Genomic DNA, 141,482 nt, shown 5'->3' on the forward strand with positions numbered 1-141,482 from the left:
AAAGCCAAAAAATGGAACTCATACGTCAAAATGGGAACTTTGGTAATATTTTCACCTTAAGATTATCATCTGCTTGAAGTCATTGTGTGTTTGATAGTGATTAAGTAGAGAAATACTTGTTTGAAGTGACTTCTTATTATGGCAAAATGTATATTTAGGCTTTATTTTTCGGGAGAGAGTATAATGAGCGTGCGGCTTTTTAAAACAAATTCAAAGGAAAAGTTGTAAAACGTTGTTTGGGGGCAATTATTCTTAAAATGGCATTACTGCGAGGTGTTGCAAGCGTGAATCACAAGCTAAAACTTTAGGGTATTCAAATAAAAAATGAAAATAAATTTTTAAAAATCCGAACAGATTTCTGCTGTCATTAAAAAGATGTGCATCTAACTAAAGAATTAACACGAGCGCAAAACGCGAGCTTAAACATACTGACCAGAAAAGGAATCTGTTAATTGAAAGCATTTAGTGACCTCTTTAGGATGCATATTTCACCAATCGAATGAGAGTGCGAAGTGCAAGCTGAAAATTTGCAATATTCCAGCCTGAAAACTTAACTGAACTTGTATATTTTAAAAAGAGTATTTTATTTCGAAAAAACGGCATATTATTGAAAAAGGAACTTTCCCATTTCGGAAAAATATGAATTTCCTTTTTTTTTAATTTCATTTTTGGGGTGCAGGTGCCCCCTGCCTCCCTCCCGGCGGATCCAACTTTCGTCAAATGGGGGGGGGGGCAAATTTTTTTTCAGCCATATTTTCCTCGATCGGCAGCTAACTGTTGATTTTTGTTTGTTTCTTTGAAAGGGTAGTCCTAACAGTCATTAATTAGCTTTATACTTATAAAATAAAGTAAATATGTAAAAACATGATAAACCCTTTTTAAATAATGCGAGGGCGAGCTATATATATGAAGACGATGCGTGTTTCAACCAGTGGCGGCGGAACGTACTTTCCTTGGGGGGGGGGCAAAGCTAAAAAAGGGGCCAATAGGGGCAATTTGGTGCAAACGGATATTTTCACCAATTCGCCTTTTTGTTCAATTACTGTTAAAAGGGCATCTTTGTGAGATGTTGCGAGCGAATCACGTGCTCAAACTTTTGGAAATTTCATGTAGGCCTAGAATGATAATGATAATGATTATTTACCCAGGGAAGCCACTTCAGTTCTGAAAACTGTTCTCCCAGCTATTATTTTTTTTTACAAAAATGCTTAGCATGTCCAGTTTTCAGGTTGGAAAATCGGAAAAATTTGGCTCACATTTCTCGCTCGCATCAAGTATTGTTTATTGAGGGACTCGTTCTATTCCTGGTTACAAAAAAAGTATAAAATGTCCAGTTTTCAGGTTGGAATATCACAAATTTTAAGCGTGCGGTTCGCGCTCTCATTATCTAGTTCGTGAGATATTTATTCTATTCATGAGTCACTAAATGCAGTCCTTAAAAGGTTACTTTCTGAAGCCTGTTGCATAAAAACTTTTTACCTGAGAAAACTCTGGTAAAAACTGAAAACTAAGGTTAGTCTGATTTCCGCCATTGACTATAGCACAGGGCAAAAACTGCGTGGTAAAAACAACCTGAGTTTTCTCAGGTAAAAAAGTTTTATGCAACTGGCCCAGGGTCATTATACAAATTACAGCTCGTCCTAGCGTTAATTCTTTAGAAAGATACACATCTTTCTAACGATTACAAAAAATGCTCAGAATGTTTAAGTTCACGTCTTGTTACATGAAATGTCTATACTAGTTTGAGCTTGCGATTCGCGCTTTCAACACACAGCAATCCTCAAATCCTTCTTGAAAGACTAAATGTTGAATTATGCTCTGTGTGTGATTGGATACAAGCTAATAAGTTATCCCTAAATTTTAAAAAGACACATTATATGATTTTTAGCAACTCATTACACACATTGCCAGGTCTTGTTTATATGAATGGTAATGTTTTAGAACAAATTGAATCAACAAAATTTCTTGGTATCTTTATTGATTGTAAATTATCATGGAAAGTTCACATTGATCACCTTTGTAAATTGCTCTCAAGAAATGTTGGAGTCATAAATAAACTTAAGCGTCATTTTCCGCATCACATTTTGAAACTATTGTATTCCACTTTATTGTTACCATATCTGAATAATGGAATTTTAGCCTGGGGAAATGCCTCTAAGACAAAACTTGAATCCATACTTAAAATTCAAAAAAGAGCCGTGAGGATAATTTCTTCTTCTGACTTTCTGGCTCATACTAATCCGCTATTTTATTCAAACAAGTTATTAAAAGTAACCGATTTATATTATTATTTTGTTGGTATATTTATGTATCAACTAAATAAACAGGAATTACCAAGTGTATTCTCTGATTTGCTTGTTCAAAATCAAGAAATCCATTCTTACCCAACTCGACAAGTCCACAATTTCCCCAGTGCACACTGTTCTTGCCCTTAAATCATTTGCTTTTACAGGGCCTTCCTTTTGGAATAATTTAGACACCCAGTTCTCATTGTTATAATTCAGGCGCCCTCTCTATATTCTTTTAAATGTAGGCTGAAAACTTTTCTTTTACAATCGTATGCTAACGGTTAAGCGCCTTGCTCGAGTGACTATCTTGTAGATCTCTTTATAATGTATTGAGTATTTTCATTTTATTGATGTCGCTTCATTGCATTAGGAGTTTTTAATCCTTGATTATTTTCTTCTGGGAACCTATATGTTTACAAGCTTTGCTTTTTAATAGGTTCCTCATAATACACGTAATTGTATTTTCTTGTTAAATACTACAACTATGTATTTTTTGTCATCATGTATTCATAATTTTGTTCAAGATGTATGTTTTGTGGAATGTGAAACAATAAATCAAATCAAATCAACATCTCACAAGGATCATTATTAGTATTATTTTTATTTTTATTACCAGCAGAAGCTGTTATTAAAAATGACATCCCCTCCAAATCAAATCCTATTATATAGAGGTTACTCGCACGAGACCAACACACTTGATCCCATTCATCTTTTAACCATTTGCTTAAGGGCAAGGCCCTATCTCACCAACGGAGACGTCGCTGCGACAGTCTCCAACTTATCAGTCGCAGCAGTCGCGGAGACGTCTCGGAGACAAAAATGGCTTGCGCTCTCACCAAGGAGACATCTCGATGGAACGTTTGAAAGATCATACACCTGACTTGGAGCAGGAGGAGGGATATCAGCACGCATTCAGTCACGTGGTTTCTGAAGTGGGTCAAACAGTGTGAAGAAGTGTCGCAGAGACGTCTCCGCAATGTATTATAATTTTTTTTTGTCTCCAGCAGGTCTTCGCGATGTCTCTGAGACGTCTCTGGGACATCGCGGCGACGTCTCAAGGCCCTATCTCACCAACGAAGACGTCGCCGCGGCAGTCTCCAACTTATCAGTCGCTGCAGTCGCGGAGACAAAAATGGCTTGCGCTCTCACAAAGGAGACATCTCGATGGAACGTTTGAAAGATCATACACCTGACTTGGAGCAGGAGGAGGGATATCAGCACGCGTTCAGTCACATGGTTTCTGTAGTGGGTCAAACAGTGTGAAGAAGTGTCGCGGAGACGTCTCCGCAATGTATTATATTTTTTTTTGGTCTCCAGCAGGTCTTCGCGATGTCTCTGAGACATTGCGGAGACATCGCGGCGACGTCTCAGCAGTCGCAAATATCATTAGTCTCCGAGACGTCGCAGCAACTGATGGAGACTTCTCGGAGATGTCGCGGAGACTAGAAACAGTCTCCAAAAATATTAAACATGTTTAATCTTATTGCGACTCCTCTGAGACTCTGTAATTTTCATGAGTCGTCTCAGAGATGTCGCGGAGACGTCTCTGCAACTAGCAAAATTTGTAGTCGCGAACTAGTTTCAAGCCCAGTGAGATACCCCCTTTAGGCAGCAATTGCTCAGATAAAATCGAAATTAGCCTATGCTTGATCAGGTTACCTATTCTTAAAGAAATACATGCTTTTGGCCACAACACACGCATGTATCATCGATCGTTATTACTATCATTGCATAATAACGTGTAATCTTGTAATGACAACACCGTTTTTGTTACCAAAATGAATTATTTTCATTTTCGGAAATACGAACCTTATTTAATTTTCGGATTAACGAACCTTATTTCGTTTTCGGATTGACGAACCTTCGGAATTACGAACCTCATTTTGTTTTCGGATTAACAAACCTTCGGAATTACGAACCTTATTTCGTTTTCGGATTAACGAACCTTCGGAATTACGAACCTTATTTCATTTTCGGATTGACGAACCTTCGGAATTACGAACCTTATTTCGTTTTCGGATTGACGAACCTTCGGAATTACGAACCTTATTTCGTTTTCGGATTGACGAACCTTCGGAATTAGCTCATGGTGAGATTCCAATTAAATGTGAAAGAAACAACGCTGGTTACTGTTCAGTTCACCTGGCTGAGGAATGCCAAGACCTCACCACATTCCGAACACCATCTGAAAGGTCCTGCTTCCAAAGATTACCATTTGGTCTATGCACTAGCCAAGACATCTTCCAGCAGCACATGAATAGGATTGTCCAGGCTGCATATGCATTACAGATGACATATCCATTGTAGGGAGAACGGATGAGGAACACGACAAGAATCTGTACTTATTCATGGAGACAGCAAAGCAAGAAGGCTTAGTGTTCAACAGCTCCAAGTGCACAATCAAGAAAGAAGCTATCAACTTCTTTGGCTCCAAGTGCACTAGATCAGATATCTACCCAGATCCTATAGCAAGGTAGAAGCCAACACATTACCCAAGTACTATTACCCAAGGACAAAGAGGGTGTTCAGAAATGCCTATTCAAATATTTAGCAGCATACATTCCTAATTTCTCAGAGAAGTCAGCACTACTTCGATAACTTCTTCACAAGGAAGTACCGTTCATCTGGGACGATGATCATGAACATTCCTTGAACAGCCTGAAATGTGCAGTATCATCAGGTGCATGTCTACAATTCTATGAGCCAGAGAAAGAGACAACTGTCAAGGTAGATGCATCAATGAAAGATCTAGGAGCATGCCTGCTTCAGGAATGTAGCCAGTTGCGTTTGCATCCAAGTCCTTCCACTGCACAGTCTAACTACTTAAACATAAAGAGGGAAATCTTAGTCCTAGTGTTTGTGGCTTCCACACACATCTGTTCGGGAAGGAATTCACAGTCATAACCATGACAGACCACTGGAAATTATATGTGCACCACCACATCTACAGCGATCGCTTTATATCAAAGTCCAAGAAAACAGGTGTCAAGTCAATTACTGACCTGGAAAAGACATGATTCTTTTCGATAAGTTGAGTCAACTTCCTAACCCCAAGGAAGCATGCGATGTACCGCTAGATGTTAGAGTTACATCCATCTGCTCTGAGGTTAAAGATTCGCATATGCGATTGACTTATTTCTCTTCGGACAACACAAGAGGACAACTTCAGAGAGAAACGGCTAATGATCCAACATTCAGATCATTATGGCAGATACTCAGGGTTGGACTGAAACAATCCAAGAGTTACCGAAATCCCTTAGGCAGCATTGGTCGTACAGAGATAACATCGGATTATCACATGGAGTACTCTTGAAGGGAAGTCAAGTCATCGTATCGAAGTCACTGAGGAATGATATTCTTAGACAGCTTCACCTTGGACACATGGGAATCAAAAGTACCAGACGACTTTCTCGTGAGACAGTGTTCTCGTCAAACATAAACAAGGTCATCAACCAGTTGATAAAGCAGTTTGAAACATCAAGCAAGGCAGCAGAAGAAAAGAAGTGGAATATCAAGCACATTACTTCTTCCAAGATCAAACGGATTAGCTCAGAGGATGGTTCGTACAGTCAAGAATCTGTTGACAAAATGTTTTCAGACTGGACAAGACAGTCAACTAGCAATGACGAACCTGAGAGCAACACCAGTCGAAAGTAACTTGAGATCACCAGCAGGAATGTTATTTGGCAGACCCATCAGAACTACATTGCCAAGTTACTATTTCTCGAGAGATTCTACTATCACTGATTTTTCTCTTGAATAGGCAAGACAAGATGAAGGAAGTGCATTATCGACATGCAAGTTCTGATCTACCACCTCTGCATGTAGGACAGCCGGTGAGAGTTCTACATCAAAGAGACCACACTTGGATACCAGCCAAAGTACCCAAAGTCTGTGAGGAGCCCAGGTCTTACGAAGTATCAAAGCAAAAACAGAGGAACCTTAAGAAGGAACAGATCACCCGTGAGTGTAATTCCATCCACCATCCCCACTCCGAGGCTGGGCTCGAAATTCGCGTTTGCCAATGTTGCCCGGATGGCAACCAAGAAAATTCCAGATATTTTTTTTCTCAACGAGAATAAAATTCTCCTGAATTTTGCAGCAAGCAAAAATGCTTTTCCAGTCCAAAGTTTACAACTTCTGGATCAGGAATATTTGTTTCAAGATCACATTGGCACAAAGTTTTAGCTCCAAACGATAGCCAAAAATCTAGCACATGAGCCTGACAATGAGTTCTAAGATTGACTTCCTGTCAAAGTTTGGCTAAGTCCTCCCTATGAACTATAAAGCTTACATTTTGACATGATAAAAGTGGGTTGTTGAAGTTGTAAAATGCAATTTACAGGAGGCCTTTTTCGTGGTACTGATTGGTCACATTTTCTACTTTTGCATTTTGTCATGGTTAATATGCTATTGTTAGTTCACTAACACAAGTCTAAATCTACAATCTTGCACCCAAAAGTGGAAATAGTAAATAGATTAATAACACAACCATACACATCTCAATGTACCAAAAAGACCTTCCCTTTCTTTACATTGGTCTACAGAAAGAGGTTTTTGTCATTTTTGGCACTTTAATGTATCAGAATTATTTAATTTAAATCGTAAAGAATAAAGAAAACCCGCTCAATTAATTTCTCACTCAGAATGCTCTCAAAACATTTGTAATTTGTTTTCCTTTGATGTCAAATTAAAAAGTTCTGTTAAGAGTTTTTCGTTAGAATCCAAGATGGCCGTCAAGGTGACAGCCAAGGGACAATATTTAAGTTTTCAGAACATCAAAATGAATTCATTCAGTATACAACTCCAGGATTAAAAAGGTGTAGGTTAGAAAAACTTATCAAAAGGGTGAAAAGGGGTGGTAAAGATGATGACAATATACTGAACATAGTACATTTAAGTCTGTAAAATGCAGTAAAAAAAGCTAAATTTCTTAATAATTGTATATATAGGGAAACCTTTTGAAAGTTTCATGGCAATTCCTTTATTTTCCTTAGATTTATGGTAAATCAAGTATTTTGCAAATTTTCATTTTTTGTTTTTTTTTGTTTTTTGTGAAAAAATTTCAAAATATGCACTTTTCTTATTAAAGTTTCAGCCGAATTACCTTTTCATCACCTATGTCAACTTGTAGAAAATTTATCCATCTTTCATATGACACTAATTTTGTGTTCGAAGATAAACCTGATTTCGAAATATAGGCCATAGATTCAAAATACGTATGAAGTGGGGGTAGCTTCGAAATGTTCGTTTCAGTTGTGTATTGATGTGTCAGAACTTCATCTCTATTACCTGCATTGCTAGTGTATCTTATAACTGTTTCCAAGAGACTTCATTAATAAATTTCTTCATGATGGAACAGAAACACCTTTTACTCTTTACATCCTTCTGAATCAGATACATTTCTATTACCATGCTCATTACATACTGTCCATTACGGTGTGTTAGTCATATCAACAAAATCGATGCGATTAACCACTTGCAATCATTTTCATGGGTGTGACTGCCACACTGAGGTTGCTTCTTGGCCTCGCTTTAGCGCAAAAGCGGTTAATACATTCAGCATATTTTCCTTCTTTCTAAGCACATGAAGATACTTATGGTGGCATAAAGCCTGCCAATATTCTCGTTGATACATCCTCTTTCATATTGAATGTTGAGATTGTGCATTTATTACTGCTATTCATAATAAATCTGATCAATAACAGTGCATGTGCAAGTTTTTTACCAAAAACATACAAATTTTGGCCAAAAGTCTTACTTCTTTCAAAAAGTATATAAACCGACTTCAAATTGAAGAATAAAGGGATTGTAGTAACTTCTACCAACAAAATAATAGATAATTTTGCATAATTTAAGGCCTATTTCCATTTTCTGGGTTGAAAATGTGACAATATACATTAGTATATCCAAGTCTGCGATATGCAGTAAAAAAGCTAAATTTCTGAATATTGAATTTTCAAGTTTGAGGCATGTTCAAGTATGTAAAGAAAAATGATAGCAATTTGGAATTTCGTCCACTTAATAGTTGTATAATAAGACAGTTTTCTAGAAATTTTCAAGGCAGTTTTGAATCATATTTATGGTAAATCATGATTTCGCAAATTTTCATTTTTTGGAAAAAAATATCAAAATTGCTATTTTCTTATTAAAATCTCAGCTGAATTACTTTTTCATCACCTATGAATAGTATCAACTTGTAGAAAATTTATTTATCTTTCATATGACACTAATTATGTTGCAAATTAATGTTTGTGTCGGAATCTATGTACGAAAATCCAAATCCCATGAATATGGCGGCCATTTAGGACGCCATCTTGGATTTGACCCATATGGGACAATATTTGTTTCGGGAACATCAAAATTCATTCACTAGATATCTTAAGGATTACAAAAATGTAGGTTAAAAAATATATCAATAGGGTGCATGGGAACCCTATCTCTCTCCCTTACTAATTGTGACAATTAAAATGATAAATCAAAGGGTATCCTTGAGTGACAGAAACGGAAAGTTGGAATATTGAAAAATGCTGCAAAACAATCACCAAATTTGTATTTGTGCTAAGCACCATTTAATTGTGGAAGACTAGACATAAATGACAAGTCAAGGCAAACATTGATCAAGGAATGTACATAATCATAATTACATTGTCTTAATCATGAATATACAGTGCATCCCACAAAAAGGAAACCCATTTTGAGAGATGAATTTCGCAATTATTAGATATAATTTTGCTATAAATTTGACACTTATGGTAAGTATGGAGACTCTTCTTCAACGTGAGACCAAAAGCTTAGCAAATCATTCACACATGGAACATAAACAATAAATATTGAGGCACATCCTAAATGATTTACACAGAAACTTGTAAACATACATTTAGAAATTCTAATGACCATTGGTTAAATAAGCATGGTGTAATGAAATGGAAAAGTTGAATAAACTTTTGGAGGGATATAGCCAAACACAAGATAGGCTTCAAGTCAGTGACAGAAACTCGACAGAATGCGTTAAGATATTCTAATGAACATTGGTTAAATAAGTATGGTTATAATCTCGTAATGAAATGGACAAGTTAAATAAACTTTTGGAGAGATCTACCCAAACAAAAGATAGGCTTCAAACAGACATGCCAACTGTTCCCTTTATAGATTATTTGTTCCTCTTTTTTTTTCTTTACATACGCCAATACTTTTTGTCTCGCCCATCAGAGGTGAAGGCGAGACTTAGGGATCCAAACGTCGTCTGTCGTCCGTCACAAACCTAATGACACATAACTCCACAATCATAGGTCACTTTTCAACAAAACTTGGATGGTAGATGGACTTTGGGGACCTGCATGTTATGCTGTAGTCAGAGGTTATATGGTAAGGTCAAAGGTCATTTTCAGGTCAACGTTACATGCAAGACTCTCTTATGACACCTAACTCTGCAACCGTTAGTCACTTTTCAACCGAACTTGGATGGTGGATGGACTTGGGGGACCTGCATGTTAAGCAGCAGTCGGAGGTCACATGATAAAGTCGAAGGTCATTTTCAAGTCAATGTTCAAGTTTACATGCAAGACTCTCTTACGACACCTAACTCCGCAACCATTAATCACTTTTCAACCAAACTTGGATGGTAGCTAGACTTGGGGGACTTGGATTTTATGCTGAAGTTGGAGGTCACATGGTAAGGTCAAAGGTCATTTTCAGGTCAATGTTAAAGTTTACATGCAAGAGATTATGACACCTAACTCTGCAACCGTAAGTCACTTTTCAACAAAACTTGGATGGTAGATGTACTTAGGCGACCTGCTGTTATGCTGCATTCGGAGGTCACATGGTCATTTCAACTTTAAAGTTAATGTGCAAGGCTCTTTTATGACAAGTGTTATTTTATCCCAGTCATTTCACAATGAAGTTTCGATACAATTCTGTTGCGTGCCCTCACAAATCACAATATTTCAGGTTATTTTCATAAGTGGGCAAGACACAAAATCGCTTTTGCCTTGTTTTTAAATTTTGAATCATGGAGTATGTATTATACACAGAGATGCCAACCCTCCCGATTTCATCGGGAGGCTCCCGAAAATTCATCCCAACTCCCGCCCTTACGATTACCATCCTTATCCTCCCGAAATTACGATTTTTTTGCATTGATCAAATTGGATTGGAAGGACATGTATCGTCTGCTAACTTTAGCATGTAGTAACTCCATTACGTTCGCTGCTACTAAATTCTGTGTGAAAAGTAGACAAATAAGGAGCAGCGAAAAGCTGGTGCATGTAATATGCCCAACGGGAATCCACTGTGCACCAGGCCGGTAGGCCCGGCTAGCTTCGCGAGGCGTGTGCGCTCGCGGCCACTGGATTTGTCGAGTCGTGCGGTGGAATATCGGTGTGTGATTTCGGCGTATTGATGGGTTGATATTGACACGAAATGGCGGAAAATCAACAAAAGAAGACCAAGAAATGGTCTCAGAAGTATAAGACTGAATATAGTCTCCAGTACCTGTGTGTTCGGAAGTCGGAAAGAGGAATTTACCATGCATTTTGCGCAATTTGCAGCGTGGACATTTCAGTTTATAGCAGGGAGGTCGTGATGATTATTCGGAAGCACTTTCGTTCGGGAGAAAACGGCATAGCCCTACGGACATTGCGATGACAAGATCTTCGAGCTCCACTAGTACCCTGTTGTCTTTATTTCACCAAGCAAAGGACCAGCGCTGAGCTTTTCTTTAATGGATTTATAGTGGAACATAACCTGCCTATAGCCGATAGTGATAATTCATCCTTATTGTTGTTGAACAGGTACTTCTATTGTCCCCTCATTTTTTAATTTACAATGTGAAACTCATATTTGATATTTTTAATGTTAAAAAAGTGGGAACAATGTTTATTTCAAAACATGTGAAATGCCCCAAAATAAGGGTCAGATTGCACCAGAGAGCATCTAGAAACCCAGAGCTTCCAGGGCCCTAAGGCGGGCCCTGGACCCCGGCCGCAAGGGTCGAGCGCTACGCGCTCGAGATGTGCGCTATGCGCACATAATTTAGTGGCGGTTGCAAATCCTCCCTAATTCTGATTTCCAAAAGTTGGCATCTATGTATACACAGCGCATGACACTAGCGCCGGTCCCAGACCAGAAAAAATCATTGTCAGTTCACTTGTTCCATGAAAAGAACAAGTAGATTCTTGCCTACGAGCACGTGTAAAATGGTGAATTATCGAGTTTTCAAGTAGAGTCAATTCACATGTTTTTCACCGATATCACAACAGGCTGGTGATTGTTACATTGAGACAAATTTAAAACAACTCTTTTTTTTCAAAAAATACTTTTTGTTTCCTTCTAAGAATACTTTTTTTGTCATAGAAGGTTGGCAGGTTTGCTTCGAACCACATAAAGGTAAGTCGTCTTTAGGAAAATCTGTTGGGACACCAGAAACTGATCGACTATGACACATTATGGATGATAGGCAGACTAGACAAGAAAAGCTCTACAGAAAGTTAATTCCTGGGGGAAATCTTCTGAAGAGAAGATGCAAAAGATACCACAGCTGATTTTTTTTATGTACACCAAACCATTAATCACTTCTGTTTTCAGTTTGGTAGATTCACTATATGGTGCACCATCTATCCGTTACAGCCAACAAGCCAAATTGCTAACTTTGGGGTCAACATCGCGCGCCGGCAGCGCACATTGCTAGTGTACTGTAATGTAACTGAGATGCTTCAAAAATGAAATTGATTTGGCAAACGTGGAGGAAGAATTCACAGAAAACGGTCTAAATTTCGCAAAGAAACATGCGGTACATTTCTCTACCACCTCCTGGATCCTAGTAAACCGGTCAAGTGGTATTTGCCAGCACAGCATAATCGCATGCATGCACTGCAACCAATGTCAATTTTTCCCGTAAGCCATTGCAAATTTCGGCAGATGGTGCACCGTATTGTGAATCCACCAAATTTTGTAGTTCCATCTTTATAAACAAAAATGATCTTTGTTACATGAAGATTGTACATTAATGTGCAGTCAAAACAGTCTGATTCCAACTTGTCACAATGTATACTCATTGCAAAAGGTGAATTCAAGGCATGGATTCCAAATCATGAGGCATCTGGAGAAGACTTTCCTTTTAGACTTTACACATATTTGACTCTATTCAATTCAATTCTTTTTATTTCATTTCCATTCAAAACATAATACAAAGTAATAATAAAGTAATACAAATCAAGTACAATTTTACAGAAGAGCATTCTTACGAATGCCCTTCTCTACCCGAAGCTGAGACCAAAATGTAGCCTCAAGGGCTGACCATGACTTCATCCCTATGAAATGCAACCACTTCTTTTTTTCTTCAAAATCTGTTAAGATGAACCAAAGACCCTTTAAATGTGCAAAGTCTGAAGGCAGTGATTACTTTAACAAGTGGAATGCCTCTGGCCGTCTCACCTGCATCACGCGGTTCAATATAGCAGCAGTGCTGACTTTGAATACTACTCTAACTCACACAAGATGTTCAGTGATACATGGTTACTCTTATGTCCACTTTTTATGAACGAGACCAATAAACTTACAGAGATATGATGGTTATTCAACAAAAAACCCCAACATAGCCAAAGTTCATTGACCTTTGACCTTGATCATGTGACCTGAAACTCGCACAGGATGTTCAGTGATACTTGATTACTCTTATGTACAAGTTTCATGAATCAGATCCATAAATTTTCAAAGTTACGATGGTAATTCAACAGATACACCCAATTCGGCCAAAGTTCATTGACCTTTGACCTTGGTCATGTGACCTGAAATGCGTACAGGATGTTCAGTGATATTTGATTACTCATATGTCCAAGTTTAATGAACTAGACTAATAAACATTCAAAGTTATGATGGTAATTCAACAGATACCCCCGATTCGGCCAAAGTTCATTGACCCTAAATGACCTTTGACCTTAATCATGAGACCTGAAACTTGCACAAAATATTCAGTGATGCTTGATTACTATTATGTCTAAGTTTCATGAATCAGATCCATAAACTTTCAAAGTTATGATGGGAATTCAACAGATATCCCCAATTCGGCCAAAGTTCATTGACCCTAAATGACCTTTGACCTTGGTCATGTGACGTGAAACTCATGCAGGATGTTCAGTGATACTTGATTAACCTTATGTCCAAGTTTCATGAAATAGGTCTATATATTTTCTAAGTTATGATGACATTTCAAAAACTTAACCTCAGGTTAAGATTTCGATGTTGATTCCTCCAACATGGTCTAAGTTCATTGACCCTAAATGACCTTTGACCTTGGTCATGTGACATGAAACTCTAATAGGATGTTCAGTAATACTTGATTAACCTTATGGCCAAGTTTCATGAACTAGGTCCATATACTTTCTAAGTTATGATGTCATTTCAAAAACTTAACCTCAGGTTAAGATTTCGATGTTGATTCCTCCAACATGGTCTAAGTTCATTGACCCTAAATGACCTTTGACCTTGGTCATGTGACATGAAACTCTAATAGGATGTTCAGTAATACTTGATTAACCTTATGGCCAAGTTTCATGAACTAGGTCCATATACTTTCTGAGTTATGATGTCATTTCAAAAACTTAACCTCGGGTTAAGATTTGATGTTGACGCCGTCGCCGCCGCCGTCGGAAAAGCGGCGCCTATAGTCTCACTTGCTTCGCAGGTGAGACAAAAACTTCAATTTAAAAACTTACTGCAGGATACTTTGACTTGAAATTAAGCTTGTATTGACACCCTAAATTCATAAAACCCTGAATGTTATATTACTATTAAATACTGACTGTATGTGACTTCATTTGAGTGGTGAGAAAGGATTTGCTGTCATTATCTTTGAACGCATCTCTGTCGTCAGGAACTCATTTGGAGCTGTATCAAACAAGTAAAGGCAGAAGAAGAGCATTAAATACTGATTCGATGAAATGATTATTAATTATCACTACTACAGTGCGTATCAAAAAAATGTTTACACTTAGAAAAAATCCTGTGTAACTATACATTTGTAATATCCTGAAGATTTTTCCACATTTTAACATTGGTACAAATCCATTTAAGCAAATGACGATACAACTGCTTAAAAAAATATTTCCGCTTAAGTGAGCCCACTTACTTTTGAAAAGTTAGTGAAAAATGATTTGCGCAGAAATAGTTATGCAAATAAAAGTAGATGTTAATCATAAATAACATATGGAATTTAGCTAGTAAAATTGATTTGATATCTTACCTTTTTAAACTTGTTTCCTTGCCCAAAACACTTCGAAGAGTGCATTGCGCTCTACCCCACTCCCCCACACACCGAGGCCATCGTAACGATATTTGCTTTACATTCAGCTGTGATTTACATGAAATGGCTTAGGCTTGATTTTCATTTTGTTAATCATTGTCAAGCTTGGAAAAAGTGTGGAGAAACAAGTTTTAAATGAAAAATGAAACCCACTTTAAAAGATAAAAACTTCATGAAAAATGCTAGAGATATAAACTTTTATTCAGATTCAGTTGGCACAAAAAGGGTAAAGGTTGGGCTTACTAAGTGTGGAAATTTCAATTTGGGTGCAAAAATGTTACAAAATGCTTGAATGTATCCGTTTTATTTCAATTGACTACAAGTGCAAAGGAAATGTATGAGAAACGTTTTGCAGGGTGAGTTTGATTTCACCCTTACCCCTTGACACAGCGTGAAAACAAACATTTCTGCGAGCTTTACAAAGATGGACAGTGCTCACTCAAGTGTAGCATTCTGTCAAAACTGTTACTTTCATTGGATAGATGAGACCCAAACGCAAGATTATATGTAAAGAAATTACCCACATGTCTATTTTTTAATTTCCAGGGTTTTTTCAAAGTGTAAACTTTTTTTGATACGCACTGTATATTGAAAATTGCAACTATCATCATTATAACTATTGATATCATTATTATCAATTTCAATCACTATTATGACAATCATTTTCACCACTGAAATTATAATCAATATTATTCATATTATCTTTATCATTATTTTAACTATTCAAATATCATTATTTCTTCATGGGTTATTTTCTTTGAGCTCGTCAATGCACTATTCTTCAAAAACATAAATAGCAGTGTTGTAGTGTCTTGATGCTCAGTCTTGGCCTTGGTCATGTGACCTGAAACTCGCACACGATGTTCAGGGATACTTAATTGCTCTTTTGTCTAAGTTTCAAGAACTAGATCCATAAAATGTCAAAGTTATGACAATTCCACAAATACCCCCAACATGGTCAAAGTTTGTTGACCCTAAGTGACCTTTGACCTTGGTCAATCGACCTGAAACTCAGGCAGGATCTTTAGTGATACAATATCACCTGTATGTCCAAATTTCATGAACTAGGTCCATATACTTAAAAAGTTATGACGACATTTCAAAAACTTGACCTTGGTTAAGATTTCGATATTGATTCCTCTAACATGGTCTAAGTTCATTAACCCTAAATGACCTCTGACCTTGGTCATGTGACCTGAAACTCAGACAGGATGTTCAGTAATACTTGATTACCTTCATGTCCAAGTTTCATGAACTAGGTTTATATACTTTCTAAGATATGATGACATTTCAAAAACTTAACTTTGGTTAAAGGACAAGTCCACCCTAACAAACACTTGATTTGAATAAAAAGAGAAAAATTCAACAAGCACAACACTGAAAATTTTATCAAAATCGGATGTAAAATAAAAAAGTTATGGCATTTTAAAGTTTCGCTTCATTTCACAAAACAGTTATATGCACATCTCGGTCGGTATGCAAATTAGGAACTGATGACATCACTCACTCACTCTTTCTTTTGTATTCTATTATATGAAATATTTTGATTTTCTCGTCATTGTCATGTGAAATGAAGTTTCATTCCTCCCTGAACACGTGGAATTCCATTATTTTAACATTTTGTGCCTCAGGCAAGGAGGTCCTAATCGTCAAATTCGTAAAAATTGAAATATTGTATAATTCAAACAATAAAAAAACAAAAGAAATAGTGAGTGACATCATCGACTCTCTCATTTCGATGTAACTGGCTCGTTCATATAACTATTTTGTTAAAAATAAGCGAAACTTTGAAATGTCATAACTTTCTTATTTTACATCCGATTTTGATGAAATTTTCAGCATTGTGCTTGTCTGATTTTTCTCTACTGATTCAAATCCATATTTTTCTGAGGTGTACTTGACCTTTAAGATTTCAATGTTGACGATGCCGCCGCCAAAGTCGGAAAAGCAGCACCTATAGTCTCGCTATGCTATGCAGACGAGACAAAACTAAAAGAATACCAATCAATTTGAACACAAGGCATTGAAAATTGTAATGCCTTGGCTTAGTCTTGGCCTTGAGGTTTTCATGCTAGGGACTTTAGGGTTTGGATCTTGACTACAACACTGATACTTGTAGCTATTTTTTATCTACAAAACTATAAATGATACTTGTACATAATGTATTTGTCTTGTATTTTGTCTTCAAAACTAGTTTCAATATAGGCAAAACTCTTAAGCTGCATTGAATAGAATAGTCTGACCTCTCTTATCCGGCCTCCCCATATCCGTATCTTTCTATTATCCACACGTACACTTGCTGATGTTTTTTTTTTTAGTATGTGTGGAAATGAGATTTGATATAAAATAAAAATTTCTACGCAAACTCACATTTTATTACATACATTTTTGCCTCACCTGCACAGCACAGTGAGACTACAGTGCGTATCAAAAAAAACGGGACAGATTTGAAAAGTCTATAAAATTTTTTTTTCAAATTATGATCTTTATATTTTGGTGTCAATAGGTGCTCTTGGGTCTTATCCTTCAAATGTTATTTAAAAACATTAGTTTCGTTCATGCTTGAGCAAACACGGAATGGTTTTGTCTGGGGTTAAAAAGGAGGCTTGCACCAAAATGGCATCTTGCTAATGAGCAGACTTCCTCTTAACCTTTTCATTATCTTTGCCATTGTTTTCGAATTTTGCGGTCTAAATCTACTTATTTGCTTAAATATTTCTGTTGTTCCTTTCTAATATGTTCTCTTTTAGGTTTGAATATTCCTTCATTAGGCAAGAACAATTTTTTTTAAACCGAAGTTAGGGAGAGCATGTTTTTTTTTTCTTTGAATCCTTTCATTATGTGCTACAAAGGTTATGGTGCCTTTGAACAGTGGCATACTGATGGCTGGGGGCTTGGGGTGCTCCCCTGTGGAGCCGTGATATGTGCAAACGCCGGGATATGTGCAAACAACGGTATATGTGCAAAATTTCGCCGGGATTTGTGCAAACAACGGAATTTGTGCAAACGCCACGCCGGGAAATGTGCAAATCTGTCAAAATTCATAAACGGCATCTGTGCAAACGTGACGACGGGATATGTGCAAATAAACAATTTTCATGGGAAAAGTGAAAAACCTCCGGGATATGTGCAAATCAATGTTTTTTATCCATATTAAGGCTATTTCTCATGAAATGTTTCATAACATTACTGTTAAAATGAGAAACATGCCTGCATAATGGAGAAGCTACAGTGACATGAAACTTTTTTTTCAGAGAGGCAGGGGGGGGCACCAGACTAAAATTTAAGACCCACTATCATTTGGAATAAAATGGATGTAGAGTGTAGCTTTTTATTGCTCCAGGCCCGGTTATTTAATAATTTGAAGATCCTGTACTTAAGCATACATAAGGAGCACAGCCTTTCAAAAATAATTAAAAACTGCAACACCTCACCGTCTACCAAATTAAAACCTTGTAGAAATGAATATAGAATGTAGTCTTTACCCTAGACCTTATTGTATCAATAATAAAAAAAATCAAATTTAATACCCCACCGTCTAATTAATGTGGAATAAGATAAGGCTTAAAGTGTAGTCTTTTACTCCAGACCGGGTGATTAAACAAATTCAAAACTATTTAAGCCTTGCCATCTTCCACTACTAAGACTCTGTTATAAAGAAAGTGTATATAACGTATTCTCCATTCTCCAGACCCGTTTATTTAAAAAAATATTCAAGACCCCACAGTCTCATTCCTGTGAAAAAAAAGATGGATATAAAGCGTTGTCTTTTCTCGAGACCGTTGATTAAAAAAACCTTCAGAATTAAGACCCAAAACTAAGACTCCATTATAAAGCAAGGGTACATAACGTAGTCTTTAGTCCAGACCTAATAAAAATTATGTTATGATATTAAAAAATAAGACCCTGTCATAAAGCATGAACATAAGAGCATAGTCTTTACCCAGACGCTGTTATATAAAAAAATTGGGAGATCTTCAACACAAAAATTCGAATGTTAAATCAACATTTGGAAGGTAGGAGGAGTGACAACCTTTTCCAAATGTTACATCCAACCTTGTAAAAAGCTGAAACCAATATTCTAAGAGTTGGGTAGAACCATTCAAAGTGGTAAATGCAACATTAAGAAAATGTTGTCACTCCTCCAACCTTTCAAATGTTAAGTTAACATTTCTGTGTTTTTTTTATTTAGTGAATTTGAAGACCCCACTGTCTCATCCCTGTGGAAGAAATGGAAATAGAGTGTAGTCTTTACTCCAAACCTGGTGTTTGAAAAAAAATTAAATACTAAGACCCCCTCATCTTCCAAACTGATAATTTAAGGCCAAGTCCACCTTTAGAAAAATGTTGATTTGAATCAATAGAGAAAAATCAGACAAGCACAATGCTGAAAATTTCATCAAAATCGGATGTAAAATAAGAAAGTTATGACATTTCAAAGTTTCGCTTATTTCTAACAAAATAGCAATATGAACGAGCCTGTTGCATCCAAATGAGAGAGTCGATGATGTCACTCACTCACTATTTCTTTTGTTTGTTATTGTTTGAATTATACAATATATCAATTTTTACGAATTTGATGATTAGGACCTCCTCGCCTGAAGCACAAAATATTAAAATAATGGAATTCCACGTGTTCAGGGAGGAATGAAACTTCATTTCACATGACAATGACGAGAAAATCAAAATATTTCATATTTCATATAATAAAATACAAAAGAAATAGTGAGTGAGTGATGTCATCAGTTCCCTCATTTGCATACCGACCGAGATGTGCATATAACTGTTTTGTGAAATGAAGCGAAACTTTAAAATGTCATAACTTTCTTATTTTACATCCGATTTTCATGAAATTTTCAGTGTTATGCTTGTTGAATTTTTCTCTTTTTATTCAAATCAAGTGTTTGTTGGGATGGACTTGTCCTTTTATAATAAAGCACGGGTATATAGCATAGCCTCTACTCCCTACCCATTTATTAAAAAATACACTGTACAACCACTGTATACGCTGCATACCCATGTGCTACATTACAGGGTCATATTGAAGATTTTGATTTTCTTTTCAAATGACTGGGTCTGGAGAAAAGAATAACTCTATATCCACATGCTTGATTACATGGCGATTTTTTAGATTTTAGAAGAAGGTGATGTCTAACTTTAAAATGCCATAATTTTCTTATTATACATCCGATTTTGATGAAATTTCTAGTGTTATGCTTGATGAATTTTTCTCTTTTTATTCAAATCAAGTTTTTGTTGGGGTGGACTTGTACTTTAAGTACAGCCCCACTTGCACAAATCATCCTCTTAACACGTAGTGTTGACTCTTGGGGCAAAAAGTACATCCTTTATAAATCATTTTAGTCTTGATTTTTGGTATCCTAGAAATTTTGACCATAAACATGTAGCTTTCCTTTCGAAAATAGATACCCTTTTTTCATTATTTTAGTGTTTTTGAAACCCTTATTACGTTACATATGTAACGTGCCCTATCTTGAAAAGACATCCTTTTTACATGTTTTTTGGTCGCGCATGGTATCCACTCGTTAATGTAAGTACGCCCCCCCCCCCATCCGGAAAAAGATCATTAATCGCTTGATAGTTTTACACTTGGTCAACATCATGAAAGTCTGTATGTTGGACTACAATAATAAAAAACATTATGTGGTTGCTAGCGGTGCATGGAGCTGCTAGCGGAGGGAGTTGTGAAGCCAATGCCATGTGTGCATGGGTGCTCAAAAAAATATATATATTTTTTTCATGGGGGTGTGCCTCACGAAACCCTGAAATGGGGGTCTAAGGAACTGACCACAAGGGTAAAATATGGGGTCTTGGGAACTAAATATATGCAGGGCAGTGTAAAAAGCAGGGTCCACGGAACGGGATCACAGTCCAGTTGGTACGTGCACGCTAACGCTGTGCATGTATATGTGGGAAGGAGTTGTGAAGGCGTGTGTGCAGTTATCGCATGCGGTGCTCACGCTGGACAATTTTAAAAGGGCAAGAGAACTAAGATGTTTCGTAACGGGGGTCTTGCGAGCGGGCAGAGTGGCTTCTGAATGGAATTTTTGTCATTTGGAGTAACTAGAGAATTGTAAATTAGGTCTGAAAAATGGGGTCATCAAAGCGGCACGTCCATGTACCACCAATATAGGCTATAGTCTTGCTCTACTTTGCATGTGAGATAAAAACAACATGTGTCACTAAGCCTTGATACGGACAGCGCCATCATGTTTGAGGTCTAACATTGGCTGACTTTGCAAAGCTGCAACGATGATCTAATTTTCAAATTTAGTTTCGAGTCATTCTCTTTCTTTCAAGGTATGCTCAATGAATTCCTCAATCAGCAGGTAAATTATCAAAGACTTTTGGCAACTGATCGATTTCATTTCCGTTGATAAAAAATGTGTATAATTTGCACTGACACTGTGGTGCTGTGTATGGCCACTACAATAGATTATGTGTTGCTAATATTGGGAAGGCGCAGCTGCGTGTATTTAATACTGAGTCTCCCAGATCAGGATAAATCCCTTATCAGGATTGGTACTGATCCCAATATGTCCGGATAAGAGAGGTTGGACTGTATCAACAAGAGATATGAATCAAATATTAAACAGCTGCATATCAAGTATCATAATTATGTTACGGTAAATAATTAAATGTATACTTACAGAGACTTTTGCACGCATCAGATTGTAAGAAGTCAGTTCTTGCTTCAAGTCTCTTATCAGCACTAACAAAGTTCCACAGAGAATAGACTGTTGAAGAATTATACAAGTGTTCATTAATGTTACAAAGTTCAACACGGAAAAATGGTCATAGAATATTTAGAAAATATTTGAATAAACATACATTTTAGATGTTGACATTCCTGGCTTTCCATGGTTGTGGTTGATCGGATCAATCGCAACTCTTTGTAAGATGGGGCCAAGTTTTACAACCATATATGTGAATTCACATCTTTTCATCAGTGAAATGAATGATATGAAGTATCTCTGAATCACTCAAATGGGATTGCTCGCTAAATAAGTTATGAATTTATTTGACAATTTTAGTTCAAAGAAGGTGCAACCATAAACCTCCACATTTTGCTGAGTGAATCTCACAATATTCAGAGATATGATTCGTATTCTTAGGATATCCATGATGTCCAACAATCTCTACAAAAAATGTCATATATTCTTAAACTAGCACATCAATGATGTGGAGCTCATCCAGCATCTTGCAACAAAATTTAACACAATTTTAATTTCAGCCCAGTTGACACTGTAGTGAATTATATATTGGTGGCATAAATTGAGGATATAGAATTGAAATTGATGAAGAAATGACATAGAAGCATTTTTTGTGATCTATCTATGAATAAATTTCATATGAATTAAGTATTAATAATTATCTAGTCAAAGTTTCTTAACTCTGTGTAGAACCTTGGTGAACCTAATGTAGCTCTCAGATGGAACAAAAATATTCAAAATCAATCAACGAATATATAAGTAATTTTTGTGAGTTTTGAAAATATATGAATAAATTAGCATATTTAAAGAGTTTCAAAATTCTATGTTGAAATTTGGTATCACCACCTCGAGTTATCATATAAAGCAAACACAATTTAAATTGATCAACAAATGAAGAAGAAAAAACATTTTTTTTGTGATTTATGAATAAATTTTGCAAAAGAAGTGCATAAGAAGAGAAAGTTAAGTGTATAACAGAAATTTTGACAGCTGGAAACAGGTGGTGGTCATAAAATGCTCTCGTTGTAGTAGGTCAATGCTATTACGCAAAGACTCACATTTTTGAAATAATTAAAATTTACATCGAATTAGATGTATTTGGAAATGGAACCAATATCTTTAAATAGTCATGACTAAACAATAACTGCAGATATCGTCACTTTTCATTTAAAAGATTCTGACATGACTGTCGTAGCATGAGGAGTCTGAGGACGTATCTCAGTTTTAGCTCTGCTCTTCCCTCCACCTGTTTCTACATGGCACGCCAGCAGTCGAGCCCAGAAGGGCCTCCGAGGAAGGAACGTGTCACCGCGGAAGGAATGGCTCTTTTACCTTCAATCCAACTAATGCTTGAGACTAATTTGGAGAAAACCTGGAACAAAGTCCAACTAGAAATTAGAGGGTAGAATTACTACAGAAATCATACAAGTGGAAGCTAAAATAGCTGAAGTTATAAGCTCTGTCAACCACAATGCATATAATATTGACAAGCTAAAAAATGAAACCATTCCAACTATGGAGAAAAAAGTTGAAGTGGAGAGTATTAAATTGGAGGAGGAAATAGATAGATTATCAACATACATATGCAAAGAGAATTTGGTCTTCTTAGGAATTTCAGAGGAGCATAGAAATGGGGAGGAAGATGTTACAAAGGTGTAAAAGGATTTCTATCATACCCATCTAAAGTTAGCACCAGAGCAAATCAAAGAAATTAAATATCAAAGAGTTTGTAGAGTTGCCGCCGCTGCAAGGCCGAGACCAATAAAGGTCCCATTTGTCAATTATGCACATCGAGAATTAGTCATGAGAAATGCAAAGCTACTGAAAGGCACGAAGATGTATATTTCACAGAATCTTCCGATTTGAATCTGCAAACAAAGGTGTATATGTATGCAATCTTTTTTTCTTGCATGCTTTTTCCAGAAATTCACTTTTTAGATGCATAGGAACAGGTGTGACAAAAACAAGACAATTCCAATAAGGGGAATACAAGTATCCATTTACAGGAATTTCTTTAAGCATACATAATTTATAGTCCTGCAAGAAAATATCCATTCTGGCTTGGCGTGATTTGTGATCTGTCAATAAAAAAATCACTTGATTAGAAAAAAAGGTTAGGCCAATGCAGATGGGCGTGGTCTTTTTCATTTCAATTCTATCGCTCTCTCATGCCTTCATTTTTTTTGGGGGGGGTAACAAGAAAGGACCGCAAAATAAACACGCGCCTTTTTAAAATGATTTCTTTATTTTTGGGGACCAGTAGATTTTAGGTTCGGACCAGTAAAAAATGGAAAAACTGGCTATCTGTTGGTCCGACATGAATAGGTTGGACCAGTAGAAAAAAAGGGTTAGTGTGGAGCCCTGCATTAAGACACAAAGAATTATGTGGATTAAAAGACTTATAATGGGAGAGCAAAAATGAAATGGAAACAATATTTCAGATACTTAGCACACTGTATGGGAGGATTGCTAATTTTTTTTAGTAACCTCACAATCAATTTGATAGGATTTGAACTGCCAGAATTTTATACAAAAATTTAGATGTATGGCTTAATAAGGAATTGTTTTTACTTAAAGAAAAGAATTAAAGAAATGAAATCATTTTCAATAATAGGTTCATCCGTTTGAAGACAAACATATCATATTAAATGAAAAGCTGTTTTTTAAGAATATTTATAAACTCCATCATAAAGTAGATAAAGATGGGAAGATGAAGTCTATATTGACTTTCAAAAAATGGGTTTGGATCGTTTTGAAATAGAAAAGATACTTGAAATTTTTTAATAACATTCCATACTTTTAGAAGGACTCGCTGAAAAAAGAGGGTCAAAGTTCCATAGATAGTGAGTTAATTTTAGATTTTCAATTAAAGGGCAGGATTTTTGACTTGCGAGACATCACATAAAAAAAAATATGATACTCTTGTAAGTATAAAAACGGATATACCCCAAGCATTTAAAAAGCTTGAAGAAAAATACAATATCACAAAAAAAAAATTCTGATATTTTTTAAGACTACGAAAATCCACTCTGAACTGTAGACTCAGAAAATTCAATATTAAATATTACACATTATACTATACACAAAAAAATATTTATATCTATTTAAAATGACAACAGATGATTTATGTTCATTCTGCAGTAAAGAAGAAGAAACATATGATCATATATTTTTTTCATGTAATAAGATAGATACTATATGGAAAGAATGTGGGAACATGCTTCAACTCCCTATTATTACAAATATAGATCAAAAAGGTGTTCACATAGGTGTGGAAGGTTCAACTAGAGGAGAGGCTCAATTATTAAATCACATAATAATTCTAATAAAGTACATGATTTTAAACAAGGCAAAAGCTATTTTGTGTCTCGCCCACTTATGAAAATAACCAGAAATATCATGATTTGTGAGGGCACGTAACAGAATTGTATCGAAACTTCATTGTGAAATAACTGGGATGGAATAACACTTGTCATACAAGCCTTGCATGTAAACTTTAATGTTGACCTGAAGATGACCTTTGACCTTACCAAGAGACCTCCGACTGCAGCATAACATGCAGGTCCCCAAAGTCCATCTACCATCCAAGTTTGGTTGAAAAGTGACTTACGGTTGCGGAGAAAGAGAGTCTTGCATGTAAACTTCAACGTTGACCTGAAAATAACCTTTGACCTTACCATGTGACCTCTGACTGCAGCATAACATGAAGGTCCCCCAAGTCCATCTACCATCCAAGTTTGGTTGAAAAATGACTAACGGTTGCGGAGTTAGGTGTCATAAGAGAATCTTGCATGTAAACTTTAATGTTGACCTGAAAATGACCTTTGACCTTACCATGTGACCTCCGCCCACACCAAAATCGATAGGCGGCTTTGCTATACCATACTCGACCTTCATGCCAAATTTGAAGATGATCGGAGAAGAAATGCAGCTGATATGGCGCTCACAAGGAAATCTCTGCGGCGGACGCGGTACGACGAGGCCAAATCCATAGTATCCTCCGAACTCTGTTCGGGGGATACAATGAGAGATACATGTATGAACCCCAAACTTTTATGTGTATACAAATATCAAGCTTATAAAAAGGGCCATGATATGGTACAAAAAGGTTTTTGTCACGAGACACAGTTGCAGTGTCCACAATAATTCCGAAAGTAAAATGCAAGGTAGAAATTCAAAAAGCACTCACACATATTGACATGTCCAATGTCACCCATCCAAGCTCCTATCAACTTGCCACAGCCATTAGAGGAATAGAACTCATCTCTCATCATGATACGTGTCTTCATGTTGTCTAAACCACCTGGCTTTATGACATAAGATCTCAATTCATAGATTCCTTCAATGAATAGGCACGAGAAATGAAATAAAATCTAGTATTAACATCTGACAGATTACACTGTAAAGCACTGTATTTCATGTAATTTTAATGAACACTATTTTTAGAGACTGCAGTACTTCCCCTGATAATTGAAAGTTTGCAACATTAAAAATTTGAATTTTCCTTATCAACATTATATTTTTCACCATTTTCTTTATCATTATCAAAAGAGGCATGAATGGATTGACAGTTTAAGCAGAGCTTTCAAAGGGCTCTGCCCTCTAGCAAAGATTCTTTCTGAATCATAATAACAAGCCCGAAGTGGGCGATTCCATACGTGTCGTACGGGACATTTAGAGAACATTTGACAGTTTTTTTTACAAGAAAAAACTAAAAATATTCCAGTAACTATAGGTGATCATCAAGTACTACCAGAGTGTTAAAAAAACCAAGACTTAACATGACTTGAATTCACATCCTGTATAATAAAGATTTAAAATAGTAATGTGTCGTACGGACGCAGAAAAAGTGGCTTTTTTAGAAACCTCAAGTTTGTACTCAAGTCTGTGAGTTGGGTAGATAAATTTCATAGAAACCGAACTCAAATTGACATTCAATTACCCAAGAACAAACACATCTATAAAAGAAAGCAAAATAAACATTCATGAATAAATAAAGCAAATTATAATTTTTGAGAATATTGTGGCGTACGGGACATTCAAAATGTGTCGTAAGGGACATCTCTAAATTGAAGCCAAACTTTCTTACTTTATGTCTCTTTGACTTATTCAATCACACTATTTGGCTGATGATAATGATAATCCTATCAAACCAAGACATTCATTAGGTCAGAAACCGCTATTAGCTGAATATTTCTGTCAATAAGTATCATAAACAAAATAATGTGTCGTACGGGACACTTGTGTGTCGTACAGGACACTTTTGTGTCGTACGGGACACTTGTGTGTCGTATGGGACACTTGTGTGTTGTACAGGCACTTGCGTGTTGTACTGGGCAGCCTGAATAAAAAAAAGAACTTCTTATCAATCAGAAGGAGCATTGCCCCTAAATTCTTCCTTTTTTATGAAAAATCTTTTAATAAGTAGTCATTCGGGACAATATAATTACGTAACCTCAATATATACAATCGGGAGCAATATGTTATAATTTTTTCATGATGGGAAATGTACAAGTGTTCACAGCATTTTAACCAGCTGAAAAACTTGAGGTTTTGTGTGAAGTTATATTTTAGTGAATTGATTGATGATTTCCAAACACTAAGCAATGAATGAATGAAACTTTGTGTAAATTATGGGGCTAAATTTTTATAATCTTTTTATATACAATGTATAACTACATGATGTGTCACAACTGTCACTTGTAATTCCACAAAATATTTTTTTCTAAAGAAATGCGGTTCTACTTTTTCAAACCCATCTCCATTCATGAAACCATATGGTTTGACTTATTTTCTAGATATTTTTTTACAACTTGAAAAAAGTAAGGAAAATCAATACTGTACAAATAGTGATCATCAAGGGAAGTCCAAATAGATGATCATGATGAATGATATGTATTTTTTTTTACATCTTATAATAATTCCACATTAGCATGCAAGAGGAAGTCATCTTCCAGGCTAGGTTGATATAATTATAAAGGTTTTCTTTTCATGCTCAATGAAAAGAAATTAATTTGCTCTGATCAGTGAAAATCACCAGTTTAGCTGAAGGGATTTACAAAAGAATAAGCCTACATGAAATCAATTAAAATGTTTAGAATCACCTATTTCATGTTCTTTGGAGATAAACAAAGTACTTTTTTCAGTTCACTTTATGTTAAATCAATTAAATGAATTTAAATATACCTACTATTTATAGTTTCTGAATCCAAATCCTGCAATTAAATGCATTATTATATTGTGTGTCGTACGGGACAACTTTTAATAGGACAATAATTGAAAAATTAAGGGCAGTAATTAGATCCTTATGGGATAAATCGATCACCCATGAGTCAAAGAAAGAGAAACTGATTTTATGAAATTGCATCATCAAAAATAAAATTGTAGGAAAAACTTTTGCATTGTCATGTGTCGTACGGGACATTGCCAAAAATAGGTTTTGAAAAATCAGGGCTGCCCCTATTATGGATCATGAAAATGTTGCAGATATTATTTGGAACCATCAATGATATGTTATTCTATTGACCTGCAATATTTTCAGTCTTCTCGTGCTTTGCAAATAATTGTTTCAGGCGGTGTTTGTACTTGATTATTCAATTAGCAAAATTATTGAAAATTTAAAATTCCATTGTTCCCCCAAATTAAAATTATATCTGTCTTCACTTTTGGTTAAAACTCATAATCTTCATAAAATTCAGGTATCATAGTAAAATATTACAGTACTTATAACTTATTGAAAGCATGTTGAAATTTATGATATTTTTGAAGTTCTAGTGTGGAATCGCCCAATTTAAGGTGGTATTCAAATAATTAAACCGAGGTTTATACCGAGTCTCAACTAGAATTTTAAACCACACTCCTGCAGAGTGCTTGGCTTCATAATATTTCTTCCCCATTCGTGGCAATTATAATGAATCAATTCCTTGACATTTTTGTGTTTTCCCATTCTTCCAACTTCACGACTCAATTAAATTTTTCAAAACTTTTTTTCAGCAGAATAAGAATTACTATTAATACAAAATCAGTTGTTTATCATCAGTGTAAATAACTGGTGAGCTAAGAATTTCATATTTTACATCTGATTTTATTTCAAGTTTCAATTATGTTTGTTGGATTTTTCTTTGTTTATTCTTATCCCATTCATGGTTTACATAGCCTTTAACTGCCATTATTATGAATAAGGAAATTTATTGCAGTTACATGTAGTTCATCAATAGTTCGGGAAGTGTACAAGGTCTTCTCAATCAGAAGCAAAGTAGAATCTAGGACCAAAATACATCCCCATTGTGAATGCTAATTGATAAGTTTATCATAAATTTGCAAAAATTTGCACTCAATGAATTTGATTTGATGGTTTTCCCTCGAAAGTTACCTCCTTCCTTCAGTGGTTTATCTTGAAGGGGTTTCCATGGCAACAGCATTCCAGAAGCATTATCCTGAGCATCCATCATATGAACTGCTTTAGAGAAATATGAAGATTGCCAGATGTCATCCTTGGCTAATGCTGCACGTACACCAGTCCGATGAGCAAAACAATCTAAAAATTGGGAAAAGAAAGGGACTGGTATCAATCACAACTTGAAAATCAGAGTTTATAATGTTTATTATCGATGATATTTAGTACAATAAAAATAATAAAACTACTCAATTCATCAATGTTCAGAGAGCCAGGAGTTGAATGTAGGTAGGTATGAAGGAATCTATTCATTTTTAACATCAAACTGGTCTCCTGATTGCATACAATGTAAACCATGGATTTATGTTTTCTTACTGACAAGGACAAGACTGTATTTCTGGAATATGTAACTACATAACATGTACAGTCATGTAGGCACATAAATAAAAAAGATTGAATTGTACTGCACAATAATCTGGATGACAATGATTATATTTCTTTGACGGCCCCTCATGGGGGCATAGAAGAAATATAAAAAGTTATAAAAATGGTAATAATAGGCATAAGGAAAATACAAAAGTACATGTAACAACAAAAAAAAGAATCAAACATGATGATAAAAAAGTTATGTACAATAAAAGAGCAATAACAGTGACTGGCACAAATTGAGCCACCCACCCCAGAGAGTAGCAAAGGCTAAAACACCGTATTTTGATCTCTTCAATCCGAAGACCGGCACAAGGACACATACCCCACTGAGCACATTTAGGCGCAATCCAACAAAATCTGAAATCATGCCCTAATACAAGACTGTAACCAAGACAGCAACTACATTTAAGATGACATCAAAATTTTAACATAATTTACAAAACCTTGACAATTTTTTCTTCTGCTAGCCTAGGTAGGTGATAAATAATGTATTTTGAAAGTCAAAATGGTGCTACAGGCCTAACGCTATTATGTACAATGTGAATGGGAACAGATGATTTTAACAGAATTTGGCTTTAATTTGCTTGACTGAATGGTGTTGCATGTATGAGTGAAACATTGTCTGAAGATATGATATCTAATGAAATAGATAATTTCTTATGTTATTTAGGTGATAAATGCTATATTCTAACATTCAAAATGGCTGCAATATGCCGTTTTGTGGAAATTATCTTTCCCCATTCAAATTTTACATAATAAGGGCCTATGGCGGCCATTTTCAATTTCACAATGCAGCTTTCATTACCTTTATGACACAAGACATGATGTGTTTCATTAAAAATCATGGGTATAGACAATACTTTACACCTACATCAAAATTAAGCAATTTTTATGGTCAAACAAAGCAAAATTCTGTCAAAATCATGTCCCAAGCTACAATGTACATCATACTTTGGGGGCCTATGACAGCCATTTTGAACTTAAAAGTAAGGCACTTATCACCTTCATGACAATAAATATGTGATGTATTTAGTTAGAAATCATGTTCAAGACAATATTTCACTTTATACTTTACAGTTACTTGCATTTTGGTTCTTATTATTCTGAAAATTAGTTTCCTTCTACGCATGTTTCAGTATTTACATGTAGTAAGGGCTTGTAGCGACAATTTTGAAAGTCAAAACACAGTATTTATCACCTACATGGGAGAGGGAATGCCATAGTTTATAGAAATCACGTTTTCAAACAATATTTTACTCACACAACATAATTATATGGGTTTCATAGTCAAGCAAATCCTAATTCTTACAAAATAATCTGTCCCCATTTACATTGAAGATAATATACTGTAAGGGCCCATAGGAGCCATTTTGAATATCGCAATAAAGCATTTATCTCATGCAAGACAAAAGAAATGATATGTTTCTCTAGTAGAAAACATGTTTTTAGACAATATTTCACTCGAAGATTACAGTAACATTCATTTACGGTTCTTTCTCTTGTGAAAATTAGTTTCTTCATTCGCATTGTAGGCTTATATAATACAGATAGGGCCTCTTTATGGCAGCAATTTTGAGTGTCAAAATACAGCATTATTACTGAAATGGCAAAGGAAATGATATGTCTCATTAGGAATCATTTTGTAAGACATTTTTACACAAATATTTTGCAGCTATTTTATAGTCAAGCAAATCCAAATTATGTGAAAATTATTTGTCCCAGCTAGGGGTCTCTGACATCCATTTTGAATATCATAATACAGCATTTATCAAATTACATATCATACAAATGACATATTTTTTGTTAATAATCACGTTTTCAGACAGTACTTAGTCCACTCGTAAATCACAATCACATGCAATATTAGTACTCATGTTTGAAAATTATCTTTTCCCATTCATATTCCTAAGGGACCCATGGCAGCCATTTTGAATATCAATAAAATAAATAAAAAATTTCAATTATCGTATTTCCAAAGAAAATTTCACTCCTGCAACACAACTACATGCATTTTATAGTCAATGTGTAGGCAATTTTATGATTTTCATGGGTACATGTAACTTGCATATTTTGGCGGCCATATTGGATTTTGCCAATTTGCGGAAAATGCTCAAGGTTACAAGAGTAGCATCATTCAGCACCCTTGAATTGACAAGAAACCATTAAAAAAAACATAAAATCAAGGTTCGACCCCTTCTCTATGGGGGCTTTCTTGGACTATTAGAGAGGAGAGGAAAACAGAAGAAGAGGAGCGAAGAAAAGAAGAAGGAAGAGAAGATCAAAAAGGAAAGAAGAAAGAGGAAGAATAAGGAGATAGAACAAGGAATAAAAAGAAGAAGAGGACATCATCGCATTACATATGAGTTGTACATAAATGTATAGAATTCGGAATAGAGGAAGAAAATCTCACCATATTCCCAGATATGGAAGACTTCATTGAGACCTCCTATATCAGTAGTCCAGTAGCCAATCAACTTGGAGTGCTCTAGTCTAGGATGAATATTTTCATTTGTTAGTTTTAAAAATGCTGGGAAGCTTGATGGTATGATTTTATATGTCCTCAGCTCATAGAACTTATTATCTGTCATCTCTAATGCGGTATTTTGATCATGATGATGTCTCGTGATTGTGGATTGGAGTGAGCTGGCTTGGGTGCTTATAGGTTTAAGCCAGGAGAAAGTTTTCCGAGACACCTACATGTATAAAAGAACAAAAATTATAATAAGAATCAAAAGTATATACATGTACCTCAATGAATTAGTAAAAGATTTACATTTAACTAAATCAGTTTATGAAATCTAAATTATTTGTACATTGTTCAAACGTTATTCATACTGATGATATAAAAACAAGTGGAGCGCATCTGGCAGTCTCACCTGCATTACGCGATTCAATATAGCAGCAGTGCTGACTTTGAAAACAGCAATTGAATATTAATTTACAAAAGAAATCACTCATACTATGTCCCTTGACCAAACATGACCTATGGCCATGATAATGTGACCTAACACATGTGCAAAACAATCATTTACCCTTATGTCTATGTTTCATGAACTAGATGTGTAGATCCATAAACTTTCTAAGTTATGATGCCAATTTAACAAATACCCCCAACACGGACAAAGATCATTGACCCTAAATGACCTTTGATTTGGTCATGTGACCAGAAACAAGCACAGGATATTCAGGGATACATGGTTACTCTTATGTCGAAAGTTTCATGAACTAAATCTATAAACTTTAAAGTTATGACAATTCCACAAATACCCCCAACATATTAAATAATTATTTTAAAAAACACCATTCATATAATGATACAATACTACATTCATTGACCCTAAATGACATTTGACCTCGATGGTGTGACCTAAGGCTTGTCAGTGATACTTGATTATCCCTATGACTCCATTTTAAAAACTACATGTATAGTGTATCCCAAAAAATATACTTTCAAAATGGCTGCCAAATAAAAAACTAGAGATGCTCGGCGGGTCGCGCAGCCGAGCACATGTACATGTATCCCCAAACCCACCGCATCATCCGTCATTGCGATATATAGAGCTCACACAGAAATTTGACCAAAAATACAATTATCATGGCCACAATGACCCTAGCATGCAGGTCCCCCAAGTCCATCTACCATCCAAGTGTGGTTGAAAAATGACTTATGGTTGCGGAGAAAGAGAGTCTTGCATGTTAACTTCAACGTTGACCTGAAAATGACCTTTGACCTTAACATGTGACCTCTCACTGCAGCATAACATGTAGGTGCCCCAAGAACATCTACCATCCAGGTTTGGTTGAAAAGTGACATACGGTTGCAGGTGTCATAAGAGAGTCTTGCATGTAAACTTTAACGTTGACCTGAAAATGACCTTTGACCTTACCATATGACCTCAGACTGAAGCATAACATGCAAGTCCCCCAAGTCCATCTACCATCCAAGTTTGGTTGAAAAGCGACTTACGGTTGTGGAGTTAGGTGTCCGAAGAGAGTCTTGCATGTAAACTTTAACGTTGACCTGAAAATGACCTTTGACCTTACCATGTGACCTCTGACTGGAGCATAATATGCAGGTCCCCCAAGTCCATCTACCATCCAAGTTTGGTTGAAAAGCGACTTACAGTTGGAGTTATGGAGTTATGTGGCATTACAGGTTTGTGACGGACGGACGACGGACGACATTTGGATCCCTAAGTCTCGCCTTCACCTCTGGTGGGCGAGACAAAAATCATACAAATTCTTTTTCACATCATAAGAAAGAAGAATATCTTTACCATATGATACAAGTGTGATGCAAAGAAAACGGTTGGTAAATATAAAATAATTTTATCATACTCATAATTTTCATAATATTTGGAATAGCAAGTCAAAAATATTCTTGATTGTACAGTCTCTGGTTGTCATTCTTAAAGCACTGAAAGAAAGGTATCCGGTAATCACTCATTCTATGAACAAGGTTATGATATAACCTTGTTCTCTGTTACTTCTCCCTGTGTGGTGAAATAAAGTTGGCAATGTTTGGCTTATTTTCTCTTTTCCTTTGAGACAAATGCTTGATTTTCTTACACTGTCATGTTCCAGTACAGCTATTCATCATAACTTGGCTATTAAGTAAATTTGAATCTTTAAATTATTCTTTTTAATTAAAAATAGAGATTTAAAAACTAAAATTGTAGTGCCATATTACTTTCCACCAATAGAGGGTGTATACAAAAATGTGCCCATCATTCAAGTTTTCGAGCGCTCTGGTGAATAAAAAAATTACTTCCAAGTTACTAATGAAAAAGAAATTGCAACTGTATGGAAACTAGTATTTTTGGTCACAAAAGTGACATTTCAATGATTTTTTAAAGTGTGTGCTGTGTACAGCATTGGCATACCATAGTCCTACCTGTAGATTCCCCACCGGCAGAATAGAAATGAACCCTTAAGTGTCCGGTAAGAGGATACACTGCAATACCATAGTCCTAATACCTGTAGGGCACACAAGAGTAATTCATTTCCGCGCAAAGCATGTCGCAGAGCTGCCAACCTGAACAAAAGCATTTCAGCATTTTCAAGGCTGAAAATCAGTATTTTGGTGAGGAAATTAGTATTTTCACAGGAATACCATAGGACAACACATAAACTGAAACTTAAGAAATCAGTATTTTCCATGAAACCATCAGTAGGGGAAGGCGGGGTAAGTTGAGCATAGGGGCAAGTTGAGCCACCAGCCCCAGGCCAATAATGAATGAGTCAGACATTGTGGTGGTGTCATGTATTGATGACCGATAGCATAACCCCTAACCCCACCACATTGTTTTCAACTTTGAAACAAAAAGTAGTTTATTAGAGGGAAAAATATGAATTTCAGCCAAAAAAGTAAAAAAGAGTGTGAAATAGATAAGTGCTTTATAAACACACACGTCTTTAAATATAATAAAGACATGATAACATTATTAGTCCAGGTATCGATCTTCATTCTTGTCATAGTCTTTTATATGATGGATGCATAATAAATGTGTGGATACAAAATTATCGCACTAAGTTCGGACTGGGGTAAGTTGAGCCAAACAGCATGGGGCAAGATGAGCCATGGTAATTCCTATGGTAATGTATCTTAAAAAACAAACAAACCATAAAAATCGATTGAAATGCTGGCTGAAAGGAGCAAATTTACATGACTGCTCTTTTCCTTTTAAAGGATGTTAGTATTTATACATGCTGGTTCTCCCCTCATACATTTTGTACATAGTTTTTGTGGCTCAACTTACCCGAGAAGGTGGCTCAAACTTACCCCATATATGGGGCAAGTTGAGCCATTTGACATCGTTTTTTTCAAAGGTCACGATGACTTTCAGTGTGGGGATAGAAAGTTATATATAGGTGGAAAATATTTCAGAAGAATTAAATTTCAAGGCAAGGTACTTATTTCGAAAAGATTATTAATCATATCAATTCTAACATGCAAAAAGCAAAAACTGTCACAACTTACCCCGCCTTCCCCTATTCTTCTCTATTTTCAGTACTAAATATGGAAAATCAGTACTACTTGGCAGCTCTGATGTCGGACAGGCGTAAGTAAAGATCACATGACTTTATTGATTAAAATAATTCGTTAAAAATAGATCAAATGTTTGTATATCAAAAGAAAAACGATAGAGATAATGCTCTTTTATAATTAAGGCATTTGGGGAGGCTAGACTGCATTTTTGTATTTCATTTTAATTATTATTACCCACAATAAAGCTCTGGTTTTTCTGGCAATGAACTGGCCAAAATTATGGTTAGTCTTATTTCAGGCCATTTAACTTTTGATTGAGCTGGGCAAGTAACTGATTAACATATCAAGTCTTAATGTACTGTTAATTGTGACTAATGTCAGTGAATTAAAGCAAAATCTATCGAGGGATTGGGGTCTGTAATACTCATGTGAGCCCTATATCGCGACTACACTTCTACACTGTCGTTGCTATAGCTGGGCGTCGTCTGCTAGAAATCAGTGTGAGAAAGCTTCAAACATACAAAGTGATAGGTTATGTTTAACAACAGTTGATAAGTATATAACTCGGCATTTAGTGCATTTATCACTTACGATGCTGAAATTACGCTTTCAAATGTATACTCAATGCTCCTTATCATGTAGCAATGCAGAAATGCGAGTTTCTACTGCCGATAGGAGATCAGATCTGGTTGGTTTGAGAGTGTGAAATGAAATAAGTAGGGATTTCAAAATGATATAAAATAACTTCTAATTATCATCGAGGATTCCCATTTTCAATATTATTATTATTATTATTATATGTTTGGCGTCACCTGTGCCTGGGAGGTGAAAAGCGAACTGAATCACTACGACCCGCAGGTCTCTCCTCCCGATATAACGGCTTGGGGGAATGCAGGTGGACCACTACACCTGGGTTTCCCCCTACTCTTATACGAATAGTGCAGTGGGTTCTTAACGTGCAAAGTAGGCTGTGGGCCGAACGACCAAAAGTGCTTTAGTTTTTAACTTTTGCTTCAGTTGACCTTGAGGTATTTTTGATATATTGAAAAAACGAAGAAAAATACACTAATTAGGAAATGGCTTGTTCCCGCAGTAAATCCGCTGCAGTTAGCAAAATATGTAATTTAGAACTCCGGTTTCATCATGCTACCCAGTTATTGTACGAGCCGCAACATTTAGACATGCGCACTGCAATTGCACAGCGGGGAAATGTGAGCGCTACAGTCGAATTTCGAGTCGATTTGGTCAGTAATAAACGGTATTATTATTTCTACTCTCAATATATTGTATCCCTGGAAATCTTTATGGACGTCAATCACCTACCTTCAGTTGTAAATCATTGCAATATAGGAATAATCTATAATAACATCCTCAAATTTACCAAAACAGTCGAGAAAATTATTGCTTCGCGTGTCGAACTGAAACTGAATATACAAGCAGAAAAAATTGCCAATTTAGCTGTTCACACATATCGTTAGTAGTGCGCTGTGCTGCGGGTCTGTATTATGCATTATGATGAAAATATGTATTTATAAACTGTTTTAATCACAACAAATACTTGAAAACGGACATATAATTAGTCTGTATAGAATTCTGGTATAGCATAACATTTCGCCGTGGACTTATTTAAAGAAATGATCGCAATTCCTTTTTCAAGTGACAAGATATAAGAAGGCATATCATCCTTTTTATATAAATACATTTGTCTAGTCCTGCCTCTTCGTGTTTCTGTGTATTTGTAGTTGAAGAGAGAGTGAGAAATGAGAGATTATATAGTGGAAAGCGAAATAGAGACAAGGAAAAAATGGAAAGATAAATGTCCCTAAAATTATTCCAGGATGAAAGGGCTGGGTCATATCTTTCAGTTTACTAAAGGATGAAACAATTATGAGTAATCACGATTATCGTGATGATCATAATGATAATAGTGATAACATTTATTACAAGTTATAGATCATTGTGATGATACTAAAATCCTCCAAATTTTAATCAATACATATTTATCACTGTCTTTAGTAAGATTGGTTCGATCTATTCCCTCTCACCGGCATAGGCCTGTCCAACTAATTACCAGTACAACTCTACTGCATGTCTTCCCTCATTAGCGTACCTACAGGGGGGGGGGGGGGCAGAGCCACAAGTGGCACGCCCGTTTGAACTTGAAAAACTTTTATTTTTTTTCTTTTTTTTGCTTGTCAATTTTTTTTTCTGGTATGAAATTCTTTATTTGTGGATGAAGACCCTTTTTATTTTTTGTTTGCTTGTCAAATTTTTGGGCAGACGAATTTGCCCCCCTCCCTTTGGAAAATCCTAGGTACGCCACTGCTCCCCCCCCCCCCCTCTCTCTTCTTGTAATGTTCTCCATTCTGAAAAAAAAAACACTTTGTCGTTTGTATCTACAATTCATACAAATTCTTTTTCCCTCTTCCCATTCTTCCCTCCTCTTCTCAAAGAAGCAAGCATTTTCATCATCATCATTATTTTGTGGTCCCGTCAGAGAAAGAACACTTTGACAGAAGAAACATATAGGCCTTAGTTTTCATCCATCCACCTCCCCCTGCACGTCTTCATTATTATCTATAAAATTGTAAAATTTCTGTTCACAAAATAACAAAAGGCACACATTTTATATTCATCAGATTCTAAAAAAAAAATGATTATCATTTCTTCTTTGTACAAATCATATTTTGCAATGGAAATTATTACATTTACTAGAAGTAACATGGTTGCTTCTTTCATTCCCTTCCTTCCTTTATTTTTTTTCCTTCCATCATTTTACCTTTCCTTTATTTCTTCCTTAATTCCTTTCTTCCTTCTTTCAATCCTTCCTTCCTCTCTTTCTTTGGTCCTTCTTTCCATCTATCCTTTTACCCTTTCTTTTTCATTGCTCCTTCTTTCTTTCCTTTACTACTTTCTGGATTTGTTCTTTCTTTCTGTAGTGCTTGCTTCATTTCTTTCCTTCTTTTTTTTTCTTTTCTTTCTGTCTTTCTTTCTTAGTTTTGTTCCTTCCCCAGGGGGCCACTTACATTGACGAGTGGATACCATGCACGACCAAAAAACACGTAAAAAGGATGTCTTTTTCACGATAGCACACGTTATGTACGTAACGTGATAAGGGTGTGAAAAACACAACAAGTGGAATGCCTCTGGCCGTCTCACCTGCATCACGCAGTTCAATATAGCAGCAGTGCTGACTTTGAATACTACTCTAACTCGCACAAGATGTTCAGTGATACATGGTTACTCTTATGTCCACTTTTTATGAACTAGGCCAATAAACTTACAGAGATATGATGGTTATTCAACAGATACACCCAATTCGGCCAAAGTCCATTGACCTTTGACCTTGGTCATGTGACCTGAAACGCGCACAGGATGTTCAGTGATACTTGATTACTCTAATGTCCAAGTTTAACGAACTAGACCAATAAAATTTCAAAGTTATGATGGTAATTCAACAGATACCCCTGATTCGGCCAAAGTTCATTGACCCTAAATGACCTTTGACCTTGATCATGTGAGCTGAAACTCAAACAGGATGTTCAGTGATACTTGATTACTCTTATGTACAAGTTTCATGAATCAGATCCATAAACTTTCAAAGTTATGATGGTAATTCAACAGATACACCCAATTCGGCCAAAGTTCATTGACCTTTGACCTTGGTCATGTGACCTGAAACGCGCACAGGATGTTCAGTGATACTTGATTACTCTAATGTCCAAGTTTAACGAACTAGACCAATAAACTTTCAAAGTTATGATGGTAATTCAACAGATACCCCGATTCGGCCAAAGTTCATTGACCCTAAATGACCTTTGACCTTAATCATGAGACCTGAAACTTGCACAAAATTTTCAGTGATGCTTGATTACTATTATGTCTAAGTTTCATGAATCAGATCCATAAACTTTCAAAGTTATGATGGGAATTCAACAGATATCCCCAATTTGGCCAAAGTTCATTGACCCTAAATGACCTTTGACCTTGGTCATGTGATGTGAAACTCAGGCAGGATGTTCAGTGATACTTGATTAACCTTATGTCCAAGTTTCATGAACTAGGTCCATATATTTTCTAAGTTATGATGACATTTCAAAAACTTAACCTCAGGTTAAGATTTCGATGTTGAATCCTCCGACATGGTCTAAGTTCATTGACCCTAAATGACCTTTGACCTTGGTCATGTGACATGAAACTCTAATAGGATGTTCAGTAATACTTGATTAACCTTATGGCCAAGTTTTATCAACTAGGTCCATATACTTTCTAAGTTATGACGTCATTTCAAAAACTTAACCTCAGGTTAAGATTTGATGTTGACGCCGCCGCCGTCGCCGTCGGAAAAGCGGCGCCTATAGTCTCACTTTGCTTCGCAGGTGAGACAAAAATTATGAAAAAAGGTATCTATTTCGCTAGGAAAATTACGTGATTAGGGTCGAATTTGCGGGGATGATAAAACAAAATTAAAATGTTTTATAAAGGATGCCCTTTTTGCCCCAACACTTCGAGTCCGATTTGTGCGAGGTGTAGAAGGTAGGGTCGTACTAAACCACATAAGGTAAAGCCGACGACCGAAGGACCCGTAACAATAAAACATTCCTGTACTTGTTTAGGGGTTCATTTCAAAGAATATTTGCCAAGAGTACAATGTATCATTCTGTTTCCAATACTTGTTAAGGGTAGGGTTTCACACGCCAATACTTGTTAAGGGGTGCATTTCCAGAATATGGAAATTACGTGTTTAGGGCACTTGTTCACTGCTACCACCCTGCCTGTGGTGAATCTGCAGGTTGGACTATGGTATGCCAATGTTGTACAGAGCACACACTTCAAAAAATCATTAAAATATCACTTTTGTGACCAAAATTACTAATTTTCATACAGTTGCAATTTATTTTTCCTAAGTAACTTGGGAATAATTTTTGTATTCACCAGAGCGCTCAAAAACTTGAATTTTGGGCATATTTTTGTGTACGCCCTCTATTGGTGGAAAGTAATATGGCAAGAAAATTTTCATTTTTTGATCTCTATTTTTAATTAAGAAAAAAATGATTTAAAGAATCAAATTGAAATAAGACCCAAGTAGTATGAATAATAGGTGAAATGAAAACTGTCAGTGTAAAAAAATCAAGCATTTGCCCAAAAGAAAAAGAGAAAATAAGCCAAACATTGCCACCCTTATTTTGCCACACATGGAGATATAACTGAGAACAAGGTTATATTATAACCTTGTTCATTGAATGAGTGGTTTAGGGTGCTTTTCGAGACCCAATGGTCGCGCATGGTATCCACTCGTGAATGGAAGTGCCCCCCCCCAGTGGTTCCTTCTTTATTCCTTCCTTTCTTTTTTGTTTCTTCCTTCACATCGGAAGCTTTCACATCTATCCTTTCTTTACCTTTTCTTTTTTTTCTTCCTTCTTTTCTTTCTTTCTTCGTTTCTGTCTTGCTTTCTTTTATGTTCTTCATTCCTTCATTTTATGGGGGGGGTAACAAAAGGCTAGAATAAGTAGAAAAATAAACTTGGGCCTTTTTTTAATGTTTTTTTTATTTTGGGGGACCAGTAGATTTTAGGTTCGGACCAGTAAAAATTTGAAAAACTGGGTATCTACTGGTCCGACATGAATAGGTTGGACCAGTAGAAAAAATGGGTTAGTGTGGAGCCCTGGAACAAGTTAAGTGGTCGCAAACCAGTCAGGGGCCAGCCCAGTCGGGTCTTACTCGTACTCTGTGCGCTTTGAGTGTGCGGAGGGTGGCCTTACGCCAGCGCCAACGGTACTTAGGCCTAGACCAAAAGCTTCGGTTTCTGTTTTGTTGGTTGTTCAGCTGAACTCCATTGGCTTCACTCACCAAATACAGAGACCGAAGTTCTACTTCTAGCGCGATCTGTACAGGGACTCAATGGCCATATGTTTATGTACTTAAGATCGGATAAAACAGGGAAGTGAATTTGAGCAACAGCCGAGGTAAGTCACTGTTTTTGTTCCTTTTAACTTCATTTTTCTCCTTTTTTTGGCAATTAATGCCAAGAGGGAATATAAATTTGCATTTTGGTCGCGTTAATTTTCAAAATTTTTATTCATTAAAGACAAAAATTGAAGAGCCCCGACGGGGGGATTTTGCATTGCAAGTCCCCTAATGGTGGGTGCACGATAGCGAGCCGTCTGTCTACGAGGAGAAATTTAAAACAAAATGTTTAACAACTCGAAACAGACGGCTGCCACTGACAATGACTGAGTGCCAGGGGCCCGTTTCTCAACACCGTCATAAGTCTACCTTCTTGACTAAATCGGAGATAGTGAGCTACTTGTCCGCTAACCGTTTCACGAAGCCCTCTTTACCAAGATCGGGTACAACAACCTCACTAAATATTTGTGACACCTCACTAAATGTTTGTGACACCTCCGAACCTGTCACAACTTCTTTCTTAATGACGTATTGGCATCACGTGGGTAGACTATGACATGCAAAAGTGCCTAGAAATGAGAAAATTATAATCTTACGTAATCAATCAAAGACGTTGAAATTACATCAAAAAACAAGTTGGAGAATGCATTCTATGATCATTGTAATACAAAGAATTTCCAAAAACTGTTGGTAATACTCCACAAAACCATTCACTTTGAAATAGTAAAATAATTTATTTGATAAAGATTCTACCACGTCAGGCCATCCATAAATGGACTCGTATTTGTAGTTTTCAGACCCCTACTAACATTTTGATAAATTCTATCTCTAATCTATGCATAGAATTTGTCAAATAGTAAGTTTCAGTATCTAAGATTTAAAAGAAAATTGTTAAATTATATTTTGATGATGTTTGGAATCGTAAAATACCGTATAATTATCATTTTACAACGAAAACCGTTATGGTTTTACTTTCGTAAACTATTAAAATTGGATATCCCGGGGGTACCCATCTCAACGTCCCCATGTGATTTTTTAGTCACGAGATCAATTATTCATAATTCCATTTTCTCAGCAACTGAATCCTCATGTCTTCATGGTCTAAGTATGCATGGTGCATAATATACCTGTGCTTTTATTCTTAAAAGATGAAATTCCCAATTCAACACAATATTTGCAATTTTGTTATTATTTTTCTTTTTGAAAATTATGCTATTTTGTGACTAAGGCTACGTCTCGTCTGCTCCTTTTACCGATAATATCGATATCAAGGTATTTTAGTTAGGAAGCCTTTCGAGAAACGGGTTTAGTAAGATTGGAACTAACTCCGTGGTTGGTGGATAAAGATATGACTAACTTGTCCAGGTGTTGAGAAACGGGCCCCAGCTGTCTAACTTAGGGTCTAACTTAGGCCTAGACCAAAAGCTTCGGTCTCTGTTATGTTGGTTGTTCAGCTGAACTCCGTTGGCTTCTCTCACCAAATACAGAGACCGAAGTTCTAGCGCGATCTGTACAGGGGACTCAATGGCCATATATTTAAGTACTTAAGATCGGACAAAACGGGGAAGTAAATTTGCGTGACAGCCGAGGTAAGTCACTGTTTTGGTTCCTTTTAACTTGATTTTTCTCCGTTTTTTGGCAATTAATGCCAAGAGGGAATATTAATTTGCATTTTGGTCACAATAATTGTCAATTTTTTTATTCATTAAAGACAAAAATTGAAGAGCCCCGACGGGGGATTTTGCATTGCAAGTCCCCTAAAGGTGCGTGCACGATAGCGAGCCGTCTGTGTACGAGCACTTGTTCACTGCTACCACCCTGCCTGTGGTGAATCTGCAGGTTGGACTATGGTATGCCAATGTTGTACAGAGGAGCGTTTCATGAAAGGATTTTATCCGACAAGTCCTGTTTTATCCGACAATTACCATAGCAACAGTACCTCTCAGCCAATCAGAATCGGGGAAAGTTGTCAGATCTGACAACTTGTCGGACATAAATGTTGATGAAACGCTCCCCGGCCCAGTGCAGAGCACACACTTCAAAAAATCATTAAAATATCACTTTTGTGACCAAAATTACTAATTTTCATACAGTTGCAATTTATTTTTCCTAAGTAACTTGGGAATAATTTTTGTATTCACCAGAGCGCTCAAAAACTTGAATTTTGGGCATATTTTTGTGTACGCCCTCTATTGGTGGAAAGTAATATGGCAAGAAAATTTTCATTTTTTGATCTCTATTTTTAATTAAGAAAAAAATGATTTAAAGAATCAAATTGAAATAAGAGCCAAGTAGGCCTAGTATGAATAATAGGTGTAATGAAAACTGTCAGTGTAAAAAAATCAAGCATTTGCCCCAAAGAAAAAGAGAAAATAAGCCAAACATTGCCACCCTTATTTTGCCACACATGGAGATATAACTGAGAACAAGGTTATATTATGACCTTGTTCATTGAATGAGTGTGTACGAGGAGAAATTGAAAAAAAAATGTTAAAAAACTCCTCGAAACAGACGGCTGCCAGCTGTCTAACTTAGGCCTAGTACTAGTACTCACCTGCCTCAGAGTCAAACAAAAAAATGATTTTAGTCCAACCATTTTAACGAAGGATTTGCTGCTATACTCAAAACAGTTGCTCCGGAAATACAATTCATGGGCTATATAGGACTGACTAACTTTTGTCAGATCCAATCATCCAGTGGACTTAGCCGTCTGGGAGTAGAGTCATCTACCTACTACGCTATACGGTACGTGTAGTGCCTAGGTTACTCCCCTCTCCTCTCTTTGCTCCGATCCCCAGGGTAACGCCTAGCCTCCAGGCCAGGCTAATTGGACTGAACCTGACTGGCTGGTGGCGAATTTTTAAACCGTAGGATGGCCACTGAAGAATAATGAATTATTCATGAATGGTTCGCTACTTGCGATCAATTATTCTTTGATTCAATTAAAAGTATACAGGAGACCCTTATAAGCTTCTCTTCTTAAAATAGTGTAAAGTAATTGGTTATTATTCTAAATCACCCTTTTTGATAATGAAAAATAGTTGTTTTGTTTTTAAAGTAAAGTGTTTTTTGACGGAGGAATACTGATCTACAGTGCATATCAAAAAAAAGTTTACACTTTGAAAAAGCCCTGGGAATTAAAAAATATACAACATGTGGGTAATTTTTCACATATATTATTTTGTTTGGGTCTCATCTATCCAATGATAGTAAAAGTTTTGACAGAATGTTACACTTGAGTGAGCACTGTCCATTTTTGCAAAGCTCGCATAAATCTGTTTGCGCAGAACTCGTTTTCACGCTGTGTTAAGGGAAAAAGGCGAAATCAAACTTACCCTGCGAAACATTTCTCATACATTTCCCTTGCACTTTTAGTCAATTGAAATTAAACGGATATATTTAAGCATTTTGTAACAATTTTGCCACCAAAATTAAAAAATTGAACACTTAGTGAGCACAACCTTTATATACCCATTTTGTGCCAGCTGGATCCGAGGACATAACTGCATATCTAAACAAAAGCTTATATCTATCTCCAGCATTTTTTCTCCGATTTTATCATTTAAAGTGGGTTTACATTTCATTTTTCATTCAATTCTTATTTCTCCACACTTTTTCCAAGCTTGACAATGATTAACAAAATAAAAATGAAGCCTATATAAGCCATTTCATGTGAATCACAGCTCAGATCGTCACAATTAATGGCCTCGGTGTGTGGGGAAGTCGCGATCGGGAGGGGCGCAATGGCACTCTTCGAAGTGTTTTGGGCAAGGAAATATTAAAAAAAGGTAAGTGTGGCTGCCTCACTTAACCGATATGCTACTAGGAGTTTCGGTCGAGTTTGAAAGGCGGGTTCGAAGAACAAATGCACTCCAAAAGAAACTTATTCCGAACAGAGAGAATTACCGATGACGATTCGCCATTTCATATCAATTTGTTGTGTACAAAAAACGCTCCTCTTAGCTTATAAGGCATAGAATTGGGACGTTTAACGCACAGTCACTAATACGCGCCGCTGTCTTCGCATCGTGCAGGCAGTCTACGTGTATATAGTGGCGGGCTGCTACATTGCGGTGCCGGGGTGTTTAACTTACATATCGTGAGCGCACTCAGCTGCGTGTTTTCACTTCTTCTCCTTTCTCTCCTTTTCTTGTCATTTTTCCTCGCATTACTTGTTTTCATAAATTTCCCTCTCACTTTCCTTGTTTTCTCACTCTCTTCAGTTTTGTAACTCTTCTTGATCACTTGCATTCATTGGCACAACCCCCGGTCAAAAATGGTACGGTCCTATCCATACACTGAAGTCGTCGCTGTACGAATAATGAAAACGTGCAAAATTCTTGACGCGCTGCGTTGCCTAGCTATGCGTGTGTACTGTACTGTGTACACACAATGCCATCGGCTGAACCCGCCAAACTATAGTGACCAATTATTGCAAAAGCTTTTGCAAATGTGAAAAGTGACAGAGGTTTTTTTTATCCAATCAAAATCATTCTTAGGTATTCGCAATCTACAGCATTTTCTGCAAAATGTCTTTTTTTGATAGGGTCTATTTATTGTGACGTATATATTTTTTTACAAAAATGTGAAGTCGCACCAAACGTTTCGTTTCCCGCACTTGCCCATTGGCTCATGTACAAATGGATTTTCAAAATCATCAAGAAAGGTTCCAAAAACCTCAAAAGTGACAGAACTTAATTTGACTAAAATTAAATGAAAATCATATCATGTTCAAGGTGAGAATCTGCTCTATTCTATTCTGTTTTGATAGATCACCTTGTTAACGCGTTTGGGAGATATCTTAGCAAATCCCTCAAAAACGGCGTATTTTCTATTATTCTCCATAGGGAAATAATTTAACACGCTACGCACTGCAAAAAAGCGCAAACAAATTGATATGAATTGCAAATCTCTCATGTAAGGAAAGTAGATGTAGTTGTAGTATGTAGATAGAATACTACTTTAGAAATTATTGAACCTTCCTGGTATATTGATCAATTTACTTGGAAATCAGGTCGTGGTTCCTTTGTAGTTAGAGCATGTAAGCCTAATGAAGAAATCCCAAATTGAACAAATAAGCCAAAGAATATTACGTGAACCTTTTTGGTCGTATGAAATGCCAAATATATCTTACTATATCCATAATGTTATCAACAAACAACGTAACTTAGTACAAGATATGAAAAACTGTGTCTTAGAAAGGACACATACAAGATGGAAAGGCCGGATCTACACTGATGGATCAAAACAATAGGACAAGAGAACCGGCTCTGCTTTTTGGCCAGAACTGGATATTGAAAGATACTATAGATTAAATTTTGTAAGTATAATGAGAGCCGAATTAACAGCAATGGTAATGGCACTTAATTGGCTCTGAGGAGATAACAGAGGTATGTCCGTGGTAATTTTTACAGATTGATTGTCAGCTCTTCAAGCACGGAAAGCAATCGAATTCAAAACAATCTTATTGTTGATATCTTGTATAAAATCAAAGTTTTACAATCATCAGATATTTATGTCAGTTTTGAATGGATACCATCCCATTGCGGTATTCCGGCACGGAAAGAAGTCAGCAGACCTTTTAGCAAAAAAGGAACATCAAAAGAAGAAGTTGAATTACACATTCCATACATCAAAGAGGAATGGAAAAAACCACATGTCTTTGATTTATAAAGAAATCTTGCAGGCTCAATGGGTATCCTCATCAAAAGGAAGACATTATTTTATTTAGCATCCAACCCAACGTGGCCGAAACAATTATTAGTTATCAAGGTCTCATTCGGTTTGAAGAGACTAAGGAAGATTCACCGGCTAAGACTTGTAAAATGTAAATTGAATTATTATCATGAATAATTCATGATTCTTCGACGATGGCCATCTGGGGCCCGTTGCAGAAAGAGTTGCGTTTAAACGCAAGTCAAAAAATCAATCGCAAGTCCCAAATGCGCGCTGTTGATTGGTCGAAAATCAAGTTGCGCATGATTTTTAGAGTTGCAATCGATTGCAACTCTTTCTGCAACGGCCCCCAGGCCATCTACGGTTTTTTTTTTTTTGTAGTGATCTTTATTATTCATTCAAAATAAATTTCGTACATACATAATCAAGAAAATATAGAACAGGATAATAATTGCAGCAGTGCAATACACAAATTAAATAACAGTGTAATAAACATAACAGGCAAATTGTTTCAGAACAGAGACATATTCCGAACTCATATAAACTATAACATTTTAACAAGTTATGTATGCATGCAGCTAAAGCGACAAACAAAGACGAAACTACGCGAATTAAAAGAATGAATATATATACATATATATATATGAGGTTCTCCCATCACATGAGCCCCCCCCAACTTAGACCCCAAGCTAAACAAAATAACACACCAACAACAAACAGGATAAATAGTAGACAGGAATAAGAAAGAAAGAAGAAGAAAGAAAAAAAACACCATTCACATAAAGGAGAAAAACAAACAGGAACCATTAAGAAAAAACAAAAGGAAAAAACAAAACAACAAACAAAGCATAAGACAGGAACAATTAGAAGAAAAAAAGACGAACCAATAACAGACAAGACAGAGGTCAGTTTACAGTGACAGTGATCGATCGATTCCATGCACGGGCAGACGAGGGGCACCCCTCCCTTCCCCATCCTTTTTATTTTGGTTAATGTTTAAAACCTTTAAATATTCCCATTATTTATCATGTTTATAGTGTCGCGTTAACGTATTACGCTCTAGTGCAATCTTCTTTTCTTCTTCTTTGCTAATAAGTAACTTTTCCTTTATCTCTTCAGGAGTTGGTGGTTTACCCTTCCCTTTCCCTTGATATATTAAATATTTGATTAGCAAAATGATATGATTAAGTAATTGTATGTTTTCGGTTGTTTCCTCGAGACCAATATGGATTTCCATCCAGCTTAGTTTTTTGAGAATTGGAAGGCTAAACAACTTACTACTCCGTTCCCACAAACTCCCTACTTTTTCACATTCAAAAAATAAATGCTTACATGTTTCTTCGTATTTGCTACAGAAAGAACATTTGTCACTTGCTATAAAATGAAACCTGTATCCAACGTACTAAATCTAGGACGATAAAATGTTTTCTCAATTTCTTTATTTGACAGATTATATAATAATGCTAAGTTATGAAAACTAACTGGTTGTTCAGCAATTTGTTTTATACACTCTCTATATAGATTTTTGGAAGTAACCGAGTCGAATTGAGTTTTTTTCACATGAAAGACAAATTCAATATTCAAGCCGTCCACTGAAGTATTCCTACCTAATCTGTCTTTCCATTCTCTGGGGGTATGTGCAAATATTTCTTGAATAACTGATACTTCCTCCTCTTCCAATCCCATACATCTGAATAATTGTCCGGCTTAAGTGCCCCCTTAACATCTGTAATGTGATGGAAATTAAAAATATTTTTAAGAAATAGATTTTCATGAAAAAACGTTTTTCCTTTATTCTGAATACACTTATTATTAAAGAAAATTTCATTCCTTTTACTATTTGTATCTTTTTTAATAAAAATGTTCATATCAGACCAAATACATAACATTTCTCGGTAATATTTTGGTAATTTAACATCGACCATATCAGGGGAAAACTTGCAGTAAAATATTAAAATACCACCAAAAGTTCTCAGGAGAAATTTAAAATATCTTTTCCATTTCGCTCTCTGGTCACCAGTAACTAACCTTTTAATCCACATCACTCTTTGTACCATTATAAATAGTTTGAAATTGAGCATTTTTAGCCCACCTTGCCTGTAATCCAGATATATAGTGTTTCTTTTTATTTTGTCTTTCCCCCGCCATAAAAAGTCAAAACATGTATCATCAATTTCTTTGAAAACCCAGTCTGGAACTGGAGATAGGGAGCTCACATAAGTCAATTTGGAAAACGCATACGTTTTAAGTAAATGAATTTTTCCTATCAAAGTGAGATCTCGTTGTTTCCACCAATTTAATAACTTTTTAATTTTGCTCAAAATTTCTTTGAAATTCATTTCTTCAGCCACATCAGGATTGAGTGAAAAGTAAATACCCAGTATTTTCACAATATCAACTCTTTTACCGAATGGAAAGCTGTTCCCTGATGGAACAGGAGGCCCTAGAGGCAAAATGAAAGTTTTATTTTTATTAATTTTCAGTCCGGATATTTTCATGAACTTCTCAAGGATTATGTCTAATCTATGTGTATAGAGTCTAAATCTTGCACGAATAATGTCATGTCATCAGCATAAAGAACCTGCTTAATTTCTGTACCACCAAAGCAAATACCCCTTACTGAATTATCGTTTCGAATAGAGTGAGTTAAACACTCTATACACAATATAAAAAGATATGGGGACAGGGGGTCCCCCTGCCTTAGCCCCCGCTCAACATCGAAATAGCCAGTTGATCTCCCTCCATTGAAAACGCAGCATAGTGTGTTGGTATAAATTACTTTGACCCAATCCCTAAACATCGTTCCAAAACCAAATGAACAAAGTGCCTTTTGAAGAAAAGCGTGTGAAATTGAATCGAAAGCCTTTTCAAAATCGATTGCTAATAAATAACCCGGTTTATTAAAATGTGAGGTATGAAATATCATGTCATTAATTAATCTTACTGCTTCACCAATGTTTCTGTCATTTAAATACCCTACCTGGTCAACTGAAACAGTGTTACTTAGAATCGCTTTTATTCTTTTAGAAAGTACTTAGTGAGAATTTTATAATTTACATTGAGAAGTGAAATGGGTCTGTAATTGCTAATGACTGTAGGGTCTTTATCCCCCTTGTGTATTAGTGTAATTACTGCTTGCCTCTGAGAGGGCGATAATTCTTTACGTATCAAACTATCATTAAGCGCGTTAATAACCAAATCTCCTACATGCCAAAATGTAATGTAAAACTCGACGCTCAGTCCATCATTCCCCGGAGATTTATTAAGTTGCATTTCTTTTAAGATTTCAATACAATCACCTTGGTTTATTTTTCCTTCACAGTGATTACTCTGATTTTTTGTTAGTTTGGGTAGGCTATTGGGAAAAAACGTATTATCGTCGCATAATCCTGCATGCCTCAGATTTAGCGTATAATGAATAAAACTTTCGAATTTCATTCAAAATATTAATTTCATCACTAATTGTAGTTTCATTCACCTTAAGTTTTTTAATTTCACATTTTTTCCCATTAGAATCTGTCAATTGTTTAAAATATGCGGTTTCCCTTTCCCCACTTTCAAACCACGGCGCTCGAGATCTGATTTTTATACCTTCATTAACATAAGTATAAATTGCTTTTACTTCATTTCTTTTCCTGGTTAACATGTCAATTGAATCATTATTTGTATTACCTGGTCTTTGTTGCAGTTCTTCTTCTAATTTTACAATTTCCTTTTCGAACTTTGTAATCTTTTCTCTTCTTTCTTTTGCCTTTTTCTTTGAGTACTTCCTAGTAAAACTTCGGATTTCCATTTTAACATAATCCCATAAAATTCTGCTGTCTATAATTTCTGTTAATAACATCTGTTTCAAACGAATAATTTCCTCCTTCATAATTTTAACATATTCTTCGTCCTTACATAAACTGTTATTAAATTTCCAATAACCAGTCTTAATCGTTGGTTTGACCATATGATTGAAATTAATATTGAGTTCTATTGCTGAGTGATCAGGTGATAATGAAGGTATTATTTTACAATTCAACACTTTCTCTTCTAAAATATCTGAGACCACCCAGTAATCTAATCGAGTTTGCATATACGGATTTCCTTGATGATAGGTATATTGTTTCTTGGCATCATTTTTAACACGCCATAAATCTAAGGCCTTATAATCAATAAGAAAATGTTCGAACATTGAACTAAGTTTAGATTGCTTCTTGTTTACATTTTTTCCATCATAATCTAAATAAATATCCCTAACCATATTGAAGTCACCTCCTATAATAAAAGGTTTATTTTGGAACTCCTTTCTTCCTAAAATCTTAATAATAGAATCCAAAAACTCAAGTTGCTCGTGCTCTTTACTACTAACAGGGAAATAAACATTTCCCAATATTACTTCCTGATTTTGCAAAGATCTAATAATAAAAATGTATCTACCTCCTGTATCTATGATTGTATGTTTTATTGAGATATCAAGCCCTTTATCTACTAAAATCATAACGCCTTTACCGTGGTTTATACCGTGACTAAAAATACAAAAGCCATCCCACATGGAACTCCAATTACTAACAATATCTTGAGTGCTAAAAGTTTCCTGGAGAAAAATAATATGGCCTTTTTTATCCTTACACCATTTAAATATATTTTGCCTCTTATGACGTTCTCGAATTCCATTAACATTTAAGGATATGAAATTGCAGATTAAAGAATTAAACACAGGGGTATGGAAAAGATAATAGATCGTGGGATGAGAAAAGAGCGCCGCACCCATGTCCGCCCGGCCTACATGTAAATCTGATCATGATCAAAATGCCACTGCCAACTGACCCTGAAAGGAAAAAGGGAACGAAAAACAAAGTGCACATAAAACTAACATCAACAAGCAAGACGATTAAGGGGGATCTTCCTATAAAGGAAGTGTCTAAAACGAACATCTTCATGATGTCTCGCCACCCCCTCTCCCTAACTTAAGATTGATTTTGAAGGTAAGTCAATAATGAGCAAAGGAGAATAAAGAGAGAAAAAAAAACAATGTGGACTACAATCACTACATTATGCTGAGGAAATTGCCTCTCGACTATATTCATGCCCTAAATACCGGCGACCAACATACTATGAATTGGATTAAAAGTTCAATGTTTATCCAATTGATTTGCATCTTACATTCTTTTGAAAACCTTCTCCTTTAAACCCGAAAAGGATAATACAAAAGGACCACTATTGAAACCTTAAACCTTTTCGAAATTTGCATCTAAGATACATTCATTCTAATTCAGTTTGATTTTAAAAGAGTATATGAGATCCCACCAACGATTCAATTAAGATTTTCCAAACCATGATCAGTAAGGTTATGTAATCTACCACCGAATCTCTAAGCAGACATTGCATTCACCTGTTTTAAAAGAAAAGGTGTGGGAAGAGAAAAGGAATCTTCGTAGACTTGTTTCGAATAAATTAACACAAGCTTGACGAGATTCTCCCCACCTCTTTTGCATTATGTTTTTAATATTCTATTCTATCGAATACACGTGAGACGTGCTATAACCCTCTTTACAAGACTTATTATTGTCTTTTGTCTCTGAAATATTTGCTTTTCATTCCTTTTCATTCTAATGTCTATTAAAATACCAGTGGATTCACTAAATGTTCCATTACAATCGAGTTAATGTGGCCACCCGACCATATATCATTATTTCTTATAATTATAACACCCTGTCGGACTATATTGAACATACTGAATCATTTGGAATCTTTCGTCTTAAACATTTACAAAGAATAAAGGAAATTGCGGTCGTTCTTAAATAACATTAACAAGAATAAACAGTCGTGTAAAAGAACATACCAGAGGACTATTGTTTGAACTATACAACGCCTTTAAAGTATTAGCGTCTTATTAACATTCTTTCCAGACGTCCAGTCCAAAATTCTAAAGTTCTGAAAAAAATGTTTCTTTAAGTAAACACAAGTTGAATTTTCCAAATCAACAGAATGGAATTTACACATTACACCGTCACTCTGACTATTGGATATTTCTTTAAAATATGCATCTCATTCGCACAACATATCTGGCAGAAAAGGAAAGAGGGGGAGGGAGCTAGAAGAAAGAAAGGAGTCATACTGCGTAGCACTTGACATTAACAATTATATACTCCAGCGATTCCTCCTTTCATTCCTCTCCCCACCCTATCAAAATATTTTCTACCAATTACGTTGATTACATAGAATAATCAAACTTATACTCTGCAATTAAAGAACAAGATTCCTCGAGTTTTATCGTCTCTTTTTCCTATGACCTGTAGAATTTATTCTTTGAACTGGGTGTGTCCATATTCATTTGAAACGTGTAAATGTGATAAGGTCATTGCATTGATATCACACTACATGGTATTAACATACACATAGGTTATTGCTGTATCAGAGGCGTTTTTTCAAATAAACAAAATATGCAAATCACCCGCAACCTCTTAACAACTACAATCTATTGACCTAGTTTCTTTTGTTATTTATCAACGAATGTAGTATTAGAATTCCACAAATCTGTCTTTAATTGCTGATAAATACCATGCAGTTCGATATCAATGACTTTACGCTGCAATTAAAGAAGAACAAGATTCCTCTTGAGTTGTTTCATCTCTTTTTTTCTCTATGACCTATAGAATTCATTCTTTTGAACTATAGGTGTGTCCATACATACGCTTCATTTGAAACATGTGAATGTGATGAGGTCATTGATATCAAACTACATGGCATTAACATGCACATAGGGAGGCGTTTCTTCAAATAAATAACAAAATATGCAAATCACCCGCAACCTCTTATCAACTACGATTCTATAATTGACCTAGTTTGTTTTGTTATTTATCAACGAATGTATTATTAAATTACACAAATCTGTCTTTAATTGCTGATGAATTACATGCAGTTTGAGTGTCAACATAAATGACATTAGTCTTATTCCATCAAAATAGATAATCTGAAACAGAATTAATATATTCCATATCTTACACGAAAGTGTCGTCTCTCGTATCAGGTATGACATGATGAGCGGAAAGACCCCCAATAATTTTGGGAATGAGTTTTTCTTCATTTCCCTCCTTTATTTTTTTTTTATTTTTTTAATTTTTTTTTTAAATTCGCCACCGGCGATCGTGATACACGATACGCGATATCGATACGGCCAGTACTTTGATCGAGGAAAATGGCGTTGTCATCAGTGTGTGAAGAAATGTTTGGGAGCAATTCTTCCCGGTTTTGCTCCAACTCGAGAGTTGATTTTGATGTGAACTTCATTGCCGATGACCCCCTTTCTAATTCTAAATTCACTGTTCCTGCAGTTTCCGAGGTAATATACGAAATTTCGACAATAATTGCACTTCTCTTGGGCTCAGGCCGAGCCGCCTCGGGCGCGGGCGTAAGTGACGAAGCATTTCCATGCACCTACCGGTAGTCCCACTCGCGTCACACTAAGTTAGCGCGAGGTTATGTGTCATTATACCTAGTAGGCCTAGTACTAGTAGCTAGTAGTAGGCCCCACTCTAGGCGACAACGCAATACTTACCCGTGTTAAGAAACTGGGACTCCACTCACGCGCATTTGGGCCGCCCTAGCTTAGAACTAAGCTTTGTTTCACGAAAAATTGAATATTCTTATAATTCAATACATGTATAGTCACGTATTGTATTACCGGACACTATCATATTTCCGGACGCGCATAGTACTGCGTACGAAATCAATTTCGTACCGTAAGACTTCCGCAGTTCAATTTCACAGATCAATTAAAAGAACAAGTTTGCAAAAACAAGGCGAAAAAATCCAACTTTTACCTTATTTTTCTCTAAAATGACAGAAAATGCTTAAAATATCATATAACATAGTTTTGCATTAACAATTGATCCCAATTGATCTATTTTCTGATGGCAATACGGACCTAATTTCGGGCCTGATTCGCCGAATTTTAATCTCGTCCGCTCCATCGATCAGATCATCGACGGCGGCTAGTTCTCAATCCCGGCCGTCCGTGCGCGAGGTAGAGAGCCGTCAACGATCGTCTGCGCATCGATAGAACTTGACTGAGGGGTCATGATATGAACGAGCATAAATACTGGAAAGTGCCATATCGAACACGCAATCAAAAAAAATTAAAAAAAAATGAAATTAGTTAGCAAACACCAATACAAAGATCTGCTCAAAATCGATATAAGAAAGCAAACCAAAACTTAGAATTTACTCATGAGATGATATATCATGAAAAAATCACACCAACTTTTTCTTACACCATTATAATTAAGAATATTTTTACCCGTCCGTGGCGCGTCCGGAATTATGATGTAATTTGTCACGCACGAAAATAATTGTTTTTCGCGGAGGGGTATGCGGCAAGTGCGGTGCAAAGAAAACGGTTGGAAAATATAAAATAATTTCATCATATTCATAATTTTCAGAATATTTGGAATAGCAAGGTATAATTTTTCTTCATTGTATTTCCTCTAGTTGTCATTTTTAAAGCACTGAAATAAAGGTGTCCGGCAATAGGATACACTGCCATAACTAATTATAGGGTGTCTGGACGATCAAACGATAGCCTCAGCGATAGCTGCGGGAGCTCTTTGCCCATACCTAATACACGCACGGCAATGCGCGTCGCGTACTGAAGCGAAAATGGCACACACTTTTTGAATACAAGGTCCCCTTTGAAAGCTCAGAAAATTGTGATCTGATCATTTTTTAAAAACAAAAATGATATGGTTCGAAAGGGAATTAAATTTCCTATAATATGCTTCTAAGGACAAGTTTTCTCTTATATCATGAAGTGAAGATAATACGAAATTGCTGCTTACCCTTTCGACAGCACAGCGATCGAGGTTGCTACAAACTTGTCCAGCTGGACTTAAGCATTTCCGGGATCGCTGATTTCGATGGTGCACTCAGTTTTGAGCTGATTACACGAGATCACAATGCAAAATCAATTTGAAAATACCCTTGTGCAGACAAGCGAAATCTAGAGGCGTGGCGTACGCGTCTATTTTCTTGACAACGAAGCCATACGTAGAGCGCGTAAATCCCAAATTAATTTGCATCATATGCAAATTCGCGGCAAGCCGTCCACGTGAGCACAAGCGCGCGAGTTTGAAAACACATGAGTGAATGTGGAGTCCGCATGACTACGACTTGGTGTGTGAATGTTTGTGTGTAGAGGTGGAACATGTACGTTGGCTATGATGAGAAATACCACGCGGTTGTGTTGTTGTTGTGTGTGCATTCATTGACGATGTGTAAACGTTGAGATTTTATGTTCATATAATTTGTGCATGTTTTGTGTAGAGGATTTCCCTACCCGACTGCTCTATATTTTTGTCAATTTCACTCTTTTTATCGAGTGTGTTGTTCTTCAAGCATCCACTGATTTGTACATCGAGTGTGATGTAATTGCGATTCGCGAGGTCTTTGCTACTCGGATCATCAATATTTCGTGATATATCATCCCTTTCTTTGATATTCTGTGGCTGTGCTTCTCCGGTTTTCTCCTCCCGCGTTCTTCGTCTACGCACCCGAGTACCAGCCCGTTACTCAGCCTCAAAGCCCTCATACTTCCGCAAGTCCACATATCCGGCCGTTCGTGCAACTGCAAGTCAATAATAGGTTTGGTCTCAAATTTTGTATAGATTAAGTTTAATCTTGCAAAAAAATTGACTTGCCAGTATATTGCTCCATCATACCATGTCGGATTCACGTTCATTCGCAACCTCATGTTACAACTACAGGCCCAATAAAGATGATCTCTGTCTCCGATATCGAGACATCAAGCATTTTTTCGATTATTATGATGCCGAGCAGCAAAGACCTCGCGATGAGTCACGGCAGCACTGTCTGCTGTCGTATGTAAATATGTTTCCAAACAATAAATACCATCACGTCCATCTGGGTAATTTGAAAAGAAAGGCCGAAAAAAAATGTAATCAGGGGAGGGGTAATGAAAAAACTACAGAGTTCAAAACATTGTCAGAAATAGGGTCATTTTGTAATAGTTTGGGAATTTACGAGGAAGATGTACAGGCCGTGTTGTGTGGAGAATATAATAGGGAAAAGATTGGATGGGAGGGTCTCACAAACGGTGCTGTCATAGAATTATTTTCATGGGGAAGAAAGAGAGATATGACGACTGGACAATTTAAGGTTCTATTAGAAGGTTTTTTTGATGTAGATACGACGCTAATCTCAAATCAGAATTTGTACAAAAAGATAAGAAGTTTGTGTGATAGTGTAAGAAACAAGAAAAGAGTAAACAAGAATGAAGGTATAATGGATGATGTGTTTGTGTTCGCTAGAAAAGAAATGAAAAAGAAACAGAAAAAAAATATCAGAATAGAATTCAGAAAGAGTACCAATTCAAGGGTGTGCCGTCAGTGTAGACGGAACTGTGTTAGACCTCGTCAGAGAAGTGGATTTAAAGTAGATGCATCATATATGAAGAAAGTTGTTTTAAGGTTGAAGAAAAAAATTGAAAAACTTGAAGAAAAAATAGATGCATGCAGCGTAAGGTTTGTAAAGGCATGTGCTAAAAATAGGAATATAAAGAAGCGGAATGATAGGATGTTGAATGCGATGAAAGTTAGAAAAGAAACCATCATAAGATTGAACATAGAATTGTGCAAAAAAAGGAAAGTAATCACTAGCCTTGAGAATAGAATATTCATGCTTAAAAAAATTGTGAGAAGAGACAGTGACTTAGTAAGACGAAGGCAACAGAGCCGAAGTTATTTGAAAGCGAAGAACAAGATTAATTACATGCTTAGAAAAGAAAACAATCGAATGAAAAAGAAAATGGAAAAAATGACTGATAAGATCAACAAATTAGAAGAAAGATTGAAGGCAGATTCGCACGTTGTTGAGTTAAAGGAAGGAGGGAGATACAGTGATGAAGTTCGTTCAGTAGTACAAGAATTAGTTTGTTCAATGGGTGTTAGTACAAGGAAAGGTGGTGAGGTTGTGAAAACTGTACTAGAAGGGCTCTGTAATGTAAATATTAAGTCTGTACCAAAGAAGGATTTTGGATCTGCTATGTATATGGAAGCCAGAGCGCTCAGTTTAATACAAGCGGCAAATAAAATCTTAGATGAGAAGGAGGTTGATATGACAGTTGGAGGAGATGGTACGACCAAGTATGGTCATCACTATGGGGCGTATGATATTCATTTAAGTAGTGGGGAGTGTTTGGTATTAGGCGTCAGAGCAGGGGTTGGAGGTACAGCGGAGGAAATGTTAGAAACAATGAAGACGGTAATAGAAGATGTATGTTTGGTTACTAATGATGGAAGTAAGATAAATAATGTAATTAAAAGAATAAAAAACACAATCAGTGATAGGCACATAGTACAGAAGAAATTCAATGAACTACTACAAAATTATAGGAGAGAGATATTGCCAGCAGTTGTTAGAGAGTGGGCACAATTATCAGACCTGGAAAGGGAATCACTTTCAAAAATGAATAATTACTTTTGCGGATTACATTTTATAGTCGGATTGGCAGATCAGGCGGGGCAAACGTTGAAAGTGTGGGAAGATATGATATTTAATGGGGAACAGGTAGGGGCACAGAAGGTTGGAGTGGCGCCAAAAGGTGGAGAAGGTGGTGTAGTACGGTTAGTAAGAACGGTGTGTAAATCGATTCAAGACAGAGGATGTGAAAAATCAGGGAAGCCCGTACATTTCCGAGCATTTCTGAAGGAAAGGGGCAAAACGTTAATTCCGTTAGCTCCCTTTAAGGGTAATAGATTTAATATTTTATTTCACAATGGAGGAGGTGTTTATTATTTAAGACACGATTTACAGGATTTCTTTGCAGATCATAGGGAAGACAACTTATTAATTAAAGCAGTTGACTCAGATATAAATGTTCCCCAGTTTTTAACTGGTTGTAGGGCTTTAGGCCTCGTAAATAAGTTTGTAACAGCCCCATTGTGGCGAGTGTTGGAGGGTAAGGAGAAAATAACGACAATGGACGAAAGATACAAGATCATGTTGTCAAAATTTGAAGAATGGGCAGTCGACTCATCGCCATTACTGGACGGCACAGCCGTGTTATTCCACGATATACCAGTTCAAAGAGATGAAGTATATGAATCACTTCTCACAGGAGACGATGCAGTTACAAAACAAGTTCTCGAACTTATATTCAGTAGTTATGTCATGATTACGAGTAGGCTTCTTGGGGAGCACATTTCTTCTCATTATAGTGATGTTAATGAAAACGAAGTTAGTGGGGTACCTAAGACAAATGTGTCCGTTGAAAGAGATTTCGGAATGATGGATAGAATAATGAGAGAGAAGCCAAGGGCGAGTATTTATGCAGTGGAAAGCATTATAATGTACACTAAGAACAATACAAACCAATGGGTCAGAGAATTGGAAGAAGAGAAAAGGGCGGAGTACATGAGTATAGCTAGAAAGCATGTTGTCAAGCAAAGAAAGGAATATTGTCAGAGGGCGAAGCAAATTTGGGAAGAAAGGGAGAAAAAAGTAAGAGAAAGGAGAGATAGCAAGGTCCAAAAAGAAGAAAAGGAAACGGTAAGAAAGGAAAATATATATGAGGAAGTCAGAAATGTATGTGGTGGTATATGGATGTCAGAAGATGAAATAGATCAAGGACTCGCTAGGAAGAACAATGACATTAAATTGGAAATGCTGAAAGTACAATTGAAAGCTAGACGATATGTGTTCGGAGAGAAAAACACAGAAGGTATCTTCAATTTCACAGAAAGGGGTAGAGTGAAGACTTGGGAGGAGTTAAAGGAACAGTTGATTTCAGTCGTGAGAAGGAGCAGAGAAAGAACTCAAGAGATTGACAAGGATGACAACGAAGTAGAGGAAATCCTGCTCGCACCAGAGGAGAGGGTATACCAGTTCAAAGAAGAAATGAAAAGGAAGAGATCCGAGATAGAAAACAAGTCAAGAAAAAGAGTAAAAAGAGGCCGACACGTGGAGTACAATGATTTAGTTGGTAAAATTGTTCAACATTTAACAGAAGATGATGAAGGAGAAAATTGGTACTCCGCATTCGTCCTCAGTAAAAACAATGAGTCGATGAATTTTGTCTATTTGTCCAATACACAAACTGTATACTCGTATCCCAAAAATGATGTAGTTGAAGACTTGAACAGTGGAGATATGTATGTTAAAGATATATCAGCAAGAGAATTAGTAGGGTATAAGATAAGACACAAATGGGAAGTAGACAACGCAAAGGTATGGTTTACCGGTTATGTAGTTGAGGCAGAAGATGGCTATGGTGTAGATAAATCTTGCAAGGTGGAATACGAGAGTTTAAATGATGAAAGCGATGACGAAGAAAATACATGGGAGGGAGCATTGCTGGAAGATTATTGGAAAGGAGATGTGCGAATTTTTGAGAAAGTTTAGTTGGGCCTATATAAATCGAATTATATAAGGTATAATTGCCAGAATGAGCTTATTTTAATAAATGCAAGAAAACAGCAAGTGATATATATATATATACACACACATATATGAATATAGCTTTATGGCTGCATAAATCGAGTTACAATGTATACTTGATTGCAATACATGGAATTATAAAAAGGAACATAACTATGTAGTTATTATAACATATTCCTATATACTAGTATTGAATATCGAGTTGCAATGAGTGCTCGATTACATTTATTTTTCCGGAAGGAGAAAATAGTGACTGATCTTTTTGTTCTGCTATAAACATGCATTCATGAACATGGTCGTCCACGGGTCTGTGGTCTCGCCTGATATTGCATATTTACAACATGATAATGTTGACCAATAGATGACCTTTGACGTAATGATCATCATGAACCCACGTGTGAACGCTTTATTTGTAAATATGAATTTAGTGTAAACACAATTCATGCAGCCATATGAGAGCTATAATTATAGTTGAACAGACGCTCAAAAATAAAGAGCATAAAGAGTGGACTTACCTTTTGAGTTCAGCAAGTTGTTATCTTGTGGTGGAAGGTCAACGCGGTATAAGTATAAACCGAAGACTGTCAACACTGGAGCTCTTTTTGTTATTTATTATACAACACAGCAGTAATCAAGCAAGCTCTTGGCAAATATAATTATACATTTTGAACATTCTCAATTGGGAGTATAGGCCCTTACGCAGTAATTACGAAGTAATCAATTGCGTGAATTATGCACATATTGAACAGAACTTTTACTCTCATAGAACGACGAGTTTATTCTATAAATGTATTGACTTTTGTAAATGAATCAATACCTGTGTAAATATATAATATGTATATATGTTAACAAAATATGGTAGAGCAGTCGGGTAGGGATACTGTTTTTCATATAACCTATTATTGCCTCGGCTGTATGGCCATTATGATATGATAATTATATACTCCGTGATAAGGAGTCTATATGAATGTATATAGAGTCATAACGCTATGAAAGGTATATGAACTATACACTCTGTAAGCCCCTTGCGGTGATCGATCTGTGATGCTGCCAATTTCATGGGGAACTCAATGTTATGAAAATTAATAATTGGGGATACAGAAAACACAATACAATGAGAGATATTAAGCAAGTGGCTTGAAAGGCCTATTTATAATAACCACGTCGTGTCCCAAATTATGCTTAATATTTAGCTGAACTTCCAAATAATACAGCAATTTTCATGCAAAGAATAATGCGTATGGTAGTTCATGTGTTCAATGTTTCCCTAATTGAAAGTTGACAAAATATTGAGGCAGTTACTCTCAGTCGTATATTATCTACAGATTCTTCAGAAAAACCTTCTGGACATAATTATTACAATTGTGAACGGTTTATAATATCTCACTTGGTAATATTTCGTCATTTTGTGAGTTAACATCATTAAATGAAACAGCATATATATGTCAACTCGATTTTAGAATAAAGATGACTTGAACAGTTGACAAGAAAACAGAAATACAAGCTCTATATACGCGTGTTATTTTGAGTTCTCGCTGATTCTCATTTCTTAGGTCCGACGATCGAAACCCCTGATCGTTTCCTAATAAATCTGAAATAAAGAAAAGTAGAATAAAGTTATATTTTCATCTTGAATTGTGCATCTAAAAATGATGGTAAACATAATGCATCATGATGAAGTGTGTTTTGATGGAGATGATTTGCCTGCATGGAATGAAGTGTGGATGTGGATGTTTATGGTTTTATGACATTCCGTGTGATGAATATACTAACAGAGAAAAAAGTCAAGAAAATCAATGCTACATTTCTTTCCACAATGCATGGTTTTAATGACTATTTCCTTTTTTCCCCCTAAGTGATGAAATGGATTCACGATGATGACTGGCCTTTGTGATAAATGAACTCAAGGTGATGATGTACGATTGGGTGTGTATGGTTATGATTGCATGATGGTTTGAATAATAGGCAATTCCATAAAATGATCAAGCTCTTTGTACATTCGACCCCCATTTTTCTAAAGTTTTACATCACTTAATAAAATGGCCAAGTCATGGTCAGTTGACAGCGTTAAAGAACCCAAAATTTATAGAGATAGAAAACTTAATGAAGATCCCAAATGTAGAGGGTTGAACGTACATTTTATGAAATTGCCCTATAAAAAATGACATAGTGCGTGACGCGTGTTCGATGGTGGTTGACAATGATGATAAATAACGTAAGACTTCTATGTATGTGGGGTGAGGGGGGGGGGGGTAAATCAAATCAGCAATCATGATCGTTATGAAGTCGGAAGAAATAAAATTGACAAGCAGAAAAAAAATAGATCAACTAAAACAGATTATCAACTAAAATTTAGGGGAAACCATCCACCTCAAATTAAGGAGAGAACCTGTTCCCCGCCGCCACCCCCAGCCCCCCCCCCTTCGCCGCCTATGGTGGATAAGACATTACTATGACGTATTGCAATGTCATTCTGGTACGTCATATTAATGACTCATCACTCCATAGAGATGTATACTAAATGTCTCTATAGATGCATCACTCCATGCTGCACGTGGGTTGCCGTCGCACACACAATCACTGAATCAGGGAATCCCTGGTGGTGCACAAAAACAATGGCAATTGCATAATATATAGCGGTACGGCACGGTGCACGTAAATCACATACATTCACACACCATTATTGTGTGCACATAATACATGTACTACTAGTAATTGCAAGTCCGATGAATATGCATTGCCATTATACGAGTACCAGTAATCTCTATTGTGACGTATCTGTGACCTTTCAACTAGAGCAGTGACCTAAACGTGTCCGTCTACGAACGCATTATTCATGAGCAGTTGTAAAGTTGCGTATTTGAAAGGCAAACTTGACAACCCAAGCGGTAATGATCGTATTGCGCGCCCTTTCAACTCCGCCCCTTCAATGCGGCGTATAGCAGCTCTGTGTGTGTTTTCGGTCAAGCAAAATGTGCCACTATCGGTGTGATATCGCTTGCGTTTTGATCTGAAAATATGCCAAACTTTAGAAGCAAATATCTCTGGATTTAAATGCTTGTGAGTTATGAAACTTGATTTACATGTTATTTAAGATATTCTCTTCACTTTCTGCTACGAGACAGTGATTAAATTCACAAAATAGGCGATTTCTGAAAAACGTCCAGACACCCTACTAATTAGATTGGTATGGTAGTGGATCGTATTACCGAACACTTCATGAATTTGATCATATCAAACACATTATTCCAATAAAATTCACCAAACTTTCACCATAAATACACAAATACCTACAAAATATAAACATGCAGAAATTTTGCCGAAATTGTTTTTCATTTTTACGACATCAGCTTCCAATCGGACCCCTCTTCGCAAGTGAAATATTTTGGTCACTTGAAAAGGTATGGTATTACCGAACGTGTGTTTTCTATGGGAAAAGTTGGGAAAACAACAAAGTCACTGATGAGCTATTTTGACCATATTTTATTGTTTTGAGGATATAAAGACTTCGAAATTGTGTTTTTGATAATTTTTCATCATTTTTCTATTTAAGTTCCCTTTGGGAGGAAGTTGCAAAGGTTTGAGCGTATTTGATTATTTTCTGACGCATATGATGCGCGCGTTCGGTAATACAAGGCCGGTCGGTAATACAATCACTCACTATACTGTCAAATCCCAGGGGGACACTTCCCCCTAACCCAAAATAGTAAGTAGGGGCACATTATCAAATGTCCCCCTACTATTTTTGTTCTTTTATATATGATGGAAAGAAATAGGCCTACATCATTTAAATCGAAGTAAAACATGTATTTTGGACGAGACGACCTTCTTTTGGGGGTGATAAACCTTCCTTTTTTTTGCCTGTTTTCCAGCCCCTGGTCCCCTACCTTAGATTTCCACCCTTGCCTCCCACTACTCTAGTCTTAATATTGTTTGCAAATCTGTTTTGTAAATTAAAGGGGAATTTCACCCTGATAAAAAGATGATGAAAATATGAGAAAAATCATTTCAAAATATCGATGAAGGTGTTATTTGACAAAAAATGGAGTTGATAGAATTTAGAATGCTTGATTTATTGTGACGTCTATAACGAGCAGTTGCTCTATCCTAAATATAAAATGCCCAAATTTCCCATTTTTAATGGTCCGTAACGACCCACTTTTTTCTTTTTGATAACAAGTATGAATTGATATACTAAATGTACCATAAAAATCATTATCATGTATTTCTTGACATTTCATTTACTTTTTTACCATAATAATAGCTGCTTGCAAAGGCCTACGCCGTCACAAAAAAACTTGGGGGGGGGGGCCACTTACATTGACGAGTGGATACCATGCGCGACCAAAAAAACACGTAAAAAGGATGTCCTTTTCACGATAGGGCACGTTACCTACGTAACGTGATAAGGGTGTCAAAAACACAAAAATAACGAAAAAAGGGTATCTATTAATTCGCTAGGAAAACCGTCGTGTTTAGGGTCTAATTTGCGGGGATGATAAAACAAAATCAAAATGTTTTATAAAGGATGTCCTTTTTGCTCCAACACTTCGTGTTTAGAGTCCGATTTGCGCGAGGTGTAGAAGGTGGGGTCGTACTAAACCAAATAAGGTAAAGCCGACGACCGAAGGACCCGTAACAATAAAACATTCCTGTACTTGTTTAGGGGTTCATTTCAGGGAATATTTGCCAAGAGTATCGTTTTGTTTCCAATACTTGTTAAGGGTAGGGTTTCACACGCCAATACTTGTTAAGGGGTGCATTTTCAGAATATGGAAATTACGTGTTTAGGGTGCTTTTCGAGACCCCATGGTCGCGCATGGTATCCACTCGTGAATGGAAGTGGCCCCCCCCCCCGGGCAAAAAAAAAATCTTACCTTTGAAAAAGATTGGTGGGGGATGGATTTTCCTCGAACGCATACCAATTTTTTTTCTGCTATTTTCATAATAAACTTTAAATGAATTCAACTTTGCACTACTTAATTTTTTCAAAGACAAAATAACAAAATTACATCTCGTCATCATCATCACCACTATCATTAGCATCACCATCATCATCACCACAACCGTCACCACAACCATCATCATCACCAAGATAATTTTCATCATCATCATTGCCATCATCATCTTTTTTTTTCTTTATTTTTTCCCCATCCCTTCTTTTTTTTCTTCCAATATTCCTCCTTTTTTTTTAGAGCGGCACACCGTCATGCTCCCTCACTGATTATCCGCCTCTATATGCTTGGTGTTGTATAAATTGGCGGATACCTCATAAAATGAAATACTGAAGAGAAAATAAGGAAAGGGAAAAAGTAAGAAGAAAAAGAAGATGAGGAGAAGAAAAAAAGAAAGCCAAACAAATGAAACAAAACAATGTCAAAATTTCGTAATAAAGTCTTCTACGTCAGTTTAATAATGATGTTTTCATTGAAATGAGAACAAAAAAAGAATTGAAACCATAGGCGGCGGAAGCGGGGACGTTCCCCCCTAAATTTGTTGTTGACCTTTTTTTTTTTTTGCTTGTCAATTTATTTTCCTACGTCCCCCCCTAAAATGTTTGGGTTGAGAGCCTTTTTTTTTTTGCTTGTCAAAATTTTTTAGGTTGTCCCCTCCTAAAATTTGGGGCTTCCGCCGCCAATGATTGAAACAATGAGGTAAAAAGGACTACATTATATAGTGTAAAGAAATAGAGGGAAGCTCCGAGACAATAAAAAGGTTGAAAAAGAAAAAAATGTGAAAACACAAAGCTCTCACAACATGAGCATAATAACAATAACAAATAAGCGAGGACAAGTAGCTGAGGGACCCCCAACTCTCTCTCTAGTTATCTATCTATCCGACTCGATTATATAAGAGAAGAATTTACTAATCAAAATATTATGAGCAAAAAGCACGAGCTGATATTTTTTATGAATATTCAAAACTGATAGAGAGACGCAATCGAATTATTCGATTGCGACAAAATTGATGATCTGAGAATTTATTGTTTTTAGGAATTCATTAAAAGCATAAAGTTGATCAGCATTAAAATATGGCAGGCGCAACGCATGAGCTAAAGCTTTATAGGCATACACCGATAAAAAATTTTAAGTATTTTTGGTAATCATGAAAAAAATTGATATTTCATGAAAGAAAGCTCAAATCCCGAGGAGGAATATTCTTATGAATTGACTTTAAAAAAAACTGTGGTAAGCCCCATTTAATATTTGATTATAAGTCGAATAAAACAGTAAAAGCTGAAAAACGTTCGCGTGATATTTGGCAACCTCCCCCCCAAAAAATAAATAAATAAAAAATAAAAAAAGTTTTTAACTATAATAATGATCGAAGGTAATTTTGTCTCGCGTAGAACTGGACAAATGAAAAAAAGATTGTCACTAAAAAAATGAAGGTAATTTTGACCCACGTAAAATTTGGCGAGCCCCCCCCCCCCAAAAAAAAAGGAAAAAAGGTTTTAACAAGCAAAAAAAGGCTAAAAAGAGAAAGAAGAGACAAGAATATGAACGAAATATCCCCATTACAAATAATGCTGTGATCATCATAAGGGAGGGGTCGCATAACTAGTATGAACAACGTATTTAATTCCAAAATATTTACTACAAATCTCAATAGGGGGATCGGGCAGAAATGCCCACCCCCACCCCCCCCCCCCGATCCGCCACTGATTCCAATCAATAATGACATTTATCTGCAATACTGATACTTTGGAATCAAGATACTGAAGATTGATACGCTTTACATAAATTATGAACGTCTGACAAAAAGATAATCTACCGATCACCTGACCGATCAGCTGACCAGTTCGCGTATCACTTCGGAGTTGATCACTTGTCGCAGCTGTGTGGAACGCTCACCGAAAATCAACAAAAAGGGCCTGAAATGTAAGTTTAATAGTAATTCATTTTAATTTCAACTCATTTTTTGAAGTATTTAAAGGCTTCCCACCAAATGAAAGTCATATCGCATAACTCCAATTTGTATTAAGGCCCCGGGGGGGCCACTTCCATTCACGAGTGGATACCATGCGCGACCATGGGGTCTCAAAAAGCACCCTAAACACGTAATTTCCATATTCTAAAAATGCACCCCTTAACAAGTATTGGCGTGTGAAACCCTACCCTTAACAAGTATTGGAAACAAAATGATACTCTTGGCAAATATTCCCTGAAATGAAACCCTAAACAAGTACAGGAATATTTTATTGTTACGGGTCCTTCGGTCGTCTGCTTTACCTTATTTGGTTTAGTACGACCCCACTTCTACAACTCGCGCAAATCGGACTCTAAACACGAAGTGTTGGGGCAAAAAGGACATCCTTTATAAAACATTTTAATTTTGTTTTAACATCCCAGCAAATTCGACCCTAAACACGTAATGTTCCTAGCGAAATAGATACCCTTTTTTCATTATTTTTGTGTTTTTGACACCCTTATCACGTTACGTACGTAACGTGCCCTATCGTGAAAAAGACATCCTTTTTACGTGTTTTTTTGGTCGCGCATGGTATCCACTCGTCAATGTAAGTGGCCCCTTCGGGATTAAGGCGTACATTTACCAAAGTCTTGGGTTTGAAATCAGAACTGAATTGTCTAACCCATAATTTTGGGTAATGTCGCCTATGAGGTTCATACATGTTAATGTTTGGACCTCATTGGTACTAGGAGTGGTAGGCCCGTGCCGTGGGCCGAGAGCGTTTATCGTGTCAAAACGTTTCAGTTGGAGCCTGAGGTTTTTTTTATATATTGAAAAAAAAGGAAAAAATGCATTGATTGGGAAAGATTGGGAAATCGCTTGTTCCCACAGTCATCAGTAGAGGCGCTGGTCAGAAAATTGGGATCGTCCCAGTTTACAGGGACTGTCTCAGGATTTCTTCACACAAGAAATCTAAGAAAGTTCATTCACCGATGCCGACACCAATCAAGAGTGCTAGTCAATGTAAACATATCGGGTTTCATAACAAGATTATTGGAAGATGGCAAGTCATAATAAATAAACGGTGAACTGGGGGGAATTGAGGTCACTGAATCTATTTTTAGCACTCTCAATTCCCCTAATTGCTGTCTTTGTCCCGGTAGCGCGTTTCCGTTTTACACCCTGGCGAAGGCATTTTCCGGAAAAGTAGCCAAAAAGCGACTAGTGAAGAGTCTACACACGTCGCTGGTTGCATGCAGCGTGCGACACAGGCGAGTCCATAGAGATGTATATTATTGACACTAGAGGGCGGACTTCATCAAATTGCTGTGATTCCATGTTCGGGGCTGCCGCCATCTTAAAGAGGGCAAGAGCGCGGATTTATAACACACGGCTCTATGGGAGAATATCACATATTTCACTTTTTTACATTATATTTTCAATTTAATGCTGTATGCAACGTTAAAATCACAAGGCAAAACATTTTTATGTTAAAATATATGATAACCATGCATATTTTATAAAGGAGATGGACTGAACATCCAGAAAACGGGGGAAAAATAGGTTGCTGTACGTGCATTACCTATGATGTAGATCTGGGCTTGGTCTGAAGTTTCCCCTCCTTTCAGTTAATTTTGAGGAAATCAAAGTAGAAATCATATGGTGAATCACTGATAATCCCATTAAATATAATATTGGAGACTATGCGACGTTCCTATATTTAACACCACCGGTGTTAAATCTAGCAGCCCAATCAATAAAGGACCTCACCATCTGGTGTTGGAGTTACACTGCCACTGCCGGTGTTAAGATTACCAACATTAGGGATGTTAAAATATATCAACACCAGTCTTGGTGTTCGATTTGAACACGAGTCGGAGAATGTTATGAAGTTGACAACATTTGGTGTTCATTTGACACCCTCGAACACCTGCAGAAACGGCGAACATTTAAACAAAAGTTTAAATCACCCATTGGTGTAAAAAAAATACCAACACCACTTAATTACACCAGCTTTGGTGTTGTTTCACGGTTCGGATTCACACCATTTGGTGTCCGATTTCAAGTTCTTCAACACCTGCAGCCTGACGGTGTAACTTAACACTAGGGTATTTTTTTAAAAATACCCCAACAACAGACAGTGTTGAGTTACTCCAGTGAAGTGTAACTTCAACAATAATTTTTGTTAAAACTATCCAACACCTGTCACGGTGTTGTTTCAACACTTCTGAGTATTTGGTGTTTATTTTACACTCTAAGTGTTGTTTCAATACAGTATATTGCTTGAACACTAAGTGTCAAATGAGCACCAAATCAAGAGAACATATGAACACTCTAAAGTGTTAAGTTGACCTTATCTGACACCCTTGTCACGGTATATGCTATATGATGGCTAATATATTGAATAACTACTATACTCAGTCGACCTCGTCGTTTTCCCCCGTTTTCTGGATGTTCAGTCCATCTCCTTTATAAAATATGCATGGTTATCATATATTTTAACATAAAAATGTTTTGCCTTGTGATTTTAACGTTGCATACAGCATTAAATTGAAAATATAATGTAAAAAAGTGAAATATGTGATATTCTCCCATAGAGCCGTGTGTTATAAATCCGCGCTCTTGCCCTCTTTAAGATGGCGGCTGCGCAATACATGGAATCACAGCCGCATTACGCGCGCGTCAATGCGAGCGATTACTCTAGTGTCAATATACATCTCTATGGGCGAGTCCACCACCGCATGCAATTTGCACAGTTACTGATCAGAGCACAGAGTTCCTCGGCACTTCATGTACAGAGAGAGCGGCAGTCAGGAATGAAATCCGAACATGCTTTTGCAGTCGCGTTGTTTATGATAGTTTTTTCTACAAATAAATTATTAACTATATGAATAGAATGACAGACAAAATCAAAATAAACAGATACTTATAATGGAAAGAAGTTTGATGGATTGATACACTTAGAAGCTGCCGAAAGATAGATATAGAAGACTGATAAATAGATATTGACAAGATAGACAGATAGATAGATAGATAGAAATAGAGAGAGAGAGGGGGGTGTATAGATAGATAGAAAGAGAGGGGTGTATAGATAGATAGAATGAGAGAGAAAGAGGGAGAGATGGATGGATAGATAGATAAATAGAGAGAGGGGGAGAGACAGAGAGGTCGATATATGAGGGAGAGGGGGAGAGAGAGAAAGAGAGAGAGAAGGATAGATAGATAGATAGAGAGAGAGAGATGTTATAGATAGAAATATGGACGGACAAAGAGAAAGAGAGAAAAAAGACAGACAGATGCTAGAGAGGGAGAGAGATAGAGAATTTGAGAGACAGATAGATGTTAGATAGATAGAAAGATAAAGAATGAGAGAGACGGAGAAGATAGACAAATTAACAGATAGATAGATACATAGATAGATAGATATATAGATATATAGAGAGAAATAGAGAAAGACAGACAGATGGATAGATAGAGATAGATAGATGAGAGATAGATAGAGGTTTAAAGAGGGAGAGAGACAAAGAATATTAACAAATTAACAGATAGATAAGTTAAAAAATAGATAAATAGATAGAGAGAATAAGAGAAAGACAGACAGATGGATAGATAGATAGATAGATAGAGATATTGAATAGATAATTAAAGAATGAGAGAGACAGAGAAGATTATTAACAAATTAACAGATAGATAGATACTCTAGTTAAAAAATTGATAAATAGATAGAGAGAAATAGAGAAAGACAGACAGATGGATAGAGAGATGGATAGAGAGATAGATAGAGAATTTGAGAGATAGATAGACGTCAGATAGATCAAGAATGAGAGAGAAGAGCGACAAATTAACAGATAGATACTGTAGTTACATAGGTAGGTAGAGAGAGAGAAATAGAGAAAGACAGATGGATGGATAGATAGAGAGAGCTATAGAGAATTTGAGATAGATAGATGTTAGATAAAGAATGAGAGAGACAGAGAAGATTATTAGATACTGCAATTACATAGATAGATAGAGATAGAATTTGAGAGATAGATATATAGGCAGATAGAGAGAAAGACAGACATCAGCAAATCGGCAAGGCAAATGATCAAGGCAAACATTCGTATTGAACCTGGAAAGTATAAGCTCAGCTGCATATGTTCTGCGGATAACTTCGGTGCGGACTTTGGATCGCGCGCCCAGCTGATAATGTAAACAAACGTAGACGTAGACTCTTCACTAGTCGCTTTTTGGCTACTTTTCCGGAAAATGCCTTCGCCAGGGTGTAAAACGGAAACGCGCGTCCCGGTAGGGAGAAGTGAAGAAAAAACGTCCCCATAAACAAGGACAGTCTCAATTTATCAAGACATAATTTGTTTTGGTTTATAAGGATATCCTCGTTTTCTGGGACAATCCCAATTTTTGGACCAGCGCCTCTACTGGTCATATCGCTGCAGTTAGTGAAATATGTAATTCGGAACTCCGGTTTGTAGGCCTAGACCAAAAGCTTCGGTCTCTGTTATGTTGGTTGTTCAGCTGAACTTCGTTGGCTTCACTCACCAAATACATAGACCGAAGTTAAACCGTCGTCTGTACGGGGGCTCAATGGCCACGGCTAATTTCTTGTTTTTCTCCTCAATACCGTTAATGTTGTAAGTTAGAGCAATTACGGGATCGGAGTTCGGTTTGGAAGTTTTGCTCCTAAAATCGGTTCGGATATCGGATCGGAAGATATTCAAAAACAAAAAAATACATTAAAATTTGTATGTGGCCGGTGTGTGGACAAATGCGGCATGCACACTGATGGCAGAATTTGTTTTGATCTCCGACAAAAGCGGAGGAAGGAGATGATGAGTTGTTTTGATCTCCGACATAATCAGAGGAAGGAAAATAAGATGACGTTCCAGCGCGCGACACTACCGCCGATCAACGATAGGCCTCTTCTCTACAGCATTGTGGTGATGGCGGAGGCCGCATTACTTACCGAAAAAGACGCACTATTATCCAAAGTTGTTTACGATGATATTCACCTTCTCTACAATATCGTAGTGATGGCGGAGGTAATCGTAAACTCTTAGAGGTCGCATGACCTCCCGAAAAAGACGCATTATTATCCAAAGTTGTTTACCATGATATTCACCTTCTCTACAACATCGTAGTGATGGCGGAGGTAATCGTAAACTCTTAAAGGTCGCATGACCTCCCAAAAAGGACGCATTATTATCCAGAGTTGTTTACCGTGATATTCACCTTCTCTACAACATCGTAGTGATGGCGGAGGTAATCGTAAACTCTTAAAGGTCGCATGACCTCCCGAAAAGGATGCATTATTATCCAGCGTTGTTTACCATGATATTCACCTTCTCTACAACATCGTAGTGATGGCGGAGGTAATCGTAATCTCATAAAGGTCGCATGACCTCCCGAAAAAGACGCATTATTATCCAGAGTGGTTAACCATGATATTCACCTTCTCTACAACATCGTAGTGATGGCGGAGATAATCGTAAACTCTTAAAGGTCGCATGACCTCCCGAAAAAGACAGATTATTATCCAGAGTTGTTTACCATGATATTCACCTCTACAACATCGTAGTGATGGCGGTGGTAATCGTAATCTCATAAAGGTCGCATGATCTCCCGAAAAAGACGCATTATTATCCAGAGTTGTTTACCGTGAAATTCGTAAATATTACCGCGCATGTCAGCGTGTTCAACTAAATCTTATTTGCCTCCGCTTAAGATCAAAACATATCGTCTTTTCGTTGTTTTTCTTCCTCCATTTTTGTCGGAGATCAAAACAAATTTATCACCAGTTATCGTCATCATCGTTTTGTTCTTCCCCGATTATGTCGGATATCAAAAATCATAATCTTCTTCTCCACTTGCCTTTCTGCTAATATCGGAGATAAAAACAAATCATAATTTTCTTCCCCTATATCTTCTTTTCCTTCCACCGCTTTTGTCTGAGATCAAAACAAATCACCAGCGCATTTTGACGGCAAACATGTCGCCACGTGTTTTTTTTTGTCTTGTTATGTTTTGGTTTTTCCGATCCGATTTTTTCCCCACTGGTCAAAAATCGGAGTTCGGAAAAATGTAGAAAAAAGGGGAAAATCGGATCGGGAATTGGAATAAAAATCGGTTACAGCATTAAATACCGTGATATTTTACACAAACTGTGCATTCATATGCACCTTTAGGTGATAATGTTTAAGTAACGACAGTTTCTTACCCTAAATTCCCGCTTTTGAAACTGGCATTCAGAGGATTGTCTCTAAAAGTTGACACTTGTGATTCGGAGAGTGGGCAGCCATCTTGGTAATGAATCATTCATGAAAAAGTGGCCGGCGAAAGTTCGACTCCGCCCCATGACCTTTACGTCACACATATACAGTGCCCGGGCGAGCAAACGTTGAAAAGGAAAAGAAAATTAATATTCATAAGCCTGAATTAAAAGAGATGATCTGATTGGCCAACGGTTTCGATAAGCAGTTGACCCGGAAGTTCATCCCACCTCTTATGTTTGTGTACATTATCGACTTCGGAGGAACGAGTGAATTGGGAGCTACACGACAGCCGAGGAAAGTCACTGTTTTTGTTCCTTTTCAATTGAGTTTTCACCACTTAAATGCCAATCAAAGCCTAGAAGAAATAACAAGCTGCATTTTGGTAAGCTTCTTTTTATATATAGTAATATATTAAAGAAAAAAATTGATGAGCCCCGCCGGGGGATTTTGCGTTTTACCTCCCCTAATATTCTAATAATAGAATATGGTATTGTTCACGAAAGTCGTATAATTTTTGAATGGCACAGAAAGCTCCTTTCATGAATTTAATTTAGAAATAGGTTTACAATCATGAGATGTGTTTCATGAATTTGATATCTGATTTATGGACCTTTGTTTTGGTGTTAATTATTAGTTTGAAGATATTATGAAAAATAAGAGAAGACAATAATGATGAGACATTAATAATAATTAGACAATAAATGTTGAGACAATTATAATAATTATTATTACAATAATAATTATAAAATGATTTTAATGATATCAATTATAATTATAATGATAATTATTGTAATAATTATTGAGACAATTTTAATGAGACGTCAATAATAATTATAAATTGATAATGACAATTTTAGTATTTATTGACAATAATAATTATTATTACAGTAGTCATTATTATAATAAAATAATTGTAATGATAACAATTATTATGATAGTACTTTTAGTTGTAATAATTACTGAGACAATAATATTAATGAGATATCAATAATAATCATAACAATACTTATAATTCAAAAATAAAGTAATTGTATAAATGATTATAATTATAGTAATTATAATTATAGGCCTTGTAATTATTGAAACAATGATACATTGTAACTATTATTACAATAATTATAAAATAATTATAATGATAACAATTACAATGAAAGTGATTATAATTGTAATAATTACTGAGACAGTAATATTGATAAGTCATCAATAATAATGATTATTATAAAAATGATTATAATTATAAAAATAATCATAATTACAATTAAAGGCCTTATAATTATTGAGACAATACAATAATAATAATTATTATAAAAGAATTATAATGATAACAATAATAATGTAAGTAATTATAATTGTAATAATTACTGAGACAGTAATATTGATAAGTCATCAAAAATAATTATTGTCATCAAATTATTTTAATTATAATTATAAAAATAATCATAATTAAAGGCCTTATAATTTTTGAGACAATAATAATTATTATTTCAATAATAATTATTATGAAATAATTATAACAATTACTATAATAATTTTTATTGTAATAATTATGTAGAAAATAATATTAATGAAGAAAAAAAATAATTATGATAATAATGCTCGACCCTTTCTAATCATAATAAAAATTGGGACAATAATGAAACGATGATGAGACAATAATAATATCAACAATTTTATTGAGACCAAAATAACAATAATGAGATAATAGACAATTGGAATCAATCTGTCTTTGGCCATAATGGGGGTATCTGTTGAATTACCATCATAACTTTGCAAGTTTATTGATCTGACTTTTGAAACTTGGACATAAGAGTAATCAAGTATCACTGAATATCCTGTGCAAGATTCAGGTCACATGATCAAGGTCGAAGGTCATGTGGGGTCAATGAACTTTGACCACATTGGGGGTATTTTTATGAATTACCATCCTATCTCTGTAAGTGTATTGGTCTAGTTCATAAAACGTGGAAATAAGAGTAACCAAGTATCACTGAACATCTTGTGCGAGTTATAGTAGTTTTCAAAGTCAGCACTGCTGCTATGTTGAACTGCGTGATGCAGGTGAGACGGCCAGAGGCATTCCACTTGTTTTTTTTTTTGGGGGGGGGGTTCATTGTTTGTGGTTCATTAAAGATGAAAAGTAAATAAGCCCATGTAAAGGGGATGTGGAGTGAGGGTGTCAAAACACACTTAAACATTTAAATCTGATTTCTTAGTTGTTTGAATAAGCCTATTACTTAGCATGCTATTTCTGTACTAATTGAAAAATTGCAGGAGTTGTGCTTACAAATTTGGAGTGTGGTTCACAGTTATATTCTTTTTTTTTAATTGCCCCTGGTTCCAGAAAATTGCCCCCGGTTCCTGTAAAAAGCCCGCAAGCCGGGGGCAATCTTTCAAAAAAATAAGTTTTTGTGAAAATCTGATTTTTCATTAAAAAATATGATTTTTGAGGATAATCAGTCTGATTTTTTGTGTCAAGGGGTTGGCATCTCTGAAATGTGCTTTGTTTATTCACATATATCTCGTGAAAAAAAAATTTCTTAGCTAAATATTGGTTACCAAAAATGTTAAATGTGCATTTCAGTTTACTCTTCAGAAAATTCAAACTTTTATCTATAAGATAAGACCAATCTTGAGAGGAATAAACAATATTGAGAGCAAAAAATGCTGATTGGAAAGATCGTCTCCAATGGGCTGCTGTCAGCTCAGCTGCTCACTGCTCTTGGTGTGACGTCACTCAGCTGGAGCTCGCCGGAGGACCGAATAAAGGCAGAGATATGCCATGAACATAAGTAATTTTTGAGAGCTGATTTCTGCAAACTCTAATCACCATTTTAAAAAGTGAAGATACATATCTGATTAGTAATACTTCCCCTTTACAAAGATGACAACAAAAAGTCTTATAAAATACTTTAGATTTTTGGGGTGTGTACTTTAATGTTCTACTTTCATAATGAAGAAAAATACATCAAAATACTTGATTTATCATTCCCAGACAATTATGAACAATGCGGGTATCATAGGAGTTCATAATAGTAGATTGGATGTTTACTGTTAGGGATTTGTGCTCATATTGGCTCTCCAAGATTAAACCACAACTTTAAACCAGGGTTTAATTTAAATCTGAGTTCAGAATACGGGCCTAAATCTGGATGGTCTTCTGATTCTTCTTGACCTAATAATGTATAGCCCGGGCTATTTTGGAATTGCAAAGCCTAGGTGGGGGGGACAGCCCCCCCCTCAGATCTTTGCTGTTAATTGCGCAATTGCAACAATGGGGGGGGACAGCTCCCCCTCAGATCTTTGATGTTAATTGCGCAATTGCAACAACGGGGGGGGACAGCCCCCCTCAGATCTTTGCTGTTAATTGCGCAATTGCAACAATGGGGGGGACAGCTCCCCCTCAGATCTTTGATGTTAATTGCGCAATTGCAACAATGGGGGGGACAGCCCCCCCTCAGATCTTTGCTGTTAATTGCGCAATTGCAACGAAAATTTGTATGCCCGTCACCCATGACCTCATGTCCACCTGTCATAATCATTCAAATTTATTTTGAATTAATTAATCATGCTAATTCAATGCTTTTTGTCTCACCTGCGAAGCAGAGTGAGACTATAGGCGCCGCTTTTCCGACGGCGGCGGCGTCAACATCAAATCTTAACCTGAGGTTAAGTTTTTGAAATGACATCATAACTTAGAAAATATATGGACCTAGTTCATGAAACTTGGACATAAGGTTAATCAAGTATCACTGAACATCCTGCATGAGTTTCACGTCACATGACCAAGGTCAAAGGTCATTTAGGGTCAATGAACTTTGGCTGAATCAGGGGTATCTGTTGAATTACCATCATAACTTTGAAAGTTTACTAGTCTAGTTCATTAAACTTGGACATATGAGTAATCAAATATCACTGAACATCCTGTGCGCGTTTCAGGTCACATGACCAAGGTCAAAGGTCAATGAACTTTGGCCGAATTGGGTGTATCTGTTGAATTGCCATCAAAACTTTGAAAGTTTATGGATCTGATTCATGAAACTTGTACATAAGAGTAATCAAGTATCACTGAACATCCTGTGCGAGTTTCAGGTCACATGATCAAGGTCAAAGGTCATGTAAGGTCAATGAACTTTGGCCATGTTGGGGTTTTTTGTTGAATAACCATTGATTTTCCTTGGTTTTCTGCCAAGGTCTGCATACCAGAGTTAATAATTATTTCTTTACCACCCAGGCTGCTTCTCTCTATACGTTTTCTTTAGGGGGGCACAAGTCAGCAACCTTTCTACTCAGACACCTTTCCACCTTTTCATTTTCACGTACATGTATCTCTCCCTCCTTTTTGCCCCTTACTTTTTTGTTGTGTCCCCTATTAAGATACAATGTCCTAGCTAGTATTCCTTCCTCCCACAGGTTCCCTTTTTGTCTCACCTGCGAAGCAAAGTGAGACTATAGGCGCCGCTTTGGCGACGGCGGCGGAGGCGGCGTCAACATCAAATCTTAACCTGAGGTTAAGTTTTTGAAATGACATCATAACTTAGAAAGTATATGGACCTAGTTAATAAAACTTGGCCATAAGGTTAATCAAGTATTACTGAACATCCTATTAGAGTTTCATGTCACATGACCAAGGTCAAAGGTCATTTAGGGTCAATGAACTTAGACCATGTTGGAGGAATCAACATCGAAATCTTAACCTGAGGTTAAGTTTTTGAAATGTCATCATAACTTAGAAAATATATGGACCTAGTTCATGAAACTTGGACATAAGGTTAATCAAGTATCTTTGAACATCCTGCATGAGTTTCACGTCACATGACCAAGGTCAAAGGTCATTTAGGGTCAATGAACTTTGGCCGAATTGGGGATATCTGTTGAATTCCCATCATAACTTTGAAAGTTTATGGATCTTATTCATGAAACTTGGACAGAATAGTAATCAAGCATCACTGAACATTTTGTGCAAGTTTCAGGTCTCATGATTAAGGTCAAAGGTCATTTAGGGTCAATGAACTTTGGCCGAATCGGGGGTATCTGTTGAATTACCATCATAACTTTGAAAGTTTATTGGTCTAGTTCATTAAACTTGGACATTAGAGTAATCAAGTATCACTGAACATCCTGTGCGTGTTTCAGGTCACATGACCAAGGTCAAAGGTCAATGAACTTTGGCCGAATTGGGTGTATCTGTTGAATTGCCATCAAAACTTTGAAAGTTTATGGATCTGATTCATGAAACTTGTACATAAGAGTAATCAAGTATCACTGAACATCCTGTGCGAGTTTCAGGTCACATGATCAAGGTCAAAGGTCATGTAAGGTCAATGAACTTTGGCCATGTTGGGGTTTTTTGTTGAATAACCATTATATCTCTGTAAGTTTATTGGTCTCGTTCATAAAAAGTGGACATAAGAGTAACCATGTATCACTGAACATCTTGTGCGAGTTAGAGTAGTATTCAAAGTCCGCACTGCTGCTATATTGAACCGCGTGATGCAGGTGAGACGGCCAGAGGCATTCCACTTGTTTATTTTTTGTTTTTCATAGTTTTTTTACGCCCATCCTAGGCGGGACGTATTATGGTATCACGCTCAGTGTCCGTCCGTCTGTTAATAATTCAATGTGTATGATACTAGTATGGATCCCAAGAAACCTATTGACTCTGAGGTCAAATGGTCAAAGGTCAAGGTCACAGTGACATGCGCTCATCTTACCCTTCTGAAGTGCTTGAAAATGCGATAACTTCACTTTAACTTAACCTAGCCTCATAATTTGGTGTGTACATACTAGCATGAAACCCAGGAATTCTACTGATTTGAGGTCAAAAAGGTCAAGTCGCCACCTTCCATCTTGCTCGACCAATAACTCCATTTTCCGTGTTACAGGCGGGCTTATTATGTGCCCATCCCAGCGACACTTGTCGGCAACACTATTTCAGTCATAAAAACATGAAATCTATTGCTTTAAATCAGTAAAAATGAAAATGATACATTTCTTTGGCTACATACAGAATTTGCAGTGGATTTGTATGTGAAATCATGTTTTTGAGCAATTTGAGTCTGACATGCACTAACAGAATGTTACATAACTGTGAAACTGCATACCATGGCATCACTAATTTGGTCTTAAAAGTTATGTGAGACTTGAAAGTAAAATGTCGGCTAGTGGCACAATCGAAAAATTTCGCGTAGCGGATTTATCACAAAAAATGTTGAGGGGCTGGATAGGGTTAAACAACCTTGGGTTACCAATACAGAGCTGCCAAGTAGTACGATTTTTCCGTATTTCATACGGAAATCAATTTAAAATACGGCAGTAAGCTTTTTCATGATAAAATACGGGAAAAACAAATTAGAGAAGAAAAGGTATTCCGTGTGTTGCTGCCCTCTACGTTCAATGAGTTATGCTTTCATCAAGGCTTTCCGATTAGAATTTTCGATATCCTGGCGAATCAATGCGGGTGACAAGTTCCGAGCGCACGCACGTAGTTTACAAGCGCAAAGCAGCGGCTCAAATCGCAATATTTTGCGACTGGTAAATACGTCTGTAAAGGACGTCATCCAAGATGGCAACTTACGTTGACCGACGGAAGGATCGAAGATGACGATGTTTCGATCATAATTTGAAACGAATTAGCCGTAACTTCGGTCTAAGGTACGATATTTCTGAATCTCTTACATTTTTCCGTAAATATGGATGCAATTTCTTTTTCATAATGTGACATTTTATGATTTCATGTGCAAAAAACGATTGGAAAAAACCAGGTTTCCGTCGAATGTTAGATCTAACGTTACTGCTAATACATTGTCTGTACGTACGGGCCTCCAAATTCTTCAGTCTATGTATTGGTGAGTGAGCCAACGCATTTCAGCGGAACAACCAAAATCTAGACTGAAGCTTTCGGTCTCGTGTGCGACGGTGTGGGGCGCAAAATAATGTAAGAAGTGATCGAACTTTGCCATTATGCATGCTTATTTATCTCATGGTAAAAATACGGATTTTTTGGTCAAAATACTGATTTGGGGGATAAGAATACTGAAAATGCAAAATACAACTTGGCAGCTCTGCCAATATATCAATATCATAAGATTTTTTTAGTATAAAGGGAAATGTAAACTATTCATCATTTCTCGTTTGTTTCTCCAGCCTGCAGGTTTTCTAGCAAGCATTGCTGACAGTGAGACAGGACCAAAAATCAGGTTTCTCCATGGAACAACTACACTTGGTTTTAAATTTCAGCATGGTGTCATTATTGCTGTGGATTCAAGGGCTACTGCAGGACCATACATTGGTAGGAAAAATTACTGTCAACAATTCAATTCAATATTGCAGCAGTGCTGAAACTTTTAAAATGACTACCGAATAATTATTCATGATACAATGCTCAGCACCCCCAGTAACAATAGAATAATCCTCCGTGGACTGGGCCCTGCATTTGACCTTGATCATGTGACCTAAGACTTGTACAAGACGATCAGTTTTACTTAACCTAGGCTCATATAATTTTCTGTGTATTATACTAGCATGAATCCCAGGAAGCCTATTGATTTCGAGGTCAAAAGGTCAGAGGTCTAGGTCACTTCCGACATCCTTGTAAACATGATAACTTCAGTTTAACTTAACATAGGTTCATATAAATTGGTGTGTATGAAACTAGCATGGATCCCAGGAATTCTATGGACTTTGAGATCAAAAGGTTGAAGGTCAAGTCGACACCTTCCACTTTTCTTGCTTGACCAATGACACCATTTTCCGCTTTACAGGTGGGCGTATTATGTGCTTGCCCCAGCAGCACTCTTTTTAAGTTATAACAACATATTAAAAACTTAACCTTGGTTAAGACTTCAATATTTCCCCCAACATGGTCTAAGTTCATTGACCCTAAATGACCTTCACACCTTGGTCATGTGACCCAAGACTTGGGCAGGATGTGTAGTAATTAGGGCTGTTATCGATAAGCTCTTTATCGCTAGTCTTATCAATAATCGCTTGTTTTTTGCCACCTAGCGATATCGATAACCTCTCATCGTCGATAATGCCCGCTATTATGTAGGGACATGACAGTGATTTTCCGCGATTTCACTCAATTCACGGAAACAGCCTTGTGAAAGTGGCTTTTCAACGGAGAATCACAGAAAACATATTTTCCTCAAAATGCACAGGACAGCAACAGAAATTATTCTAACAATATCTCAACAAAATACAAATATTTACTAGCCACAAAACACAATCTCACTTCGCTATAATTATGACAATCCAAACATCTTGACTACACTCGACTCCATTTGATCGCATATGGAAAACATTCACAAGTGCAAGCTCAATTTTAGCAAAGTACCAAAGTAGAAGGCAGCACAGGGCCGTGTGTTGCTGCCCTCTACGTTTGAAGATGTACAGCACGGTATCAAAATGGTGGATAGGTGAAAGACATTGTCTGCTCAGAACGATGTCCAATAAGCCCCAAAATTATCAATAAAACTTCATCCAACCCTAAAATAATGCTGATTACGTGAAAGGTGATGTATTTATGCTAAAATGTTTAAAAGATGTTATGTAATCGTTTACATCTGATGAATGCGGATTTTAAAGCGTTCTTTGTACAGTGGCAGATAGAAATTTTAACCAATGCGAGTATTGTGTCATTGCTAAAATGCATAAAAAATGCGTATTGATTATGTTCTTTTGTCGATAGTTATCGATATCGGTAAGATATTTTTAGCGACATATCGACAGAGAATTTTCTGAACGATAACAGCCCTATTAGAAATACTTGATTACCTTATGTCCAAGTTTCATGAACTAGGTCCATATACTTTTTATTACAGTAAAGTTATAATGATATTTCCAAAACTTCAACCTTAGGTTAAGATTTCAATGTTGATGATGATGCCTCCGCCATCGGAAAAGTGGTGCCTATAGTCCGCATACATTCGTAATTCCGAAGGTTAGCTAGTCCGAAAAAGAAATGAGGCTGTAATTCCGAAGGTTCTTTAGTCCGAAAACGAAATGAGGTTCGTAATTCGGAAGGTTCTTTAGTTTGAAAACAAAATGAGGTTCGTTAATCCGAAAATAAAATAAGATTTGTATTTCCGAAAATTAAATTCATTTTGGTAACAAGAACGGTGCTGTTCTTGCTAGATTACGGGATATTATGCAATGATAAACTATCAAACAATGATATAGATAGATAGATAGATGGTTTATTTGATAAAAACTCATACATCATCGCGGCCAAGCCGAATTGTGATGCATTTACATATAAATGAAAATAAATCAATACATTAAAAATGGAATACATATCATTGAAACGAATAATAATTGATAAGCGCAAGTATTTTTTAAGAGAAATACCTAATAAGTATGATTAAAATGCAAATTCATTAATAATTGCAAAGGTAACTATAATCGTTAATGCATCAACAATTGCAATTGTATAACTGTAAATTAGCAGCAGTTGAATTGAATTGAAACTGAATTAAAGTGGAGTGTTAGTTGATAAATATTAAATATAAAATAGACATTGATTTTGAAAAGTAGTTAATTGAATGTATAAAACAAAATGTGAAATTATCAAATAGCGACAATAATGAAATAATATTAACTAGGAATGATTTTAACGAGACATTAAGAAACTATTGCAAATTTGTGAAAAACTGCGATTAGCTACTAAATAATGCATCGATCAGTTTGTGAATTGATATGTGTGTGTTGTGGCCAAAGCATGTATTGATTTAAGAATAGGTGCCCGGATCAAACATACACTGTACGCTTAATTTCGATTTTATCTGAGCAAATGCTGCCCAAGCCAATGGTTTAAAGATGCAAGGGATTAAGTGTGTTGGTCGTTTGCGAGTAACCTCCAGATAATAGGATTTGTATTGGAGGGGATGTCATTTTAAATGAGAGCTTCTGCTGGTAATGAAAATAAAAATAATACTAATGCTGATCATACTAATCGCAAACGAAGATCATAATAAAAATGGTGATAAAGAATAGAAATATTAATAAAATTTTATTGATCGTTTTCCTAGTGTTAACAATGTTAATCCGTTTTTCATGATTACAAAAAATGCTCGGAATGTTAACTTTTATGTGGGGCGTTGTGGCCCAGTGGATTGGTCTTTTGACTATGAAACAGGGTCGTAGGTTCAAATCCCAGCCATTGCGTAAATTCCTTCAACAAGAAATTTATTCACACTGTGCTGCACTCAACCCGGGTGAGGTGAATGGGTACCCATGGAGTATAAAGAAATTAATGAAATGCCTTCCTTTGGGCGCCTAGACAGCCCAGCTAAAGTCGGGGTAATAATAATAGTAAAGCCCGCTGGGAGAACATATTTCAGAACTGAGGTGGCTTCCCTTGGTAAATAATACCAATATTATTATTATGTCTTATTACACTGTAGGCCTACATGAAATTTCCAAATGTTTGAGCTCGTGATTCGCTCGCAACATCTCACAATTATGCCCTTTTAACAGTAATTAAGTCCATAATTGACCAAAAAAGCGAGTTTTACAACTTCAGATTTGATTTTTGTCTCGCCCACCAGAGGTGAAGGCGAGACTTAGGGATCCAAATGTCGTCCGTCCGTCTCAAACCTAATGACACATTACTCCACAACCGTAAGTCACTTTTCAACCAAACTTGGATGGTAGATGGACTTAAGGGAACTTCATGTTATGCTGCACTCCGAGGTCACATGGTAAGGTCAAAGGTCATTTTCAGGTCAATGTTAAAGTTTACATGCAAGACTCTCTTATGACACCTAACTCTTCAACTGTAAGTTGCTTTCAACCAAACTTGGATGGTAGATGGACTTGGGGGACTTGCATGTTATGCTGCAGTTGGAGGTCACATGATGAGGTCAAAGGTCGTTTTTAGGTCAACGTTAAAGTTTACATGCAAGACTCTCTTATGACACCTAACTCCGCAATCGTAAGTGACTTTTCAACCAAACTTGGATGGTAGATGGACTTGGGGGACCTACATGTTATGCTGCAATCGGAGGTCACATGGTAAGGTCATTTTCAGGTCAACATTAAAGTTTACATGCAAGACTCTATTATGACATCTAACTCTGCAACTGTAAGTCGCTTTTCAACCAAACTTGGATGGTAGATGGACTTAGGGGACCTGCATTTTATGCTGCACTTGGAGGTCACATGATAAGGTCAAAGGTCATTTTCAGGTTAACGTTAAAGTTTACATGCAAGACTTTCTTAAGACACCTAACTTCGCAACCGTAAGTCACTTTTCAACCAAACTTGGATGGTAGATGGAATTGGGGGACCTGCATGTTATGCTGCAGTCGGAGGTCACATAGTAAGGTCAAAGGTCATTTTCAGCTCAACATTAAAGTTTATGTGCAAGGCTCTTATGACAAGTGTTATCATCCCAGTCATTTCACAATGAAGTTTTGATACTATTCTGTTGCGTGCCCTCGCAACTCAAGATATTTCTGGTCATTTTCACAAGTGGGCGAGACACAAAATCGCTCTTGCATTGTTTTTCCAAACCGCTAGCTCGCTACGCTCTCGCGAAAAATAAAACGTAAATATGTTATCAATCAGAAATCAATTTAAAAAAATTTGCTCAACTTAATTAGTACAAAACACACTACACAGATGATAATATTATGGTGAAATATTCGTTTGCACCTAAATGCCCTTTTGGCAATGCACTTTTTTGGCTCCCCCCCATAAAAAGGAAAATACGTTCTGCCGCCCTTGGTTGAAACATGTATCGCCTTCATGGCTAACTGCAAAAATCCCTTAACATGTCCCTTTTAGATCAGGTCAGAGCTTATAATTAAAATTTCTGCTCTCGCTTCTTGCTCGCAGCTGTTATCTAGTTACATAGCCGTCTTGTTTTGAAGATCACAAACATATTGCCCATCATATTTTCAACGAAAACTATAGCTCACGCTTCGCGCTCGCACTATTTAGCAAGGGATTTAGCTAAGGGATTAGGAATGCTCTTTCAAACAAAAATCATCTTTAAAGCTGCCGATCCAGGAAATTATGGGTGAAAAGATTTCGCCACCCCCCCCCCCCCCGAAAGTTGGGGGTAGCAGGGGCACTTGTACCCCCAAAAGAAATAACAGGGAAATGCTATTTTTCCAAAATGGGAAATTCCTTTTTTCAAAATAAATACTCTTTTTAAAGTATACATTTTAGATTAATTTTCAGAAGCTCTTATTTAAAATGACATCCCCTCCAATACAAATCCTATTATCTGGAGGTTACTTGCAAACGACCAACACACTTAATCCTCTAGCTGCATCTTCAAACCATTTGCTTGGGCAGCATTTGCTCAGATAAAATTAAAATTAAGCGTATGTTTGATCCGGGCGCCTATATTATTAAATCAATACATGCTTTGGCCACAACACATACATATATATCATCGTTCGTTAGTTTATCATTGCATAATTTCCTGTTATCTTGCAAGAACAGCACCGTTCTCGTTACCAAAATAAATTAATTTCATTTTCGGAAATACGAACCTTATTTAATTTTCGGATTATCGAACCTTATTTCGTTTTCGGTCTACATGTAACGAACCTTCAGATTAACGACCCTTATTTCGTTTTCAGACTACGAACCTTCGGAATTACGAACCTCATTTCGTTTTCGGATTAACGAACCTTCGGAATAACGAACCCTATTTCGTTTCGGATTAACGAACCTTTAGAACAACGAACCTTATTTAGTTTTCGGATTATCGAACCTTCGGAACAACAAACCTTATTTCGTTTTCGGAATAACGCCACAAATGTTCGGATTAACGAACCCTTTTTCGTTTTCGGATTAACGAACATCGAGGTATAGGCAATATACGTGTTTCGGAATTACGAACCATCAGAATAAAGAACTTTCGGAATTACGGACCTTCGGAATTGCGAAGTGTAACCCCTATAGTCTTGCTCTGCTATGCAGGCGAGACAAAAATGTAGGAATTGTGCAAAATATGTGACTTTTCCCCTTTTTTAAAGCAGGCTGGAGCAATCAACTCATTATTGTATTAACTTGATCACTAGAAATATGATGTTCTCTGTTTTCTGATTCCCTAGATTTATTTTGGAGATATCCTCATTTTGCTATTCTTTGTGTATAACGACACTTGTTTGACTCCATTTTTTTTTTTATTAACCAAAGAGAAGGATTATGAAGAAAAAAGAATCACATTAATGATGATAAATCTCTTCTCTCGGAGGGAAGTGAAAAGGGATATCATGTTGATGATGCTATGAAAAATCCATTTGAAGAAGCATGGAGATGATTGCAAAGTTTGATCCATACATATCAATATTTGTATAAATGCTGTATTTTTTTTCATGTTCATAGCTTCTCAGTCTGTGAAGAAGGTGATTGAGATAAACCCTTATCTACTGGGTACGATGGCTGGTGGTGCTGCAGACTGTGCCTTCTGGGAGAGGGTATTGGCTGAACAATGCAGGTAGCTTCTTTACAATAATATGAGATTACTCCTTTACCTAATGAAGGACACTGTTGCTGATGAAAGTCCTGAAGTATATTTTGAGGGGGGGTCACATAGTTTTTTCAGCCATGAAGCATGTGTACGTGTAGCTGTCAATGGGCAATTTCATGTTCAATGTTGAATTTTTGGTGTTGGTGTAAGGTTGATTTTTACACCAGCACAGGACAGATATTGTAATGAATCTGGTCCTGGGACAATACTCACTAGGGGGTTTACTGTTGAGCAATCATTAATATGATTTAGGTCATTTAATTCACTGGCATAAGGTGATAAAACTAATGATGGCAACCTGAACTGTGCTTCGATTATCAACATCAACACCAAATTTTAATCCTGAAGTGAGTTTGGAATTGGGGATGGTTCAGATGACTATTATGTGCTAATATATTGAAGTCTTGTAAGATTAGTATTTATATGTAAACTTGTATTTCTGTAGGATATATGAACTGCGCAACAAGGAGAGGATATCTGTGGCAGCTGCTTCTAAGCTCTTGGCAAATATGCTTTACAATTACAAAGGCATGGGCCTATCAGTGGTAAGATTGCATTATTTGTAAGTTTATTCACTGAACATTTGTATACTAAGGGTGCATTATATTAAGCCTGAGTCATATTGATTATTTTGAAAACCGGTGTTCGACAGCTTTAATTCGATCGGACATCGATTCATCAAATTTTGAAGGCGGGAAAATCAAGTCATTTTTTTGCTCCGTCGCGTCGTTCACGCACTAGCTAGTAGCTATACCGGTACCCACTAGGCTAGGGATAAGCATTGCACAAGCAAATGACAGATCATTCTTATTTTCCATGATCACAAAACAAGAAACAAAGGGGCCCCATGCAGAATTCTTCCCAAAATATAAAAAAGATGATATTTGCAGATGACAACATTTATGTTTGAAATGAAATAATATGAAAGACATGAATCATGCAGAGTCAATCAGAACGGTTCTCTGTCAACTCACTCTCAGTCACAGACACACTATAGTGCCCCGTACACTCACTTTTCCGAAACGCTGGCCAACAATACTAGCAGGGAGCACATAACTTGCCGGAGATGTAGTTGGATAAAAAATTAGCTCTAAATTGATGGAAATAAACATCGTACGTAATTTTCTCTGGATGGTCATTTGAATTAGTATGTTATGCTGATGTAACGATTATGAGGAAAGTTTGTGGAATATGAGTTATGACGATGTTGAAGAATTAATCCTGGCATGATAATCCATTTTAGACAAAAGTGCAGAGCTAGAGCACTCAATCACAAAAGGTCCTAGTGAAATCGAACTCTAAATTTATATGAATGATTATCGGATGTAAATTATTGTTAAATTATTATGATTTAATGAATTTCTATGGCTGTATGAATGTTGGTAATGTCGGCAAAGTAATGTAGGTTGATCGGAAGTATTAATATAGTCATTATTTTTGTTTTTATTCCTTTTGTCTGCCTCGACAAAAGCACAATGCGCGATTGATGACATATTTTCCATTCATGAAGTCAGAGCTCCACGTAAACAGAGTTGGGCACAAATGAGCTTCATCTAACATAATTTTCTCTTCTTGGTCATGTAAAATGGTATTCTATGGTGATATTATGATCGTGAGAAGAGTTTCTGCAAAGACGATGTTGGAGAATCAATCCAAACGTGATATAATTTTTTAGACAAATGCAGCATCCTCACTCACGAATTTGTACTGCCCGTCATTAAAAATGGAAACAAAATGCAAATGTTTTATATCAAGATCAAAATTCATATTAAAGGACAAGTCCACCACACAAAAAAGTTGATTTGAATAAAAAGAAAATCAAACAAGCGTTACACTGACAATTTCATCAAAATTGGATGTAAAATCAGAAAGTTATGACATTTAATAGTTTTGCTTTATTTCACAAAATAGTTAAATGCACATCCCGGTCGGTATGCAAATGTGGGAACTGATGACATCACTCCACTCACTCACTATTTCTTTCGTATTTTATTAAAAGAAATATAAAATATTCAGATTTTCTCATTGTCCTGTGAGAAAAAGTTCTATTTCTCCCTGAACATGTGGAATGATCCTTGTTTAACTTTTTATGGTTCAGTCAAGTTGGTCCTTATTGCCAAATCTGTAAAAAATTGAAATATTGTATAATAAAAAAACAAAAAAACAAGAGAAATAGTGAGTGACGGACATCATTGATTCTCTCATTTGCATGTGACTAAATTGTGCATATAACTATTTTGTTAAAAATAAGTGAAACTTTAAAATGTCATAACTTTCTTATACAGTCAGTCGGCAAGCCCTGAAAAAGTAGCTTCTTTTATCCAAGTGATATTCATGACTAGAGGGTTTTTGCAAAGTTAATGAGCTTGGTGCGAACCAAAACACCTCTTTTTATTCGGCCATTGCTGCTCTAAATATTGACCAAATTTCATGTTTTTGGTATCTTTGCAAAGAAGAAGAATCATTCTTTTAGGTCATGTGTTTGGATTTTTAAAAGGATGTTGTAATTTAGGGAAAACTCTTGATCTAAAACATGAAACAAAATACTTTTTTTGATGCAACAAAAGTTGTATTTTCACACTTAATTTCTGTTTGAGCACAAATGATTTTTAGATCATGATAAAGCTGAAGATCTCAGCTTTTATATGATATAATTTTTATAAGAAGATGAATTTTAGATGGGTCAGCAGCCAGCTTTTCATAGGCCAAGTACATTTAGCAGCTCAAAAACAAGAATACTGCGCTCTGATTGGTCATGTAGACCACACACCCACGCAAATTCCAATGCTCCCCACACTGGGCCTCTGCAAGGTCACACTCACCATGTGGTAATCTCTTCAAATTACCCGCGGCTTCAAATTACCCGCGGCTGTTGTTTTGAAAACATTATTATTCAGCCAAACAGAACTCCGGATTTTATGTTACTCAGAAATTTCAGAGATCTCGTCTTGCTTCTTGATGGAAAAAGCTGGCTGCTGACCCATCTAAAATATGCCACATATCAAGAGTGACATTGTAAGAAAGTATAGAGTTTGAGCTTTCTGATGATATAAATAATGTTGGTGCCTAAAACACAAAATGTTGCACAATTTTCAAGTGAAAACAGAGGAAGAAAATTCTGTTTGATGCATCTTTTCAGGTAAAAAATTCACTTATTTACCAAAATATTTCATTAAAAACAAATGACCAATATACAAGAGTAACATTTACTCTTGCCCATGGTACAAAAATGATCAATATTACTCAAGGAGAAAGTGGTTAAATTCTTTGAGAAAGAAAGTCTCACAATTCACGAGATTTTGCAGGGACATGAATTCCGCCACGAGAGGACTTGGATTAATCTTGCTCATTTGCTCATTAACACAGGGGCTTGCCGACTTACTGTATATCACATCCGATTTTGATGAAATGTTCAGCATTGTACTTGTCTGATTTTTTCTGTATTGATTCAAATAAACATCTTTCTGAGGTGGACTTGACCTTTAATGATTATTATGTGCAAACTATTGTAAAAATATTACAATTAAATAATATATGGTTATAGTAAGAAATTACAGACCTGCCAACTGTCCCGATTTTATCGGGATCGTCCCGATTTACAACTTTCAAAATGGCCAAATATTGGGACATCCCGATTTTTGAAATTTCATGTGAGAAAAAAAAATATTGTAAACTTAGAAACTTAGTTTGTACTTTCATGCATCATCGCATTCTGACGTGTAACTGAGTGGATTTTTAGAATCACGGGCGAATCAGAAAAATGCGTATCGAGTTTCAAACTTTCGATATCCCTAGTACTATTTTTCAAAACGCTGCGTCGCACCAGGTCTTTTTTGATAGCAAAAAATTCCCTTTTCTATTGGATTAATTTTGTAAGATACCATCCTAAGTTTGCAAGAAAATAAGAACGTGCATTCTAAAGAAAATCACAGTTTTTGTCTCACCTGCATAGCAGAGTGAGACAATAGGCGCCGCTTTTCCGACGGCGGCGGCGGCGTCAACATCAAATCTTAACCTGAGGTCAATTTTTTGAAATGACATCATAACTTAGAAAGTATATGGACCTAGTTCATGAAACGTGGCCATAAGGTCAATCAAGTATTATTGAACATCCTACCTGAGTTTCATGTCACATGACCAAGGTCAAAGATCATTTAGGGTCAATGAACTTAGACCATGTTGGGGGAATCAACATCAAAATCTTGACCTAAGGTTAAGTTTTTGAAATGTCATCATAACTTAGAAAATATATGGACCTAGTTCACGAAACTTGGACATAAGGTTAATCCAGTATCACCAAACATCCTGCATGAGTTTCATGTCACATGACCAAGGTCAAAGATCATTTAGGGTCAATGAACTTTGGCCAATGGGGGTATCTGTTGAATTACCATCATAACTTTGAAAGTTTATGGATCTGATTCATGAAACTTGGACATAATAGTAATCAAGTATCACTGAACATCCTGTGCACATTTTAGGCCACATGACCAAGGTCAAAGGTCAATGAACTTTGCCCATAATGGGGGTATCTGTTGGATTACCATCATAACTTTGAAAGTTTATTGATCTGACTTTTGAAACTTGGACATAAGAGTAATCAAGTATCGCTGAACATCTTGTGCGAGTTTCAGGTCACATGATCAAGGTCAAAGGTCATGTAAGGTCAATGAACTTTGGCCACATTGGGGTATTTGTTGAATTACCATCATATCTCTGTAAGTGTATTGGTCTAGTTCATAAAACTTGGAAATAAGAGTAACCAAGTATCGCTGAACATCTTGTGCGAGTTATAGTAGTTTTCAAAGTCAGCACTGCTGCTATGTTGAATCGCGTGATGCAGGTGAGATGGCCAGAGGCATTCCACTTGTTGTCTCACCTGCATAGCAGAGTGAGACTATAGGCGCCGCTTTTCCGAGGGCGACGGCGGCGTCAACATCAAATCTTAACCTGAAGTTTTTGAAATGACATCATAACTTAGAAAGTATATGGACCTAGTTCATGAAACTTGGCCATAAGGTTAATCAGGTATTACTGAACATCCTAGTAGGATTTAATGTCACATGACCAAGGTCAAAGGTCATTTAGGGTCAATGAACTTAGTCTATGTTGGAGGAACATAACTTAGAAAATATATGGACCTAGTTCATGAAACTTGGACATAAGGTTAATCAAGTATCACTGAACATCCTGCATGAGTTTTATGTCACATGACCAAGGTCAAAAGTCATTTAGGGTCAATGAACTTTTGCCGAATTGGGGATATCTGTTGAATTCCCATCATAACTTTGAAAGTTTATGGATCTGATTCATGAAACTTGGACATAATAGTAACCAAGCATCACTGAACATTTTGTGCAAGTTTCAGGTCTCATGATTAAGGTCAAAGGTCATTTAGGGTCAATGAACTTTGGCTGAATCAGGGGTATCTGTTGAATTACCATCATAACTTGAAAGTTTACTAGTCTAGTTCATTAAACTTGGACATTAGAGTAATCAAGTATCACTGAACATCCTGTGCGCGTTTCAGGTCACATGACCAAGGTCAAAGGTCAATGAACTTTGGCCGAATTGGGGTTATCTGTTGAATTACCATCATAACTTTGAAAGTTAATGGATCTGATTCATGAAACTTGTACATAAGAGTAATCAAGTATCACTGAACATCCTGTGCGAGTTTCAGGTCACATGATCAAGGTCAAAGGTCATGTAAGGTCAATGAACTTTGGCCATGTTGTTTTTTTTGTTGAATAACCATCATATCTCTGTAAGTTTATTGGTCTAGTTCAGAAAAAGTGGATATAAGAGTAACCATGTATCACTAAACATCTTGTGCGAGTAGTTTTCAAAGTCAACACTGCTGCTATATTGAACCGCGTGATGCAGGTGAGACGGCCAGAGGCATTCCACTTGTTTTTATTTTAGAGTCATTTTCGGAGACTCCTCTTTACAAATCTGAACTAAGCAACTTGGTGCTCTGGAAATTTGGCGCAGATCCCGCAATTTTCAGACCGAAATTAGGAAAGTTTGTGGGGATTTTTGGCGAGTAACGGTCAGTGCCCGAGTGTATACATGTATTTGCCCTAATGCAGTTTCATACCCTGCCTGCGGTGCGGTGATGATTGATGTCAAAAAGTATATATGAAGGGGATTCCTCTGAATACAAATTCTGTTCAAATTTGATAAACTTCATCCTTTTCCAGTCCTTCACGTTTATAATTTTGTGGAGCTCAATAAATCGCTCTCCTTTTTTTTTTGAGGAGCTCAATTGAGCTCCTCAGAATCGCTCTCCTTGAGGAGCTAAAATCAATTCAATACAATACATGTATGATGAATTGGGTGATTTCAAGTATGGTGTTCGGTGTTGGTGTTGGTGTTGAGAGCGTGAAAAGGCTGTTGAACCGAGCCCCAACACCGAGCTGAGTTCAGAGGAGCGATACCGATCGCGTTATCGATATCCTATGACGTCATGCCTCTGTGCTGCTGATCATCTCAACTTTACGCGAGAAATTCTCGACGATGAAAGTGAAATCGGGAAGAAATTGCAGTAAAATCTTATCGTACAGAATGCACAGGTTAAAATCACTGCAATAATCAGAAAGCATAAATATTATTTTTCATTAAAATGTGTAAAACTCTAATGATTTGCGCTCATATTAACTGTAATAGATAAGTTTACGTGAGTGTTTCACCGTGTTCGCCTCCTGTGCGTGAACAACAGTTCATCAACACCAACACCGAACTTGAAATCACGATTTCCCCAATCCCTGGGGGTTGGTGTTGGTGAATAGGGAAATTGCACGTAGATCGTCAACACCAGCTGTAATGCTCGGTTCAGCAGACGACATTCAACACCAGAGCTCAACACAAACTGCCGGAAATACGTCATATTTTCCGAGGTCAATCCCAACACCAGCTTGATTTCAAGTACGGTGTTGTAGCTGGTGTTGGTGTTGTCCCAACACCAGCACCAGATTTCAACACCGTACTTGAAAACACCCATTGTAGATTTTTTGTAACATCGTACATTATATGCAATAGCTGTGTAGCTATTAATTAATCTGTGGTGAAACTAGACCTGGGTCAATACATTTACAAAATATCGCGCTCCTGCTTCAATGGTGTTGCCATGAAAATCTACATATGGGCAGCGTTCTCGCCAGTGTATAATACGCATGGTTCAAACACCATGCGTGCGGAAATGGAGATCAAGTGGAACCATGCGTAAAATTTCAGCGACATGCGTGGCGACATGCGTGGAAAAATTAAATGGAAATATTCATAAAAAAATAATACACTCCATGAACTCATCTTAGTGATATCAACTTAATTTATCGGGTTGCGCCGAAGTCCCACCAACTTAAGACCACTTACAGGCCTACTACGGCTAGGAAAGTGGCAAGGCGCCCAGCTAGCTCGCGGCTGCTCGCTACGGTTCTCCTCCCGACTCCCTGGTCCTTTCATTCTCTCCCAGTCATCCATGCAGACATAAAAACCACACACACAAATTCTCTCCCCATCATCACAAGATCAACTCACTGCAAACATTATACACACACAGGACACAACGCAAGCACATGTTTGACCGTGGTTTGACCCTGGCAATTGTTTCTTCGAAGTGATTGTTTATATTTTTTAATGCTGTGATGATAGAGTGATTTCCGTGCTTGACTGATATCTGATTTGATTTAATCCAAGTTTGAATGTGTGGTACTTGGTTTACTTGAGGTCTGTATGTTTACTGTTTAGTATTTTTAGCCCATTATTTGTCAAGAAACATCTGCATTCGTGTCCAAATACAATGTAAAAAGATAAAGTTTTTGTAGAACTTTCGTACAATTCTGAAAAAAGTAATTTTATCATACAATATACCTGCAAGCCTGCAAATGTGAAGTTGAAATTATTTAAATGATGCATTAAAAAAAAGACTATCCATCATGAATGCCGTCCAAAGCCTCTCTTTGCAATTAAATTTACCCTGACCTAATTTCTCAACACAGGCCATGTAGCAGCCAAACCCAACACAGAATGAAAAGGGCGGCAATCTTGTAACCCCTCCCCCCCCACCGCAAGAATATCAGATTTCCAAACATGTGCTTCTCAAGATTGTGCAATACTAGCGGAGACAAAGAAAGTTATGTAAACAACTCGCAGAGGGTTGGGACTAGTCTTTGTTTTCAGTCACTTAAGAAAATGGCAAACTGGATAAAGGTGAAATACATCCTTAAAAAATGATTGTTTGGAATGACAAGACTAAGATTAAAGGAAATATGACTGAAAAATATCCATAGTTCAATCGCTAATTTCATTACTGACAGAACAATAATATGTGTTTTATTAACTTCTGGTCAATATTCCAATATGACAAGACTCCCATTTAAGACTAGCGAGCAAATGATGGTGGGGGGTTCTGGAATGAAAAAAAAAAAAAAAAACTTCTCACAAAAGTCACACACAAATCCCAATACACTAACTTTGATGATACAATCACGAGTGTTGCTTAAAGCAACGCACGTGCTCTCTACTGGCTTTGTACAGTCACAGAAATACAACACACACGATAAATCCTCAGTCACATGCACACGGCATACACTGCAGGCTCCAACTCCAAGCAGAGAAAGTTTGTCCTCTGCTCGAAGTAAATCATTCTGTCAGCTCCAAATTCCATGTTTTTTCTATCTCAGTGCTTGGATTGGCGCTGGCTCCCAAGCCTACTGAACGGCAAGTATCTGTGCATTTGTGTGGGCTTAAAAATACGCCACAATGGGGCTTCCTTAGCGTCTCTATTTGATGAAAAGGCCGTCGCTTCCGCGCTCCGCGCGGGGGTGAACCCCCCCTCCCGCACCCACCCCCCAGGAGTGCCAGCACAAGTCCCCGACATGCGTGATTTTTTTTCTGGCGAGAACGCTGCATATGGGACTACAATATTTACCAAGTACAAATTCAAATCAGAGTTGGGAAAGATGTGAATATTCTTCATTTTTCTGAAAGTTTTCAACGAAATCAAAATAATTTCAAGGAATTATGGAAAATAGATGGCCATTTCATGGATTTAAAGATGTAAACTGTGAAATTTTACCAATTTTTTGTCTCACCTGCATAGCAGAGTGAGACTATAGGTGCCGCTTTTCCGACGGCGGCGGCGTCAACATCAAATCTTAACCTAAGGTTAAGTTTTTGAAATGACATCATAACTTAGAAAGTATATGGACCTAGTTCATGAAACTTGGTCATAAGGTTAATCAAGTATTACTGAACATCATATTAGAGTTTCATGTCACATGACCAAGGTCAAAGGTCATTTAGGGTCAATGAACTTAGACCATGTAGGGAGAATCAACATCAACATCTTAACCTGAGGTTAAGTTTTTGAAATGTCATCATAACTTAGAAAATATATGGACCTAGTTCAATAAACCTAGACATAAGGTTAATCAAGTATCACCAAACATCCTGCATGAGTTTCACGTCACATGACCAAGGTCAAAGGTCATTTAGGGCTAATTAACTTTGGCCGATTTGGGGGTATCTGTTGAATTACAATCAAAACTAAGCCTGAGTCATATCGATTATTTTGAAAACAGGTGTTCGACAGCTCTAATTCGATCGAACATCGATGCATCGAATATTGAAGGCGGGGAAAATTTAGTCTTTTGCTTTTGCGTCGATGCGATGCGCTTTGCATATGCACTACGCACTGACGGTATGCGCTGCTGGCGTTGGCCGGGTGAGCGTTGCACAAGCAGATGACAGAGCAAAGTTCGTTTGTATTTTCCATGATCACAAAACACAAAAAAAAAAGGCCGGGGACCAAAGCAGAATTCTTTCCAAAATATCTTCAACAATGATATTTGCAGATGACAACATATAAGTTTAAAATGAAACAATAATAAAGACATGAATCACGCAGAGTCGATCCGAATGATTTTCGGTCAACTAGCATTCGCAGTCCATTCATCAGCCCCGTCCTCAGCTCCGTACACTCACTCTCCCGAAACGACAGGCGTGCTTGACGTCAGCGCCAGCAAACAAGTGCAATCAACGGAGAGCGCTGTAACTTGCCTGAGATTGTGTAGTTGGATCCAAAATGAGCTCCAAATAAATTTATGGGAATAAATACGTAATTTTCTCTGGATGGTCATTTGAATTGCTATTCAATGCTGATATAACGATTGTGAGGAAAGATTGTGGAATATGAGTTTTGACGATGTTCGAGAATTAATCCTGATAATGAAAATCCAGTTTTTTAAACGCAATTGAGCATGCTATCAAAATAAATACGAATGTTTCGAATCGAGCCCTAAATTCATCTAAATTATTACGATTTAACAAGATTTTATGGTCATACTAAGAATATTGACGATGTCAGCAAAGTATGTTATGTTTATATGGAAGAATTAATACTGGCATTATTTCTATTGTTATTCCATCTCTGGACGTCTCCTCCAAGCTCCAAGAAAATAAGCACAATGCGCATGCGTGTTCGATGACGTATGACATATTTTCCCATTCATGAAATCAGAGCCCAAAGTTGGGCACAAACTAGCTTCAAATTGATGGGAAAAAAATATCAAACGCAATTTTCTCTGTTTTGTCATGTAAAATGTTATTATATGGTGATATTACGAACTTGAACAGAGTTTTTGCATGTAGACAATGTTCGAGAATCAATCCTGACGTGATGATTATTTTTTTTAGACAAGTGCACTAGCTCGACTCAAGAAGTCAAGTCGATCGTCATGAGATGTCCGCCATTGAAAATTGAAACGAAATACAAACGTTTCACATCAAGCTCTAAATTCATATTAATAATTATCATTAGGGCAATTCCACGTTACTCACGTTACACAATTTAGGCACCTTAACATATTGTAATTGCCATTTTTTGCTTACTGTGGGGTTTGACAATCTCTCTTTTCTGCACAAGGTTAATGATAACTTAATACACCTTGGTATATTATCATAATTTAGTTTGACTATTCTATCCAGAAAATATAGGCAAGCAAATTCTTGTTACGTTACATTTTTGGACCACATAAATCAAGAACATGACTTTGTTCAAAAAGTGTCCTCATACTGAGTGGAATAACAACTAGTGGGTTTATGATTTTTATAACTGGCATAGAGGTTCACAAATGTAGATACTCAGAAATTTTGAAACATTTCATATCTTTTGACAAATTTACCAAAATTAGCGTTACTCACGTTACACGTTACTCACGTTACATATTGAACATAAGTCATTGCCATGCTCCTGACCATGAATATTTGCTTGAAAGTGCATATTTAGATGTAATTAACTATTAGAAATATTTTAGGCATAAAATGGAACAGTTTTGTTAACCTCTTTTCTCAAGAATGACTGTATTGCCCATTTTACATGAATATCATCAGCAATTACCACACATACACATACGATGTCAATTTTAGTGAAAATACATGAATTTTGTAAGTGATGTGGAGTGAAAAATATTCTCCTTTAATTCCATTCTCCTAAAATGAAATTCCTTTCAAGTTTCTCTGAATCACTGAGTCCAGAGACACTTGAATTTTATTTAGTCAGTCGTTTGAAGATTTTAATAATCGTGAAGCAAAATATCAACTGGCAGAATGAGTATCAAAAAAATATTCCCCTAGACTCCACACCACATTTATGTGCAATCTGATCCAACCTCACACATGAACTTACATGTATAGGTATATATACTCTATTATGTTTCTCTTTCATGAAATCCCATGAATGAATTAATTGTACTGTAAGCAATATCAAGCAAACCTATCTGATAAAGTTAATGTGCTTGCTTAATGATTAAGGGAGCAGAATTATGTGTTAAACAGATAATAGAGTAATTCTGACCAAACATTCTATCTAAATATTGCATTACAAGGTTAAGAAATTATCATATATCCCTTCCCCCTTCAAAAAAATGCAAATTGTGAAAACAGAAATTTTCACCTTTAACAAACTAAAATGAAATGAAGTGTAATATCTTTTATGCTTTATCCATCTGTAATTATTAGCCAGCCTAATAATTTATGAAATAACTGATTTCTAGTACATGAAAGCAATGCACCAAAGTTTAGTGTTGGTATTTGAACATTAGGCTATATATATGCAAATCATGCAGACTCTTATAAGCAAAGATACAAATTTATTCATCTTTATTGATGAAAAGTCTGAGAAAGGCTTAAAAATGAACAGTAAACTTGAAAGGGCAACAATTGTTAGCTACATCCGGTTTATCTATGTTAATGGCAAAAGAATGTACATGTATGTAGTTGCAGCAAACAATTATTTCATGGGAAAGTCTTTAGAATCAAGGTTGATTGTCATTCTATTATTATAGATCTAGATAAATAACATAAACTTATCTTTGTGAAATCATGAAATCTTAGCTAAAAACTGATCACTAACACAGAAAAGCATATGTGGGACAGTGTATCAATATTGCTTGGAAACATACCTGACTTTTGATGGAATTTATTTTGCTAATTTCTCAGCAATTACACATTTTCTTCAAGAGCCATTTGGCACATTTTTATTTATTTTTTATTTATTTAATATATACAAACACTTGGTTGGTCATTTCAATTGATTCTGATTGAACTAATTTTGTGATCTTTACCACAACTGGCAAATTTCTCTTTAATGACATTAATGACCACTTCAAAAGGGTCATTAAAGGTCATTAATGGACCAAACTCTTTGTTTTTACCCCTTAGTCATACAGTAAAAGGGTACTGTACCATAGCCTGTGAAAAACATCAATATCACAATTTTATGTTGTTACTCACGTTACATTGTTACGTTACATTTTTTGGGCCTCATTCATTGTAATACCATGACATGTATACAGCTCCTACTTTATTTTTCTTATCAGGTACAAGGAGAATGAAGAAAATTTCCATTGGCACATTTTGAATGGAAGGGAATATTAAAATATCAAACTTTTTCAGTTTTTTCGTTACTCACGTTACATTGGTTTAAGCGATGGGGTGGCATGCTTTTTACCCACTCATGGGATTGGAAGACACTTTTGTGTCTTTGGCAACTCAAAACTAATGCTCCATACATTCTAAAAATCAACTAAACAACTGCTGACCATTCTTTAATCATTTTTTAATTCAAATTAATTCTTTAGGTAAATTTTACTGTTTTTTCTCAATAGAGTTGTAAGTTGAGTTCAAATTTCAATATTTGCAATTCTTGATGGAATTTTTGGAAAAAAAATGCTGTTCCGTATGCCCAGAAGTATACTGAACAAAATTAGGTGGGTGACAAGTTCCAAATTATGAATTCATTTTTTCACCCCATGGCACCCATCTCATGGAATTGCCCATATGCAAATTATTGTTAAATATTACGATTAAATAATGTTCTATTGGTCATGATATTAATATTGTTCATGAAAGCAAGATTTATTTTACGTTGATCGCGTCAATTTCCGGCCATTTTCTGGTTTGATTAAAGATAAATTCCAGTTTTGGTAACGATCGCAAAATGACTTTTTACAGAATCTAATATAATGACCACCCAAGTATCTGTTTGTATGAATAAAAAATATGTGCCAAAGGATTCTGGAATAAATTGTGTAATTGCTGAGAAATAAGCAAAATAAGCGCGGATTCGGTCACTTCTGTCGGGTCTTTATTCCAGCAATAATTCAGGGTTGGCGGATTTAAATCACGTTGATTTAAATCACCATGATTTTTTTAAAAAAATCATTGATTTAAATCACTTCCATTGAAAAATGTACAAATCATGGACAAAGTATTTGTTCAATGCAGTTTTAATTCTTCAAGTCAACTGAAAAACTTTGAATTAACTTTATATCAATAAAAGATCAACAAAGTCTTCATATCTACTTAAAACAAATTAAAATCAAATTAATAAAATCAGGTAATTCCTTAAAAACTACAGATGTATGTTGTCAATAGGTACTCATTTTTTGTAAATTATGTTGAGTTTTTCTTCTGAAATTTTACATTCTTTGTCAGTTATTATTAGTCAATTTCTTTCTTAACATAAAGTTTTTACATAATCCAAAGACTTTTCAGAGAGCAGTTTGTAAAAAAAAATATATAATATATAAAAGTCAATGAGAAAAGGTTTGTTGGCAGTTTTCCAGTTTTGATCCTTCGCCTACACATAACTACTTCTGTCATGTAAAATAAAAAAATTATACCTGCATGTAATCAACATATTTAACATGCCTCTTATTTCGTATTGTTACATTTATCATACATTTGATGTTTTATATAACATAATTATAAAAATCACATTAACATAATGTAGTACAGTCATAATTTGACTGTTGAGAAAAGCTTTCTCTTATAAACCGTTTAAGTCACTGCAGCCCATTTTATGTTCAGTGAGCAATAATGGAAGTTTTGTATCTGCATGTAATAATGGAAAGAGCTCTATAACAACAATTTGCAAAACTCAGAATAAACATTTAACACTGCATTTTAATGTTAAGATGCAGGTACTTCAGTTACAATCATTGGCAATTGTAAGCTGTGTCTCATTTAAAATAAAATACTTCTTTTTGTAATACATACATGTATGTTGTAATTTAAGCAGTTTTGCAGTTTCTATCCTTTAGTTAAGTTAAAAGTAAGTAGATTTTTTTTCATACTTCATGGATCAAACAGATTTTTTTGTAGAGAATATGGGAATAAAAATTGTAGATTAATGTAAAAAAATCACAGTAACAGAATGTAGTATAGTCACCCTTTGACTAAGCTATCTCCTATATTGTTCTCCAAAACTGAGAGTTTTGCATCTATATCTGTAGCAAGAGAAGAGCTTTTTATCAAACTAAAAAGATCCTAAACATATACAGTTGTAGTCTCTCTTTGGCTATTGTAAAGCTGTGACTAATTGAAAAAAAAATCATTGATTTGAATTATTTCTCTTACAATATCCATGAATACTAGTAATTGGCAAAGGGTTTGTTGGCAGTTTTGATAAGGGATTTTTTCTCTTGGATTTTTTAAATATTTGAATGAAAAATCCCAGAGGGGAATTTTCTCTACTCACTGGGAATTCCCTATGGAATATTCCTTCATAGGCCTATGTATGATAGAATTAAGTTCAGATACACATGTACATGATTCCTCAAATTTATTTTTAATTGTCCATTTTTACTGGATTTTAATTACAAAATATGTGGTTAAGAACAATATTAGGGGTGAATTGTATAGCATCAATATTGATGTCATTGTAAGAGTAAGGGGGGGATAATTACCCTTTTTTTCGAAGGAACTTTTAAAAAATAAAAAAAATAAAAAAAATCTGATTTAAATAAAAAAAATCTGATTTAAATCAAATAAATCCGATTTTTTTATTTTTTTTTAAAAATAAAAAAAAATCGCCAACCCTGCTGTCCCACGTGTGCCTATCTGTGTTGGTGATCTTCAGTGTGAACATTTTCAGCATAGATTTCAAGATTTCACAAAGTTCAGTTTATGTAACTGTACCAGATTGAGATCCTCGATGATATACAGACAATTAAGCCTTGTTTTACAGACTTTCTCATGAAATCGGTGTTTACTGCAACTACTGGAATTTCTCTTTAAAGAACAGTACTGCGCATGCATGATCGATGGCCATGACTTCCATTCATGAATTCATTGTGCAGAAATTATCTCGGCACGAGCAGACAAGTAAGACTCAAACTATGATAGAAATAAACTTCAAATTAATGGTGAATAGCATTACTCAATCGGTTTCATTTTGGGGGCAATAGAAATCAAGTACTAGTAAGTAGTAGTAAAGTTGGACATATTTTGATGATTGATTGTGTAAACCAAACGAATCAGCAGGCCGACGTATTTTTTTTTTTTTCGATGCACCGATTTTGCAAAATCTGCACCGGTGTTCGATGACATCGATCGAACACCGATTTTATAATCGATTCGACTCAGGCTTAATCAAAACTTTAAAAGATTTTGGATCTGATTCATGAAACTTGGACATAATAGTAATCAAGTATCACTGAACATCCTGTGCAAGTTTCAGGTCACATGATCAAGGTCAAAGGTCATTTGGGGTCAATGAACTTTGGCCGAATTGGGGGTATTTGTTGAATTACCATCATAACTTTGGAAGTATGTTGGTCTGGTTCATAAAACTTGGACATAAGAGTAATCAAGTATCACTGAACATCCTGTGCGCATTTTAAGTCACATGACCAAGGTCAAAGGTCAAAGAACTTTGGCCATAATGGGGGTATCTGTTGAATTACCATCATAACTTTGCAATTCTATCAATCTGACTTTTGAAACTTGGACATAAGAGTAATCAAGTATCACTGAATATCCTGTGCAAGTTTCAGGTACATGATCAAGGTCAAAGGTCATGTGAGGTCAATGAATTTTGGCCACATTGGGGGTATTTGTTGAATTACCATCCTATCTCTGTAAGTGTATTGGTCTATTTCATAAAACGTGTAAATAAGAGTAACCAAGTATCACTGAACATCTTGTGCGAGTTATAGTAGTTTTCAAAGTCAGCACTGCTGCTATGTTGAATCGCGTGATGCAGGTGAGACGGCCAGAGGCATTCCACTTGTTTTTTTTTTTATGCACCGATTTTGCAAAATCTGCACCGGCACTCGATGACATCGATCGAACACAGATCTAAAACTTGATTCGACTCAGGCTGACATTATATTCACATGGCCATTTTATATTGTTTATATACATGTAATGAATGAATGGAATATTACTTTCACGTACGTACAATACATGTGCTGTATTTTGAATCATACATTAGCACACCTTTGTGGAAAAAATATGTGAAGGCAAAAGATTGTTTATTTGATCTTATACTTGATTCAGAGCTGCCAAGTAGTACGGATTTTCAGTATGTAGTACTGAAAAATAAGAAGAATACTGATGGTTTCATGCAAAATACTGATTTCTAATGTTTCAGTATTATGTGTTGTCCTATGGTATTTCTTTGAAAATAATAATTTCCTCACCAAAATACTGATATTCTGCTTTAGAAATACTGAAATGTTCTTGTTCAGGTTGACAGCTCTGTTGATTGATTATCATACAATAAAATCTTTTTTTTTTTCTGTTGAAGTAAATGTAATTCACCGTTGATTATGATGACAGATTTGTCATTGTTAGATGGTCTGTCATGATATCCAGAAACATTACTAAATGTGCTGTAAATCTGACAAGCTGTTAAAAATCACAAAAGCGGGAGGGATTGCATGACAAGTATATATTTCATTTTCCTTTTAATTTTTATATCTTTTAGGGAACTATGATCTGTGGCTGGGATAAACGAGTGAGTATCTACTGGATTATTATAGAACAATGTAAATATGACATGAATAGTGTTGGGGAAATTCAATTCTATGACTCTTTGTCAGTTTTCATTGTTGTGAATGTGATTGGATATTGAAAAACAAGAGTATTTATTTTATGAAAATAACAAAATAAATAAGAAACATTGCGGCATGGGCCTTCTGCAGAGGAGGGGACGGTGAAAGAAGACCTGGGGGGTATTCTGAAAAGTTTCCACTTATTTTTCCACTTAAGTTACCCATTTAATGGAGCGCTAATTGAGCTTTCAGAATACCGCCCCTGCCAAAACAAATGGAGGAGGGTTGGGTTGAGGATGGAGGATGCACTGAATCGTGCAATGTGGAACAAGGTGGTAAAGGTGATCATTATGAATACGAGTATAATCTAGCCACCTCTGTTCAACATGGACAAAACAGGATTTTAAAACTTTGGACTTCTGACAGGCTGACTTTCAGGAAAGAAGCCTCATGATTCTAAACTTGTCTGTAACTATATCCGTAAGTGAAATATACAGTCAATAATTACAGCATTGTATTTTCTTTACAGGGCCCTGGTTTGTACTACGTTGACAGTGATGGAAACCGTCTCACCAACAAGCTATTCTCTGTAGGTTCAGGTTCCCCCTATGCTTATGGCGTCCTTGATGAAGGCTATAAATGGGAGTTGAGTGTTGAAGAGGCACGTGACCTAGGTCAGAGAGCTATCTACCATGCCACACATAGGGATGCCTACTCTGGTGGTGTTGTCAATTGTGAGTGTTGTATTCCAAATGAATCTTCTGCTTTTGATAAATAGTTGATTTAAAACTTGTGATATTGTCCTAATGATTGGTTCTGCCAGGTTTTATATTTATGCTGTGTTGAATTAGAGTAAGATGAAATAGTCTTTTTCACTCAAATCATATTTCTATTTACTATATTACAAATAGTCCTGCATTCCTCCTCACAAATTTTATAGCTTTTTTGCAGGCTAAAGTTATATAGTAAACACCTTTCATTTTTGTCTCGCCTGCATAGCAGGGCAAGACTCTAGGCATCGTTTTTCTGACGGCGGCGGCATCAACATCAAATCTTAACCTAAGGTTAAGTTTTTGAAATGACATAACTTAGAAAGTATATGGACCTAGTTCATGAAACTTGGTCATAAGGGTAATCAGGTATTACTGGACATCCTGCCTTGGTTTCAGGTCACATGACTAAGGTCGAAAGTCATTTAGGGTCATTGAATTTAAACCATGTTGGGGGTCCTGTTCACGGATAGGGTCCACCTTTGTCAACCTAGTGGTAAAATTTTCAAATCCCATTGACACGTTAAAATTTGTGTTTTTCTTGAAACTTCAGATAATGAATTTTTATGAAAATTGAATTCTGGACCTTAATTTCATCTGCTTTACCTCATACTATACCCAATCTTCTGAGCTAATATTTTTCACAAAAGTGGAGCTAATTATACTACAATTTTTTAACGGAAGGAATGGACTTATGCCAATTCTTCTTTGAGTACCGGTAATTAAAGCACATTATTTTTGCTACACATGATCCAAATATGAAAGTTCTTTCTACGATTTACCAATTTTGTAATGCGTTTGTGCAGGATTTCAGTAGAAAATGTGAATGTGACTTGCAAAAGTTTTGTTAATACATTCAAGACCAGAAGAAAAGACTATAATATGTCAGTGGTAATTGCCCTTCCCACAGTGATAACTCACTATGAAAAATCGGCTAGATTCTTGTATTGTTTGTAAAACTACAGATTTTATGCTTTTATTGGCAGGACGTGACAGATTAATGTGAACAGAAATCTTAAGTAGAAGTTATTGAACAAACTAGACAGGGTTATTTGTTTGATTTTATGATTAGACAAGAGAAAACTTCCCATCTCTACAAATAACATTACTCTACCTGTGTGTCAGATTCATGATGCACTGTTTAGCATTATCTGGCGATAGATGCTATTCTGGTTATATAGATACGTTGACTAAGAATTTACACAATGATAAATCAAATTCAATGCATTGATATATATATTCAAATCAAGAAATTGTGATTTATTAATCAAATATCTTCAATTGGTTTTCTCCAACCTCAGAATGAATATTATCCCTTTGGTTTTCACATAACAAATTACACAATATAATCTCCATTTACATAAAGAATATACATGCATGCTCAAATGTGAATGCTTCATTCTGATCTAAATATTCAGATGAAAATTGTCTATTAATCATGCTCCAAATAGTGAATTGTGTAAATATTCACTTTCCAGTTTTTCCTACGAAAAACAATGATTCCTTTTTGGTATAAGTACAAAATTGGTGTACTGCAATAATTTAAGTGGCCAACTTATACCCGAGCTCATAATTCAGATTACAATAATAAAAACTCAAAGAAATTGCTAATTGCGCTGTATGATTCTGCCGCTAAATCAATTAACAAAAAATAAGTATCCGCGAATGTTCTCAACTCATATTGAACTGTTCTTACCTCATATTGAACTGTTCTTACGTCAGGCCTTTAATGAACACATGTCGCGTTCCATCCTCGGCGAAAGCTTGTCGTAGTGATTATCAACATAAATACACCGATGCTACACGTTTAGGAGATGGAGACTCGCATCATGGTGGTTGAACAGAGTCCATCCTAGAGGACTTGTCTCAGAATTAGAATTCAAATCATCGGAATCTCCATCAGACTCTATCGGAACCCAGCTGCCAGACCGCTGTTAAAAACATACAGCCTACAGGTCACAGCATAAAGTTTCGATTATTCTAAATATAGATATAATTACATTCTTTTCTAAAATTGTCTATGCATGACTGTTTTTTTTATGCATTAGAACCATATCGGATCATTTGGGATCATTTCCAGTTTCTTTTCTATACATCTTTATGTACATCCATGATTAGATATTCAGTGTATACTGTTTGTAGTTTTGTGTATTCAAAACTTGCCTACCTGAATACAAACACTTGCGTTTGTATATATATGTATTTATATATTTATTTATATGTACCTTTATCAATCACAATATTGACAGTGTGAGACACTAATCACATTTTTCTTCACTTTTTATTAACTTTTCTTTTATAAGGATTAAGTTCTAGATATTATTTCATTATAAGTAACCCCACTTTTTCTGACAACCTTGACCCTGATTCTCAGATACCCTAATTTCCCATTTACTTTTTGTACAGGCAGCATGCTCATTCTGTAACCTTTCGTGAATTAACATTTCTCACTCTGAATGCTCATTGAGAAAGAAGAAATATGTATTTTAGGTATTTCTAGTTCAGTTCGTATGCCACACTCACTGAACAGACCTACGGCACTTGGCTAGCTAGATTGCTTATAATAGGCATAAGACCTTTACTACACTCACACATACTGCTCCAGGTTCGTACCTACTCTCTGTCAGAGCCTTGGTCATTCAAAGCTCAACATTTTGTCTGTACCATTCTGGCCCAAACACTCTGGGGAAAGAAATTTTGGTTAAGTCCCACACTCCTGTCCACTCCCATCACTAGAGTGTATTGGGAGTTGTTGGTGACTATACACTACGAGAAGTGGAAGATGAGAATGAAGGCCGGGAATGAAGGACCCCCCTCCCCCATATTCTTTTTGCTCATTTGTTTTTTAAGTGGTCAGTGATGGAAGACATTGGCTGTCTTCTCTGAAGCTTGCTAAGGAATATAGCATTCTTGCTCACAGTTATTTCCCCATCACAAACAACCAGTTGCTTCCAGCCCATCCTGACCTGTGGCCTATCTTGTTCATAGCCCTTGTTCTTTTTAAAACTAGTCATCTTCCTACATGCATGTGAAGGTGATTGGTGAAGGCAAGAGCATACATGTAGCTTCTCCAGGTTCAGTCTCCACAAAGAAGGATTTAGTTTTGGACAGGAAGCCTCATCCTCTCTTCTCTGAGATCGCACATTGTATCCCAGCTTCTTTTAGGGACCCTTCATCCCCCAGGGGTGTGAGAGTTCAGATTTTAATCTAATTTCAGATTTTTTTTTTCAGCTTAATTTCAGCTTATTTTCGGCTTTCCTCTGTGCAAAAAGTATGAGAGGTCTGTTTCAGACTTTTTCAACACTATTCAGCTTTTTTTCAGCTTTTTTCTTTTTTTTTGTGACCACTCACACCCCTGATCCCCGATGAGACTTCTCTTGATGGCTTGGATGCAAACAGGAGCAAAGCCTTACGATTTTTCAGTGTGCACTTATCAGTTAATTGCTCAGGACCATATTGGGTCTACTAGGTCTCCTAACAGCTCAAGATTTGAGGTCTTTGCAATCTGTTGCAGTGAACAGGATGTCTCCCAGTTTCCTTATCACAATTTCCAACTAAATTATGTGCTATCGCTCAGCTTTTGCCTCTATACCCCAATATGTCACTGACTTTTCGGGGCTATCCAACTCCCAACTGCTTTATGACCTCCTGGGATGATCTTGATATAACTAGCCTACCTTAAGCTAGCTTCTCTTGGAGTCCTTTTGGAGTTTTATAGGGGCAAAGGCTCTCTGAAACCAAGGCTGTTTTCTTTACCCACTTTAATATAAAGTTTTCTTCTGGTAGCAACCGCTTCTGGTCATGGTTGAAGTTTTCTCTAAGCCCTGTCATTCATCCATGGACCGACTTGATGGGGGAAATGTTGGTGTTCACACCTTTCCAAGGGTTCTTTCTTTAGCCAGGAATCCGAGTCAGACTGCCACCACTTGTAAAGTTAAGCTTTTCTTCTCAGCCCCTTCTCTTCCTTCTCATATGGTAGAGAAGACAGGTCTCTTGCCTGGTGTGGAAGCTTGTGTGGTACTTGGTGAGGGTGAAAGTACACTTCCAAGACGATCAGTTTATCGTCTCGCAGGAATCCTTCCTCATGATTCTTGCCTGCCATCCAAGCTATTTCATCTGATGCTCTTCTATCTGGTAGTATGCCTATAGGTCCATGATACATGGTTTCTTCTGGGTTCTTTTCCAAGTCAGACAGTTTATTTAGTGAATGTATGTAAGAAGCTTTGGGCAATCAACCTCTTCCTACTTTTCGTTGTGCGTTCCAGCCAATAGATCTTAGCTTTTTCTGCTGTCAAGGTGATATCCTCTAATGCCAGCACCTATCAACTCCATTCTCCAGGGATATGCCACCCTGGATTAATCTTTGCTGATCTGTAACTATGGAATAATCTATAAATCGGAAAAATCATACCTGATTTTGTTATTTACAAGATGTATGATGTATCTGTCTGTCACTTCCATTATACCCTTCCTTGAATATATGTCATACATTATGTTGACACAATAATTAATTAGCTAATACTAAATAGGTTCATTATTGCGGACTGAAATAATCTGGATGCGAACCATCCGACAGCACAATACCCCCTTACCTGGCAGTGCACGCCGACCCGATCGTTCCCGGCCCCGATCGAGGGACCGCTCAGCTAGTCAACCCCCGCCCACGGGAAACTAGCGAGCCCTGCCAATTTTTTGGTCTCATTTGCATATTGCCGACCCATGGCGTATTTGCATATACCCCCGGCTTATTTGCATAACTCCTGACCAATCGCACAACGGATCAGTGCCCACCTATTGTTCTCGCGTTCGTGCGTACGGTCTTGGAGATTAGTATAAATAGAGTACAATATCAGACAATTTTCGTCACTTGATAAAGAGTCGCAGCGGCACTCGAAAGCTCGTGAACTTGTAAGCTAGTGAACACTTTTTGCGAGAGTGATCACAAATTTCCTAGAAAGCAAGTGAACACTTTTTGCGAGAGTGATCACAAATTTCCTTGTTGACCATAGTAGATTGCGAGACAAATGAATACCCTCTAATTAATTAATTAGCTTTAGGACAAATCAACACAGAATTTATAGACCTTATCGCAAATAGCGTTTGTCGCGTGAGGGCGTCTGTCATCGCAGAGGATCACGGGATGCGAAAGGGGGCAAACGCGGAATCGGAAGCCATACAACGCCATATGTTTTGTGTAGTGTCACTCAAAATCCAGGCTTTTTTAAAGTCTGATTTCTTCGTATTTGAATTATTTTGGATACTTGAATGTGGGTTTATAGAACAATCTTTGTATCATGATTGTCCAGTGAAAGTATGAACTCAATACTCACCGTATTTCGAAGTTTTCTGAGGCTAAACTTGGGAAGATTTTGTGGGAAAAGTGAGACAGTGATTGCGGGTCAATGCCGATCGACTTTAGAAAAGAGCCGGGGAAAAGAGAACGTCTGCGATCCGAATTAGATAGCAAATTTTTCCATTAAAGAATATTCATGAGAATCATAATGTAGACCATGTATATATTTTATCTCCATATAAATTTAGCTAGTTTTTGTTTTTTGGGGGGAAATATATATTCCTTTTTTTGCAACCCGGCTTTTGAGTTTGATCATACAAGCTCTGTTACGGGGGGGGTGAAACAAATATAAAGTATATTATAAACATGCTAGTGTGTGTGTATATTAAAGGACATATGAAATAATAGGCCTATGACATGCAGGATAAAGATTAAATAAATCCCTGAATTTAAAACATTTTATGATCCCATATAGGCCCTATATCCCTCCAACCTCTCTGTAATTTTATTTTGTCTGAAACTTAGCAGATGATGGATATTTAATTCATATAAATGATATATATTCCATTCTTTTGATTAAAAAATCTTATCATTTACATCTTCAATTAATTTCGTCGCATTCAGTCACTTCTCTGCACAGATCACCTTCCTCATTAAGTTTTTTTTGTTTTCTTTTGTTTACTTATTTTTCTCTCAACATACTTTCATCTATTCTCATTTTTGTTCTATTTAATTCATTATTTTGTCTAAGCATGCCACTAATAAAACTTCAGAATGTCCGACCATGATCCTGAATTATATGCAAATTATGTAGCCTATCTGTAGAGAGAAAAAGAAAACACAGCTCGGTTTATAGGCCTACTCTGAATAAAATCATGATTGAGATAATTATTTATAGAACATGTATTCTTGACTATCGATTGATATTAGGAGTGGGATATAAACGGGTGATTTTTGGTTTTACTGAGGGAACATTTTTTTGTGTTCCTTTTACCTTTTCTCAACATGAAATGGCAATATTTTTTGTCTCGGGTCCGAGAAAAAAGTGTGCTGGGCCAAAATCCAAAATGGCCGCCAAAACCCCCCAAAATCACAGTTTTGGCCACAACTTCTTTATTTGGTGGTCTTTTTTTCTGGTTTTGGTGTCTTTTCATATGTTTTAGGGGGCAGGTAATTTGTTTTTCCTATACTTAACACTTTTAAACCATTATTTGTAGAGTTAAAAGGTAATTACATCTAAATTTGCCAATATATAGCCTTTTTTTCAGCCAAAAAGTAGATTTTATCTTCTTGGGGTTCTTGTATATTAAATGGTACGAGGTCAACAATAGCAAGCAGCTTCATAGAGCTATATCGCTTTTATTCCTCTACTATGGGTTTTACGGATATTTGTGAAATATATCTTAAATATAAAAAAATGTTAATTATCCATAGGGGCTATACAGTATACAATGTACTGTACATACTGCACTGCATAAATGCATTGGCCACCATGACAAGGCATGTATAAACTATGGTGTCATAGAAATAAGCTCTTAAGGTTTAAAATTAGATTGTGAATTGTGAATTCGATTGCTTGTCAGCTGATGTACATGATGAAACCAGCAATGCCTTGTCATGGTAGCCAATGCATTAATGCAGTGCAGTATGTACAGTACATTGTATACTGTATAGCCCCTATGGATAAGTAACATTTTAGGATATATTTCACAAATATCCGTAAAACCCATAGTAGAGGAATAAAAGCGATATAGCTCTATGAAGCTGCTTGCTATTGTTGACCTCGTACCATCTAATATACAAGAACCCCAGGATGATGAAATTTACTTTTTGGCTAAAAAAAGGCTATAAAAATTGAAAAATTTAGGTAAAATTACCTTTTAACTCTACAAATAATGGTTTAAAAGTACTGATTATAGGAAAAACAAATTGCCTGCCCCCAAATACATATGAATAGACACCAAAACCAAAGAAAAAGACCACCAAATAAAGAAGTTGTTGCCAAAACTGATTTTGGGTGGTTTTGGCGGCCATTTTGGATTTTGGCCCGGCACACTTTTTTCTCGGACCCAAGACAAAAAATATTGTCATTTCATGTTGAGATACATTACAAGGAATAAAAAAAAAACTGTTCCCATATTGAAATTACAAAAAAAGTATTTTTGACCCATGTATAGCCCACTCCTATTGATATTACAAAAATATATAACTAGAATAAAGTAATCAACTCTACTGCAGAGTTTGTTTTATTGATCATCATTTTATTATTGCTTGGAATTCCGGGACCAGTTTCCTCCACTGCCTCGCCGAGGTACACTATCCCTGAGCCGAGAGTGCCCGCTGTCCGTGCATAAAAGCACATTTGCACAGTCACAGCAGCACAGCTCAAAATACGCACAGACAGTGCGCGAAAATGAAACAAAATTGCACTAGTTTTCATGAGTCTGTGGTAATTCTTGCAGCTATAGACAGCACATCTATCTCTGCCACCCACGATTAAGAAGAAAAGTGATGTTAGACTCTGGAACAAATATGACGAGGCGTTTACTGGAAGTTAGCAAAATGTTGGCTGCGGGCATCGATCGTATTTTGATACACTATGAAAATCGTACACTTTATTGTCGGCTGCTTGCGGTCGCATGGTCGCATCCGGACAATAGCGGCGCTATCGCCCCCTTTGCGATCCCATGATCCTTTGCGTGAATCTATTTGCGATAAAGTCTATTGTAAACTTTCTATTTACTTTTGAATTTCTAAGAGTAAAATATGAAGAGTCAAACCATTTAGTTGTGAACAGGAATTTCAGTTTGACTTTCTTATTCATTATATTTCACATTTGATCTGGCACAACAAACTTGTCATTCAACAACTAACTAATAGATCTAAAATTTTTGTTTCAGTGGTAAGTGCATGTCAAAAGGATGGGATAATTATTGCAGGGGTTAGTGTATGTGTGTGGGTGCACCTGTGAGTATGTGTGTGTTTGTATGTGTATCGTAAATAAGCATACTGATATTTTGCATTGTGGCATTTATTAATACACTGCTGACTGGGGACATTATGAAATTTAATTTTACGTTCATATTAATTATGTCACGTCCTGGCTGAAAAATTAGAAAATTTCAATCTATCAGGACCACTTTTTTATCATTCATTTGGCAGTGTAATGTTCTTTATGTTCCTTGTTCATGATTTAATAAAAATATAAAATACATTTACACAACAAGTAGTGATAAAATAAAATCAATTTTTGTTCACAAGCCCTACAGGCACTGTGCAATCACAAAAAGTTATGTTAAAGGTAATGAAATACAGCAATTGCATTTATTGAAAATGTATCTAAAACAGAAGACCAACATTAAAAAAAAGAATGTTTGCAAATAATTTGGAAAAAATAGAAAGAATAAAGTGAAGCATATCAAAACGTGTATAAATTTCTGTTCACATTTGTTGTGTCGCGTCCTGCCACTTTAAATGCAGTTTTTTCAAAATTTCTCAGAAGTAATGACCAAAAATTAAAAAGTACATATTCCATCGTTTTACCAATGAACTAACCGCAAACATACTAGAATTGCAATGATAGACTGATATTTTTCTAGTAGATACAGGCATAAGATGAGAAGGACATGACAGATGTGGCAGAACGTGACACGTGTGAACAGAAAAATTAGATCTCGTACTGTGAATAAATTCAACCATGTTTCCTATAAAGTTACACCTGACTGTATAGACTTATGAATTGTGCTAATCATGAATAATAACAGATGGATCCATTGTTGAGTATATATCACTAGAGGCTCCGAGTAAAAATGGCAGGACGTGACAAAATTGTGAACAGAAAACTGAACAAAGATTAAGTCCTGCACTGCTTCATCAGTGTTAATAATTGGACAATGATTTTCGGTACATAAAATCTCTATTACCCTTTTTACACACGCTAAAATTTCCTTAAGGGCTAAATTGCCATTTAGCCCCACCTATAGTATGGGGTTAAGCTTAGCCCACTTTCTTTTTACACAACATTTTTGCAAAGTGGGCTAACCCCACCTTAAGTACGGGATTATTTGGCCCTGCAAAAAAGCAGGGTTATCCCAGCCATTGCGGTGCTAAGAGCAATAGTACGGGCTTAAGATCGCTTGTCAGGCATGAGATTTCTCCGCGGATTTCGACATTCTAAAAAATAAAAAATGAAAATTGAGGCTACCATATCCCGCCAGCAGTGCGTGCGTTGTGAATGGTGCAGTGTGAGTACTGTACGTGTGCATTTTCTATGTAGCTGGTAACCCAGGGAGCTCCCGCCCGCTGCGAAAGCGAAAAGTTCTCTCCTTCTACCCCAGTCTCGATCGGCCATTTTGTTACGATTCATAACAAAAATGGCCGATCGAGACGGGGGTAGAAGGAGAGAACTTTTCGTTTTTTGAGGTTCCAGTCTGTGCCCAAATGTCAGGAAACTGCCACTCGTTAGACCTTCATCCATATAAACGAGGTAAGTGCATAATTTCTATTTTCACAATTCATTTGGAGAAATATTTAGACCATAAATCACGTTAGTCCCGTGAGTATGGTCATATACAAGGTAAGCCCCTGGGCTCCCGCCCGCTGGGAGTTCCCTGGGTTATGCAGCTGGCAGCCTTCTGCATGCACGTGTGTATACATTTGTTTACATTGAATGCAAGTGATATGGACTTACAGCGTTTTCGAGTTGGATTATCGTGGATTTTACAAGAATTTGTAGGGTGTGTGGTGTAATTTCTTCAACTACAAAATGAAGACTGTTGAGAAGAATGACCCTCGTGTTAGTGATATTGACAAGGATGTCTCCAACAAGTTTAAATGGCAGTGGTTGGACCATGAAGTTGAGCTTGCAAAGTCAGCTACGGTGACTATATTTATCTACAAAATAACCTCTTCAAAACAGTAAAATTTGATTGTAGAATGCATCAAAATAGGGTTTTGCATACCTTAAATTCCAAAATTTTCCCAACGTGGGAGGGGGAACCACCCTCCCCCAGGGGGGCCGTGAAGTTCCTCTTTTTAAAAAATTTCTCTGTCTCATGCCTAGCTAGTGTAAAACGAAAGTGGGCTTAGCGCTACCATTCATGACCCGCAACAGAGCCGGCCTTGTTGGCCAGTCAGAGGTAACCATAATGAATGTTCATGAACAGCGAACACAGGTCTATCGTAAAGCCGGTAAACAATTCAGAGTGAAGTACTTGTACTACGAATGAACGACAAATGTATTTAAAGCGCGCGCGATTTGGGATATGACCCGAATGACCCCTCAGTGCGCTCATATTCATGAGCTACCACTAGTCCGGGGTTAGCAAGTTTCGTGTGTGAAAAGCAAGCATTCCTTATCCGGGGTTAGCAATAACAATTTGGCATGTGTGAAAAGGAAAAAAAATAGTACGGGGTTAAGGATAGTACAGGGTTAGCAGTAGTCCATGGCTAAGAAAATCCTGTGTAAAAAGGGTATATGTTCTATGTAACATTTTTGCATGGTTAATGAAACATTTCAATTTCAATACTTTCTAAAAGGTCAGGGACTTGATAACACTCAAGTGTGAACAGAAAATGTCATGTCCTACCACGAAATTTCATTGGCCTAAAATTCATATTTTAGAGGTTCCTGTTTATATGAAATATACCGTATATGATATTCATGGACAACTCATACTCTCAACAAAAAGAACCTACTGAAACTGATGGACTAAACAGTGTTCATTGGCAGCTTTGAACATCAAATTCCATTTTTGAGGTTGACACCATAAGTGATCACTTTGGTCAAGTTTGAATATTTTTCCACCCAAAGGAAATAGAGAATGAATCCGGTGGACCCTATCCGTGAACAGGACCTTGGGGGATCAATATCAAAATCTTAACCTTAGGTTAAGACTTTGAAATGTCATCATAACTAAGGAAGTATATGGACCTAGGGTGCGTTTATTCGACACTTTTTTACCCTAGAATCATGATTAGAATCATGATTCAAATCACGATTCTGCAGAATCACGATTGCGTTTAGTCGAAATTGAATATAATCATGATTAGAATCACAAACATGAAACACGAAAAAAGGGGCGTTTGGAAAGACGTTTCTGTAGAATCACGAACGAAAAAGGTCGTATAAACGATATCGTGATTTGAATCATGATTCTATGACGTCATTGTGTCGTGCTTCTTCCGGGATCGACTCAAAGGCGCGCGCTGTGTTTCGTGCAGGTTAATTTTCGTGTAGCAGTATTGCCAGCATTTAGGAATTATCATTCTGTGTATTGTACCCCCGGGGTTGTACTGTAGCGTCATTTGTATATTTCATTGTTTTCATCAATCATTTCTTCAAGTTCCAAAGGCACAAATTGGACTGATCGACGATGAATTAACTCAGGGCTCTGCTTGTGCTTTGGGCTCAGCCTGAAGCACAAGCATCCCTTACCGGGAATCACAGAAATAAGACGATCCCTAAGTTCAGCGGCGCTTGCGAGGGAGGGATTTCAACGGAGATGTGGCACCGCCTGTCGAGACAAAATTAACAGAATTCGTGCCCAGTACAGGACCATCATAGACAAGAAAAATCGATTGGGAGGTGGGAGGGAGGATAATGACCCCTTCTGGTTCCCGATCAAAAACAATATGAGGTACAATACACGGAATTCTGGAAGTAAAAGATTTATTTTTCGGAAGCCGAGTAAGCGTTGCACTTGCACAAACGTTTGCTCGTTAATAGCTCCGGCGGCAGCAAAAATCTAGCAGCCGACGTGAAGTTAGAAACACGTGCGAAAATGTTGACCTATACTTCCTGGGTCAAACTGCGCACTGTGATGCGCACTGGATCGGACCGAATTCAGGGAGAAACAGCGTTAGAAAGATGGTCGTATAAACGCTGATTCTGTCGGATCGTGATTCATGCTGCTGTTTTGAATCATGATTCAAATTGTGATTCAAATCATGATTCTGGGTCGAGGTCGCATAAACGCAGCCTATGTCCATGAAACTTACACATAAGTGTAAATGAAGTATTACTGAACATCCTGCATGAGTTACAGGTCACATGACCAAGGTCGAAGGTCATTTAGGGTCAATGAACTTTGAGCATGTTAGGGGTATTTGTTGAATTACCATTGTAACTTTAAAAGTTTATGGATCTAGTTCATAAAACTTGTATCACGGAACAACCTGTACGAGTTACAGGTCACATGACCAAGGTCAAAGGTCATTTATGGTCAATGAACTTTGGCCATTTTGGGGTATTTGTTGAAGTTTATGGATCTAGTTCCTGATACTTGTATCACTGAACATCCTGTGTGAGTTTCAGGTTACATGACCAAGGTGAAAGGTTATTTAGGTTCAATGAACTTGGTCATGTTGGGGGTATTTGTTGATTGGCATCATAACTTAGAAAGTTTTAGTTTATTCTACTTCATGAAACATAGACATAAAGGATAATCAAGTGTAAATGATTGATTTGCACACATCATTGGTCACACGATCATGGTCAAGGCTCATTTTGGGTGAATGGACATGGTATTTTATTATCATATGAATGTTTTCTTTTGTGAATAATTATTCAATAGCTGTTTTCTAAGTCAGCACTGCTGCTATATTGAATCGCATAATGCAGGTGAGACTGCCAGAGGTGTTCCACTTGTTTATAGAATTTCCTGTCAAGTTATCAAATATCTAAAATCTGTGTTGCTGATAAGGTCCATCTAATTACATGAAATTCTTGGAAAAGCCCACTCATTGATATTACAAGCTATGAAGATTGAAAATTACAAGAACAACTTTGCCATTATGGGCAAAAGCTTGGGATCACTATGAGGTACAATTTCTGAATTCACTTTCATGTATTCTTTGTTAGATCGTGTGTCCTTGTAATATTCCTCATTCTGTATGTCATACGGCATCAAGTAAATCCTTGTGTTTCTTGTCTGCAGTATACCACATGCAGGAGACTGGCTGGGTGAAGGTATCTTCAACAGATGTCAAGGATCTGCATTACAGATACCTGGATGAGAAAGAGAAGAAATGAAGTCATCATCATCATGTAGATTTCCATTAGGTATCCGTCATTTTTGTAGTGTGTAATGCATAGTTAAAATAAAAGGGGGTGAGGGTAATAGGGAATTTCTGTCCAAGTCCAGTTGAGTCCATGGGGATCCATTTTCCGATATGCGATGATTCGTGCATACTCTTCAAATGTAAAATTCTTTTAAACACTCTAAATTCCTGAGAAGGCTCAAGTTCTGAGAAGATAAATCGATGCTTGTTCCCAAAAAGATGATTTGGCATTTCTCAGACAAATAATAATGATAGGCATTTGTATAGCGCCATTTATCTAGAAACAATCTATTCGGAGGCGCATTCTCATTATTATTATTATTGAATTACATTGAAAAAAAAGTTGTTAGTTTTAGATAGACTACTAGTTAATTAACATTGAGAGTTGATTCTCATTCAGGAACTGTACAGAAGTCAAATAGATTTGATGCCCCGTCAAAATAAATCCCAAATACCCCCCCCCTCGAAAAAAATAAAAGAAATAGGCTTCTATGAAAAAGTTTAGGTCTGTACTATACATATACAGTAATTCACGGTGAATAGTGTGATTTTGCATAATTTTGCATAAATTAGCCCTATGAAAAAGGATTCCAGTCATTGATATCGAGACATCCTATTAAGAATTAATGCTTTTGGTACCAGTGACATATGTGGAAAAAAAATGTGATTTTGACAATTCTTTATGTTGATATATGATAATACATGTCTTTTTACATGTGATTTGCATATAATTTGCATAAATTAACCTTAAAAATTGATTCATACTCACAATTTTATAAAAATCGACCCGCAGTTGAATGTTTACCAAAAGAAGACCCAAATACACAAAAATTGGGCATTTGAAAACTATTTTTAGTGAGATATGATGCAGTATTTGGTACCCTGGGGTACCAAATAATAATCCGCCATTTTGTTGAATTATTTATTTTATTTTTTGCGCTGTACCCTGGGTTACCAAAAATGTGTACAAGTATATTTTAATGTTATGTAGAGATTTTTTTTTCTTTTTAGTGATCTTATGTAACAATTAATGCATGCAAATGATAACTTTATTCTATTTGTTTACTATTATTGGCATAAGATTGTATCAAAGAAAGGAAATAGGCGTTGTGATCATTGTCCCCATCATTGTCATGATTGTCGCACCGATCGCACGACAGGATCACCATGACAACAATGTAACTGTACACTATTACAACACGAGATGGCGCTGCACAACGCCGTACCCCGGGGTACTACGGTACCCCGGTGTACGGCGTGGTGCACCATATGGTGAATTATGAGGTTTTTTTGCATAAAATTTGCATAAATTAGCATTTTAAAATAGGGTGCCCTTTACCGATTTCGGGGCACCCTATCTAGAATTAATGCTTTTAATACCAGGGACCCACATGCAAAAAATGGCGCTTTTGTAAATTCTGTCCCCAAAATTTTGCTAAGGCCCCTGACTAGAGGCAAAGGTAGTTGTTTAGTATTAAGCTTGAACTTAAACTGTCCAAGTTGAAAAGTGTACAGTTCTTTAATTTTCATAATTTTGTTTCTCAAGAATAGATTATTTGTATGTGCCCGGAAATCCGCATTATTTATAACATGAATAGCTCTTTTTTGCAATATAAATAGCCTATCGATCAGCCAATTTGTTGCATTACCCCAAGCGATAAGTCCATAGTTTAAGTAAGGGAGGATTCATGTAGAATACAAGGATAGCATAATAGTGTGTGGTAAGAATTGTTTTAATTTACCAAGGAAGCCAGTATTTCGAGCAATGATTTTGCAGACATTGTCAACGTGCGCTTTCCAAGAAAGCTTGTCATCTATGATTAGTCCAAGGAATCGAGTTGATCGGACTCTTTGGATGACAGTACCATCAAAAATTACATCATTGGTAAAGCTTCAAATTTATTACTAAACAGCATATAACTAGTTTTATCAAGGTTTAGTGATGATTTGTTTGCTTTTATCCAACTTGCAACATTTTTAAGTTCTTTATTTAACATATGCGTCAATTGTTTTGGATCATGATGTGAGGGAAATATTTTTGAATCATCAGCAAAAAGAATAAATTGAAGTAACCTAGACGACTTTCCAATGTCATTCATATAAATTATAAACAAAAGTGGACCAAGAATACTGCCCTGCGGAACTCCGCAAAGGACAGGCTAGTGTTCAGAGAAGTTGTCAATTAAGTGAAACGAACTGGGAGCACCTGTTAAGATAATTACTAAACCATATCAATGCTTTTCCCCGAATGCCGTAATGAGAAAGTTTGAAGAGAAGGATGTTGTGATCAACAGTATCAAATTTTTTAGAAAAATCTATGAACAAACCAACCGTATTAGAAGACTGGTCACTTTCTTTGGCAACCTTTTGAACTAAAGAAATTATTGCATGAGTAGTGCTACTCTCTTCTCGGAAGCCATATTGAGTATTAGAAAGAATATTGTGCTTATGAAAGAAATTTAATGTACGAATGTGGACCAATTTCTCAAGGATTTTGGACAAAGTTGTTAGCAATAAAATGGGTCTATAATTATTTGTTAGCTCTCTATCACGTTTTTTGTAAACCGGAATTTTCGAAATTTTCATTGATTCTGGAATATGTCCAGATGATAAAGACAGATTGAATATATGAACGAAAGGATGAACAATATAATTCATAGTTTTTTGCAGAAGGTTGTTATCGATTCCATCAAATCATGCACTTTTATTCAATTTCAGCCCATATATGATTTTGATTATTTCTTGCGGGCAGGTAGGAAGAAAAATAAAGAACTTTCGTTTCCATCAGTCAGATAGTTATGAAAAGAGTGATCTGTTGATTGTATATGGCTAGCGAGGTTAAAGCATACATTGGAAAAATAATTGTTAAAAATATTTGCCATTTGAATTGTATTCTCAGTTATAGCATTATCATGCCTAAGCTTAGTAATCCTAGGATGCTTTGATCCATTGTGAAGGGTAGAATTGATTATCTTCCATGTTCGTCTTAGATCATTTTGACAGCGATTAAATTGGTCATGATAATATACCTTTTTGCTGTGCGGATGACACTTGCAAGTACATTCTTATAACTGGTATACTGAATCCTTGTTTGATCAGTACATTTAGACATAGATTTATAGTAAACCTATTTTTTTTCGATTTATCGATAGCAGAATCAAATTCGTAATCCAAGGAAGTCTTGGCGACTTCTTATAATTTTTAGACTTATGTTTAGAAAAAGGGATATTTCGATTTACGTGAGACATGAAAATGTCAATAAATTTATCATACGAATGATTAACATCTTCGTTATTAAATACATCATGCCAAGTTTCTTCCTCAAGGCTTGACTTCAAACGATCGAAGTTTTCGTCACTAAACACGCGTCTTTGTGAAATCACGGGGGGAATTATTTGGTTGAAATTTATCAGTGTAATGCATAAATATCGGAAAATTATCAGATATATCTGACAGAACAATCCCAGCATTAAACTCTGAATGTATATTTGAAACTGGAAGTTGTCAATGAGAGTTGCTGAAGTTCTGGTTATTCTAGTGGGTTTAGAAATGAGTGGCAGAAAGGAAGCAGAGAGGAATGTCTCTAAAAATTTATGTGTGGAAATATTAATATTACTCGATAAAAGATCATAATAAAAATCTCCCATTATTATACACTTTTTGTTTTGAACAGAATGATGATTTAATAAATTATTCAATGAGTCAAGAAAATCAGTATGGTTGCTTTGAGGTGGCTTATAGATAACTCCTAAGATGGTTTTGCATTTATTTCGGTCAGTAATCTCGATAAACAACGTTTCCAACGATTCACTTAAGAATGACATGTCTTCAATGATAACATAAAGTGATTAGTACAAAAAATGCAAAGCCACCACCTATTCTATTTTCACGATTTTTTGAAAGCATAATTATCATAACCAGGTAAAGAAAATAAAATGTCATTTTTGTCTGAAATCCAAGTCTCAGTTAAACCTAATATTGTATTTTGGGGAACTTGAGTATTATCAAGAAACATACGAAAACGTTCACAATTCTTATTTAAACTTCTGATATTAAGGTGTAATAGGGATAAGCTGGAGTCTGGCAAACTTTTGAAAACACTTTTGCTAAGTTTTCAGTGTAATATTTAGAGGAAATAAGACCAGAGGCTTATCATTTGGATCCAAATCACATTTCAACTCATATTAATCATAAATCTCTTGACTAAGATAATTAAAAATCACTAGAAATGCTCATTATAATCAAATGTTATTTACAAGGAACATATAGACAAGATAATATTTACTTAATCTTGGCCATGTCTTCTCGAGAATGAATAATGATAGGAGATGCCGTATGTTCCTTCCTCAAGTATATTCTTCCATTACATGTCCAAAAGAATATGAAGCCGGTCTTCTTCCTTTCCACGTTCACTCCATGCCAAGAGAGCTCGAGTTGCAGGGATCAGGTTTTCTTTGATGAAGATCTTCCCAGCTGGTGCACTTTGGATTCCAACATCCTTCGTCGAAACGCTTCTAATCTGTCGCCTTCCTTCATACACAGCATTTCGAGATCGGCGATTCATAAATCTCACGATGATGGGTCTCCCACCTCGTCGATCTTTAGGGGAACCAGAGCGATGTCGATGTCACTCTTCATTATCGTCTGATCCACCTTCATATTATCACGTTTTTATTAGGAAACTGAGATTCGTTTGCCGTTTCAGAAAGAAGGGAAAACAGAATGTTTTTGAGGTAAATAATGAACACATAATTAAGACGATTTTTTTCTCATTAATTTCGGAAGAGAAGGTGTTTCTTTTTTTTTCAAGGTCAAAAACAGTCATTTCTTTACGATCGTTATAATAACTAGAGTTGTTTTATTGATCAATTCAACCTCCATCGCTCTCCACTTCAAAACGATGATAAACCTTAAAAGAAAAGCTCTCCAATACTACTGAGCTGCAGCTTTAACTGCTTCGATTTTATTTTCTACCTACTACACGCTACACTTTGTTATCTCATGCTACTTTTACCGCTAATGACAAGACTGATGTCGCTGCAAAAATAAGGGTTTAGAATTTATGTACTACTGCTACTACTATTACTACTTCTCCCATCACCACCACTACTGCAACTACTCCTCCTGCTACTAGTATTTATAATCAAAACACCGATACTCGAAAAAAAAAATCCTGTAGAGATGTAAAAAAAAAAGAAAAAAAAGGAGAGAAATGGTCCAAGTATAGTAATGAACTTTAAAATCCTTTAAAAAAAAATCTAGTGCCCCTGTAATAAAGTGATCGCCAAATCATTTCCATCCTATGTACATGAAGTGTATGAACTGAAAACAATTGGAGGCGCTGTAAATATATGAAGAACAATGATTATGGAAGGAATTACCTTGCAACGTGTAATTTCGCCTACAGAATGCCTCTTGGGTAATTCACAGAATTTCGCTGGAAATGCAAAACGGGTTTAATTTATCCTTATTTGAAATGAAGTGAGTCCTTCGAGTAGACGCAAAGAGGCCACAATTCGTGATCGGAATTTGTCCTGTAAATAGTAGCCGTGCTAATTTTTTTCATCAAATAAAATTTCAAATTTGAAAATAAATCAAGAAATCAGGAGGGGGGTAAGAAAATGATTATTACACATGAGTACATAGCTAGGGCGCTTGAATCATTAATGGTTTTGATTGTAGAGGTCGCTACACTATTCACCGGTCCAGGAAGGAAGGCAGGCCAAAGATATTCATTCGACCCAACCCAAACAAAATCCCAAGATTTTTAGTCTGATAATTATTGATGATACACGAAAGTGTATTCATAAGCATGATTCGCCATCTAAAACTAGTCACTGATCTTCTATTGTCCAAATATTAAAAAAAATGTCACTTAGCTTCTGAAACTATATTATTTGAATGGCGGTGGGATGAGAGCGATTTCACCTTTCCATGTGATGAATGGCATATCCTCATGATCAAGAGAACCTCTCTTGATTTAAACGTCGATTTTGTTTTTTAAATTCTGAAATGAAGCGGTCGTTCGACATAGGCTTTTTTGGTTAAATCATAAAAATTCAGAAATATTTCCCATCAGCTGATAGTAAAGATTAGTCCCTGTAATTTCAACCTTCTTCTTAATGACTTTCAACGCGTTATTTTGACAAACATGTTCGTGGGGAAAATTCGGAATGTTTACTCTCGTGGTGCAAGTTCAGATATCGTATGAATTAACAGACGTAATAATAGTTCCTTAATATTATTTTGGTATAAGAGGGGCCAATGTAGTCCAATTAAGCCAGAGAGATTGTCAATATCTTTGTTTAGAATTTACTTGAACTTTCTCAGTTCCATAATCATGTAAGTTTGAATTTAACGGGAACATTCTCAGTCACCCAAGAAACCTTATTTATATCACTGTCGCTGCGATCATGATTGCGAGTTGTTTTGGATAGATCCGAGCAGCGAAGAGGAAGGGGTAAAAACATTATTGAGGCCATTTCAAGTATTGGCGTTTTCAGATTTTTTTTTCAAAGAGAAAGAGACGGGAGTTCGAGTTTCTAGATCAAAAACACTTGATCATTTATCTGTACTCGACGAAATGACTATTCAGGGTGCGTCACGCACCGTCACAATCATGACTTTCGCTGTAGACCGAAAAAACAATATACATGGTTATGATTTTAGAGCTCTAGAAAATCATGATCAAATTTACGACTTTTAGAACAACACCGAACTGGGAGATCCAGGAGAGCGTTTCATTAACATTTGCCATGACTTTACTTTTTGTTGATTTTGAGAACCATTGGGTTTTACTGTAATTCTTTTTACTTTTAGATTATAGATTTTTGCTGATAAAGCGTCCAACGTTCAGGTCCTTAATGAAAAACTCAAGAGAATATTATCAAAATGGGGAGGCCAAGAAATCTTTTGCTTACGTTTTTTATTTACTTTTCCTTTTAACATTAAAAATAAAGTATCTCATCAACAAAATTATTAAACCACCACTCACCACCCCCCCCCCCCACCCCTGGCAACAACAGGAGAACATTGTCACATTTTCAGGAAGTAAACCAAGATTCTTTCACCAATAGAGGCAAATCGATTGTCCGATCATTGAAAGTGACCGAGAGCGCTGACACTTTTTTTCATTAACTATTCAGAGTTTTGAATATCAATAGATACTACGGCCATGAAATGTAATGTCTTTTCACTACACCCCGCCCTGCCCCCCTCTCCCCCTCTCCATCCTAAATCCATCTTCAGCATCCATAATAAAACACCCCCCCCCCCCAAAAAAAAAAAAAAAAAAACAGATATAACACAAGTAGGATGCCACACAATAATTCGTCAGACAAGACGATCGAATTTGCCCAGCACGATCAGTATGCTTCTTTGCTGAGGGCTACCGGTCACTAAAAATAGGCCGATCTGTAAAGTCAACGAACTTTCTGACGTGACATCACAATGTGATCTGCGCAGAATTAAAACTTTCATCCAATCGTTGCGCCGTAACCAAGGAAATGGTCACGGCGCACCTGTTTGTTTACTTCTGCATAATACAAACGTTTCATTCTCATTGAAATGACCTTCGCACACGGGTTTGGGCCTTTATTCACGGGACTTGCTCCATATCATCACTTTTTTATTAGGATTCTGAGATTCGTTTGCCGTTTCAGAAAGAAGGGAAACAGAATGTTTGTGAGGTAAATAATGAACACATAATTATGACGATTTTTTTTTTGTTCATTAATTTCAGAAGACGAGAAGGTGTTTCTTTTTTTTTGTTTCAAGGTCAAAAACAGTCATTTCTTTACGACCGTTATAATAACTAAAGTGAGAATTGACTGTTTTATTGATGAATTCATCCTCCATCGCTCTCCACTTCAAAAAGATGATAAACCTTAAAAGAAAAGCTCTCCAATACTACTGAACTGCAGCATTAACCGCTTCGATTTTATTTTCTACCTTCTACATCCTACACTTTATTATCTCATGCTACTTTTACCGCTAATGACATAACTGATGTCGCTGCAAAATAAGGGTTTAGAATTTATGTACTACTACTACCAACACCTTCACCACCACTAAAACATTACTGCTGCTACTCCTCCTGCTATAAACAAAACACCGATACTCGAGAAAAAAAATCCTGTAGAGGTGTAAAAAAAAAGAGGAGAAAAAAAGAAAGAGAGAAATGGTCCAAGTAATGAATTTTAAAATCCTTTTAAAAAATAAAGTGCCCCTGTAATAAAGTGATCGCCAAATCATTTCCATCGTAAGTACATGAAGTGTATAAACTGATATCAATTGGAGGCGCTGGAAATATATGAAGAACATTAATAATTATGGAAGCAATTCCCTTTCAACGTGTACTGTCGCCTATAAAATGATTCTTGGGTAATTTACAGAATTTCGCTGGAAATGCACACCGGGTTTAATTTATCCTTATTTGAAATGAAGTGAGTCCTTCGAGTAGACGCAAATAGGCCACAATTCATAATCGAAATTTGTCCTGTAAAATGTAGCCGAGCTAATTTTTTTTCATCACATAAATTTTCAAAATTCAAAATAAATCAAGAAATCAGGAGGGGGGATAAGAAAATGATTATCACACATCAGTACATAGCTAGGGCGCTTGAATCATCAATGGTTTTAATGGTAGAGGTCGCTACACTATTCAGCGGTCCAGGAAGGAAGGCAGGCCAAAGATATTCATTCGACCCAACCCAAACAAAATCCCAAGATTTTTAGTCTGATAATTATTGATGATTCACGAAAGTGTATTCATAACCATGATTCGCCATCTAAAACTAGTCACTGATCTTCTATTGTCCAAATATAAAAAAAATGTACTTAGCTTTTGAAACTATATATTATTTGAATGGCGGTGGGATGAGAGCGATTTCACCTTTCCATATGATGAATGGCATATCCTCATGATCAAGAGAACCTCTCTTGATTTAAACGTCGATTTTGTTTTTTAAATTTTGAAATGAAGCGGTCGTTCGACATAGGCGTTTTTGGTTAAATCATAAAAATTCAGAAATATTTCCCATCAGCTGATAGTAAAGATTAGTCCCTGTAATTTTAACATTTTCTTAATGACTTTCAACGCGTTATTTTGACAAACATGTTCGTGGGGGAAAATTCGGAATGTTTACTCTCGTGGTGCAAGTTCAGATATCGTATGAATTAACAGACGTAATAATAGTTCCTTAATATTATTTTGGTATAAGAGGGGCCAATGTAGTCCAATTAAGCCAGAGAGATTGTCAATATCTTTGTTTAGAATTTACTTGAACTTTCTCAGTTCCATAATCATGTAAGTTTGAATCTAACGGGAACATTCTCAGTCACCCAAGAAACCTTATTTATATCACTGTCGCTGCGATCATGATTGCGAGTTGTATTGGATAGATCCGAGCAGCGAAGAGGAAGGGGTAAAAACATTATTGAGGCCATTTCAAGCATTGGCGTTTTCAGATTTTTTTTCAAAGAGAAAGAGACGGGAGTTCGAGTTTCTAGATCAAAAACACTTGATCATTTATCTGTACTCGACGAAATGACTATTCAGGGTGCGTCACGCACCGTCACAATCATGACTTTCGCTGTAGACCGAAAAAACAATATACATGATTATGATTTTAGAGCTCTAGAAAATCATGATCAAATTTACGACTTTTAGAACAACACCGAACTGGGAGATCCAGGAGAGCGTTTCATTAACATTTGCCATGACTTTACTTTTTGTTGATTGTGAGAACCATTGGGTTTTACTGTAATTCTTTTTACTTTTAGATTATAGATTTTTGCTGATAAAGCGTCCAGCGTTCAGGTCCTTAATGAAAAACTCCAGAGAATATTATTAAAATGGGGAGGTCAAGAAATCTTTTGCTTACGTTTTTGTCTCACCTGCGAAGCAAAGTGAGACTATAGGCGCCGCTTTTCCGACGGCGGCGGCGTCAACATCAAATCTTAACCTGAGGTTAAAGTTTTGAAATGACGTCATAACTTAGAAAGTATATGGACCTGGTTAATAAAACTTGGCCATAAGGTTAATCAAGTATTACTGAACATCCTATTAGAGTTTCATGTCACATGACCAAGGTCAAAGGTCATTTAGGGTCAATAAACTTAGACCATGTTGGAGGAATCAACATCGAAATCTTAACCCGAGGTTAAGTTTTTGAAATGTCATCATAACTTAGAAAATATATGGACCTAGTTCATGAAACTTGGACATAAGGTTAATCAAGTATCACTGAACATCCTACATGGGGTTCATGTCACATGACCAAGGTCAAAGGTCATTTAGGGTCAATGAACTTTGGCCAAATTGGGGATATCTGTTGATTTCCCCTCATAACTTTGAAAGTTTATGGATCTGATTCATGAAACTTGGACATAATAGTAATCAAGCATCACTGAAAATTTTGTTCAAGTTTGAGGTCTCATGATTAAGGTCAAAGGTCATTTAGGGTCAATGAACTTTGGCCAAATCGGGGGTATCTGTTGAATTACCATCATAACTTTGAAAGTTTATTGGTCTAGTTCATTAAACTTGGACATTAGAGTAATCAAGTATCACTGAACATCCTGTGCGCGTTTCAGGTCACATGGCCAAGGTCAATGAACTTTGGCCGAATTGGGTGTATCTGTTGAATTACCATCATAACTTTGAAAGTTTATGGATCTGATTCATGAAACTTGTACATAAGAGTAATCAGTATCACTGAACATCCTGTTCGAGTTTCAGGTCACATGATCAAGGTCAAAGGTCATGTAAGGTCAATGAACTTTGGCCATGTTGGGGTTTTTTGTTGAATAACCATCATATCTCTGTAAGTTTATTGGTCTAGTTCATAAAAAGTGGACATAAGTGTAACCATGTATCACTGAACATCTTGTGCGAGTTAGAGTAGTATTCAGAGTCAGCAATGCTGCTATATTGAACCGCGTGATGCAGGTGAGACGGCCAGAGGCATTCCACTTCTTTATTTACTTTTCCTTTTAACATTAAAAATAAAGTATCTCATCATCAAAATTATTAAACCACCACTCACCACCGCCCCCCCCCCCACCCCTGGCAACAACAGGAGAACATTGTCACATTTTCAGGAAGTAAACCAAGATTCTTTCACCAATAGAGGCAAATCGATTGTCCGATCATTGAAAGTGACCGAGAGCGCTGACACTTTTTTTCATTATTAACTATTCAGAGTTTTGAATATCAATAGATACTACGGCCATGAAATGTAATGTCTTTTCACTACACCCCGCCCTGCCCCCTCTCCCCTCTCCATCCTAAATCCATCTTCAGCATCCATAATAAAACATCCCCCAAAAACAGATATAACACAAGGAGGATGCCACACAATAATTCGTCAGACAAGACGATCGAATTTGCCCAGCACGATCAGTATGCTTCTTTGCTGAGGGCTACCGGTCACTAAAAATAGGCCGATCTGTAAAGTCAACGAACTTTCTGACGTGACATCACAATGTGATCTGCGCAGAATTAAAACTTTCATCCAATCGTTGCGCCGTAACCAAGGAAATGGTCACGGCGCACCTGTTTGTTTACTTCTGCATAATACAAACGTTTCATTCTCATTGAAATGACCTTCGCACACGGGTTTGGGCCTTTATTCACGGGACTTGCTCCATATCATCACTTTTTTATTAGGAATCTGAGATTCGTTTGCCGTTTCAGAAAGAAGGGAAACAGAATGTTTGTGAGGTAAATAATGAACACATAATTATGACGATTTTTTTTTGTTCATTAATTTCAGAAGACGAGAAGGTGTTTCTTTTTTTTTTGTTTCAAGGTCAAAAACAGTCATTTCTTTACGACCGTTATAATAACTAAAGTGAGAATTGACTGTTTTATTGATGAATTCATCCTCCATCGCTCTCCACTTCAAAAAGATGATAAACCTTAAAAGAAAAGCTCTCCAATACTACTGAACTGCAGCTTTAACCGCTTCGATTTTATTTTCTACCTTCTACATCCTACACTTTATTATCTCATGCTACTTTTACCGCTGACATAACTGATGTCGCTGCAAAAATAAGGGTTTAGAATTTATGTACTACTACTACCAACACCTTCACCACCACTAAAACATTACTGCTGCTACTCCTCCTGCTATAAACAAAACACCGATACTCGAGAAAAAAATCCTGTAGAGGTGTAAAAAAAAGAGGAGAAAAAAAGAAAGAGAGAAATGGTCCAAGTAATGAATTTTAAAATCCTTTTAAAAATAAAGTGCCCCTGTAATAAAGTGATCGCCAAATCATTTCCATCGTAAGTACATGAAGTGTATAAACTGATATCAATTGGAGGCGCTGGAAATATATGAAGAACATTAATAATTATGGAAGCAATTCCCTTTCAACGTGTACTGTCGCCTATAAAATGATTCTTGGGTAATTTACAGAATTTCGCTGGAAATGCACACCGGGTTTAATTTATCCTTATTTGAAATGAAGTGAGTCCTTCGAGTAGACGCAAATAGGCCACAATTCATAATCGAAATTTGTCCTGTAAAATGTAGCCGAGCTAATTTTTTTTCATCACATAAATTTTCAAAATTCAAAATAAATCAAGAAATCAGGAGGGGGGATAAGAAAATGATTATCACACATCAGTACATAGCTAGGGCGCTTGAATCATCAATGGTTTTAATGGTAGAGGTCGCTACACTATTCAGCGGTCCAGGAAGGAAGGCAGGCCAAAGATATTCATTCGACCCAACCCAAACAAAATCCCAAGATTTTTAGTCTGATAATTATTGATGATTCACGAAAGTGTATTCATAACCATGATTCGCCATCTAAAACTAGTCACTGATCTTCTATTGTCCAAATATAAAAAAAATGTACTTAGCTTTTGAAACTATATATTATTTGAATGGCGGTGGGATGAGAGCGATTTCACCTTTCCATATGATGAATGGCATATCCTCATGATCAAGAGAACCTCTCTTGATTCAAACGTCGATTTTGTTTTTTAAATCTTGAAATGAAGCGGTCGTTCGACATAGGCTTTTTTGGTTAAATCATAAAAATTCAGAAATATTTCCCATCAGCTGATAGTAAAGATTAGTCCCTGTAATTTCAACCTTCTTTTTAATGACTTTCAACGCGTTATTTTGACAAACATGTTCGTGGGGAAAATTCGGAATGTTTACTCTCGTGGTGCAAGTTCAGATAATGTATAACTTAACAGACGTAATAATAGTTTCTTAATATTATTTTGGTATAAGAGGGACCAATGTAGTCCAATTACAGGCAGAGAGATTGTCAATATCTTTGTTTAGAATTCACTTGAACTTTCTCAGTTCCACAATCATGTAAGTTTGAATTTAACGGGAACATTCTCAGTCACTCAAGAAACCTAATTTATATCACTGTCGCTGCCATCATGATTGCGAGTTGTTTTGGATAGATCCGAGCAGCGAAGAGGAAGGGGTAAAAACATTATTGAGGCCATTTCAAGTATTGGCGTTTTCAGATTTTTTTTTCTAAGAGAAAGAGACGGGAGTTCGAGTTTCTAGATCAAAAACACTTGATCATTTATCTGTACTCGACGAAATGACTATTCAGGGTGCGTCACGCACCGTCACAATCACGACTTTCGCTGTAGACCGAAAAAACAATATACATGGTTATGATTTTAGAGCTCTAGAAAATCATGATCAAATTTACGACTTTTAGAACAACACCGAACTGGGAGATCCAGGAGAGCGTTTCATTAACATTTGCCATGACTTTACTTTTTGTTGATTTTGAGAACCATTGGGTTTTACTGTAATTCTTTTTACTTTTAGATTATAGATTTTTGCTGATAAAGCGTCCAACGTTCAGGTCCTTAATGAAAAACTCAAGAGAATATTATCAAAATGGGGAGGCCAAGAAATCTTTTGCTTACGTTTTTTATTTACTTTTCCTTTTAACATTAAAAATAAAGTATCTCATCAACAAAATTATTAAACCACCACTCACCACCCCCCCCCCCCCCACCCCTGGCAACAACAGGAGAACATTGTCACATTTTCAGGAAGTAAACCAAGATTCCTTCACCAATAGAGGCAAATCGATTGTCCGATCATTGAAAGTGACCGAGAGCGCTGACACTTTTTTTCATTATTAACTATTCAGAGTTTTGAATATCAATAGATACTACGGCCATGAAATGTAATGTCTTTTCACTACACCCCGCCCTGCCCCCCTCTCCCCCTCTCCATCCTAAATCCATCTTCAGCATCCATAATAAAACACCCCCCCAAAAAAAAAAAAAAAAACAGATATAACACAAGGAGGATGCCACACAATAATTCGTCAGACAAGACGATCGAATTTGCCCAGCACGATCAGTATGCTTCTTTGCTGAGGGCTACCGGTCACTAAAAATAGGCCGATCTGTAAAGTCAACGAACTTTCTGACGTGACATCACAATGTGATCTGCGCAGAATTAAAACTTTCATCCAATCGTTGCGCCGTAACCAAGGAAATGGTCACGGCGCACCTGTTTGTTTACTTCTGCATAATACGAACGTTTCATTCTCATTGAAATGACCTTCGCACACGGGTTTGGGCCTTTATTCACGGGACTTGCTCCATATCATCACTTTTTTATTAGGAATCTGAGATTCGTTTGCCGTTTCAGAAAGAAGGGAAACAGAATGTTTGTGAGGTAAATAATGAACACATAATTATGACGATTTTTTTTTGTTCATTAATTTCAGAAGACGAGAAGGTGTTTCTTTTTTTTGTTTCAAGGTCAAAAACAGTCATTTCTTTACGACCGTTATAATAACTAAAGTGAGCATTGACTGTTTTATTGATGAATTCATCCTCCATCGCTCTCCACTTCAAAAAGATGATCAACCTTAAAAGAAAAGCTCTCCAATACTACTGAACTGCAGATTTAACCGCTTCGATTTTATTTTCTACCTTCTACATCCTACACTTTATTATCTCATGCTACTTTTACCGCTAATGACATAACTGATGTCGCTGCAAAAATAAGGGTTTAGAATTTATGTACTACTACTACCAACACCTTCACCACCACTAAAACATTACTGCTGCTACTCCTCCTGCTATAAACAAAACACCGATAATCGAGAAAAAAAAATCCTGTAGAGGTGTAAAAAAAAGAGGAGAAAAAAAAGAAAGAATCTAAATGGTCCAAGTAATGAATTTTAAAATCCTTTTAAAAAATAAAGTGCCCCTGTAATAAAGTGATCGCCAAATCATTTCCATCGTAAGTACATGAAGTGTATAAACTGATATCAATTGGAGGCGCTGGAAATATATGAAGAACATTAATAATTATGGAAGCAATTCCCTTTCAACGTGTACTGTCGCCTATAAAATGATTCTTGGGTAATTCACAGAATTTCGCTGGAAATGCACACCGGGTTTAATTTATCCTTATTTGAAATGAAGTGAGTCCTTCGAGTAGACGCAAATAGGCCACAATTCATAATCGAAATTTGTCCTGTAAAATGTAGCCGAGCTAATTTTTTTTTCATCACATAAATTTTCAAAATTCAAAATAAATCAAGAAATCAGGAGGGGGGATAAGAAAATGATTATCACACATCAGTACATAGCTAGGGCGCTTGAATCATCAATGGTTTTAATGGTAGAGGTCGCTACACTATTCAGCGGTCCAGGAAGGAAGGCAGGCCAAAGATATTCATTCGACCCAACCCAAACAAAATCCCAAGATTTTTAGTCTGATAATTATTGATGATTCACGAAAGTGTATTCATAACCATGATTCGCCATCTAAAACTAGTCACTGATCTTCTATTGTCCAAATATAAAAAAAAATGTACTTAGCTTTTGAAACTATATATTATTTGAATGGCGGTGGGATGAGAGCGATTTCACCTTTCCATATGATGAATGGCATATCCTCATGATCAAGAGAACCTCTCTTGATTTAAACGTCGATTTTGTTTTTTAAATTTTGAAATGAAGCGGTCGTTCGACATAGGCGTTTTTGGTTAAATCATAAAAATTCAGAAATATTTCCCATCAGCTGATAGTAAAGATTAGTCCCTGTAATTTCAACCTTCTTTTTAATGACTTTCAACGCGTTATTTTGACAAACATGTTCGTGGGGAAAATTCGGAATGTTTACTCTCGTGGTGCAAGTTCAGATATCGTATAACTTAACAGACGTAATAATAGTTTCTTAATATTATTTTGGTATAAGAGGGACCAATGTAGTCCAATTACAGGCAGAGAGATTGTCAATATCTTTGTTTAGAATTCACTTGAACTTTCTCAGTTCCATAATCATGTAAGTTGAATTTAACGGGAACATTCTCAGTCACTCAAGAAACCTAATTTATATCACTGTCGCTGCCATCATGATTGCGAGTTGTTTTGGATAGATCCGAGCAGCGAAGAGGAAGGGGTAAAAACATTATTGAGGCCATTTCAAGTATTGGCGTTTTCAGATTTTTTTTTCAAAGAGAAAGAGACGGGAGTTCTAGTTTCTAGATCAAAAACACTTGATCATTTATCTGTACTCGACGAAATGACTATTCAGGGTGCGTCACGCACCGTCACAATCATGACTTTCGCTGTAGACCGAAAAAACAATATACATGGTTATGATTTTAGAGCTCTAGAAAATCATGATCAAATTTACGACTTTTAGAACAACACCGAACTGGGAGATCCAGGAGAGCGTTTCATTAACATTTGCCATGACTTTACTTTTTGTTGATTGTGAGAACCATTGGGTTTTACTGTAATTCTTTTTACTTTTAGATTATAGATTTTTGCTGATAAAGCGTCCAACGTTCAGGTCCTTAATGAAAAACTCAAGAGAATATTATCAAAATGGGGAGGCCAAGAAATCTTTTGCTTACGTTTTTTATTTACTTTTCCTTTTAACATTAAAAATAAAGTATCTCATCAACAAAATTATTAAACCACCACTCACCACCCCCCCCCCCCCCACCCCTGGCAACAACAGGAGAACATTGTCACATTTTCAGGAAGTAAACCAAGATTCCTTCACCAATAGAGGCAAATCGATTGTCCGATCATTGAAAGTGACCGAGAGCGCTGACACTTTTTTTCATTATTAACTATTCAGAGTTTTGAATATCAATAGATACTACGGCCATGAAATGTAATGTCTTTTCACTACACCCCGCCCTGCCCCCTCTCCCCCTCTCCATCCTAAATCCATCTTCAGCATCCATAATAAAACACCCCCCCCCCCAAAAAAAAAAAAAAAAAAACAGATATAACACAAGGAGGATGCCACACAATAATTCGTCAGACAAGACGATCGAATTTGCCCAGCACGATCAGTATGCTTCTTTGCTGAGGGCTACCGGTCACTAAAAATAGGCCGATCTGTAAAGTCAACGAACTTTCTGACGTGACATCACAATGTGATCTGCGCAGAATTAAAACTTTCATCCAATCGTTGCGCCGTAACCAAGGAAATGGTCACGGCGCACCTGTTTGTTTACTTCTGCATAATACAAACGTTTCATTCTCATTGAAATGACCTTCGCACACGGGTTTGGGCCTTTATTCACGGGACTTGCTCCATATCATCACTTTTTTATTAGGATTCTGAGATTCGTTTGCCGTTTCAGAAAGAAGGGAACAGAATGTTTGTGAGGTAAATAATGAACACATAATTATGACGATTTTTTTTTGTTCATTAATTTCAGAAGACGAGAAGGTGTTTCTTTTTTTGTTTCAAGGTCAAAAACAGTCATTTCTTTACGACCGTTATAATAACTATAGTGAGAATTGACTGTTTTATTGATGAATTCATCCTCCATCGCTCTCCGCTTCAAAAAGATGATAAACCTTAAAAGAAAAGCTCTCCAATACTACTGAACTGCAGCTTTAACCGCTTCGATTTTATTTTCTACCTTCTACATCCTACACTTTATTATCTCATGCTACTTTTACCGCTAATGACATAACTGATGTCGCTGCAAAAATAAGGGTTTAGAATTTATGTACTACTACTACCAACACCTTCACCACCACTAAAACATTACTGCTGCTACTCCTCCTGCTATAAACAAAACACCGATACTCGAGAAAAAAAAATCCTGTAGAGGTGTAAAAAAAAAGAGGAGAAAAAAAGAAAGAGAGAAATGGTCCAAGTAATGAATTTTAAAATCCTTTTAAAAAATAAAGTGCCCCTGTAATAAAGTGATCGCCAAATCATTTCCATCGTAAGTACATGAAGTGTATAAACTGATATCAAGTGGAGGCGCTGGAAATATATAAAGAACATTAATAATTATGGAAGCAATTCCCTTTCAACGTGTACTGTCGCCTATAAAATGATTCTTGGGTAATTTACAGAATTTCGCTGGAAATGCACACCGGGTTTAATTTATCCTTATTTGAAATGAAGTGAGTCCTTCGAGTAGACGCAAATAGGCCACAATTCATAATCGAAATTTGTCCTGTAAAATGTAGCCGAGCTAATTTTTTTTCATCACATAAATTTTCAAAATTCAAAATAAATCAAGAAATCAGGAGGGGGGATAAGAAAATGATTATCACACATCAGTACATAGCTAGGGCGCTTGAATCATCAATGGTTTTAATGGTAGAGGTCGCTACACTATTCAGCGGTCCAGGAAGGAAGGCAGGCCAAAGATATTCATTCGACCCAACCCAAACAAAATCCCAAGATTTTTAGTCTGATAATTATTGATGATTCACGAAAGTGTATTCATAACCATGATTCGCCATCTAAAACTAGTCACTGATCTTCTATTGTCCAAATATAAAAAAAATGTACTTAGGTTTTGAAACTATATATTATTTGAATGGCGGTGGGATGAGAGCGATTTCACCTTTCCATATGATGAATGGCATATCCTCATGATCAAGAGAACCTCTCTTGATTTAAACGTCGATTTTGTTTTTTAAATTTTGAAATGAAGCGGTCGTTCGACATAGGCGTTTTTGGTTAAATCATAAAAATTCAGAAATATTTCCCATCAGCTGATAGTAAAGATTAGTCCCTGTAATTTCAACCTTCTTTTTAATGACTTTCAACGCGTTATTTTGACAAACATGTTCGTGGGGAAAATTCGGAATGTTTACTCTCGTGGTGCAAGTTCAGATAGCGTATAACTTAACAGACGTAATAATAGTTTCTTAATATTATTTTGGTATAAGAGGGACCAATGTAGTCCAATTACAGGCAGAGAGATTGTCAATATCTTTGTTTAGAATTCACTTGAACTTTCTCAGTTCCATAATCATGTAAGTTTGAATTTAACGGGAACATTCTCAGTCACTCAAGAAACCTAATTTATATCACTGTCGCTGCCATCATGATTGCGAGTTGTTTTGGATAGATCCGAGCAGCGAAGAGGAAGGGGTAAAAACATTATTGAGGCCATTTCAAGTATTGGCGTTTTCAGATTTTTTTTTCAAAGAGAAAGAGACGGGAGTTCGAGTTCTAGATCAAAAACACTTGATCATTTATCTGTACTCGACGAAATGACTATTCAGGGTGCGTCACGCACCGTCACAATCATGACTTTCGCTGTAGACCGAAAAAACAATATACATGGTTATGATTTTAGAGCTCTAGAAAATCATGATCAAATTTACGACTTTTAGAACAACACCGAACTGGGAGATCCAGGAGAGCGTTTCATTAACATTTGCCATGACTTTACTTTTTGTTGATTTTGAGAACCATTGGGTTTTACTGTAATTCTTTTTACTTTTAGATTATAGATTTTTGCTGATAAAGCGTCCAACGTTCAGGTCCTTAATGAAAAACTCAAGAGAATATTATCAAAATGGGGAGGCCAAGAAATCTTTTGCTTACGTTTTTTATTTACTTTTCCTTTTAACATTAAAAATAAAGTATCTCATCAACAAAATTATTAAACCACCACTCACCACCCCCCCCCCACCCCTGGCAACAACAGGAGAACATTGTCACATTTTCAGGAAGTAAACCAAGATTCTTTCACCAATAGAGGCAAATCGATTGTCCGATCATTGAAAGTGACCGAGAGCGCTGACACTTTTTTTCATTAACTATTCAGAGTTTTGAATATCAATAGATACTACGGCCATGAAATGTAATGTCTTTTCACTACACCCCGCCCTGCCCCCCTCTCCCCCTCTCCATCCTAAATCCATCTTCAGCATCCATAATAAAACACCCCCCCAAAAAAAAAAAAAAAAAAAACAGATATAACACAAGGAGGATGCCACACAATAATTCGTCAGACAAGACGATCGAATTTGCCCAGCACGATCAGTATGCTTCTTTGCTGAGGGCTACCGGTCACTAAAAATAGGCCGATCTGTAAAGTCAACGAACTTTCTGACGTGACATCACAATGTGATCTGCGCAGAATTAAAACTTTCATCCAATCGTTGCGCCGTAACCAAGGAAATGGTCACGGCGCACCTGTTTGTTTACTTCTGCATAATACAAACGTTTCATTCTCATTGAAATGACCTTCGCACACGGGTTTGGGCCTTTATTCACGGGACTTGCTCCATATCATCACTTTTTTATTAGGAATCTGAGATTCGTTTGCCGTTTCAGAAAGAAGGGAAACAGAATGTTTGTGAGGTAAATAATGAACACATAATTATGACGATTTTTTTTCTTTCATTAATTTCAGAAGACGAGAAGGTGTTTCTTTTTTTTTGTTTCAAGGTCAAAAACAGTCATTTCTTTACGACCGTTATAATAACTAGAGTGAGAATTGACTGTTTTATTGATGAATTCATCCTCCATCGCTCTCCGCTTCAAAAAGATGATAAACCTTAAAAGAAAAGCTCTCCAATACTACTGAACTGCAGCTTTAACCGCTTCGATTTTATTTTCTACCTTCTACATCCTACACTTTATTATCTCATGCTACTTTTACCGCTAATGACATAACTGATGTCGCTGCAAAAATAAGGGTTTAGAATTTATGTACTACTACTACCAACACCTTCACCACCACTAAAACATTACTGCTGCTACTCCTCCTGCTATAAACAAAACACCGATACTCGAGAAAAAAAATCCTGTAGAGGTGTAAAAAAAAAGAGGAGAAAAAAAGAAAGAGAGAAATGGTCCAAGTAATGAATTTTAAAATCCTTTTAAAAAATAAAGTGCCCCTGTAATAAAGTGATCGCCAAATCATTTCCATCGTAAGTACATGAAGTGTATAAACTGATATCAATTGGAGGCGCTGGAAATATATGAAGAACATTAATAATTATGGAAGCAGTTCCCTTTCAACGTGTACTGTCGCCTATAAAATGATTCTTGGGTAATTCACAGAATTTCGCTGGAAGTGCACACCGGGTTTAATTTATCCTTATTTGAAATGAAGTGAGTCCTTCGAGTAGACGCAAATAGGCCACAATTCATAATCGAAATTTGTCCTGTAAAATGTAGCCGAGCTAATTTTTTTTTCATCACATAAATTTTCAAAATTCAAAATAAATCAAGAAATCAGGAGGGGGGATAAGAAAATGATTATCACACATCAGTACATAGCTAGGGCGCTTGAATCATCAATGGTTTTAATGGTAGAGGTCGCTACACTATTCAGCGGTCCAGGAAGGAAGGCAGGCCAAAGATATTCATTCGACCCAACCCAAACAAAATCCCAAGATTTTTAGTCTGATAATTATTGATGATTCACGAAAGTGTATTCATAACCATGATTCGCCATCTAAAACTAGTCACTGATCTTCTATTGTCCAAATATAAAAAAAAATGTACTTAGCTTTTGAAACTATATATTATTTGAATGGCGGTGGGATGAGAGCGATTTCACCTTTCCATATGATGAATGGCATATCCTCATGATCAAGAGAACCTCTCTTGATTTAAACGTCGATTTTGTTTTTTAAATTTTGAAATGAAGCGGTCGTTCGACATAGGCGTTTTTGGTTAAATCATAAAAATTCAGAAATATTTCCCATCAGCTGATAGTAAAGATTAGTCCCTGTAATTTCAACCTTCTTTTTAATGACTTTCAACGCGTTATTTTGACAAACATGTTGTGGGGAAAATTCGGAATGTTTACTCTCGTGGTGCAAGTTCAGATATCGTATAACTTAACAGACGTAATAATAGTTTCTTAATATTATTTTGGTATAAGAGGGACCAATGTAGTCCAATTACAGGCAGAGAGATTGTCAATATCTTTGTTTAGAATTCACTTGAACTTTCTCAGTTCCATAATCATGTAAGTTGAATTTAACGGGAACATTCTCAGTCACTCAAGAAACCTAATTTATATCACTGTCGCTGCCATCATGATTGCGAGTTGTTTTGGATAGATCCGAGCAGCGAAGAGGAAGGGGTAAAAACATTATTGAGGCCATTTCAAGTATTGGCGTTTTCAGATTTTTTTTTCAAAGAGAAAGAGACGGGAGTTCTAGTTTCTAGATCAAAAACACTTGATCATTTATCTGTACTCGACGAAATGACTATTCAGGGTGCGTCACGCACCGTCACAATCATGACTTTCGCTGTAGACCGAAAAAACAATATACATGGTTATGATTTTAGAGCTCTAGAAAATCATGATCAAATTTACGACTTTTAGAACAACACCGAACTGGGAGATCCAGGAGAGCGTTTCATTAACATTTGCCATGACTTTACTTTTTGTTGATTGTGAGAACCATTGGGTTTTACTGTAATTCTTTTTACTTTTAGATTATAGATTTTTGCTGATAAAGCGTCCAACGTTCAGGTCCTTAATGAAAAACTCAAGAGAATATTATCAAAATGGGGAGGCCAAGAAATCTTTTGCTTACGTTTTTTATTTACTTTTCCTTTTAACATTAAAAATAAAGTATCTCATCATCAAAATTATTAAACCACCACTCACCACCCCCCCCCCCCCACCCCTGGCAACAACAGGAGAACATTGTCACATTTTCAGGAAGTAAACCAAGATTCCTTCACCAATAGAGGCAAATCGATTGTCCGATCATTGAAAGTGACCGAGAGCGCTGACACTTTTTTTCATTATTAACTATTCAGAGTTTTGAATATCAATAGATACTACGGCCATGAAATGTAATGTCTTTTCACTACACCCCGCCCTGCCCCCCTCTCCCCCTCTCCATCCTAAATCCATCTTCAGCATCCATAATAAAACACCCCCCCCCCCAAAAAAAAAAAAAAAAA

At 36.4% G+C, this 141,482-nt stretch overlaps 2 protein-coding genes across 4 annotated transcripts; one reads left to right on the forward strand and one right to left on the reverse strand.

Annotated features, from left to right (window-relative positions):
• Positions 1-13,987: 13,987 nt before the first annotated feature.
• On the reverse strand, positions 13,988-43,770 carry LOC121408138 (protein NipSnap homolog 3A-like). Of its 3 annotated transcripts, none has more exons than XM_041599464.1 (6): positions 43,602-43,770; positions 31,562-31,844; positions 28,699-28,863; positions 25,516-25,665; positions 21,264-21,350; positions 13,988-14,177 (listed from the first exon to the last, which is right to left on the reverse strand). In XM_041599464.1, exons 1-6 carry the CDS (start codon positions 43,641-43,643, stop codon positions 14,104-14,106), a joined length of 801 nt encoding a protein of 266 aa, XP_041455398.1. In that variant the 5' UTR covers positions 43,644-43,770; the 3' UTR covers positions 13,988-14,103. The 3 variants fall into 3 exon arrangements, with proteins under 3 accessions (XP_041455398.1, XP_041455400.1, XP_041455399.1); XM_041599466.1 differs by lacking the exon at positions 43,602-43,770 and adding an exon at positions 34,046-34,138; XM_041599465.1 differs by lacking the exon at positions 43,602-43,770 and adding an exon at positions 33,276-33,317.
• A 10,107-nt stretch (positions 43,771-53,877) lies between these two features.
• LOC121408139 (proteasome subunit beta type-5-like) lies at positions 53,878-118,866 on the forward strand. Its single transcript, XM_041599467.1, has 7 exons — positions 53,878-54,050; positions 80,485-80,629; positions 86,686-86,797; positions 87,276-87,375; positions 104,106-104,135; positions 104,702-104,906; positions 118,173-118,866. Exons 1-7 carry the CDS (start codon positions 53,907-53,909, stop codon positions 118,265-118,267), a joined length of 831 nt encoding a protein of 276 aa, XP_041455401.1. The 5' UTR covers positions 53,878-53,906; the 3' UTR covers positions 118,268-118,866.
• The last annotated feature ends 22,616 nt before the right edge of the window (positions 118,867-141,482 follow it).

Source organism: Lytechinus variegatus, chromosome 2, assembly GCF_018143015.1.
Source record: "Lytechinus variegatus isolate NC3 chromosome 2, Lvar_3.0, whole genome shotgun sequence".
Taxonomy (NCBI): domain Eukaryota; kingdom Metazoa; phylum Echinodermata; class Echinoidea; order Temnopleuroida; family Toxopneustidae; genus Lytechinus; species Lytechinus variegatus.

Coding starts and splice junctions, on each gene's coding strand:
- LOC121408138 (XM_041599464.1), bottom strand. CDS start 43,643: ATGGTTGGACTAAAATCATTTTTTTGTTTGACTCTGAGGCAG. Junction 31,845..43,601: donor TTTGTTTGACTCTGAGGCAG/GTGAGTACTAGT, acceptor TTATACATGTAG/GTGTCTCGGAAAACTTTCTC. Junction 25,666..28,698: donor TAAACCACTGAAGGAAGGAG/GTAACTTTCGAG, acceptor TATTCATTGAAG/GAATCTATGAATTGAGATCT.
- LOC121408139 (XM_041599467.1), top strand. CDS start 53,907: ATGGCGTTGTCATCAGTGTGTGAAGAAATGTTTGGGAGCAATTCTTCC. Junction 80,630..86,685: donor TACTGCAGGACCATACATTG/GTAGGAAAAATT, acceptor TCATGTTCATAG/CTTCTCAGTCTGTGAAGAAG. Junction 87,376..104,105: donor AAGGCATGGGCCTATCAGTG/GTAAGATTGCAT, acceptor TATATCTTTTAG/GGAACTATGATCTGTGGCTG.